This window comes from Pinus tabuliformis, chromosome 9 (genome assembly GCF_031772625.1).
Source record: "Pinus tabuliformis cultivar Carrire ecotype Pingquan chromosome 9, CPIR1, whole genome shotgun sequence".
Classification (NCBI taxonomy): domain Eukaryota; kingdom Viridiplantae; phylum Streptophyta; class Pinopsida; order Pinales; family Pinaceae; genus Pinus; species Pinus tabuliformis.
This window is the reverse complement of record NC_142307.1, coordinates 55,360,485-55,504,663: the sequence shown is the minus strand read 5'-3', so window position 1 is coordinate 55,504,663 and position 144,179 is coordinate 55,360,485.

Genomic DNA, 144,179 nt, shown 5'->3' with positions numbered 1-144,179 from the left:
TTGAACAAAAAATATCCCATTGGAGTTTCAAGTGGCTTTCTAGGGCAGGAAGACTTACCTTGGTAAATTCAGTCCTTCAGGCTATACCGGTTTTTTGGGCAGCATTGACCTGGATCCCAAAAGGGATTCTCCACAAAATAAAGCAGATTTGCAGTAGGTTTCTGTGGTCTGGGTCCAAAGAGGAATCTGTCCTCCCCTGGGTGGCATGGGATAAGATCGCAAGACCAAAAGACTGGGGTGGATGGGGTTTGAAAAGTCCCACTGACTTCAGCCTAGCCTTAGCAGCTAAATCAGGTTGGAGAATCATCTCCATGGAGAATCTCTGGACAAAGGTAGTTAAAATAAAGTACATTGACCCTACTCCACTCGAAGATTGGATTAGAACCCCAAACAAAAAAGGAAGAAATTGTTCTGTCATCTGGAAAGCCACTTCTGAGGCTTTTAAGGTAATTGAACAAGGTCTGGCTTGGCGGGTTGGAAATGGAGAAAGTTTGAGGATCGGTAGGGATCCATGGGTAGGGTGTAGTGAGGGTTTTGCTCTTTCTCCTGGAATGCTCACTCACCTGGATGATATAGGAATAAGAAGCTTAAGGCAGATTGCAAATATGGAGCAGTCATCTATATGGGGGCAGGCTTGGAAGTCTGAAGCCGATCTAGGAATAGATCTCACCTGGAGAAATGAATGGCAGCTATTCCTTCAGGAGCTTAGAAGATCCAATGTAAGAATAAAGGACAGGCCGGATTCTCTGGTTTGGGCACATGCTGAGACAGGGCTATATTCTCCAAAGGCTGGCTACAATTTCTTGATGAAGAATAAAGGCTGGAATCCTCCTGTTTGGTGGTCAAAGCCTTTGTTCAAACTTAAGTGTCCTAAAAAAGCTAGAATCTTTTTTTGGTGCGCCTTAAATCATAAGATTCCTACATGGGAAATTCTACAAGCCCGGTTTAAGCAGGGACCTGGAAGATGCCCTCTGTGTTTTGTTGATTCAGAATCCATTCACCATCTTTTCCTATCATGCCCTTTTACAAAGCAGGTCTGGAATGAAGCGGAAAGGCTCTTAAATGTAAAATTAAGGTGGGAGGGAGATAGTATGACCACAGCTTGGGAATATTGGTGGAACCATTTTCAAGAGAGGAACCTGAGGAATTTGCCTCCCATCATTTGCTGGGGTATTTGGATTGCAAGGAATCGTAGTATTTTTAGAGAAATGTCGACCCCTGTGGCTGCTATTGCCATTCAAAGCAATGCCATTCTTGATAGCATTCCTGTAAAGGAGGATCCTGCAAAAATTGATCTGCGGAAGGAGCTTCGCATTAGAGATGGGATACCGTGGGCTTTCTTTGACGGGGCAGCCCAAAACAATTCCACGGGTGCTGGGTTGTGCATACATCTTAGTGATTCTCACTCACTAAAGGCCTCAGTGGGAATCGGGATGGGAACAAATAACTTTGCTGAACTCACTGCCTTAAAGCTGCTCCTTTGTTGGCTCATCCACAAAAATATTCTTACAGTTCAGATTTATGGAGATTCGATGAATGTTGTTAACTGGGTTAATGGGAAATATAGATGCCAGCACTACATGTTGATGCCTTTACTAGAAGAAATACAAACCTTAAAACAGCAGTTTAATGTTTTTTCTATTGACCACATCTACAGGGATTGCAACGAGGAGGCAGATCGGCTTTCTAAAGAAGGTCTGCAGCAAGCTGTGGGCACTTGGAGAGTAACAGAACAGTTTCAGGATCAGATCCGTGTGTCGGATCTCCCTCCAAATATATAATGGTTTTGTTTTCCACTTATATGCACTAGATTATCTGTGTTTCATATGATATCGGTGGCATATGTCAACTGTGTTTTTTCCTTTTATATACTGTTATGCTCTGGATTGATAGAGCGGATTGTGAACTGTTTACTGTATGGGTTTTTTCTGGGTTGTTTTCCTCATGAAAGGAGACCCAGGAGACACTGTGGACTTCAGCTCCTTTTTGGTTATGGCTGTTCAGGCCGAGTACAGGAGACTTTGTTAGCGCTCTGTAGGGGTGCTGATGATCTTTCTCAGAGGAGCCTTTGCTCCTTATCAGGCAGTTTTTTGCAGAATGTTAACTCATATGCTTTGTAACTTTTTTATTCCTTATAAAAAAGTTTGTTTTTTTTCCTTGGAAAAAAATATTAACTATTTGCAATTTTTTATGATTAAAATTAAAGAATATAAATTTAGAAAATAATCCACAATAAATCCTGTTTGAGATTAAAAAAATTAACTTGAAACAATAAACACTATAATTCATCTTACAAATTCACATTTTTCAAATGTAATATTATTTATAAAATAAAATTATACAATCATTTGTAAAAAAAAATAACATTAAAAAAATTATTTCAAAGTGGCTAGCTTTGCCTACTTCGCTCTTTTTAATATACAATTAAAAAAAATTAAATTTATTTTCTTAAAGTTTAAAAATATATTAGATCATTTCTTTAAAAACAATTAACATTTTAAAATAATGCATTGAATTCATTTTAAGTGCTTACCTTATTTTCTATTATAAGAGATAGAATGTGAAAGTAACTTTATATAATTATTATTAAGTAAGTATAGATATAGATATATTATTAAGTAAGTATAGATATAGATATATTATTAAGTAAGTAAGTATTATTAAGTAAGTATAGAAAGTATAGATATTTTTAATTAAATTATTTATTTATATATATATATATATATAATATAAAATTAAGATTGAAAACAAGTATATCATTCAAAAAGTAATATTGAAACAAATATAATATAATATATTAATATATATATTAAAAAGATTATTCATAATAAAACATCATATATATATATATATATAAACAAAACAAAACATTAATATTATTAAATTTGTTATTTCAATGACAAAGAAACAATAATTATATCATTTGAAAAGTAAGATTGAAATCAAGGTTCATGAGTGAATTTATTTAAATTCCCATTTTAAATGATGGATATATCTCAACCTATTATTTGAAATTCCATCGGTTGCCTTATTCTTATATTTAAAATTATTATTATCTAAAATTGTATATTATTAAATAAATATTGTGATATGAAAATTTTAATTAAAATTTCTTTATATAATCATTCTATAATTAAAAAACAATTCATAAATAGATTTACAATAATTTTTAACTTCTTCCCAAAAACACATTATAATACAAAGAAATATATAAAATTCTTTCCGGTTCTCTTTTAAAAATACTTTTTTCCAAGACACCATCAAAGTATATACATAGGATAGACTTGTTGATCAACTCTCTTTGTTTTTAATATGACTTCAGACGTACACTTAAAATACTGATGCAGAGTTTCTTTTCTATTACCTAGTTTTAAAAATAATTTTCTCCAAGACACCATCAAAGTATATACATAGGATAGACTTGTTGATCAACTCTCTTTGTTTTTAATATGACTTTAGATGTACACTTAAAATACTGATGTATAGTTTCTTTTCTATTACCCAGTCATACTAAAGGTTATGCTCTCCTTTATATTCTTATCTATAAGATTTACTTTAATAATAAGATATTAGATATAATTTATCAATATTTTTAATATTAATAAGTTTGTAATATATATGGTGGCCAGGGTGCAGGCGTAAGAGACAAACGTTAAAATCCGGAAACTATTTCTTCTAATTCTGGCGAAATTTCCTCTTAGATTTCCCTTGGAGTCTCGGTCATTTACCTCCAGAGTTAGATACTTAGCTAAATTAGTAGAATTGCTAATTTAGCCACAATCACCAAATGCCTTACAAACCCTCTAAACGTCACATATCGCAATTGCAAGCTCATCGGGCAGGTTTCCTTTACTTTTTAACATTGCGATGTGATATTTATCAATGCGCTTCGTATCAAATGTTGCATTTCGCAACTCTCCCGGCCATGTCATACAATCTTGAACCTTGCGATGCAATATTAACCAGCGATCCAAAGGTCAACATCAACAGTGATCCGACAGTCATTGTGATATCGTGAGGAGATCTATCTGACAACACCGCCTCATGGAGCCGATAGACTTATAAACCCCAATTTATAATAGTTCAGGTCCATACTTGAGATTAACGCCCAATGACAGAGGTTTTCAAACTACAGTTCGCGGGACTTCGATTAACACAAGGGTCAAACCCAAGCCAACCCCCGCTGTTGACTGTGGCACATTACGTTGAAAATGGAATGAACAATGAAGAATTAGTGCGGGACTTTAGTCCTTGATCAAGAATTCATGCACTTCTAACTCCGTAGTCACTAATACACATCAGAAAGTAATTGAATACGAACACACCAGATCAATAGAACTCTGAGTTTTAAGCCAAACGGGAAATTCAAAGATACACAAAGACACTGTAGAGGGACATAACACCTCTGGGATTCACCAATTACACAACAAAAATACACTGAGTTATGTTTTCTGCAACTTGATCATATATGGCCAAACAAGTTGAATCAATCAAAATCCCCTTATAATGATTCAGAACTTACATAAGTACTAGTTCATTTAACAACCAGACCGTAAATCAAAGGATCGAATTGACTAATCCTATCTAATTTTCATGAGATTCTGCTCGAGAATCTCCACTACATCTAACTACTTGAATTTATTACATGATAATCCAAATCCTAGATTCTAGTTCAAATCCTAACTATATAGCTCTGTAAATTGACAGATAAAGGACCACACTCCTTTGCTTGTAATTTTTTTTTTTTTTTGGAATAATATGAAGCCTTTTGTCTTTAAGCCTCATGCTCCTGCATCAGACTCCTGAGGACGAAATTCTTCATGGGCTCCTATCCATGAGCTCTTATACAGAACTGCCCAATTTCTATAGCATGACATCTGTCACCCAGGTAGCATCAACAATTGGTTGATCTTTCCACTTGACCAAATACTGAAAATAATCCTGTCCCCTTGTCTTTTTCAACAATTTCTTGTCAATAATCCTCTTTGGTTGCAATTCCTTTGCTGTAGGTAACTGTTTTACCCAATCAATTTCTTGTTTCTCTTGGTCTTCTACTGTGTCATCTGCATTTTCATGTTCATACCTGTGCAAATCAGCAACATTGAAAATTGGAGATATTCCATTATTAGGGGGTAATTCAATTTCATATGCATTTGTAGAAAATTTCCTCAATATTCTGCATGGTCCAATTTTCTTGAACTTTAACTTGTTATACTCTCTTTTTGGAAATCTTTCCTTCCTTAGGTGTGCTAAAACCAGATATCCAACTTCAAAGTTAACTTTTCTCTTTCTCAAGTCTACTCTACTGTTGTACTTTATGTTGATGTCCTGTAACTGTTGTTTTACCTATTCATGTATTGCTTACATTTATAAAGCAAAATCTTCCCCTTCAACACTTCTCATCTCAGCTTTTCCCAGATTTCTTAATTCAGACACTCCTCTTGGGTGCATTCCATAAACTATATGGAATGAAATCTGCCCTGTACTCCTGTTAGGAGAGTCATTATATGCATATTCAACGTGTGCCAATACTTGATCCCATTGTTTTGGATGTTCACCTGTAAGACTTCTCTGAAGATTACCCAAGCTTCTATTTAGAACTTTTGTCTGTCCATCCGTCTGAGGATGATAAGCAAAACTAAAACTCAGTTTAATTCCAAGCATCTTCCACATTGTCCTCCAAAAATGTCCAACAAATTTGGAGTCTCTGTTTGAAACAATACTCTTAGGTAACCCATGCAATCTTACAATCTCTTTAAAAAACAGATTAGTAATGTGAGTAGCATCACTGGTTTTATAACATGGAATAAAATGTTCCATTTTGAAAATCTGTCAACCACAACATAAATTGAATCATTTCCTCTTTGAGTCTTTCGTAATCCCTAAACAAAATCCATGCTTACCATATCCCAAGGTCTATCTGGAATAGGTAATGGGACATACAACCTTGTGTTTTGGCTTCTTCATTTTGCATACTGATAGACTTTACAATTTTTCACATACTTCTCCACTTCAGTCCTCATCTTCAGCCAGAAATAAAACTTGTTCAATTGCTCATAAGTCTTGTTTGCAACAAAATGTCCTACAAGTCCACCACTATGTTTCTCCTTGATTAAATTTTCCCTCATAGAAAAATTTGGTTTGCACAGGTGATTTCTTTTGAACAAAAACCCATCTTGCAAGAGATAATCAAGCCACTTACTTCTATCTAACAAAACAGGATTTGTACAAGCTTCAAATGCCTCTTTAAAATCTAAGTATTTTTCATACAATTCCTTAAGAAAATCAAAACCCAACACTTGAATTTGACTTTCTTGAAGTAGTATGTTTCTTCTACTTAAGGCATCTGCTACTTTATTTGATTGGACATTTATATGCTTCAAGACAAAATTAAAACCTTGAAGATACTCTACGCATTTGATGTGTTTCTGATTAAGCTTTGGCTGTTGCATAATGTACTGCAATGCATGGTTTTCGGAATAAAGTATAAACTCTTTAGACATCAGGTAATGTCTCCACTTCTTCAATGACTGCAAAACTACATAAAATTCCTTATCATAAGAAGAATATTTCTTCTTTGATTCATTCAGTTTCTCACTGAAATAAGCTACAGGTCTGTCCTCCTGACTTAAAACACCTCTAATGGATTCTCCACTTGCATCACATTTCACTTGGAAAGGTTTATTAAAATCAGGGAAAATCAAAATAGGTTTTTCAGTGATCTTCCTTTTCAACAGTTGAAAGTTCCTTTCTGCTTTAGTAGTCCATTTAAATGGCTATCTGTCTTTCTTTATAATGTCGATAATAGAAACATTGATCTTACTAAAGTTCCTTATGAATTTTCTATAAAAGCTAGCAAGACCATCAAAAATTCTTACCTTAAAAACACTTTTTGGTGAAGGCCACTCTATGATTGCCTTGATCTTCTCTGGATCCATCTTTAATCCATCAGCAGAAACAACAAAACCCAAATACACCAATTCTTCCTTAATGAATGAACATTTCTTTACATTTAGCAGTAACTTCTCTTGCTGCAACCTTTGTAAGGAATAATTCAGATGTCTCATGTGTTCCTCCTTAGACCTGCTGTAAACTAATATATCATCGAGATATACTATTACAAATTTACTAATAAATTCCTTCAAAACTTCATTCATAAGCCTCATGAACGTATTAGGTTGATTTGACAACCCAAAAGGCATTACCATCCATTCATACAATCCTTCATTTGTTTTAAAAGAAGTTTTCCATTCATCCCCTTCTCTAATCCTTATTTGATGATACCCACTCTTTAAATCTAGATTTGTAAAATATCTTGCTTCACCCAAACAATCCATCAAATATTCAATTCTAGGTAAAGGAAATCTATACTTGGTGGTTATTTTATTGATTTCTTTTGAATCAGTGCACATTCTCTAGCCTCCATCTTTCTTTGGGCTTAACATTGTTGGCACTGCACAAGGACTCAAACTCTCTCTAATAAGTCATTTATCTAACAGTTCCTAAACTTGGTTTTTGATCTATTCATTCTCTGTGGGAGTCATCCTGTAAGCTGCTTTATTAGGTAGATTTTCTCCTGGAATCAAATCTATGTGATGACTAATTTTTCTAATGGGTGGTAACTCATCAGGAAAATCATCTACAATAATATCACAATAGTTGTCCAGAATCTCTTGTATTTCAATTGGTAAATCAAAAACTTTAGTGGAAGTAATTATTACCTTGGGCTTGCAAATCAATGCAAAATTAACCTCATTCTCTTCAATCCACTGCAAGTATTCTTTTCCACTTAGCAATAGAGTCTTTGGATCAGACTTTCTTGATGCATCCTCTTCTTCCATAGGCAGTAATGTATGATTGACACCATCTTTACCAAATTTGTATGTGTTTTTTTTTCCATCATGCATAGCTCCTCTGTCATATTGCCAAGGTCTTCCAAGCAATATGTGACATACATCCATAGGCATCACATCACACAAAATTTTATCTTTATACTTGCCCAACTACAACTCCACTTTACATTGTTCATTCACTAACAACTAATGTCCCTTTTGTAGACATGACACCTTGTAAGGTGTTGGATGTTTGCTTGTCTTCAATTTCAACTTCTCCACCACTTATGTAGAGACCAAATTATCAGTGCTGCCACTATCAATTATCATCTAACATCATTTTCCTTGAACCTTGCACACAGTCGTGAACAAAGCCTTCCTTTGTGCTGGTTCAACAGCTTACTTTGCTGGCTTTAGCAATACCTTGTTAACTACCAAATATTCTCCTCTCTTTGGTATATTTTCTTCTTCTATCATCGTTGTTGCTTCCTCTTCAGTCTGAGCAACAATTTCCTTTCTCTGAGGTCTTCCCGCATTTTCTAGGCACTCATAGGCTCTATGTCCCAGCTTGTTACATTTGTAACATCTAACTTCTCTTCCTCTGCCTCTGCCTCCTCTTCCTTTGGGAAAACTCCTTCTGCCACTTGCATTACCTCCTATGGGTGTGTTCTGACTTGAGCTGCTGCTAGCTCCATCTCTAGATGTTGTAGACCTTCCTCTACCACCTTGAATTCCCCTTCCTCGGAAAGTACCTTTACTTCTGGCAGACTGCTTCCTCATGAGTTTTTCTTTAGCCTTCAGTACCATCTGATAAGCTTCTTCTACTGTTTTAGGAGACAATACACTTATCTCATCTTGAATGTCCACTCTAAGACCATTCACATATTTGGCCACTTTCTCATTTCTATCTTCAATTTGTCTAGCTCTTATGCTCACCTTGTAGAACTCCTCTTTATATTCTTTCACTGTCAAAGACCTCTGTCTAAGATTCTACATCTGTCTAAATAATTTCTATTGATAATTACTTGGAAAAAACTTACTCCTCAAATTTGCCACCATTCTGTTCCAATTTTTAATTGGTTGCTTACCAATTCTCTTTCTTTCTGCCTGCACTCCATCCCACCAAAGTGTTGCATGTCCTTTCAACTTTGTGACAACAAACTTCACCTTCTTTTCATCCTCTGTTTCTTCATAATCGAAGAATTTCTCCATGTCATTAATCTAGTCTATTAGCTCCTCGGGATTTAATCCTACTGCATGAATTGAAACCTTAGTTCTAGGTCTAGATGTGGATCTCAACACTAACTTAAAGAATCTCATCTCAGGAGTAACCTCTACAGGTTCCTCCTCTTTTGCAGCTTCAGCTTCAGGCTGATTGACCTCTCCAGCATCTGCATCTCTCCCTGTTTCCATTGCTTCTAATCTAGCTTGCATCTGTTGCATAGCTTCCATCCCTTCAGCATTGGCTACTCGTCTTCCTCTTCTACCACGTCCTCTTCCAACTCTGAAAGCCATGTTAGATTTCATTCTCTGATCCTTGAGATCATGTTCAGTGTCTTTAAGCTACTCTGATACCACTAATGGTGGTCGGGGTGTAGGCGTAAGAGACAAATGTTCAAATCCGGAAACTATTTCTTCCCTCTTGGATTTCCCACAGAGTCTCGGTCATTTACCTCCAAAGTTAGATACTCTGCTAAATTAGCAAAACCGTTAATTTAGCCGTAATCGCCAAATGCCTTACAAGCCCTCTACACGTCACATATTGCAATCGCAAGCTCATCGGGAAAGTTTCCTTTACTTGTTAACATTGTGATGTGATATTTATTGGCGTGCTTTGTATCGCATGTCGCATTTCGTAACTTCGCTGGCCAGGTCATACACTCTTGAACCTTGCGATGCGATATTAACCAGCGATCCAATGGTCAACATCAATAGTGAACTAATGGTCACTGTGATATTACGAGGAGATCTATGCGACAACACCGCCTCACGGAGTCGATAGACATATAAACCTCAATTTATAATAGTTCAGGTTTGGACTTGAGATTAATGCTCGATGACATAGGTTTTCAGATCTACGGCTCGTGGGACTTCGATTAACACAAGGGTCAAACCTAGGCCAACCCCCGCTATTGACTGTGGCACATTACATTGAAAATGGAATCAATGGTGAAGAATGAGTGCGGGACTTCAGTCCTAGATCAAGAATTCATGCACTTCTAACCCCACAGTCGCTAATACACAACAGAAAGAAATTAAATACAAACACACCAGATCAATAGAACTTTGAGTTTTAAGCCAAACAAGAAATCCAAAGATACACAGAGACACTGTGGAGGGATGCGACACCTCCGGGATTGACCAATTACACAGCACAAATACACCGAGTTATGTTTTTTGCAACTTGACCATATATGGCCAAACAAGCCGAATTAGTCAAAATCCCCTTATAATGATTTAGAACTTACATAAGTACTGGTTCATTTAACAACCAGACCCTAAATCAAAGGATCGAACTCACTAATCCTATCTAATCTGGATGAGATTCTGCTCGAGAATCTCCACTACATCTAACTACTTGAATTTATTACATGATAATCCAAATCCTAGATTCTAGTTCATATCCTAACTAGAAAGCTTTGTAAATTGATAGCTAAAGGACCCCACTCCTTTGCTTGTAATTTTTTTTTTTTTTTGGAATAATATGAAGCCTTTTTTCTTTAAGCCTCATGCTCCTGCATCAATATATATTTTTAAATAAAATTATTTTATGTTAATTTAATATAGTTATTTAATTGTTTTATGTTTAAGAGTGTTTGGTTGGAATTTGGCAAAATATTTTTTAGTGAGTTTTTTTATTTGTTTTAAATTAAAAGTTAGTTTTTATTATATAAATAGGTTTAACATCCCAAAAGAATTTTAGAGTACTCAAATTGTGGAAAGTTCACAATCGAACATATAATTTTAACAGATTTCTGTCAAATTTAACCAGAAATCCTCCCAAACCTAGAACATATACATAATACATATAATATATGCAATTAATTGAATTATTTAAAAAATTGTGATTATTATTATTTAATATAGCTCGTCAGCTTGAACAATACTTGGAAATTTAATTCCTACTTGTCTCAGTTGTGACCCTTACTATGTAAAGGAGATTGTTCCTAGATTGGTGTGTGGTTGACTCAACCAAGTGATTGTGTGTCCAAGATAGTCTACCTATCTTGAGCCAATACTAAATCTATTTATATGTAACATTATTTGATATGAATGTAGAATTTAGTGTGCATTATCAAATTTTAAGTTCGTATCAGAATCGTATTGGCCTAAGCCTTGGCCCCTCCTGGGCCCAGGGATATATATATATATATATATATATATATATATATATATATAGATATAGATATTAATATCAAATATAATATAAAATTAAGATTGAAAACAATTACATCATTCAAAAAGTAAAATTGAAATTAATATAATATAATATAATATAGTATAATATAATAATATTATAATATATATATTAAAAGGATTATTCATAAAAAATTTAAAACATCAAATATATATATATCAAAACATTATAATAACAAAATTAAATTTGTTATTTCCATGACAAAGTAACAATAGTTACATCATCTAAAAAGTAAGATTGAAATCAAGGTTCATGAATGAATCGATTTAAATGCCCATTTTAAATGATGGATATATCTCAATCTATCATTTGATATATATATATATATATATATATATATATATATATATATATATATATATATATAACAAAACATTATAATAACAAAATTAAATTTGTTATTTCAATGACAAAGAAACAATAGTTACATCATTTAGAAAGTAAGATTGAAATCAAGGTTCATGAGTGAATTGATTTAAATGCCCATTTTAAACAATGGATATATCTCAATCTGTCATTTGAAATTCCATCAGTTATCTTATTCATATATTTAAAATTATATATTATTAAATACAAATTGTGAATGAAAATTTTAATTAAAATTTCTTTATTTAATTATTAAATAATTAAAAATCAATTCATAAATAGGTTTACAATAATTTTTAACTTCTTCCCAAAAAAACATTATAATACAAAGAGAGATATACAATTATTTCTGATTCTCTTTTAAAAATACTTTTATGCAAAGACACCATCAAAGTATATACATATGATAGACTTGTTCATCAACTCTCTTTGTTTTTAATATGACTTTAGACGTACACTTAAAATACTGATGCATAGTTTCTATTCTATTAGCAAGTCATACTAAAGGTCAATCTCTCCTTTATATTCTTATCTATAAGATTTACTATAATAATAAGATATTAGATATAATTTATCAATATTTTTAATATTAATAAGTTTGTAATATATATATTTTTAAAGAAAATAACTTTATGTTAATTTAATATAGTTATTTAATTGTTTTATGTTTAAGAGTGTTTGGTTGGTATTTCGCAAATTATTTTTAGTCATTTTTTTTATTTGTTTTAAATTAAAAGTTAGTTTTTATTGTATAAATAGATTTATCATCCCAAAAGATTTTTAGAATACTCAAATTGTGCAAAGTTCACAATCGAACATATAATTTTAATAGATTTCTGCCAAATTTAACCAGAAAAACTACCAAACCTAGAACATATACATAAAGACATTTAATATATGCAATCAATGCAATTATTTTAAAAATTATGATTATTATTATTTAATATAGCTCGTGAGCCTGAACAATACTTGGAAATTTAATTCCTACTTGGCTTAGTTGTGACTCTTACTGTGTAAAGGAGTCTGTTCATAGATTGGTGTGTGGTTGAGATATTCTCTCAACCAAGTGATTGTGTGTCCAAGATAGTCCACCTATCTTGAGCCAATACTAAATATATTTATACGTAACATTATTTGATATGAATATAGAATTTAGTGTGCATTATCAAATTTTAAGTTGGTATTAGAGCCCGTATGGGCATGGGCCTTGGCCCCTACTGGGTCCAGGGAAATAGAGAGGAAGTTTGTTTGTTGTTGAGATTGTATATGTTTATCCATCTTTTTTTCCAACGAAAAAACAATAATTTTATTAATATAAAAAAATAAAATTACAAGTTGTACTCACGATAACCAAGCAACACCAGCCGATGGCTGATGGTAAGCAAGAGCGTAAAAAATAAAAACAAACTAATATACCATGGGCAGGAAACTACGTTTTCTGCCCTTTTTTCTTCTCAACCTTACACCATCCCCCTTGTGGCTGAGTGGTAGTGACTAGAGCAAGTCGAGACTCATCAGGTTTGTGGATGTCTTTATCTGACTCTAAAGTGTCTGATGAGTGTATCTGCTTGTACCTGCTTGGTTCCAATGATTCTGACATCACTATTGGTTGTGATTCCATGGGTTCTTGTTCCCCCTAGGATTCTGGTGCTTTATTTTCCTGAGTTTCCTTGGGTACCTGATCGAACTCTTCCTGTTTTTATGGTGCTTGTGATGTCTGGTTGTTCCCAGGGAAAGGGAGGTCCACCTCAGCCTTGTGTTACTCCATTTCTTGTTGGGATGGGAAGAAGTTCCATCCTTTATGTTGTTTCCCATTTTTCTTCCTTCTGACATTGTTTTTTTTTTCTTCTCAACATATGCTTTGAAGATGCCCAATTTGTTTGCAGATTCTACATATGAAGGCTGTGTTTTCGTAATCTAGGTTCTGAGTCAAGTTCATCTACTTGTGGATTAGCTGAATACGATCCAGAAAACCTTTGTTGAGGTCCACATCCACGCAGAGCCTAGCAAAGGTGTAGATCCTTTCTTCCAAACTTTGGGAATCCATTTTGAGATATTTCCCAATGTTGTTCCCAGTTCTAGAGAGAATGTGTTAAATCTAGAAATGAAGAGGTAGGTTGTGTAGCCGAATCCACATCAGCATTCTAGAAAGAACCATGGTGTTTGCATCAAAATCTGGGAACCATGGGGTGACGAAAAGACCAGTCGATCCCCAGAACCATGGCCCTTCTTGCAGAATATAGTCTTTGGAAGCAGGAGAAGGGAGTTTTACAATAAAAAAAACTTTTGAGCAAAGCTGTATTTCATAATCGAGGGACTAGTTTCTCAAAATCCAATGAAAAAGTTCCTCTGGTTTTGGCCAAAAATAGTTAAATCGACAGATGATGGCTTGTGATGCGAAAGGGGCACAACTCACATCCACTTCAGAATTATCTATATGTAATTCTGGAGTTGAGTTCATTAGCTCCACTATGTATGGGCTAGTGGCTGAACCTTCCTGTTGTTATTTTCTGTCGCTGATCTTTTCCCTTGGAGAATATGTTTAAGTGAGGGGCCTCCGAATGTTTGGTTCGATTTTTCTTCTGGAAATTTCAAAGGATTGCTCCTAGAAACCTTCCCAACCATAGAGGGATGTATTACGATCTCTGCCACCACCCTCCCCCCCCCCACAACCTTAACCTCAGGTTGAGGACAATGGTGGATGCCAGATGGATATCATAATTCTGCAGTTGCTTAAAATCCTGTAAGGCTCTGCCTCCATAAATTAAATTTTGTAAGTTTGTTGGATATCCAAATTTCTATGAAATGGAATGTTTCAGGGAAAGAACGTTGTCTGCTACACTAATCCAGATTGACAGGGAAGGCCCTTCTGGCGATTTTATATAAATTTGAAAACGGGAAGGGTTTACCAGGGATGAGGAGCCAACTTCCCGCATATTTCCTACTATCAACGCATCAGGGGGGAGATCACAAGTTGCTGAGTATCGGAAAGAATAGAGTATTTTGGACCAGATGCCTGCTATCTGGCTCCAACAGGTCAACAGCAGAAAGGGGGGCCCCGACTTGTACATAGGAGGCTTTGAATTAGGCAGACCGCAATCCCAGCAGTTATAGAAGCCACCTGGAGGATGAAGGAAATGCCTTTTGGGAAGGCGAGAGTCTGAAATAGGTGGAGTAGCTGACCTAGGCAGTCGCCAAGAAGAAACCTTGCTAGGTCCACAACTTGAGAACAAAATACCTGAGAAGAGGAGTCTACATCAGCCGCTGGGGAGCCAAGCCCATCTGGGGTAGCAAGAAGTGATTCCAGGACTTCCAATTGCAGCAATCCATGAGGAGCCTTTGGGGTAGTTTGGGAGGAGGAGCCGCCATAGCCCAGTCCAACCATTGCCTCCATGAACCAGGGGCTTCGTCTCCTCTCTTTGAGCTCTCCAATGGACCAAAAATGGCGGCCACATCCAGAATTGCCTTCTCGCGCAGAATAAACCCTAGCTCCATGTTTTTTTCCTTCGATTTCTTGATATTTCAATTCTTCAAACTGTGGTCCCGTGCATATGTTTATCCATCATTTGAATGCTTATTAATGTTTATAAGAAGGGTACACATTTGTAGGTTTGCGAAAATCACCGAAATGTTGAAGCTTGAGATGTAGAAGCCTGAGTTGACTGTTATAGAATGTTACGTTGAAGAACCAATCATCTAGAGAGAGATCATGTCAAGACGCATTGGGCAAACCAGTGGAAAAAAACGCAGCAGTGTAAATATTTTGATGTGTGTAAAGTTGTTATCGCTAAGAAACGAGGAAACATACAATGTTTCCGATGTGTAAAAAAACATGCAGGGTGCAGCGTTTGGAGGGCTGATTTATGGTGGCCAAGTGGTGAAGCTAGTCATACGGAAGGAACCAAGAGGCATAGGTGGAGTTTCTTCTTTTGCTCGTTGTGCCTACGTGGTGAGGTTATAAATCTGTCATGGAGAGTCAATGGAAAGGTCTTTGGGTCGAGTCTGTTGGTGAAACCCATGACTTAGTGGGATAAGAGATGTTGTTTCCTGCATAGAGAGGTGTTGAGAAATTCGCGGACGAGCACAAGACGTGTTGCTCAATCATCAATATTGGATTATGGTGCACTGGTTTTGATCTACAATCTAGATTGATGGGAAGCATTTGATCCCACACAGTAGCATTGGATGCACTTTCCCAGGATCCGTACTGATGATTGTCTTACACTTTCCCTCTGGTGTGGCTACAGTCCATTCTTGTTGCAGTTGCAGGGTGATCTAATTATGAGACGTAATTTTTCATACATTATATATGCATTGACTGTGTGGGTGTTTCGGCCCGAGAAGTGCCTTTCTTCGCTATGATTGAGCCATCAGACATGAGTGCAGGTTGATATCTAGCAAATGAGTGGATCGAAGAATTCTACATGGTATGAAATGAAGAGATGTGAAGAGTTCCAATTGTAGGCATCATATTCACATTGAATAGCCATCGATCTGTGTGTGGATCTAGAAAAAAGGGCACTGTTAGCTGTGCCAAATTCATTGGTTTCTGAATTTTCTCGTTTTGATGTTGTATGTAGACTATGTGAGCCTGCGTGTTTGAAGTAAAAAGGAATATCGAGCATTGTATATGTCTCCCATGTGGAGACACTATTAGCGGAGCAGTGGATGGCATGATCATTGTTTTAAGTAAATGATGTTGTCAAATGATCTGCGGTGGCGCAGTTGGCCTATGTAGATATTTGAATAATATAACACTTATTCACAGAGATTATCCTGATTATACACTATTTGCAGAATGCATGCATAATACATAACCTCCTCTACCATTGATCATCAATTTGCGGAATTAAAAAAACAATTGCATGTGCACATTGAAACATCAATCACACATATCAACACAGTATGTAATGGGAAAGCATACAGTTGAAAACCCCCAACTATCTGTATATTATAATGATAGAGAACATGTAACAATACATAGTACAATACTCCTCACAAGTGCTCAGTACTATCTCCACATGCTACACACAAACTAGCTCAGATCTGAACAAGCCACGGGTTTAAATCTCCTCCACTGTTTGCCTGCCTCTACTGCGCAATCCAAATTGAGAATAGATCAGATCCAAGTTTGAATTCCCTTGGCTTGTACTGCGCTATCCTCATTGGCAATCTCAATCAATGATTGTGCAAATCTCATGCATAGTTATAGTCACAACTGATAGTAGTCTCACCCATTCACCCACCTCTAACACTTGTCTCCACTGAACTATCCATGCACTGCGTTAACTGATGTATTCTTTAGTTGATTTATGAGTTAATAATTAGTGAATTAATTAATAATTAATTCACATCACTCATCACTAGTGTATTTGGCAGTTAGACTAAATACAACTAGTTCAACTAAGTCAAACTGAGCACAACTCCATCAACTCCTCAATCAACTCCACCAAACTCAATCACTTGAGTTCTAACTGAAGTCCATCACGCAATAGCTCAACTAACCCATAGGAAAAGCGTATTTCTTTCTGGCAGTTGCATGTGCCACATTCGTAGCTCAAACTGAAGTGCTGCAAGAGGATAAGATAATGTTTATAGTCCAAATATTATTAAGAGCTAATAATATTCAATTGTTCTATTTTTTGACTGTCAGTCTAAAAATAGACTCCGCCCATATGTCTAAAAATAGAGGTCCATCTAATTTTACCAACATGACCAATCATCCATAAATATCATCCTGCAACTCATAGACCATGATCCATATGTCTAAAAATAGACATAGTCTAAAAATAAATGTTGCGCCAAAAATAGCCTGCGAGCCCACTTAGTGAAGGCGACTTCTTTTCACTAAGCTCCATCATCTTGTTGCAATTTCAACAGCCTACATGGACATCATTCAGTTGCAGAACGTGTCGCTTGGGGGTCAACAATAGTCAAAGAAATATTGTGTGGGATTTGACATCCATTTTTTTTTCCTCAATTCGTGGGGCACGTGGAGACTAACAAGATTGTTGCCTGGGTGTGGATTTGAGAAGTGATTGCAGAGTCATTGACTGGTGCACATAGCATGGAGAAAGAAAAAATGAATCTCTTCAAATATTTGTTTAAAGTCATATGTGGGAAGAGATAGAGAAATTTAATGTTTTGTTAATCAAAAAGTTTATTTTTATGTCTTGGAATCATGGATAAAATTATTGAGCCTAGCTAACTCAATTTAGGTAAAGTTATTTTGTTAGAATTCGTGACTCTAACAAATGACATGTTAAGCATGGAGTTCCAAAATTTAATTGACAAAGACAAATATGCCCAAGATGTGAATAATTTCAAAAGATGAGGTAAAGGAGAAACAATAGCGATTAAAGGATGATGGAAAACCGAGTGAAAGTTTGTGTGAATTAGTGTGAGTTTGTGGAATAGACTCATGGTGTATTATTAGTTACATACATTTACTAGTGAGAAAGTCTAGGATATTTTGTAGTGGTCTTTATAATGTATGTACCTGGTAACTCCAAGAATTGGATTGTGTAATGTAAGCCTAATGATGCATGTGTACCCCCATAAAGTTCGTGGTTATCTTAAAACCACTTTGTAATTGCAGGTTTGTTGTCAGCTAGAAACCACTATGTCAGTGTAGGTTTGTGGTAAGCTAGAAACCACTTGTAGGTTTGTGTTAAGCCAAAAACCACTTTGTAGTATCAGTTTGTGGTAAGCCAAAAACCACTTGTGAGAGTGAAGTGGATAGGGATTCTTGTAGGCATGGTTTAGGGCCAGTTGATAAAACCCTTGGCATGGTTAAGGATGAGATGTGAAAACCGTCGACCTGGTTGAGTTAGGTATTTGATGAGCCTTGGTGGCCGAATTGAGCCTTCGTGGCTGTGTTGAGCCTTGGTGGTTGAGAGCCCTTATGGGCATGGTTGAGGGTAATCTGATAAAACCCAGAGCATGGTTATGGGTAATCCGATAAAACCCATGATGATTATGATGATGATGGAGGTGGATTTACAGGTACAGGTACATGTACGCAGATAATGGATGACATAAACATGTATACGAAGGATATCATAGTAGACTACCAATTGCAGCAGTTGGGCATCCATGCATTCTGATGGATGGTTGTTCCTTTATATGGATGTCAACATATTATTTTGTCATGTTTGACCACAAGTAGACTTTTCATATTGAGATTGAAACAAATAGTCATTAAGGGGGCAACATGGAAATTTAATTCCTAGTTGTCCTAGTTGTGACTCTTAGTATGTAAAGGCATATGTTCCTAGATTGGTGCTTGATTGAGATATTCTCTTAACCAAGTGATTGTGTGTCCAAGATATTCTACTTATCTTGAGACAATACTAAATGTATTTATATGTAACATTATTTGATATGAAATAGAATTTAGTGTGCATTATCAAAATTTAAGTACAATTGCATAAATTTTTTAATTGATTGTTCCTAATATTGATAGTGAACCTTGGAATGCTCAAAATAGTCATGGAAAACATGATAGAGATTGCCAAAATTTTTTTCGAAATGCATGTGGAAGACCGACCATGCATCTACTCAGAGGACCCAAACCAAATGAATCGGGTTTCTACAACTTCAATACGAGCAAACATAAAGTAGAGTAGAACAAAAGCAATTGACTCAGGTTTATACAACTTCAATATGAGCAGAGATAAAGTATTTAACTGGAGGGAATATCTGACACACCCTTGTTAACCTTGGGAGGAATTCATGAACCCTTGGCTTGAAAATCCTATAGCCTATAGGTAAGGTAATCCACACATTTTAACTATATCTTATGTCATTTAAATAATTTAATAGAAGTAAGGTATCAAATTTGATATCGAGTGAGAATATCTAAATTTATATTAACTATATTAATAGTTATAAAATAATCATTATATAATGCATTAATATAACACGTTAACTACCCAAGACCCAAAGGCATCTAGGAGTAGTGAAACCCTTCCCCTTACGGAACACCAATGGGTTATTCCAGGTCGTTTGGTTTTCCTTGAATAACAGTGATGAATGAACCTACATTAGCAGCTAGAGATGGTTGTCATCACTGCTGGTTTGACAGCTGAGTTATGATAAGTTTTCCCACCTATTGAAAACAATATAAATTAGTAAGTAATCAATAATTATTATTTTATTCTATATGTATTTTACATATGAAATTTTCATTGTTAAAATAGATGTTAAGTGAAGCAATCATCTATTTGTGCGTTAAGAAATGCGCAAATAATAATAGGTAGTAATTATTCTTAATTATATATGAATCCTATCTATTTTCGTGGAAAGACTTTCTTAAATTATGGTAGGATATATATATATATATATATATATATATATATATATATATATATATATATATATATATATATATATATATATATATATATATATATATAATTTCTCTATGGAATTCTAAATTTAATATGGACTCCTATAATGTTTGAAATAATTTTTTATTGAGTCAAGAATTAAATGTTTACATTCATTTACTAACACTACAATATCTCCCTATCCTGAATTTTTTGGAGCCAACATTAAAATTTTTACACTCATTTAAGTACATTACATCTCTTCCATATTGTTTTTATCTATATTAATTTAGTGAACATGTAAATGTTTACAAACAAACATTTACATCACTACAACATCACCCTATACTTGACTATAAAACAACTCTTAACATAATTCAAAAACAAAATTCATTATCAAGAATATCATTGAAGTAATGAGAACCTTTAAATTAACAAATTAAAGTAACGAGAACCTTTAAATTAACAAATTGAAGTAATGATAGGCTTTAAATTAACTATATAATATCGTTCTTTTTTTCCTTGTTTTATGTTTTTCCTCTTTGAAAAACTTAATTATTGATGTTAACAAGCAACTAAAGCTTATTTCTGTTACCATGATTTCGTAAAGGACAAAAGCTATAATAGGCTCTCATAAGGGGCATACCTTGTTTCTGCTACCATGATTTCTTAAGGGGAAATTTTTTTACCATGGTTTCATAAGGGGCAAAGGATTTTAATAGCATGAAAAATGTTATTATATGTCATTTTCTCTAGTCGAATTCACGTGTTTCACTACATGCTTGGAGCCCTGCACTTCTCTTGGTAAAATAAGTGGCCAAACTCATATGAACCATGTAACTCGTTAAATTGTTAGAGAGATACTGCAAGAAAATACACTGTAGAGTTAAGAGCACTATGCCTCAAGTTGCAAGGCACAACCACTCTATCTAATCTCATTGAGCCTTTTAAAATGTGATGGTGTTCATAAATTGAGCTTCTAATTGTTTGTGTAAAATGGATAGGTTTTGAGCAATGGGAGATTCACGAGTGTTGAGCATCGAGCAATAACCAACTCTTTCACTATGCGTATATCAATTCCTACATGCTATCCCCCCTTCCAAGGATTATTTCATTCCTTAAATGAACTTTTTTTTTTCAATTGAAAAAAATAGACTACCTTCATTGATTAATTAAAGGAGGGAGTTACATATTACTGTGAAAATTTAGATGGTTGACTCCATATTTCATTGTGTAGTCATGGAAAAAAAGAAACAGATCTGCGAACTAATAGTCACCTGTGTGGACAAAAAAAACAGAGGAAAACTGTTGAGTACCTCATAGCATGACAACAAATTACAATGTAAACTCCATATGCCTCACAGAGGCACAATAGGTAGAGCCTATTAGAAAAAAAGTAAGAAGATGACCCAGTTAGTGCACAAAATATCCAACTTCTCTGATCACTCCATCAATGAGGTGCTCAAAGAAAATCATACTAGACTGTAAAGAGATCCCACACTTAAAAAGATTACCCACCTCCATATTCTTCTCCTGGAACAGATGAAGGAAGGACATGTCTCTGAAAGCAAGTAACAAGGCCGAGATATTTTCCATCCATTGGTGGAGAGATGGGACTTGAAGAGAATCCTTCCCCTGAACCCATTCAATTACAGTCCTAGAATCCCCTACAATCTTAATCCCATCAATTGCGAGCCAAACTACACATTGGAGGGCTCCCCACAATGCAACCACCTCTACTCTGCAACAAGTACCGCTCCCACCATGCCAAAAGAAACGAAATGAACGTTCAAGGCAAAGATTTATGGAGACCCCACATCCACATCTACACTCAGCAGAGGCGCCATCGAAGAAAGCTATAGGGAGTGAATCCCCCAGATCCTTGAATGAATTAGATCGGAGCTACAGTCTAAGGGTCCATGGGCCAATGTCATTGAAGAAAACAACAATCTTGAGGCAAGTGGCCAAGATATTAGGGGGTTCATTTTCAAATATGTAGGCATTCCTTGAGTGCAAAATTCCCCCAAAAGACATATAGAGGGATGATTCTATATGCGTTCAGTTGTGAAGACCAAAATCATAAACAAGAGAATATAGAGGATCTATCCGCGTGTACGTGGATTTTGAGGAGGATAGCAACTTCCTCCCATACAACAATGGAAAAGGGACATAACAAAAACAAGTGTAGGTCATCTTCTACAACGCGACCATAATGGATGCAATAGCTTGGCCTTGGTAACCTCTCTACAACTTCCTTAAATGAACTTGTATGTAATGTAAGAATAGTTGGCAAACATCACTTAAAGTAATGCAAGAATAGTTTTGCAAACAAAATTTATTAGTTTTAAAATTTGCCAAATTTCATTCCTAGGCTAATGTATTTTAAAAAATAGACAATAAATTCAAAGATGTTAGTAATTATAAAAAAATAAAAAAATAAATAAAACTCTAAATGCTAAAACCTACTTGTAGGTTTCCCACACTAACAGAATGTTGTCTCTGAATGTCAAACTATGAATAAACTATATTTAATGCAAACATCACTTAGAGATTTTGAATTTACTGTTGTCATTTTAATTGTAGTTGTTAGCATTCAATTCGAAAAGGTGCCATCACACAAAAGTCTTGTGTAAATCTAGGAGAACATTACTTGGAATTTACATTGCAATTAGTGATTAGTGATGATTTGTCAACTATAATAAAATAATATCAATTAGTGATGATATATCAACTATAATCAAATATTGATAATGCAAATATAATTGGTACAAATATTAATATGTCAACTATAATCAATTATAATTAACTAATTCTAAATAATAAAAGTCTCAAAATTTTGTGGAAAATTGTTTTATAGAAATTATCTTAATTTATGAGTTTGAAAATGAATACTATTACTCTTCTCCTTACCCAAAACCATATACAATATTACACAAAATTATACAACACACATAGAGAATAGACATAGAGAATACAAAGTAAGGGAGAGACCATCCATAAGCACTTTATTATAATATCACAAAAAAATCAACAAAATCTAATTGTTTTCTCATTATATCAATGCCATATTTATATTCGATATTCACGTACGAGGTAGCCATGATGGTCTAACGAACTTAGTCGACGCGATTGGGAAATTCACTAACTTACAAATTCAACTCAACTAATTTAAAAAAAAAATATTGTTAAAATTTATTTCATATATTTCATATTGTTAAAATTAAAAAATTATAATATAAAATATATGGTGAAGTATATCTTAATGAATAAGTTAAAAATATGTATTTGAAATTATATATTTGAAAATATGAACAATATTATTAATCGTGGAGATTTACTCTTATTTATTGTGAAGATTATTAATTTGTAAATAGATTTTGTTTCAATATTATGGGCCAATACCGTGGCTTATCAATACTACATATTCAAAAAACCATAAATCACTTCATATGATATTTTTCTAATCGGCCAGTTTAAATAAAATAACATAACTATTTTGAAGATAAATCTTAACATTTGGTTTGTATATAGTATTATGAATATTTTAAAATACTCTGTGGTAAAGTAAATCCCTATCATTTACCTAATAATTATTAATAATTAAATTAAAAATATAGAAACATTATTTTAAAATAGACACTATTATCATAATTCAAAGTATATTTTAATATTAAAAAATATAATATTAACTATTTGCAAATTTTTATGATTAAAATTTAAAGAATATAAATTTGGAAAAAAATCTGCAATAAATCCTCTTTGAGATTAAAAATTTAACTTGAAACAATAAACACTATAATTCATCTCACAAATTTACATTTTTCAAATGTAATATTAGTTATAAACTAAAATTATACAATCATTTGTTAAAAAAATAATATTAAAAAAATATTTCAAAGCGGCTAGCTTTGCAAACTTCCCTCTTTTAATATACAATAAAAAAATTAAATTTTTTTCCTTCAAATATATTAGATCATTTCTTTAAAAACAATTAACATGTTAAAATAATGCATGGAGTGAATATCATGACGAATTAATTTAAGTGTTTATCTTATCTTATCTTATCTTCTATATAAGTGATAGAATGTGAAAGTATTTTTATATAATTATTATTAAGTAAGTTTATCATAATTATAAATATTTTTAATTAAATTTTATATATATATATATATATATAATATAAAATTAAGATGGAAAACAATTACATTATTAAAAATAAGATTGAAAAAAATGTAATAGTTAAATAAGATTGAAACAAATAAAATATTATATATCTATATATATATATATATATATATATATATATATAGTTATGAAACCAGCTCGTAAAAAGATAGAAAAGATAGATTAACGCCTTAGAATTCAGCCTCTTCAAGGGGGCTACCTCCTTTACATTACACAAATGAACAATTCTTAGATGATTCGAATGACAAAACCTCTTTTCTATATATAGGAGTCTAAGGAGTTACAATATAACCCAGCCAACATAACAATAATAATGTAAGGGCATAATAATAACAATAGTGGGCTTCTATGGGGCAAAATAGTAGCAATATGGGCACTACATGGGTATATCAATATAATAAGGGGGTGATACTAATAACAATAAGGGGCTACACTAGTAGTATAGGGGCCTAACATGCCCCTCTCCTTCAAAAAGTGTTGTCCTCAACACTTGAGTAGTTCTTGATGCTTCTGTATAAAATTCTTGTCCTCCCATGTTGAATCTTCAGCGGGTAAGTTCTTCCATTTGATGAGATACTCTGAAATTAATCGATTTTGTAGCTGTCGGGTTCTTGTTTCTGTGACTGCTCCAGGTTCCAATATGATTTTTCCTTCCTCTTCAATTTCTGGAAATATTGTTTGAATTGGGATCTTTTGCAACTTTTGAATAAGTGGCCATACTCCTTTTTCCTTCTTCCATTCATCCCTTGCTTCATTTATCCATTCTGGTTTGATGATAGAAATAGCACAAAACAATGCTTCCACATCCTCATCTTTTCTTGAGAGTGCATCTGCAACAAAATTTTGCTTCCATTTTCTATAGATGTCAAAATCATAACCCAACATATTTGTGACACATTTTTTCTGTTCTTCTAAAGATAATAGTTCTAAAAAGTATTTAGGATTATCATGATCCATTTTTACCTTGAAGTGTCTTCCCATTCGGTAAGGTCGCCATTTTTTAAGTGCATGTAGTATTGCTAACATTTCCTTCTCATAAATAGCTTGCTTGAGATGTAGCAGTAAAAATACCCAACCTACATCAAAACATTTTTCACTACGATGTTGACCTACCTGTTGTTTCATTCGATTTTGCACCAAAGTGGCGTTATCCTTTAAAAGTCGGAGAACTTGTTGTTGATGCTCGATGTGATATTTCACTGCTTGAACCTTTTTCTTCTTGATATGTCCTTATATCTTTAGAGTTTGAGGAGTGGTAATTTCTTCCAATCCTTTACAAAATATGGTCAGATTCATTTCTTGATGCTCGATGTGATCTTTCACTTCTTGAACATTTTTCTTCTTGATATGTCCTTCTATATTCATAGTTTGAGGAGTGGTAATTCCGACCAATGAATTGCAAGATATGGTTGGATTCATTTCTTCTTTGTCGATGTGATCTTTCACTTCTTGCACCTTTTTCTTCTTGATATGTCCTTCTATCTTGAGAGTTTGAGGAGTGGTAATTCTTGCCAATGTTTTACAAGATATGGTCTGATTCATTTCTTCTTTCTCTAGGGTTGGGTCCTGGCGTATATCCTCTTCTTTTGATGTTTCTTGATCCTTTTCTTCCTCCTCTTCATACTCTATGTAAAATAATTTCTTCTCAGCACACTTATGACCTTTAGTGCATTTGCTATCATAATTGTAACAAAGCCCTTTTTCTCTTTTTTCTTCCAATTGTTGTGGTTTAACTCTTGTGGGTTGTGGAAGGCTAGGAGAAACAACACTTCCATATTTATACTTGTGAGGGGTAGACTTCCTTGTTGCCATAATTTTACTTTCCACTATGTCACAAATCCCTTTTATTCTTTCCAATTGTTGTGGTGTTTCTCTAAAGAAGGTGTTGTTATTTGCATCCTCATAATGTGCTATCATTTCCTCCGTGAGAATTGACCATGTAAGAAGTTTTTTACGAGAACAAATCCCTTTATACCATAAAAATTGATCCGGTTCTAAATATGAAGATACAATACATACCTTTTGTAATAGTGGTACACCATGTAGATCAAAATATTGCTCCATCTGAAGTATCCAATTTACCGGATCCTTGCCATCAAACTTCCTCTTATCGCCTTTTCTTGATTTTAGGAGCTAGATCTTGAAATGACTATAACTCTGTAATTTCGGTTCTTCCAGTTCTAAAATTGCGACCTGTAGTAGCCCTCTGTGTCTTCTTTCCAATGCCACCAGTCTGATCGAATTTAGATTCTCCAAGAAAGAGCTATGCCAAATCTCCCACAATGACTTGATTATAGACTAGTTCAGTAGTGTGAACTTGTACGACATGCCACGAGTCACTGTTTCGACCTTCTTCTCTGAACAATATATATAAGAAACTACAGTCTGTCCTCTTTTTGTACCTTCTTACAAAATTTTAATCCGATGCTCAGAGAGAAAGTTATGACAATTTTCCCCAGCTCACCTCTTTGGAATGTAATTAAGGAGTCTACAAAAAGACCAACTTCCTCAGATCATATCTCCTCAAATATAGTGCAAAAAGCTCTGAAATTCGGATCCGAGGTTAAGTGAGATTTCTTCTCAAATGGGGTTTTTTCTTAGCTTCTGAAATGTCACAGAAAAAAAAGTTATAGTGAAAATTCCACGATCACCTATTTGGAGCAGCGAAACCCTAGAATCCAAAGCTTTGATACCAAATGTTATGAAACCAGCTCATAAAAAGATAGAAAAGATAGATTAACGCCTTAGAATTCAGCCTCTTCGAGGGGGAAACCTCCTTTACATTACACAAATGAACAATTATTAGATGATTCGAATGACAAAACCTCCTTTCTATATATAGGAGTCTAAGGAGTCACAATATAACCCAGCCGACATAACAATAGTAATGTAAGGGCACAATAATAACAATAGTGAGCTTCTATAAGGCACAATAGTAACAATATGGGCACCACATGGGTATATCAATATAATAAGGGGGTTGTACTAATGACAATAAGGGGTTACACTAGTAGTATAGGAGCCTAACATATATATATATATATATATATATATATATATATATATATATATATATATATATATATATATATATAAAAGATTATTCATAAATCTTTTAAAACATCATATATATATATATATATATATATAAACAAAACAAAACATAACATTATAATAACAAAATTAAATTTGTTATTTCAATGACAAAGAAACAATAGTTACATCATTTGAAAAGTAAGATTGAAATCAAGGTTCATGAGTAAATTTATTTAAATGCCCATTTTAAACGATGGATATATCTCAATCTATCATTTGAATTTTCATCACTTACCTTATTCTTATATTTAAAATTATTATTATTTAAAATTTTATATTATCAAATAAAAATTGTGATATGAAAATTTTAATTAATTTTTTTATATAATTATTAAATAATTACAAATCATTTCTTAAATAGGTTTACAATAATTTTTAACTTCTTCCCAAAAACACATTATAATACAAAGAAATATATAAAATTCTTTCAGATTTTATTTTAAAAATACTTTTCTCCACGACACCATCAAAGTATATAAATAGGATAGACTTGTTGATCAACTTTCTTTGTTTTTAATATGACTTTAGACGTACACTTAAAATATGATGCAAAAGTTTTTTTTCTATTACCTAGTCATACTAAAGGTTATGCTCTCCTTTATATTCTTATCTATAAGATTTACTATAATAATAAGATATTAGATATAATTTATCAATATTTTTATTAATATATTTATAAGTAAAATAATTTTATGTTAATTTAATATAGTTATTTAATTGTTTTATGTTTAAGAGTGTTCGGTTGGAATTTGGCAAAATATTTTTTAGTGAGTTTCTTTATTTGTTTTAAATTAAAAGTTAATTTTTATTGTATAAATAGATTTAATATCTCAAAAGATTTTTAGAATACTCAAATTGTGCAAATTTCACAATCGAACATATAATTTTAACAGATTTATGCGAAATTTAACCAGAAAACCTCCCAAACCTAGAACATATACATAAATACATTTAATATATACAATCAATTGAATTATTTAAAAGATTGTGATTATTATTATTTAATATAGCCATGAGCTTGAACAATACTTGGAATTTTAGTTCCTACTTGTCTCAGTTGTGACTCTTACTATGTAAAGGAGTCTGTTCCTAGATTGGTGTGTGGTTGACTCAAACAAGTGATTGTGTGTCCAAAATAATCTACCTATCTTGAGCCAATACTAAATGTATTTATATGTAACATTATTTGATATGAATATAGAATTTAGTGTGCATTATCAAATTTTAAGTTTGTATCATAACTATATGGTCCTAGGCCTTGGCCCCTCTTGGGCTCAGAAAATTATAATATAAAATAAAATATAAAATTAAGATTGAAAACAATTACATCATTCAAAAAGTAAGACTGAAACAAATATAATATATATATATATATATATATATATATATATATATATAAAGGATTATTCATAAAAAATTTAAAACATCAAATATATCTATCTATCTATATATCTATATATATATATATATATAAACAAAACAAAACATTATAATAAAAAAATAAATTTGTTATTTCAATGACAAAGAAACAATAGTTACATCATTTAAAAAGTAAGATTGAAATCAAGGTTCGTGAGTGAATTGATTTAAATGCCCATTTAAAAGATGGATATATCTCAATCTATCATTTGAAATTCCATCGATTATCTTATTCTTATATTTAAAATTATTATTATTTAAATTGTATATTATTAAATAAAAATTGTGATATGAAATTTTTAATTAAAATTTCTTTATATAATTATTAAATAATTAAAAATCAATTCATAAATAAGTTTACAATAATTTTTAACTTCTTCCCAAAACACATTATAATACAAAGAAATATATAAAATTATTTCCGATTCTCTTTTAAAAATACTTTTATGCAAGACACCATTAAAGTGGTGTATACATAGCATAAACTTGTTCATCAACTCTCTTTGTTTTTCATATGACTTTAGAGGTACACTTAAAATACCGATGCATAGTTTCTTTTTTATTAGCAAGTCATACTAAATGTTAGGCTCTCCTTTATATTCTTATCTATAAGATTTATTATCGATATTTTTAATATTAATAAGTTTGTAATATATATATTTTTAAATAAAATAATTTTATGCTAATTTAATATAGTTAGTTAATTGTTTTATGTTTAAGAGTGTTTGGTTGGTATTTGGCAAAATAATTTTTAGTCATTTTTTTATTTGTTTTAAATTAAAAGTTAGTTTTTATTGTATAAATAGATTTATCATCCCAAAATATTTTTAGAATACTCAAACTGTGCAAAGTTCACAATTGAACATATAATTTTAATAGATTTCTGTCAAATTTAACCAAAAAAAACTACTAAACTTAGAAAATATACATAGAGACATTTAATATATGCAATCAATGCAATTCTTTTAAAAATTGTGATTATTATTATTTAATATAGCTCGTGAGAGTGAACAATACTTGGGAATTTAATTCCTACTTATCTCAGTTGTGACTCTTTCACTTGGAAATTTAATTCCTACTTGTCTCAGTTGTGACTCTTACTCTGTAAAGGAGTCTATTCCTAGATTGGTGTGTGGTTGAGATATGCTTCCCGAAAATCTGCATGTGTCTCATACAGATCTTTGAGATGTTCAAAGCCCAACACCTACACTCTGCTTTCCTGTAAAATCAAACTTCTTCTGCTTAACACATCTACCACTTTGTTGGCTTGTCCGTTGATGTGTTTCAACACAAACGTGAAACTCTGGAGATATTCCACCCACCTCACATGTTTATGATTCAGCTTATGCTATTGCATGACATATTGCAAAGTAGAATTGTCTGAAAACAAAACAAATTCATTTCCCAGCAAGTAGTGTCTCCAATGCTTCAGCGCTTGCATCACTGCATAGAATTCCTTGTCATAGGACGTATATTTCTGTCTACTCTCATTTAATTTCTTGCTAAAATAGGCCACCAATTTATCCTCTTACCTCAGTACTGCTTCGATGGCTGTCCCACTAGCATCACAATGAACTTGAAAAAGTTTGTTGAAATCTGGTAACCTCAAAATGGGTCTTTTGGTGATCTTATTTTTCAGCAATTGAAAGCTCTTTCCAGTCAACTTAGTCCAATGAAAAGGTTAATTTGCTTTTTTGGCGGTGTCCACCATGGGTGCACAAATCCCGCTAAATTTTTTTATAAACTTCCGGTAAAAACTTGCTAGCCCATGAAAACTCCATACTTCAAATAAAATCTTTTGGGACAGCCAGCTAAGTATGGCTGCAACCTTTTTCGGATCCATCTTTAACTCATTCTCTGAAATCATGAATCCCAAATAAATCAACTCCTTCTTAAAAAATGTACATTTCTTCAAATTTAACAACAATTTATTCTACTGCAATTTTTCCAAGACACACCTGACATGTCGGAAATGTACTTCCCTAGTCTTACTGAAAATAAGGATATCATCCAATACACAATAACGAACTTCCCAATATATTCTTTCAGCATCTCGTTCATTAAGCGCATGAATGTGTTGGGTGCATTATTCAATCCAAATGGCATGACCAGCCATTCATACAGGCCCTCATTGGTTTTGAAAGCAGTCTTCCACTCGTCTCCTTCTCGAATCCGTATCTGATGATAACCTCTTTTTAAATCAATCTTTGAAAATATGCTGCTCCACTCAAGCAATCCATCATATCATCCATTCGTGGTAAAGGGAACCTGTATCTAATGGTAATCTTATTGATTGCTCAAGATTCGGTACACATCCGCCACTCTCCTCCTTTCTTGGGAGCTAAGACTGTTGGAATAGCACACAGACTTAAACTTTCTCAAATCAGCCCTTTGTCCAACAACTCCTGTACTTGTTTCCTAATCTCCTCATTGTCCTTTGGACTCATTCGGTAAGCAGCTTTGTTCGGTAAACTAGCTCCTGGGATGAGATCAATATGGTGGTTGATACTCCGTTTTGGGGGTAACGTATCTGGCAAAACATCTACACCTATATCGTTGAATTCCTGTAACATATCTTGAATTTCCTTCGGCAAATCTTTAATTCCAGTATGAATTAACACTGTCCTCGACCTCTGCACAATTGCAAACTTTATTTCATCATCTCCAATCTGCTATGGGAACTCTTTCCCCCCTAATAATAATTCATTTGTCCCAATTCTCTCTGTTGTGTCCTCTTCCTTCATGGGTACCAACGTATGCTTGATCCCATCTTTCACAAACTTATAACAGTTTGTCTTCCCATCATGCACTACCTTCCTATCATACTTCCATGGTCTACCTAACAGTATATGGCACGCAGCCATCGGCATAATTTCACATGTCACCTTATCCTTATACCTACCAATATGAAATTCCACTTCACACTGCTCATCAACAAGGAGTTGATGCCCATTTTGTAACCAAGACACCTGGTATGGGGTTGGGTGTTTCAGTATTTTTAAACCCAGTTTCTCTACCATCTCTATGGCTACTAGGTTATCAGTGCTTCCACTATCAATAATCAGTTTACAACACTTCCCATGTGACTTACACATAGTCCAGAACAGGGCTTTCCGCTGTGTCTGATCAGCTAACTCTTTAGCTGGCTTCAACAAGAATTTGTTCAACAAAAAGGCCTCTCCTGTTTCAGGCATGTTCTCCACTTCTTCAGGTGGGGCCTCAGCTTCCTCTGGTTAAGCAACATATGCTCCTCTTTGTCCTGCTTGATCACTTTCAGGACACTCAAAATACCGGTGTTCCCACTTTTGACACTAGTAACAATGACAAGCATTCCCTCTGCCTTTGTCGTTACCTCTCCCTCGCTAGTAAGGCCTTCCCCCTCTAGTGTTACCTTCTTTATCAATTGACCCTAAAGTTTTTGAACTGCTGCCTTCCTCACTACTGCTGGAAGTTCTGCCTTTGCCAAAGGACTGTCCAGTATCTCCCTTCGTAATCCATTCACGAACCTTGCTATCTTTTTTTGGGTATCTTCGACATAACCCACTCACAGATTCACTCTATAAAATTCTTATGTATATTCTTTCACAGTCATTGCTCTTTGTTTCAGATTTTGTACCTGTCTATATAGAGCAATCTGATAGTCTTTAGGTAAAAACTTACCTTTCATCTTGGCGATTATTTTGGTCCACTTTTTAATTGGTGGCTTATTTGATCTCCTTCGCTCTGCCTACACACTATCCCACGATAGTGCTACATGCCCCTTCAGTTTTGTAGCTGCAAATATGACCCTCCTATCCTCACTGATTTCCTCACATTCGAAGTATTTATCCAACTCGCTAATCCAATCCAATAACACTTCAATGGACAGAACAAATTTCAACAATTTTATCTTTGGCCATTCCTCATAGGACCCGTCTGTCATAGCTGTAGCTTCTTCTTCACTATCGTCACCACCTTCTGGATCACTGCACGTCCCTGCTTCTACTACTGCTAATCTGGCACTTAGGATCTTGATTTCCTTGTGCAGTCCTTCGTCGGCTACCCTTCGAATAGCTCTACCTCTACCCTTTCTTCCTACCTCTATAAGTTTTTTCTTCCCTAAGGAAAGAATTGCTTTGATACCAAAATTTGATGACTTACCCCAAAAGTTGAGGTGGGTGCCTTCATGGCAACTGGCCCACGTGATCCCTTCCTGCACTTGTATGCAACCAGGGTTTTTTGGTGAGGTTTTAATGGAGCATTAACTCTACCACCTTTTTGAGGTTGTCTTGGTCACCGTGTTATGGTTCTATGACACCTGTTTTAGTTGTAGCTTGGTTTATTGTTGCTAATGGTTTCGCTCTACCCCTCTGTGCCCTTACCTGGTTCCTTCCACCCAATGGTAATGGCTCTCTGCCTCCCACTGTTTGCTGGTTCCGGCCTTGTCTCTGGTTCTATGTTACTGGGTAATGTTAAGATGTTGTATCGACGAGTTTGGTGGCTACTTCTTGCATGGTCTTTCGAAACAATGCTGGGCTTTGTGGTTGTCCTGGGTATGCGGTGATTTATCTGTAATTTTAGTTAGTTTTCTGCACTTCTTGTTTGTCTCTGCTGCGTTTTACTGTGTTTATGGTGCGACTTCTTGTCAGGTCCTTAGCCCAATTTCCCTTGGCGGTAGTTCGGCTCTTACACAAGGTAACCTCTCTGCTCCGATTTCAGGCTCCCTCTTTGCTTTTCTTCTGCTAACAATTTCGCTCCTTGTGAGCAGCTGGGGTTTCGTGGCTCTATGGCCATGGCTCGAATGTTGTTGGTCTTGGGTTTGACTATGGAACCTGCTCTCCACTTCAAGTAACCTTCAGGGTACTCATCTTTACCCTTCTCTCAGTTTATTCTCCATATAACTGGTTATGCTACCTCTCTAATCGTTGTCTCTTGACTGTGCAGGTAGTTCGCTCCTCTGTGGTGGTGGTAAGGGTTTGGTCCTTGACAGTTACTGTTTCTTCACTCTTCCATTCCGGTCTCCACTTGAACCGGGTAGGGTCCTTCCTGTTTATCTTATACAGTCCTATAGGTTGTTTTTGTAGAGAAAAAGTCTCGTTTTTGTTGGTCCTGGGTCATAGGAGTCGTTATTGGTCTGTAATGAAAATATCTGAGGACTGTCTAGCAATTGAATATTTTTTTTGGAAGGCACTATGCCTTATGCTCTGAACCTGTGTTGGGTTACAAGATGCTGTCTCTGAACTATAACAAATATTTATGCAATGTATGTATATATATTTACAGAAATGATAAATCTTCTACTTGTAAGACTTTCAATGATTTGCTTTCGTGAAGTACTTGAATGAATTCTCTTACAATGTTTAGTTGCTTCGATGTGATGCACAGTCTCGTTAATAGTCCCTCAATTATGTAGTTAATTTTGTGCAAAGTACCAGATTATAGTCATTCATAATAACAACTGTTTGATACCTGAAATGCTTCTCTTTACTGTTTTACAATATTTTGTCATAGTTTACATTCTTTGGTTTCTATTCTTCTTTGTGGCAGCAACCCTTTGTTCATATTTTGATTGTGTATTTAAGCTACTGGTAGCCTCATTCAGTTGAGGAACTACCTGAAGTTGCAATTTGCAGTTATATTCCCTTTTGTTGTTATTCAAGTATTAATTTATTTAAGACTATTCCCTAATCTATTTAGTTTCAAAAAATAAAAAGTAATGACATTGGCTGTGCCAGCCTTCTTGAAAAGAAATAACAATAAAATTAAACTGAAAAGTAAATTTAAAAAAATTCTTAAAACAACATGTCCAGCTGTCGCCTCCCTAATTGGATGCTCCTGCATCATTTTGCATCGAACAATAACCAACTCTTCCACCGCCCGTATATCAATTCCTACGTTCTATCCCCCTTACATGGATTCCTTCATTACTCTTGCAGCATCCATAATTGATGATAAGCACCCGGGTCTGTACAGAGGATATAAGTATGAAGAGTTCTTCAAAAAAAATTTGAAGAAGCCATTACAGGGTAAGACTGTGTTGGATCAGTTCAAGATCAAGAATCCAGAGAAAGGTCATTGATTTATGGTGTCCATAGTGCTACATCCTTCATTATTTTCAAATAGTCTTCCTTTGGGATTTATCTAATCATGATACCGTTTCTTGAACTAAGGTAAAATGGAAAGGATTTCACATGTCTAGTGTGTAATTGTGATGTGTTGCTACTAAATCTACTCTGTGAATCTAGCTGCTTTATGTTTTATTTATGTACCATGAGAGGGGACAGGGAAAAAAAAGCTCAATCCAATGGCCGTGTTACATGATTTCTGATGGGGCCAGCCCACGTGGTCCCGCCGTCAAATGTGCTTATGAAGATATGTACCAACAATGAATATAATAATCAAAAGGATTTCGGATATATGTTAGTTGATTTTTAATCTATGATGAATTGATTAGAGTTACGGTGATTGTTCCCTGGTTGTTTGTCTTATGGACATCTATCCCTCCTCGGGATTCTACAAACCCGCCTTGGTTTTGGGTTTTACACCTTCGCGCTCTTTTGGTTCTCGTTGTTTCTCCCGGTCATTTGCTCTGAGAGCTCTCGGCGATCCCTTGCAGCTTCTGTGGTTTTCTTTGTATTTTCCTGAGGCTTGTCCGCCTGGTCTACTGGGTTATGTACTCCTGGCTGCCTTCTCGACCTCAGTCGTTTGGGACTTGGCCTGGAATTCTTATGTTCTTCCGGTGATTTATTAAAACTCTGGTAAGTTTTGCATAATCCTATTCTTTGGCTTGTATGTTGGTTGTTACTGTGAATTGGGGTTTAACTTTAATGGTTCCCCGCCTCTGTGCGTTGCTGTCTGTGTCTCGTGAGAGGTTATAGTTGCTTTGCTTCAGTGGGCCTCCGCCTCCATGCGGCGCTGTCTGTGTTTTATGAGAGTTTACGTTATGTGATAGCTGTGTAAATCTTGGTGGTATTTCTTTCACTACTGGTTCAGCTTCTTCAGAGACTTCGGCAGTTCTGTAGCGCGTTCTCCGTTGGGTTCTCTGCCAACTCATCCAGTAAGTCACTGTTCTATGCCGGATACTTGCAATTCTCTTTTACCTGTATCTTACATCTCGGCTCCTTCGTGAGCAGGAGGGTCACTTCGTGGTAGAGTCGTGGCTATGGTTCGCTGGACAGGTACTGTGGCATTGTGGTTCGTTTCTTGTTCTTTTCCGTTTCTTTTCACTTTATTGGTTTTGTTTCTTGGAGCCTAATCACTTTCTGTCATTCTCTTGCAGGTGAAACCGCTCGAGGGTTTCGGTGTTTGAGCTCTCAACTATCCGAGAAAACACGGGTAGCTTCTCTGTTCGTCTGGTAGCTTGCTTGTATAGATGTTTCGATTTTATTGGGTTGAACTTTCTTTGCTAGCCTTAGGCTACTCTCTGTCTGTACTTAACTCTCTGGTCGTTAGGCACGACGTTGGCTATGAGTTGGGTCCTACGGGAATTGGCTTCTGTTTGCTTTTAGTGTTGATTACCCACGTCTGTGAACTGAGTTCAGTCTTCTACTTTGGACAGTATGTAAATGCACGATGAATTTGGGCGACTGTATTTTTGTAACCTTATGAATTTAATACTGGAATAGATTGGTCTTGCATTCGTAGTTTCACATACCTGTTACGAGGTCTTTTAAATGTTTGGTTATATTGATTCGTTCGTTTGTAACTGGACGTTGTTACTTTTCATCCAACTTGTCTATCTTCTTCTCCTGGTTCAGAACCTGTAGCAGTACATTGACAGTATTCACATAATAAAATATTAACAAAAGTTACACAGCATTGAGGATGTTGTAGGATTGTGTGTGCACAGAATAATAATTATCTTTCTCTCTCTCTTTCTTTTCTTACACAGTCGAACCCTATAATGTGCCTTTTTCCCTCCTTTAATAGCACTGTTTTCAAACGGTTTTAACTATTGTTGGTTTGTTCAGTTGGTTACATCAGTTGTTGCTTATGTGGAACTTTGCATAGTTGGCTAGTACATTTTCTTTTCATGCTTTTACAAGAGTAATGTAACTGTGTTTAGTCAATTTAGTGTTTCTAAATTGATGTCATTAATTGTCAACCCGGGGCTCGTAAGCTGATGAATTGAAGGTGTACTATATGTACTTAAGCAACCTCTTAGAGCTTTTTGTCGTTTGGGGTGTTGTTTGTGGTTAATTTATCTTCCTAAGATGGAATGGAGTTTTTATAAACAGATGAGTGAGTGTGTGTATAAGGTGATTTCTAACTACTTGCTGAAAAGGAAAAGCTTGAAAGAAATAAATAACTTGAAATGAACTGAAAGCAAAGAACCACTTTCTAATGGCACTAGACACCATTCATGCTGCTGCAAATAAAAGGTAAGAAAATCACTTTAAAAACCAATGATAATGTTTATCTCTTCCTAACTCTCTGCTTCTAACACATAGTACTGTGTAAAACACGATTAGGAAGTAGCTAGAGATGAGTTTAAAAAGTGATAAAAAATGAGAAAAATCTACTTTAAAGACTAGTTATAATGTTCAGCTCTTCCTAACTCTCTGCTTCTAACATATGGTACTATGTAAAGCACGATTAGAAAGTAGCTAAAGATTAGTCTAAAATGTACTCAAAGCCAGCTGAAATTTATTAGTATTCTGATTTCTAAAAGATGAACAATTTGTGATAAAGAGACCATCAATATGTTAGCAGACAACTTTGAGAAACTAAACTAGAAATCAGCTATGAAAATAAAGTAAAGGCAGCAACTTTGAATCTGTCAACTGAAAATGCCATCAGATATAAAGCAAATACATAAAGACAAAAACAATCCCGGGTTAAAAACCTGCAAAAGAACAATACTGATCAGTTTAAGTGAATGCTGCAAATGAAATGACAATGAAAGTGAATCAAGCTATACATGTTTCAAAGAAAAGGAAATGCTGAATGGAAAATAAGGAAATAGCAAGAATATGAACATAAAATACTATACAAGGGCGGTCATGAACGGGGGCCCTCCATTCATACAACCCAAAGAAGACTCAAGGATTTGAAAACGTCAGAACAGCACTGTCTTCTATTACTCCATATGCAGAAAATTACAGTCAAGAGTGCTAGAACAGCACTATCAAAACAGAGTCTTGAAATGCACTAAAATTATAACAAGTTCATAAAACATAGCAACTAAAAAGTAACATTAAGCGTACACAGACGCAAGTTTTTATAGGCATCTAAACGATTGCCTAATGCGTAAAGCTAGAAACTGAAAATTAACTAATCTGTCATGCGTAATAAAGGTTCAGCAACACGTCATAAGCCTCGTGGATGAGCTGGAGGTTCTGGTCGTTATGGGAATTGAATCTAGAGTTGGATTATGTTTCCCACAACCTGCGTAACACGGACAAATCACCAGTTGCATTGACGTGACCCAACAGCTTACGCAACACCGTTTAAGCTGCCTTTGTTGACCGTGGCTTGTCCCTCGTTGACCGGAGGTGTAGATGATGTGGCTGACCGAACCAATAGCACAGGAACCTGGAGCACCTTTATTCCCACGTGCCCATGTGGCTCGTTTTGCAAAATGACACGTGGAACCTTGAGATTAACAAAAAGGCTGCGGAATCATCAGATGGCTCCGGAATCGCTGAATGGCTGCGGAATTGCCAGACAGCTGCGGAATCTCTGTAAATATGTCAAAATCTAAACAAAACAGTCACACATTAGCAAAGTTCACTTAATCATGCTTAAAGACATCAAATGTAATGATCTGGGTAGGTTTGCAAGGAAAATGAGGCAAAAGAGAGAGATGAGTGAGGGAAAACTATAGGTAATGATGGATAATCAAGTGCAAGTTAGAGGCTCTACATACCCCCACTACGAGGGTGTTGCATGTCCTCATGCAACGAAAACATTGTTCAATCCACCTGCTGAGATGCCTCTGCTAAGACATCTAATCTTCTCTTCTTCCTCTGTGTGGCCACATTGACTCTTGGTCTTTTCATCAAACATCTGAATTTTAAATTGATCAAAGCTCTGTTTAACTTCCTGCATCTCTTCTTGAGCTTTTTGTTTTCCTTTTGCCAAAGGCCCATATGAAGCATGGTATTATCTTCGACCATCTTGTCCACATTGCTCTGTTCCTTCAGTCTTTCATTTTCTTATTTGATGTGGCGATTTAGTACCTCCAGCTCAAATACTTCTTGCTTCAGTGATTGAACTTGCTGCTCCAAAGGTTGAACAGTGCTTGGACCAGCAGCTGCTTGTTCTAACGTCTCCAGGTAATTATAAACTTTCTGCTGATCTGGGTCAACCTCTGGTGACTTCTTTGGACTAGGCTCATACTGAAATTCGGATCCATGTTCATATTCAGGTTCATGCTCAAAAGGACTTTCCTCACGTGGAGGACTAGTCTCAACATACTCAGCGTGTGGAGGGCTTTTCTCAAAGTCAAGTCTTGTAGCAACCTTTTGGGGTGTGCTCAAGTCAATAAAGAATGACTCTTTGTTCTCGGTGGCCCCCATTTTTCTTTGTAACCTGCTGCTCCTTCTCACGGTGGTGATGCTCTGTTTTTCTTTTTGTTGCTTCTGTTTTTGTTTTTGCATCTTCTTGGAAAGGGCAGTTTCATGGAGTTGGGCCAACCTTTGTGCTAAGGGCTGAGTATCTTCTTCACTGGAATTTTCAGGAGTAAGGTAAGTTTCTTGGGCTGCAGCTTTGCCTTTATCTTTCTTTTGTTTCTTCCTACTCTCTTTTCTCTTTTGAGCAACTTCTTGGGCAAGTTCTGAAAGGGTTTCTGTGATGATTCTTTGGGTTGTTTGATCAATGTCCACAGCAAGCTCAGGGTCAATTTCATGTTCAGAATGATTACATCAGTTTCTTCTTCAATCTGTTCTTGGAAAGTTTCCTCTTGGACAACAGTTTCAGGGGTAGCCTCTTCTCTTTTTCTTCTACTCTTTCTAGGCACAGAGGTTTCTCCTGCTTCTTCAAAATGGTTTCTCACAAGAAATCTCTCCCAGGTATCTCTTTTTGCTTTCAACTGTTCCTCAACTAGCATCTTAACAAGACCATGATGATACAGATGTGGTTCAATGTTTCTTGGGTTCCTTTGGACAATTGAACACATTTTTCTAAGACTTGAGAGTAGAAAATATGGAAGGTTAATATCATCTCCTAAGAAATGCATCATGACTTTGGCATGGTAAACATATAAAACTCCAAACCTTCCCTCACAAGTAAAGAATTTTTGCACTAATAAAAGTAAAGTTGTCCATTCTTCCTTGACATAAGTAACAGGAATCCCTTTTGTAAAAATGCTGGTATCCATACCTGGATTCTTTAAGATTTGCTTCCACTGTTGGTCTTGTACTGATATGTTTTTAAACCATCTTTCTCCAGTTTGTGGGAGTGAAGTGGCCTGTGCTATACTGCTCTCAGTGACTGTAAACTTTAGGTCCCCTATCTCCACTTGATTGTCTTTGTCTCTAAAGGAACGTGCAAAGGCCTTCGTAACCTCTTTGTGGTAACCTCTGAATTTATGGATGCATTGGAGCCAGTTTGCTTTCTGCAAAGCCTCTTTAACTTGACAATATCCCTCCAGAAATTTTGAACCCTCTGGTTCTGCTCTTAAGAGTTTACCCATTGGCTCTACGGCTCTGTTCTAAAATTTTTGAAAAAAAAGGTTACACGGCTTCAACAGTGGCCTTAACACAGTAAATTTATGGCTCTAATGTAACAGCCGTAACATACTTTCACTGATAATCAGAATTAGCAGAGAGGAAGAAGTAAAACAGAGTATGGCTAAGGTAGCAGCGTAGTGAGCACAGCGGAATAAGGGAACTGTGGAAATGAAACAGCGTGAATGGAAAGATACGAGCATAGGAGGGTTATGAAATGATGGGTAGAAACGGTTAGGTCCTTAGGCTTCGGTCATAAGTTTACACTTGGCTGCGGAATTATGACGTAGAGAGACGTAGTACAGTAGTCTACGTCACTTAGGTACGAAAACCTTAATGGAGGAGCAGCCGCAATTGAGTTTCAAAATCGTGATGAACAGGACCGATAAGTGTGGGGGATACGTGGATGTTTGGTCGCATGATGGGAAAGACTGGTAATCATTACATTAAATGGCAAGAAACATAACCCGGAAACTTTGCAAAATGAGATAACCGTAAGTTTAAGATTTAGATCATACCTCATATCCGCGCTTGGATTGCCTTTGATCATTTGCCACTAACCCTTTATTGTTTTATTGTTGTTGCATGACTCTTTTCCACTTATTTTTGATGACTACTGAACTGTAAATTTCTTTTCAAACAAACTGTGTTTCTTTTATGCAGGTGCAGAGAGCTGCGGAATTGCTGAATGGCTGCAGAATTGCCAGACAGCTGCGGAAACTGCAGTGGCACCCTCCGGCTGCACAAAACAACTTTAGTTATCTAAAAAAAAATAACTTTATTGATGGAATGAAATGTAATGAATGGATGGATGGATGGATGGAAAGAAATGAGGTGGAGTGAGAGTGATTAAATGAATGAGATGGTGAATGAAGTGGATGAAATGGCGAAATGAGATGGAAGAGAGAGAGATATTTTTTTTTTGGAAAACATGAGGTGTCAGGTGACCCTGATTTTCACCTCAGGTTTTCTGCCTAAGACTGCCAATCAGAGATTGGTTTTCAGGCTTATACATTTATTTATTTTTTCCCTTTTTTTTTTTCTTTTTTTTCTTCTTTTTTTTTTTCAAAACCAAAGATTAGGCTGATGGAGGAGAAGAATCCTTCTCCACCAACCTGATTGCAGAATCTTCTTTAAACAACTTTACAAACTCTTCTTTTGAGAATGGCTTTTGGTAGATTTTCAAGCGATGGCCATTCACAATAAGAGGAGTATGAAATTCATCAATAGTTTTCACTCGAACTGCTCCATTGCTAAAGACTTCATCAATCTAATATGGCCCAAGCCAATGAGTTTGAAACTTTCCTTTGAAGTCTTTGAACTTTGAATCAAACAATAGAGCGCAATCTCCTTTCTGAAACTTTCTTTCTTTGATATGACGATCATGCCATTTAGATCTTTGGTGCTGAACTAGATCGGTCCTTAAAATTGCATCTTGCCTTATTTCATCTAGCTCATTTAGCTGGTCCATTCTGTGTCTTTGGGCTTCTGAGAGGCTCATTCCCAATTGGACTTCCATCTTGAAGGTCTTGATTTGGAACTCAATGGGGAGCAGGACTTCCTTCCCATAAACAAGTTCATAGGGAGAATGTCCTGTTGTGTTCTTCCATGTAGTTCTATAGGCCCATAAGGCTTCAGGGAGCCTTTCCGCCCAATCTCTTCTATGAAGATGAACAGTCTTGGTGATAATGCCTTCAAGAACTTTATTGGTAGATTCCACTTGGCCATTGGATTGCGGATGGTATGGAGTAGATGTTTTGTGCTTGATCTTATATTCCTCCATCAGCTTCTCCATCAATTTAGATGTAAACTGGCTGCCCTGATCTGTTACAATTTCCCTTGGGACACCAAAACGAGTGAAAATATCCTCAAAAAGAAATTGAACAACTGAATTTTCAGTGGCAGAAGGCAATGCCTTGGCTTCTACCCACTTAGTAACATAATCAATACAAACCAGTATATACTTCTTTTGCTTTGATGGTGGATTAATTGGTCCAACGAAATCTAGAGCCCATTTCTCAAAGGGTTCGATGCATACCTGAGGCTGTAGAGGCATTTCATTTGAAGGAGTTGGTTTCCCAACTCTTTGGCAGCTGTCACACCTTCTAACATACTGCTTTGCATCTTTAAAGAGAGAAGGCCAATAATATCCTAGAGAAATGATTTTATAAGCTGTCCTCTTGTCAGCAAAGTGCCCGCCGCATGGTTCATCATGACATGCCTTAAGGATGTCAGGCATTTCATCTTCCCGAACACACCTTCTGATTATACAATCTGGCTCTGTTTTGAACAATTCATTAGAAATCCAAGAATAATGTGAACTCTCCTGAATGATTTTCCTTTTCTCATTAGGAAATAAGTGTAGAGGAAGCTTCCCTGTAACAAGATAATTAGCCATATCTGCATACCAAGGAGTCTTGGTAGTCACTGCAAACAAGTATTCATCTGGAAACTTATCTTCTACTGGAGAATCTTCATTAGTGTTTTGGATTCTAGACAAGAAATCAGCTACTGTGTTTTGTTTTCCAGGTCTATCTAACACAGTAATGTTGAATTCTTGTAAGAGTAAAAGCCATCTTGTAACTCTACCATTGGTAATAGGTTTGTTCATTAAATATCTTATGGTAGAGTGATCAGTATGGACAAAGGTTTCATAGCCGGTTATGTAGTGTCTAAACTTATTGATCGCATGTACCACAGCTAAGAACTCTTTTTCTGTAACAGTATAATTTAACTCAGTGGGAGTCAAATTCTTACTTGTGTAATAAATGGCATAAGGGATCAAATCCTTTTGTCCCAAAACAGCTCCTAGAGCTGTATCTGAAGCATCAGTAGAAATGTGGAAAGGGAGTTTCCAATTTGGCCCCCTTAAGATGGGTGCTTCAGATATTCTAGTTTTTAAAGCTTCAAAGGAAGATTGACACTCAGGATCCCATTTGAACTCACAGTCTTTGGTAAGCAATTTAAAAAGAGGAGATGCTATCTTAGTGAAGTTTTCAATAAATCTTCTGTAATACCCAGTAAACCCAAGAAAACTTCTAACATCCTTCTGGCAATTTGGAATAGGTAACTTAGAGATGACTTCAACTTTGGATCTATCAACCTTAATCCCATCTCCTGAAATATGATGTCCTAAAACAATCCCTTCAGTAAACATCATAAAACACTTTTCATGACTTAAAGAAAGATTTGTTTCCTTACATCTTACCAGTACTTTTTCCAAATTTTCCAAAGCTTCTTCAAATGTATTACCATAAACTGTGAAATCGTCCATGTATACCTCTACACAATCATGAATCAGATCTGAAAAGATTCCTAGTACAGCCCTTTGAAATGTAGCGGGTGCATTGCACAATCCAAAAGGGAGTACTCGGTAGGCAAAAGTTCCCCAAGGACAAGTGAATGTGGTTTTGTCTTGATCTTCAGGTGCTACCTGAATTTGATTATACCCACTAAAACCATCCAAGAATGAGAAATACTTTTTACCTGCTAAAGTGTCTAGTACCTGATCAATAAAAGGTAGAGGGAAATGATCCTTTAAGGTTGCCTTGTTCAATTCTCGATAATCAATGCAAACTCTCCATTTACCATTCTTTTTGGGCACTATAACCAAGGGAGAAACCCATTGGCTATCTGAAATGGGGTAAATGAAGTTTACCTTGAGCAATTTCCGGAGTTCTTCTTTCACGATTTCCCTAAGGTTTGGATTCATCCTTCTTTGTGGTTGCCTAATAGGTCTGCTATTTTCTTCAATATAGATGTGATGAATACAAGTCTTAGGATCGATTCCTTTCATGTCAGTGTATTCCCATGCAAAGGCAGTGGAATGTTTTTGCAACAGTTTAGTTAATTCTTCGTGTTGTGGTCTTTCCAAGTTTTTGTTAATGTTCAATGTTTTTCCTGGAAGGATTTCAACTGTAGAACTACCAAACTCTTCCATTGAGAAGAGAGACATCTGTCTAGAGGAGAGATATTCAATGTCTGCATCTAACTGAAATTGTGTAGAGTCATATTCTAAAGGTATTTCAAAATTTTCTAATGTATTTAGAATTGACTATCCTCACTGATTTCAGAGATGGTTAGAACAGGTTGAATAGTATCCTCATCATCAACCCACTCATCTTCTCCTATTTCTGTTATTGCCTTTGCTGGAGGATACAAGTTGAATTTCTTGGTGGAATTACCATCTGATATATACATGTCCCCAGACCTACAACTTATGAAAGCATCAGCTGTGGCCAGCCAAGGTCTTCCTAAAATAAGAGGATGTCCTCCTAGATTGTTCTTGGGAGTTAAAATCATAAAATCAACTGGATATTCCCAAGAATCTAGGGAGACTGGAATATCTTCCAATACACCATCCGGTTTAATGATTGATCTATCTGCAAGTTGCAGTAAAGTAGGTGTAAAAAGAAGGTTAGGAAGCTTTAACTGATCCATGGTCTGTCTACTCATGATGTTGATCGCGGCTCCTAAGTCAATCAAAGTATTTGGGATTTCAACCCCATTAATATGAGTTTTGACAATAGGGCTACCGGGATCCACATATTTTTGCATGGTAATCTTACCCATCATTATGTCTGCAATTTTTCCAACTAGATGTATCCTTTTGGTATCTCTGGTTCTCTTTCCTATTTTCTTCAAACTTAACTCCTTTATTGTCTTCGCTAGAATGGGAATTTCCTTAATGGCTTGTAACAAGGGGATCTTGATACAGACATTCTTCAATTCATCTAGGAAACTATAGTCAGGCACCCATATTTGCTTTTCCACTCCTTTGTCAATTTGTAATCTTTCAGGAAAAGGAGGTGTAGCTAAAGGTGTAGGTTGCTCAACTATGGGAGTTGTATAGGTTGATTCTTTTTCTTTTTCTTTTTGGATATTTTGGTTTTGAAGTGATACTTCAAAACCTTTATTGACTTTGAGAGATTCTTCCTCAGAAATGCTTGGTTGTTGAACACTTGTAGAAGGTTGATCTAAGATTCTACCTGATCTGAGTTGTACTTCATTGAGAGGAACAACCATATAGGTAGGGAATGGTTGACCTTCCATCATGTAAGCATTTTGAGGGTTCCTATTATTTGGATTTGGTAATGGCTGAGAGGGAAGTTGATTTGATTTCTGCTGGGATTGAAGCGCTAGTTGAGAATTTTGATTTTGTGGAGGAGGTTGTTGTTGTTGAGGATATGGCAATGATAGTTGTTGACCTTGATTTGGAAGTTGTGGAGCCTGCTGATTTTGAAATGATGGAGGATATTGATAGAATTGAGCAAATCTCCCATAAGGATTCTGCATGCTTTACATCCATGCTTGAAAAGCATTTTTAGGTTGAGGCCAAGGTTGTTGCCAAGGATTCCAATTTGGTTGGGATTGAGAATTCATAGAGTTGTTAAACCCTTGATTCTGTTGTCCTTGCCAAGGTCTCCTTGCAATAAAACAGAGAGATTCAAGTGTATCTGGATCCTCTTGAAAGACTGCTTTGAGGCCAGGAATTGAAGGACAATCCTTGGTCTCATGAGTTTCTGAGCAAATTACACATGTTTCTACAATGTGTGCATCTAAGGGACATTCCCTTAAAGCATGTTTCTTTCTACATTTCGGGCAAAAGATAGCCAAAGCCTCAACTTCTGCTTTTTGTTTATTGTGAATCTTAAGGGTATCAAGTTGTTCACTAAGACTCCCTAAGATGTCAGTTTTAAATTCATCAAGCATATTGCCGATTTCAGCCCTACTTACTGATCCTGTTGCAGATTTATTTGCTCTTAGGAGAGAAGGATCTCTAGGCCCTTTTTGAGTTTTTGATTTGCCCCTTGAGAGATGGATACAGAGTTCTACTATATCATTGAGTGAAAGTTGAGAAATATCCCCTTTCCCCATCATGTTTAAGATATCTATCCATTCATCCCTAATGGCTTTTAATAAGAGGGCTTTTAAGGTCTCTTCATCCAAGGTACTCATTTTTGCTCTTTTCAAGTTATATTGAAATCTTTCAAGTAAATCTTCTAAGCTCTCATCTTCTCTTTGTATCATTTTAAAAACCTCGTCCTTGTGATTAGTAGGCATACAATAGTCCAAATACCTATCCAAAAATGTCTGTTTCATTTCATCCCAAGACCTAATGGATTGAGTGAGTAACCCCATGAACCATTTCAAGGCTTGATCCTTCAGTGTTGAAGGGAACAATTTGAGTTTCTGAGAGTCATCCAGGTAGTCATAAGTTCGACACACCACTTCAAACTCGAATAAAAATGTTTCAGGGTCCTCAGTCCTTAACCCATGGAAATTAGGAAGGACAGATGGTGATATGTTTTTCATAGTGGCTCGGGAATCCTCATTAACAATGGGAAACCCAAATGAATTATCCCCATCTCTATTTCCTCCTCCAAGGGGACCTCTACCTCCATTATTGTTATTGTTGTTTCCTCCTCCTCCTCTACCTCTACCTCTACCCCTACCACCTCCTTCTTCTTCTGCCATGATGATTCTCCTAGGGATTTCAAAATCTTCTGGTTCCTCTACAAAAGGTGAATGAGAAGAGATTTCTCCTTCCTCTTCAGGTGATTCTACTTCCTCAATTACAATTGGTCTTTCTGTAGGAGAGAGAGAAGAGTCTCTTCCTGGTTCAAACTCAATAGAAGGTGTAGGAGAGTCAACTCTTGGCTCTTGAATTCCAGGAATTCTAGGACTAGGAGTGTCAGTTGGAGATAAGGGAGGTGTCTCTTGTCTATCCCTTGAAGCAGATGGACTTGTAAAAATTGAACTTCGAGCTCTAGCTAAAAACATTCCTCTAGAATCTCTAGCTCTATGCATGTCATTTTTTATTATTTTCTTCAAGTCAAGTCAATAGTTCTTTTTCTGATCTTCCAGTTCACTCTAGGTGCAAGAAGAGAGCATACTCAAGAAACTACCAAATCAATAACTTTCTCTTTTCTGATCCTCCAGATCACCTTGAAGTGCAAGAGGAGAGCATACTTTGATAGGTTATCAACTTCTTTCCTTGAAAATTTTTATGTTGTTTTTTTTCTAAGAATATGGCTACTTAATTTCACTTCCCCGGCAACGGCGCCAAAATGTTTAGTCAATTTAGAGTTTTTAAATTGATGTCATTAATTGTTAACCCGGGGCTCGTAAGCTGATGAAGTGAAGGTGTACTATATGTACTTAAGCAACCTCTTAGAGCTTTTTGTCGTTTGGGGTGTTGTTTGTGGTTAATTTATCTTCCTAAGATGGAATGGAGTTTTTATAAACAGATGAGTGAGTGTGTGTATAAGGTGATTTCTAACTACTTGCTGAAAAGGAAAAGCTTGAAAGAAATAAATAACTTGAAATGAACTGAAAGCAAAGAACCACTTTCTAATGGCACTAGACACCATTCATGCTGCTGCAAATAAAAGGTAAGAAAATCACTTTAAAAACCAATGATAATGTTTATCTCTTCCTAACTCTCTGCTTCTAACACATAGTACTGTGTAAAACACGATTAGGAAGTAGCTAGAGATGAGTTTAAAAAGTGATAAAAAATGAGAAAAATCTACTTTAAAGACTAGTTATAATGTTCAGCTCTTCCTAACTCTCTGCTTCTAACATATGGTACTATGTAAAGCACGATTAGAAAGTAGTTAAAGATTAGTCTAAAAAGTACTCAAAGCCAGCTGAAATTTATTAGTATTCTGATCTCTAAAAGATGAACAATTTGTGATAAAGAGACCATCAATATGTTAGCAGACAACTTTGAGAAACTAAACTAGAAATCAGCTATGAAAATAAAGTAAAGGCAGCAACTTTGAATCTGTCAACTGAAAATGCCATCAGATATAAAGCAAATACATAAAGACAAAAACAATCCCGGGTTAAAAACCTGCAAAAGAACAATACTGATCAGTTTAAGTGAATGCTGCAAATGAAATGACAATGAAAGTGAATCAAGTTGTACATGTTTCAAAGAAAAGGAAATGCTGAATGGAAAATAAGGAAATAGCAAGAATATGAACATAAAATACTATACAAGGGCGGTCATGAACGGGGGCCCTCCATTCATACAACCCAAAGAAGACTCAAGGATTTGAAAACGTCAGAACAACACTGTCTTCTATTACTCCATATGCAGAAAATTACAGTCAAGAGTGCTAGAACAACACTATCAAAATAGAGTCTTGAAATGCACTAAAATTATAACAAGTTCATAAAACACAGCAACTAAAAAGTAACATTAAGCGTACACAGACGCAAGTTTTTATAGGCATCTAAACGATTGCCTAATGCGTAAAGCTAGAAACTGAAAATTAACTAATCTGTCATGCGTAATAAAGGTTCAGCAACACGTCATAAGCCTCATGGATGAGCTGGAGGTTCTGGTCATTATGGGAATTGAATCCAGAGTTGGATTATGTTTCCCACAACCTGCGTAACACGGACAAATCACCAGTTGCATTGACGTGACCCAACAGCTTACGCAACACCGTTTAAGCTGCCTTTGTTGACCGTGGCTTGTCCCTCATTGACCGGAGGTGTAGATGATGTGGCTGACCGAACCAATAGCACAGGAACCTTGAGCGCCTTTATTCCCACGTGCCCATGTGGCTCGTTTTGCAAAATGACACGTGGAACCTTGAGATTAACAAAAAGGCTGCGGAATCATCAGATGGCTGCGGAATCGCTGAATGGCTGCGGAATTGCCAGACAGCTGCGAAATCTCTGTAAATATGTCAAAATCTAAACAAAACAGTCACACATTAGCAAAGTTCACTTAATTATGCTTAAAGACATCAAATGTAATGATCTGGGTAGGTTTGCAAGGAAAATGAGGCAAAAGAGAGAGATGAGTGAGGGAAAACTGTAGGTAATGATGGATAATCAAGTGCAAGTTAGAGGCTCTACAAACTGTCTGGAAACAATGACTCTAACTAATTACTACTGCTCCTAATTAAAAGTCATTACATTAATCTTAGGCAACTTTAATGAAAGAAAAGTAAAATAAAAAAAAAACAAGTATACTATCCATCCAGTGAATTGACTTCTCTGTCCTCTTCAGAAACCATATCAACCTTGCTTCTGTCTTTGCCCTGTCATCCAGATGCTCCTGCATCAGGCTCCTGGGGTAAAAGAAAATCATGGCTCTGTTCCATGAGTTCCTCCACCGAATAGCCAGCCTTCTGTATCTGCGCCGCGTCGAGCCATGAGCTGTCCTCCATTGGACGGTCTCTCCACTTGACTAGATATCATAGATACTCTTTCCTACGTGTCTTCTTGGCTACCTGGGTATTGAGGATCCATTCAATCTCATGGGACTGAGCCGAAGGCATATGCTTCTTCCAAGAACTGTCTCCAATTTGGGTGTCTCGTTCTGGCTGTACCACATTGTCGTCCTCTGCTTGGGCATTATATGGGAATAGATCCACCACATTGAAAATAGGTGAAATGCCTATATCAGGTGGCAGCTGAATTTCGTAAGCGTTGGCTAAAAATTTACGTAAGATCTTGCATGGACCAATTTTCTTATATTTTAGTTTATTATACGTGCCCTTAGGAAATCGTTCCTTGCGCAGGTGCACGAGAACCTCATCTCCAACATTAAATTGCACTTCTCTTCGCTTTGAATCTGCTTGTTGCTTATACTTCTGTACGTTGTCCTGCAATTTTAATTTGACCTTTTCATGAAGTTCGCTCATTGCTTCAGCAAAATCTTCCCCATCCGCACTCCTCCACTCCAACTTTCCCAAATCTCACTGTTCATGTATTCCCTGAGGATGCATGCCGTACAAAATCTGGAATGGGCTGTGTTCGGTGCTACGATTGGGCGAATCGTTATAAGCGAATTCTGCTTGAGTGAGAGCACGATCCCATAATCGTGAATTTTCTCCAGTTAGACTCCGTAATAAATTCCCCAAGCTCCTGTTCACCACCTCCATTTGTCCATCAGTCTGCGGATGATATGCAGAGCTGAAATTCAATTGCGTGCCCAACTTTTTCCACAGGGTGCGCCAAAAGTGTCTTGTGAATTTTACATCTCTGTCTGAAATGATAAATCTGGGTAGGCCACGTAGTCTAACAACCTCCATGAAAAACAGGTGAGCCACGTACGTGGCATCACTAGTTTTCCGACAAGGAATAAAATGAGCCATTTTCGAAAATCTATCTACCACCACCATTACTGAATCATATCCCCACTGCGTTCTAGGCAGTCCTAAGACAAAGTCAATGCTGACTGAGTCCCATGGCCTACTTGGAACAGGTAGTGGTGTGTAAAGTCCAGTATTTTGACTGTGTCCTTTCGCTAGTTGGCAGACTTTACACCTGTTCACATATCTTTGTACATCCCTGCTCATTTTGGGCCAATAATAAAAATGTCTGAGTTGCTCCAAAGTTTTGTTGATGCCAAAATGTCCCGCTAGTCCACCACTATGCTTCTCCCGTACAATATTTTCCCTCATCGAACAGTCTGGGATACATAACTGCCCACCTCTGAACAATAATCCTTCTTGCAAATTGTAGTCTAACCATGGACTTGCATTCCTCAACACGGGATTTTGGCAGGCTTCAAAAGCTTCTTTGAAATCTGTGTCAGTTTGGTACAAATCCTTCAGATGTTCGAATCCCATCACCTGTATGCTACTTTCCTGTAAGAGCAAAGCTCTTCTGCTCAAGGCATCCGCCACTTTATTGGCTTGCCCACTTATGTGTTTTAACACGGAAGTGAAACTCTGCAAGTATTCTACCCATTTGGCGTGCTTATGGTTCAACTTCTGTTGCTGCATTACATATTGTAATGCCGAATTATCAGAAAATAATACGAACTCATTACCCAGCAGGTAGTGCCTCCAATGTTTTAAAGCTTGGACCACGTCATCAAATTCCTTGTCATATGAGGAGCATTTATGTCGGCTCTCATTTAATTTTTCACTAAAGAATGCCACTGGTATGTCTTCCTGACTGAGCACAGCGCCAATAGATATTCCACTTGCGTCACACCGAACCTGAAAGAGTTTATTAAAATCGGGCAGCCTCAAGATTGGCCTCTCCATAATCTTCTGCTTCAAAAGCTGAAAACTGTCTTCTGCCGCCCTGGTCCAACAAAAAGGCTGACTAGCCTTTTTGATGGTCTCTAGCATCGGCGCGTAGATTTCACTGAAATTCCTAATAAATTTCCGATAAAAACTTGCCAGTCCGTGAAAACTACGTACCTCAAATAAGCTCTTTGGTGACGGCCAATTTATGATTGCTGCAATCTTTTCTGGGTCCATTTTCAATTCATTTTCTGCAACTACAAACCCCAGATAGACTAGCTCCTTCTGCAGGAAAGTGCATTTCTTTAATTTTATCAGCAGTTTTTTCTGCTGTAACTTCTCTAACACCCTTCGAACATGTTGAAGATGTTCTCCTTTTGTTCTGCTGAAAATCAAGATATCATCAAGGTAAACTATCACAAACTTGCCAATAAATTCCTTTAACATCTCATTCATCAATCTCATAAAAGTACTAGGAGCATTGCTTAATCCAAATGGCATGACCAGCCATTCGTACAGCCCTTCATTGGTCTTGAAAGCTATCTTCCACTCATCTCCCTCCCTAATCCTGATCTGATGATAACCACTCTTCAGATCAATCTTCGTGAAATAAGCTGCTCCGCTAAGACAATCCATCATGTCATCCATTCTGGGTAAGGGAAATCTATACCGAATAGTGATTTTATTAATAGCTCGTGAATCTGTACACATTCGCCATTCTCCACCCTTTTTGGGTGTGAGTACTGTTGGTACCGCACAAGGGCTCAAACTTTATCTGATCAGTCCCTTATCCAGCAACTCCTGCACTTGTTTACGAATCTCTTCGTTGTCTTTCGGACTCATTCTATATGCTGCCTTGTTCGGTAAGCTTGCTCTAGGTATAAAATCGATATGATGGCTGATGCTCCTCTTGGGAGGCAATTTATCTGGTAGATCGTCAACTACAATGTCTTTAAATTCTTTCAACAACTCCTGAATCTCTGCAGGCAATTCCGACTTTTCTGTGTTCAGCAACATCGTTTTTGTCCTCCTTACAATCGCATAATTGACCTCATTTTCCTCAATCTGCTTCACAAACTATTTTCCTCCTATTAACAATGCTTTTGTTCCACTTGGTTCTGCTGCATCCTCCTCTTTGATGGGTACAAGCGTATGTTTGATCCCATCTTTCACAAATTTGTAACAATTCGTCTTCCCATCGTGCGTCACCTTCCGATCATACTGCCACGGTCTCCCTAGCAGTATATGGCATACGTCCATTGGCATAATATCGTAGACCACCGTGTCTTGGTATTTGCCAATGTGAAATTCAACCTCGCATTGTTCATCAACTAATAGTTGGTGGCCTTTCTGTAGCCACGACACCTTGTAAGGTGTGGGATGCTTAAGCCGTTTCAATCCCAGCTTTTCCACCATCTCGGTGGCAACTAAATTGTCTGTACTTCCGCTGTCTATGATCAATTTACAGCACTTTCCGTGTGATTTGCAAACTGTTCGAAACAACGCCTTCCGCTGGGTCTGTTCAGCCATCTCCTTGGCTGGCTTCAAAAATACTTTGTTCAAAACTAAAGCCTCTCCTGTTTCTGCCACGTTTTCTATCTCTCGGGGCTGTGCTTCAGCTTCCTCAGGCTGCGCAACAAATGCTCCCCTCTGGCCAGTGTGCTCAGCTTCTGGGCATTCGAAGGATCTGTGCCCCCACTTATGGCACATGTAGCACTGGACATTAGTCCCCCTTCCGCAACCATTTCCTCTTCCCCGCTGATATGGTCGACCTCCTCTGGTGCTATCTCCCTTCTCTGTTGTCCCTGAAGCTCTGGAACTGCTGCCTTCTTCGCTGTTAGTGGCAGTTCTCCCTCTGCCGTAGGATTGTCCTCGTCCTCTGCCATTTCCTCGCCCTCTCCTGTTATTCAGTTTTCTGTTAATTTTTTCTTTAGCCTTTACAACACTCTGAAAGGCCTCTTCTATATTTTGTGGAGAGAGAATACTGATCTCATCTAGTATTTCCAGTCTCAAGCCATTCACGTACCTCGCTATTTTTTCTGGAGTATCATCCGTATAACCAGCCCGCAAATTTACATGGTAAAACTCCTCTGTGTATTCCTTCACAGTCATACCTTTCTGCCTTAAATTTTGCACTCGTCGATAAAGTTCGACCTGGTAGTCTTTAGGCAAAAATCTGCCCTTCAGTTTTGCCACCATCCTTGGCCACTTTCTTATAGGTAACTTGTTCATTCGTCTCCTGTCCGCTTGGACACTATCCCACCATAAGGCGGCGTGTCCTTTTAACTTTGTCGCAACAAATCTAACTCTTTTTTCCTCACTGATCTCTTCGTTTTCAAAATACTTATCTAACTCACTTACCCAATCCAGCAAAACATCTGCGGACAGACTGCCATCATAGTTAGGGATCTCAGGTTTGGGTTTGCTGCTAGCTAACAGTATCGATCTCAACAGTCTTAACTCCGGGGCTTCTTCCTCTAATCCATCTATAGCAGTTGCTGCCTCTTCTTCACTATCATCCCCAAGTTCTGGGTCTCTTCTCCTACCCGCCTCTACTGCTTCCAAGCGAGCAGTAAGGATTCTCAACTGTTCCTTCAAGCCCTCGTCTACTACTCTGCGTGCACCTCTTCCACGTCCTCATCTTTGAACTTCCATCTTCCTCTGTTTCCTTAAAATTCTGCTCTGATACCACTTGATGGGGCCAGCCCACGTGGTCCCACCGTCAATGCGCTTATGATGATATGTACCAACAATGAATATAATAATCAAAAGGATTTCGGATATATGTTAGTTGATTTTTAATCTGTGCTGAATTGATTAGAGTTACGGTGATTGTACCCTGGTTGTTTGTCTGATGGACATCTGTCCCTCCTCGGGATTCTACGAACCCGCCTTGGTTTGGGGTTTTACACCTTCGCGCTCATTTGGTTCTCGTTGTTTCTCCCGGTCATTTGCTCTGCGAGCTCTCGGCGATCCCTTGCAGCTTCTGTGGTTTTCTTTGTATTTTCCTGAGGCTTGTCTGCCTGGTTTACTAGGTTATGTGCTCCTGGTTGCCTTCTCGGCCTCGGTCGTTTGGGACTCGGCCTGGAATTCTTCCGTTCTTTCGGTGATTTATTAAAACTCTGGTAAGTTTTGCATAATCCTATTCTTCGGCTTGCATGTTGGCTGTTACTGTGAATTGGGGTTTTACTTTAATGGGTCCCCGCCTCTGTGCGTTGTTGTCTGTGTCTCGTGAGCGGTTACAGTTGCTCTGCTTCAGTGGGCCTCCGCCTCCATGCGTCGCTGTCTGTGTTTTATGAGGGTTTAAGTTATGTGATAGCTGTGTAATTCTTGGTGGTATTTCTTTCAGTACTGGTTCAGCTTCTTCACAGACTTCGGCAGTTCTGTAGCGGCGTTCTCCATTGGGTTCTCTGCCAACTCGTCCGGTAAGTCACTGTTCTATGCCGGATACTTGCAATTCTCTTTTACCTGTATCTTACGTCTCGGCTCCTTCGTGAGCAGGAGGGTCACTTTGTGGTAGAGTCATGGCTATGGTTCGTCGGACAGGTACTGTGGCACTGTGGTTCGTTTCTCGTTCTTTTCCATTTCTTTTCACTTTATTGGTATTGTTTCTTGGAGCCTAATCACTTTCTGTCATTCTCTTGCAGGTGAAACCGCTCGAGGGTTTCGGTGTTTGAGCTCTCAGCTATCCGAGCAAACACGGGTAGCTTCTCTGTTCGTCTGGTAGCTTGCTTGTATAGATGTTTCGATTTTATTGGGTTGAACTTTCTTTGCTGGCCTTAGGCTGCTCTCTGTCTGTACTTAACTCTCTGGTCGTTAGGCACGATGTTGGCTATGAGTTGGGTCCTACGAGAATTGACTTATGTTTGATTTTAGTGTTGATTACCCATGTCTGTGAACTGAATTCAGTCTTCTACTTTGGACAGTATGTAAATGCACGATGAATTTGGGCGACTGTATTTTTGTAACCTTATGAATTTAATACTGGAATAGATTGGTCTTGCGTTCGTAGTTTCACATACCTGTTACGAGGTCTTTTAAATGTCTGGTTATATTGATTCATTTGTTTGTAACTAGACGTTGTTACTTTTCGTCCAACTTGTCTATCTTCTTCTCCTCGTTCGGAACCTGCAGCAGTACATTGATAGTATTCACATAATAAAATATTAACAAAAGTTACACAGCATTGAGGACGCTGTAGGATTGTGTGTGCACAGAATAATAATTATATTTCTCTCTCTGTTTCTTTTCTTACACAGTCGAACCCTGTAATGTGCCTTTTTCCCTCCTTTAATAGCACTGTTTTCAAATGGTTTTAACTGTTGTTGGTTTGTTCGGTTGGTTACATCAGTTGTTCCTTATGTGGAACTTTGCATAGTTGGCTAGTACATTTTCTTTTCATGCTTTTACAAGAGTAATGTAACTGTATGGAAACAACGACTCTAACTAATTACTACTGCTCCTAATTAAAAGTCATTACATTAATCTTAGGCAACTTTAATGAAAGAAAAGTAAAAAAAAAAACAAGTATACTATCCATCCAGTGAATTGATTTCTCTGTCCTCTTCAGAAACCATATCAACCTTGCTTCTATCTTTGCCCTGCCAGCCAGATGCTCCTGCATCAATTTCATTTATATTTGATGGGAGCTAATATTATACCATAATATATGTATTAGTTACTTTTCAATGAATTTCAGGTAATGCAAACATCACCTAGAGATTTTGAATTACTGTTGTCATTTGAATGGTAGTAGTTAAAATTTATTTTATATATTTTATACGGATAAAATTTAAAAACTATAATATTTATATGATGAAGTATGTTTTAGTGTATAAGTTAAATATATATATTTGAAATTATATATTTGAAATTATATATTTGAAAAAATAAGGAATAAGATTATTAATCATGGAGTTTTATTTGCACTTTATTATGAAGATTTTTAATTTGTAAATAGACTTTGTTATAATACTATGGGCCACTACTATGGCTTATCAATACCACATACCCAAAAAACTATAATTCACTTCGTATGACATTTTTTAATCAATCGGTTTAATTAAAATGACATAATTATTTTGAAGATAAATCATAATATTTGATTTCTATGTAGTACTATGAATATTTTAAAATATTCAGTGGTAAAGTAAATCCCTATCATTTACCTAATAACTATTAATAATTAAATGAATATTATAGAAACCTTATTTTAAAATAGACAATATTAACATAATAATTCAAGTATTTTAATATTAAAAAGATATAATATTAACTATTTGCAGATTTTTATGATTAAAATTTTAAAAATATAAACTTAGGAAAATAATCCACAATAAATCTTAATTGAGATTAAAAAATTTAACTTGAAACCATAAACACTATAATTCATGTCACAAATTTACTTTTTTCAAATATAATAGTATTTATAAAATGAAATTATCCAATCATTTAAGAAAAAATAACATTAAAAAAAATATTTCAAAGTCGCTAGCTTTGCATACTCACTTCTTTTTAATATACAATAAAACAATTAAATTTATTTTCTTGAGTTTAAAAATATATTATATCATTTCTTTAAAAACAGTTAACATTTTAAAACAATGCATTGAGTGAATATCATGACTAAATTCATTTAAGTGCTTATCTTAATTTTCTATTATAACTTAATATGAGAGTATCTCTATATTATTATTAAGTTTATATATATATATATATATTATAATATAAAATTAAGATGGAAAACAATTACATCATTTAAAAAGTAAGATTGATGTGAGAGTAACTCTATATTATTATTAAGTTTATATATTTATATTTATATATATATGAATGATAATATAAAATTAAAATGGAAAACAATTATATCATTTAAAAAGTAAGATTGAAAATAATGTAATAGTTACATCATTCAAAAAAATAAAATTGAAACAAACATATATATATATATAAATAATTAACAAAATTAAATTATAATTATAATAACAAAATTAAATCTGTTAGCTCAGTTAGAAAGAAACAATTGTTACATCATTTAAAAAGTAAGATTTTAACCAAGATTTTATGCATATATCTTAATCTGTCATTTGAAATTCCATGAGATATCTTATTCTTATATTTGAAATTATTATTATTTACAATGGTGTATTATTAAATAAAAATTGTGATATGAAAATTTTTAATTAAAATTTATTTATATAATTATTAAATAATTAAAAATCAGTTTATAAATAGGTTTACAATAATGTTTATTTTTTCTTAAAAACACATTATAATATAAAAAGAATATAAATTTTTTTCGGATTCTTTTTCTATTAGCAAGTCATACTAAAGGTTATGTTTTAAATAGATTTTGTTACAATACTATGGGCCAATACAGTGACTTATCAATACCACATATTCAAAGAACCATAAATCACTTCATATGATATTTTTTTTAATCGGCCAGTTTAATTAAAATGACATAACTATTTTGAAGATAAATCTTAACATTTAGTTTGTATATGGTATTATGAATATTTTAAAATATTCTGTGGTAACCTAAATTCCTATTATTTACCTAATAACTATTAATAATTAAATTAAAATTATGAAAACCTTATTTTAAAATAGACACTATTAACATAATTCAAAGTATATTTTAATATTAAAAGGATATAATACTAGCTATTTGCATATTTTTATGATTAAAATTTAAAGAATATAAATTTCGAAAAAAATGCACAATAAATCCTGTTTGAGATTAAAAAATTTAACTTGAAACAATAAAGACTATAAATCATCTCACAAATTTACATTTTTCAAATGTAATATTATTTATAAAATGAAATTATACAATCATGTGTAAAAAAAATAATATTAAAAAAATTATTTCAAAGCGACTAGCTTTTCATACTTACCTCTTTTTAATATACAATAAAAAAAATTAAATTTATTTTCTTTGAGTTTAAAATATATTAGATCATTTCTTTAAAAACAACTATCATTTTAAAATAATGCAAAATAATGCAGGGAGTGAATATCATGACGAATTCATTTAAGTGCTTATCTTATCTTATCTTCTATTATAAGTGATAGAATGTGAAAGTAACTTTATATAATTATTATTAAGTAAATTAAGTAAGTTTAAGTGTAGATATTTTTATTTAAATTATATATATATATATATATATAATTAAGATGGAAAACAATTACATCGTTCAAAAAGTAAGATTGAAAACAATGTAATAGCTACGTAAGATTGAAACAAATAAAATAAAATATATATATATATATATATATATATTAAAAAGATTATTCATAAATCTTTTAAAACATTATATATATGATGATGGTGGTGGTTAATGTCCACTGAGACCAAATTAGTCTATCGGACCTATAATTTTCTTAATTTTCTTAGTTGTTAATTGTCTGGCTCCTCATCTTTCTTGGTGAGATTGGTGCTATAGCTTTCTTTCTTTTCTCTATGGTCTTCCAACTTTCTTTATCTTGCATCTCTTTCATCTCTTCTGGTTCTTGGGACATTGGTGTCTTAGCTTCGCAATCTATTGTGTTCGTCCTTTTGAAGATAGTTGGAGAAGAAGTTTGGTCTAGGAGATCTGCTTTGCTATTCAATCAAGATTTATTTTGTGCGATAATCGAGCCCTCATAACTCTTGATGCTTGAGGGATTGTCGAGTTCACTCTTTTGTTGTTGGGCAGGGCTTTCCCCCTGCTTGTCTTGAGAGTTGTTTTTCTCTTGCCCGATTTCTTGTGATTCAGAGTTTTCTTGAGAGTATTCCTCTTTGATGACAGTGTAGTATTCCTCTTAGATCTGTGGTGATTTTTTCTAGCATAATTTTTCTGGGAGGATTTTGCCAATTTTTGGCTAGGTGGCCTCTCTCAAAGCAGGATTGACACCTGAAGAGGACACTTTCATAATTGAGTTTCTGGTTCCACACATAGTCTTTACTTGTTAGGTGTATTTCAGTTGGGAATCCGACGCTAAAGTCCATTTCCACACAGATGCGTGCATATGTGGTTTTGTCATATTCCTCTGTTTCTGGGCACTTGCAGTAAAATTTTCCAATTGCATTTCCAATGGCTTTATCGAAGAGAAATTCTAGACATGCAAGGGTAGGTTTGGAAATCTCACCCAAACTGGTGCTGAGGTTATGACTGTTGTTGAGGGATTAAATGATGGGTTCCATGGCCTCATGAATAGTCCTGATTTTTCCCAAAACCAAGGGCAGGAATCTAAAATACATTGTCTGCTTTTAGGGTTTTCAAAATCTACTATAAACAAACCCCTAGCACAGGTGTAGATATTAATTGCATCAGGGATTAGAGGCTTCCATACCTCCAAGATCCAACTGTGTAGAGCTGTCAGCCGCAGCCAAAAACCATTGAATCGACAGATTAGAGCACTTTCAGAGAACTTCAAAGCCTCATCGAGTGAGGCCTAGACCACCTGGACAGTGGGAGGTGGGGCTTCACTAACAATATGGGCTAGAGCTTGCCCCGCAGAGGTGGACGGAATTGAGCTAGCAGTTATTTTCGCGAAGCTGGGAGCCATCTGGAGAATGCTCTCCTGTTGAGTATAAAAGATTGCCAAAGAGAAGGCCACAGGAGCTAACCAAATCTACGGTGATCTGACATATACTACAGATCTGTCCAATAACTAAATTGTACACAGCAGCAAGAGCCACAGATCTGGAGCTGCAGATCAAGAGCCATAGATCTGCTCATGCAGAGACAGAAGAAATAGTAGAAAACACCTCCAATAGCTAATAGTTCACAGATCTGGGTTCTTCACATGCATATCTAACCAAATCTACGGTGATCTTACATATACATGTAGATATGTCCAATAACTAAATTGTACATAGCAGCAAGAGCCGCAGATCTGGAACTGCAGATCTGGAGCCACAGATCTGCTCATGCAGAGACGGAAGAAACAACAGATCTAGAGCTGCAAATTTGCTCATGCAGCGCAGATTTGGAGCCCACACGTTCGCAATAATTTCTCCAGAAAAGAAAAAAAAAAAAAAAGAAGCGTTAAACAAAAACAAAACAAAACATTATAATAACAAAATTAAATTTGTTATTTCAATGATAAAGAAACAATAGTTACATCATTTGAAAAGTAAGATTGAAATCAAGGTTCATGAGTGAATTTATTTAAATGCCCATTTTAAACTATGGATATATCTCAATCTATCATTTGAAATTCCATCACTTACCATATTCTTATATTTAAAGTTATTATTATTTAAAATTGTATATTATTAAATAAAAATGGTGATATGAAAATTTTAATTAAAATTTCTTTATATAATTATTAAATAATTAAAAATCAATTCTTAAATAGGTTCACAATAATTTTTAACTTCTTCCGAAAAACACATTATAATACAAAGAAATATATAAAATTAATTCGGATTTTGTTTTAAAAATACTTTTCTCCAAGACACCATCAAAGTATATACATAGGATAGACTTGTTGATCAACTCTCTTTGTTTTTAATATGACTTTAGATGTACACTTAAAATACTGATGCAGAGTTTCTTTTCTATTACCCTGTCATACTAAAGGTTATGCTCTCCTTTATATTCTTATCTATAAGATTTACTATAATAATAAGATATTAGATATAATTTATCAATACTTTTAATAATAAGATATTAGATATAATTTATCAATATTTTTAATAATAAGATATTAGAAATATTTTTAATATTAATAAGTTTGTAATATATATATATTTTTAAATAAAATAATTTTATGTTAATTTAATATAGTTATTTAATTGTTTTATGTTTAAGAGCGTTTGGTTGGAATTTGGCAAAATATTTTTTAGTGAATTTCTTTATTTGTTTTAAATTAAAAGTTAGTTTTTATTGTATAAATAGATTTAATAACCCAAAAGATTTTTAGAATACTCAAATTGTGCAAAGTTCACAATCGAACATATAATTTTAACATATTTCTGCAAAATTTATCCAGAAAACATCCCAAACCTAGAATATATACATAAATACATTTAGTATATGCAATCAATTGAATTATTTTAAAAATTTTGATTATTATTATTTAATATAGCTCGTGAGCCTGAACAATACTTGGAAATTTAATTCCTATTTGTCTCAGTTGTGACTCTTACTATGTAAAGGAGTCTGTTCCTAGATTGGTGTGTGGTTGACTCAAACAAGCGATTGCGTGTCCAAAATAATCTACCTATCTTGAGCCAATACTAAATGTATTTATATATAACATTATTTGATATGAATATAGAATTTAGTGTGCATTATCAAATTTTAAGTTCATATCAGAATTGTATGGTCCTGGGCCTTGGCCCCTCTTGGGCCCAAAAAATTATAATATAAAATTAAGATTGAAAACAATTACATCATTCAAAAAGTAAAATTGAAACAAATATAATATAATATAATATAATAGTAATATATATATTAAAAGAATTATTCATAAAAATTTAAAACATCAACTATATATATATAAACAAAACAAAACATTATAATAACAAAATTAAATTTGTTATTTCAATGACAAAGAAACAATAGTTACATCATTTAAAAAGTAAGATTGAAATCAAGGTTAATGAGTGAATTGATTTAAATGTCCATTTTAAACCATGGATATATCTCAATCTATCATTTGAAATTTCATCAATTATCTTATTCTTATATTTAAAATGATTATTATTTAAAATTGTATATTATTAAATAAAAATTGTGATATGAAAATTTTAATTAAAAATTCTTTATATAATTATTAAATAATTAAAAATCAATTCATAAATAGGTTTACAATAATTTTTAACTTCTTCCCAAAAACACATTATAATACAAAGAAAGATATAAAATTATTTCTGATTCTCTTTTAAAAATCCTTTTTTGCAAGACACCATTAAAGTGGTATATACATAGCATAGACTTGTTCATCAACTCTCTTCGTTTTTAATATGACTTTAGAGGTACACTTAAAACACTGATGCATAGTTGGAATGAACGAAAGTTGGTCAATAGTGAGTGAAATGGTGAGATGCGATAGGGAAAAAAAGCTAAGCGATTGAGCTCCGAAGCCTCAGCTGCTCCATGATCGCAAAGTGTGTGGGAAGCGGCCTGCTTCTTCCTGTGCCGCCGCTTCTTTTCATTAAATATTTTTTACAGGTTTTTGTTCAAGCGAGAAATTTTGGGAGCGCAGGAGCTGCAGTAGACCAAGGTTGAGGGCTTCTAAGTGGAAGCTTCTCCATGGATGGTCGCAGAGGAGGGAGCTCCTCTCCCTCCTTCAGAGAGGTAGTGGTTAACAAGGGCAAGACACCTTCGGATTCAGGCAGAGGTAGTTCGATGGAAGAAGGAGAAAACAGGGATAAGGTAACAGTAAGTAACAAGGAGAAGAAAAATGATGGCACAAAAGACAAGGAGGAAAATGACAAAAAACAGGGAGCAACAAACAGGAAACAAAAGGGACCGTGCAAGCCCAAAGCTGAAATCACTCCCAGAGTAATCTTAAATAACCTAGAGCTGCAGGCCCACAAGGAGCACATGCAGACTTATGCAATCATATGCAAATTCTTGGGACTATAGCCCACCGAGAAGGCTTTACAAACATGGATCAAATACCACTGGAAGCCTAAAGGAAGCATCGATCTTCATCTAGGATCCAAGGGGTTTCACAGTGGTGTTTGCAAACATTGAGGACAAAGATAGAGTGTTTGAAGGTGGGCCCTACTTCTTTGCAGCAACAGGGCTCTATATGTGATCGTGGATGATGAACTTCGTGCCGGAGAGGGAAACCTTTACCTCTGTCCTAGTATGGGTTAGACTCTATTCACTACCTCTAGATTACTGGCAAATAGAATCACTAACAGCCATAGGCAATAAATTAGGGAGGTATGTCAAAACTTCTGAAGCCACAAGAAGTGGAAAATATACCTCCTTTGTCAGGATTTGTGTAGAGATGGACCTATCTAGAGCACTTCCGGACGAGGTCATATTGGAGGTTTATGATGAGGAATGGGTGCAGACGGTTGACTACGAGCATATTCCTTTTAGATGTCGAAAATGTCATGAACACAGACACCTTCTTAGAGACTTCCCTCTTAGTAAGGCAGAGAACAAAAGCAATCCTAACACAATGAAAGAAACATATGGCTTTCACAAAGTAGCTCATAAAGATAGAAATGGCAAAAAAGGGTCAAAACAACACCAAAGCGGAGACCAAAAAGTGAGGCCGAATCAGTTCCAAGTTCTTGAAGAGGAGGAAGATACAACAATTGAAAATCAAGTAATGAAGGATGGATATGATAAGTAGGACAAGGAAGATGAACAAGATCAAGAATAGGTAAAGGAAAAGCATAAAGGGATCAAGATGAGTGAATTAGAGATGGATATGGATCAGGAAATGACTCAGAGTGAGATGGAAATGGAAGACAATGAGTTGCAAGAGATTCTTGACAGAGAAAACCTAGATCTAGAAGGGTTCTTCAGTAAGGGAACAATGGGTGTTACACTAAAAAATGTCACCATGACCACTTACAGTTAGTATGGCTCAAATCAACAGTCATGCTACCCTCTTAGGCAAGTCTTATGCCTCTGCTATCCATCTCAAACTCAAAGAAGAGAGAAAGTCTTGTCAAAAATGTGTTTATCTCTGGGGTCGCAGGTTCTCTCTAGCCTTACCTGCAGGGACGCTCACAATGTTCACAAAAGTTGCGTCCTTGGACACTCTGTATGTTAAGGGACAGGTGCGTCCTTCTGTAAAAGGCAAAATGCGCGAGTTTCATCTTAAAAAAGTTACTTGTGGTTACTTCTAGAACTTTCTAGAGGTCGGTTTGATGAAATGGATGCGCCTCCAGTTGGTTCATGTATCCCTATTAAGGAGGAACTTATCCCATCAATAAGGGAGATATCCCACCCAAAGAGGGGGATTATCCCATTGATGGTGGACCTGAATAACCTCTTCACAGCACTATAAATAAAGACATTGAGCCAGAGGGAGGGGAGGTGGAAGCTATACATTTTCTTTGGGTAAATGCTGCAGGAATTAGGACTCCCATTTAGAACCTTGTGAGGAGAGATTGTCTTTGCTTGATTCTACTTGGAAGTGGGTGAGCTTTGTCAAAGTAGAGGAAAACCCTTGATGGACCCTGGGAGGAACTTGCACAACACCAAGGCCAGGTTGTAAGAGTTTCTTTGTTTCGTTATTAATACAAACTGGTTCATTTTTCTCAATAGCTTGTGTTAATGAGTTATTTCATGTGTTCCTTGGTCTGCATGTTGAATATATGTTTTATTATATGAGATACAAGTGCTTGGTAATTGTTTGATTGTTTGTGGTTGCAGGAATTGATGTGAAGGAGGAGCTCATCCGGATCGGCAAGGACGGACTACAACAACAGCTTTTTGGAATAAGGTAAGCCTAAACACTTGTAGTTTTCATGTTTTAAAAGGTGTATTTAGAGAAAGATCGCTCCATTTTGTCTTGTTTGTCGCTAGAGAGTTTAGACTCCTAGGGAGGTCAGTTGTGTCCGCACAAACGACTTTTTCCTCCACGACAAATTGGCGACTCCGCTGGGGAATCCATTAATATGAAAGTCTTTTCCTTTGTGTGAACTTTGCTCTGAGAAAATCATTTTTATTTTCTGGTTTTTGACTGTGAGAATTAGTATTTGGGTGGCTTAGCTTTAGATTTAGTTAGATTTGGTTTTTCTTAACTTTTCCAGAAGGACGCACCCTCTGAGTACTGCACAGTGCGTCTTTGGACGCGCTGTTGCCGTTTGCACAGAGCGGGCCCGCGCCTGTTCTAACGGGTTGCCTGCGTCTTCCTGTAAAAATTTAGGAAAACTCCATTTTTGCTTTAATTGCTTCTAGATTTTGTTTTTTCTTAGTGTTTTCTGCCCAGATCCTTTAGTACCCTGTCAAAAAATTTTCACCTGAACTTGTTTCATTAGCATTCCTGCTTTTAGCTTTCATCAATTGGGTGTTTTGAGTCTCTTTTTTGAGAAATTCTTAATTTGATTTCCTTTGATCATTACTTGGAGGTTTGTCTCAGTCTTTTCACAATTTTGCATCTTTTTGCTTCTGTTTTTGCAAAAAAATTTCCCCCTCATTCGCCGGGGGGGGCTAAATTGTGTATGAGTGTTAATCGCCTTTGAGTGTTTTTATGTTTTGATCTTTGGAACTCTCACCCAATTTTCTCGACTTGCACTTGATTGGTTCTTAGATCACATTAGAATCGTCTTGTTTTTGAGAATTCTTTTGCATAGATCACATTTGCACAATTAGAATTCTCATTTTCAGAATATTATTGAAAAATGTGCATAGATTACATTTGCATACTTTTCGAGTGAATTGTGCTTAGATTACAATTGCATAGTTTACATTCTGAAAAATCTATTGTAGATTTAGATCAGCTTTCTTTGATTTGAATTTACACAAAAAATAAAAATAAAAAATGGTTTGGAATTGATTTGCATTAGTTTTTCTTGATAAAATTAGTGCATCAATTTTTTGCATTGTCGGAAGTGAATGGAAACTCTCTCCTTACTTTAGTTAGGATTCATCGAATTGAAAAGATTACATTATCATATTCGATTGCATTCAGTTGAGTCGGGTCATAACACCATTGGTTTCATCTCCATTTACCCCTTTGAGTAATAACAGCCTTAATAACACAGCGCTTAATTAAAATTCATCTAGTAATTTTTACATTTCTAGGGCTCTGATACACCAATATAGCTTAGGCTAGTGTCTTGGAGTAGGTGAGTACTTAACTCTCCAAGACAGTAAAACCAAACAAGTAGCTGATCTTGAGTTAGAATCAAATCCAATTGTTACATTTACACTCTGGGAAAGCTCCTCTTAAAGGAGAAGCACGAGCTCGTGTCCGAACCAGTGAGGGGATCCATCCTCCCTCGTTGGGAACGACGCCAGACAGTACGTATTACAAACGGTAAACCTCGGATTAACCATTGTCGAGGAGCCAGGGGTCACTTATCGGTAAACCTTGGATTATTGTCAAGGAGCCGGTAAGGGGATTGAGCTTGCTACTCTGCCCTTGCGTGCTGTCGGAGTTTAGACTGTTCCCCCAGGTGTACTTGTTGCTGTTGGTAACCTTAGTGACCATAATCTTTAGGATTCTACCGAGGTGACGGTGGAGGGAAGGTCCCACTGTACCTGGAGCAGACGTCGGTTATACTCACTTGGATTTTCTGGGGGGTTCACTTCACTCGAGACGGTTAAAGTGGAGGAACTTGGTCCAGTCTATTCATTAAGCAGGTTGCCGGGGTAACTGTTCCACCCACCACTTCTGTACTGAATTCGGCGATGTTGGGCTTCATCACCAACTAGTGTTTTTGGTCCGGAAGGCTACTGTTTGTGTATGGTTTGACTCCTAGATTTGATAGCGCGTGTTAATTTGTTTGTTTTTACTTTTAGAGACCATAGGTGTGAATTGTGAATTTTAGTTGTTAAGTGTGAATTGTGAATTGTTAATTTTAGTTTTAAATTGTTAATAAAATTCACTGAAGTTGGATATAATGGCAAATGTTCCGGAATTTATCAACCTAGGAACCCCTCCTAATGAGAATCCTAGTACTTTTCCTTACTTTGGAAATGTTGGTCCTCCTTACATGGCTACTTTGTCATTACCTGGATTTACAATAGGATTACCGATATGGTTATTTTCAACTTCGTTGGCCCAAAGTACTCCAATTGTTCCACCTCAACCGGATGCTTCACCTCAACAGAGTTCACCATCTCAACATCACCAACCTTCTGTTGACCCTTTACCTTCTTCGCCTAATTTTTCTTCCTCCATTTCTTCCTCTTCGCCTGGTAAAAGCCTTGATGCTAGTAACCAGGAGGCTAAGAAGAAGAAGAAAGGGAAGAAGAAGAAGAAGAAGAAGAAGAAGAAGCAAGATAAGAAAGAAGTCAACCAACCAACCATGGCTGTAAGTGTTAGTTGTGTTGAGGAAAATTCCGACATGCACCGTAAACCCAAATACCCTTGCAGGCTTTGTAAGGGTGACCACTTCCTTGTCAATTGTCCTGGAATTCCAAAGGTCTTGGAAGTATGGTCAGAAAAATCTCATCAACTTTCCGTTGATCCATCAACCAGTGATAGTCAGGTTCCTGGGAAAAAGGGTAAAGTTAGGTTTCCTTGTAAGTTTTGCAAAGGGAGTCATCAAACTCACATTTGCCCTCACATGGATGAAGCCTCAACATTGTTGGAAAACCTTACTGTTCCACAGCAAGAATTTCCAACTGGTTACCGTAAACTTTCTCCCAACCTACCGTCAACTGACGGAGTGATTGATCTAAATTCAAGTACAGTCAATCACACTCTCCCATTGGAGAGTGAAACTCATGTCACTCAGGTTGATGATCCATTAGTTGATCAAGTGGTCGATTCCATTTCACATTCGGTCGATCACACTCTCCTTTTCGAGGGTAAATTTCATACCGCTGATGTTCTTCTTGTTAAATCGGATTCTTCTATGCCGGGGGGCATTTCACCTGTCTCTACAGAACCCCCTCCAAGTACTGAGGTCTTTTCCTTTGATTGGAATAGACTGACAGAACCTCGTCTTCCTTCCTCCATCCCTTTCCAAATCATTGTCAAGGCGGGTGGTAGGGACATACATCGTACTCAGGTAGATGAAGGTGCTTCTGTCAGTATTTTATCCTCAACTGTTTGGAAAGCTTTGGGTTCCCCTCAGCTTGCGCCTATTACGCAGAATCTGAAAGCTTTTAACCGAACCATTAGTGAACCTTTAGGGATCCTTCCTAAGTTTTCTATTACCTTGGAAGGTAAATCTATCTGTATTGATCTTATGGTGGTTCGAGGTCCCTTGGATTTCAATTTACTCCTTGGGCGAGACTATGTTTATGCAATGAAAGCTGTCGTATCGACACTCTTTCGCGTGATGTCTTTCCCTCACAATGGCAGTATTGTGACTGTAGACCAGCTTTCGTTCCCTAGTCTTGTTTCAACTACCAATAATATGACACCCCTAACTGTTCTTGATTCTAAAGTGGTATCTACCGTGCCACGGGTTAATTATGTGGCAACTGATCCCATGTTTTCAGTTACCAATGTAAGTGAGCTTCTCACTGTTGATTTAGCTCCGGTAATTGACATGGAAAACTCTATGGGATTACTTGAACACAATGTTCTTATCCCTTTTGAGTCCCTTGACATGTATTCCTTCCCAAGAAGTATTCTTCCTTCGGATGAAGACCTTTTGGAAGCCATGATCAAGGTGTGTCCCTTGACATGTCTTTCCTCCAGTTGGAAGCCATGATCAATGTTACGAGGATAGTTTTTTCCTGTATCAACCTCGTTAAAAAATGAAATAGGCTAGCATGAGGACAGTTCTTTTACTGAGTCAACCTCATTAAAAAATGAATCAGCTAGATTTTAGGATATGTAGGTAGATTGTAGAAAGTAGGGTTTTGAGGACAGTTCCTGTTACTGAGTCAACCTCATTAAAAAATGAATCAGGTTTGAGGATAGTTCCTGTTACTGAGTCAACCTCGTTAAAAAATGAATCAGGTATGAGGATAGTTCTTTTCTTGTGTCAACCTCTTTAAAAATGAAACAACTCCCTTTTCAAGTTAAATATTGAAAGTAAACCTTCATTTCATCCAGCCGGTTGAATGCAATGAAGCCTGGGGGGCATGTACCTCATTTCGCATCATTATGCTGGGGGCATGCGAAATTTTTGAGCATAGTTCCTTGTCTTGTGTCAAGCTCGTTAAAAAATGAAACAAGGGTAGGTTAAGTAGGTAGATTATAAAGCGTAGTTATGAGCATAGTTCCTTATCTTGTGTCAAGCTCGTTTAAAAAATGAAACAAGGATTTTAGAGCATAGTTCCTTGTCTTGTGTCAAGCTCATTAAAAAATGAATCAAGGTTTTTAGAGCATAGTTCCTTGTCTTGTGTCAAGCTCATTAAAAAATGAATCAAGGTTTTTAGAGCACAGTTCCTTGTCTTGTGTCAAGCTCGTTAAAAAATGAATCAAGGTTTTTTAGAGTATAGTTTTTTGTTAGGTAGATTGTAGAAAGTAGTTATGAGCATAGTTCCTTGTCTTGTGTCAAGCTCACTAAAAAATGAAACAACTCCCACAATTCTTTCCAAGATCTTGAAAGTAAAGCTTCATTCCATCCACCTCATTGAATGCAATGAAGCTTGGGGGGCATGTACCTTGGTTTGCATCTTTATGCTGAGGGCATGTGAACTTATAACAAGCATAGTTTTTCGTTTCAAGCTTGCATAAACATGAAACTGAATCCGAGCATAGTTCTTTTCCTGTGTCAAGCTCGTTAAAAAATGAAACAAATCCTCCTCTAATTGAGTCGAGAGTTTGACTAGACCTCATAGATGTTAGGTTGTACGTTTAGGTTAGTTATTTCAGTGTTTTGCATAATTTTCTTACAGTTTTGGGTCAAGTCTTTCAATGATCTCGTAACTCAGCCTTCATTTCATGCAACTGGTTGAATGAAATGAAGCTGGGGGGGCATGTGCTCTAGCAGTTATGCTTAGGGGGCATCAAGCACAGTTTTATCTCTGTTTCAAGCTTGTGTAAAAATGAAACTACTTTGAAGCATAGTTTTTATCTGTTTCAAGCTTTTGTAAAAATGAAACCTATTTCGAGTCAATTTCAGTTATTTTCAAGACTCGTTAAACTCATGAAAATACCGAGTTCTTTCCGTCTTTTCCTGCTCGTAAATTAAATTGAAAGTCGGCCATATGAGTACATTTTTATCCCTTTTTCGAACTCATTAAAACTTACGAAAAAGTGAAAACCATGAGTACATTTTTATCCCTTTTTTGAACTCGTTAAAACTTACGAAAAAGTGAAACCTCAGAGTCATCTTTTAAGCCCTTTTCTGACTCCTAAAATATGAAAAGATTGCCGAGCGTTTCTTTTACACTCGTTAAAACGGAATTAAAAGACGGTCCCCTTATAGCCCTTTTCTGACCGTAAAATCAGGAAAAGATTGCCGGGTTTTTGTCGTTTCAAACTCGATAAGGAAATAAAACGACGTGTCCTTGATCGCTTTTTACTTTTCAGGTCAGTGGCACTAATTATGAAAGTACTCCTTGGTCGCAAGATCAAGCGGTTCCCCCAGGTATTATTTTATACTTTTTCGGGCTTGAGGGACACAAATCTACGAAAAAGTTCAACTTGGAGTCTTCTTAAGTTTTTCAGACTCTCTAAAATTGAAAAACACCGAGTTTCTCCTATACTGGGCTCGTTAAACATTTCACAGTAAAGGACCTGTTCAATTACAAACGGGAACGAACCACTCCTTCCTAGGGTTCGAATCAAAACTAGGTTGGACTCATCCGAAGGATGAGCTTATAATCAAGCATATGTTATCCTCCTCAAGCTTGTTAAAAATAAAGAGGTACTTGCCAGAAATGGTGGGGGAAAAGAGAGAAGAATGAACCTGTTTGTTACCTTTTGTCTCAAAAGAAACTTTATTACCACTCTTGGACACGACACTTTTCATTCACCTGGGTTGGGAAATCTTTTACCTCACAGTCAATCAAACCACTTTGAAAGTCTTTAACCGGGTTCCGGGGATTAACTTTGAGTTATTCGTCACCAAGCCATCTGTCGTGTCGTTATGTGTTCAAGAGGTTTGCAAGCAAAACTTTCATCTGCAAAATACTTGTCATCCATTTGACCATCCCTGAGTCAGTCCTTACAGCAACATTTCTTCAACTTGAACAATGATTTCGTGTTGCGGGCTTGCCTGCAACGGGTCGCTTTCTATCGACATCAGCACATTATCTAGAAAGATGACTTAGGAATCGACAGTACCTTGAAGTCTGCATGCATCAATGGCAGGTTTCTCGCCTTTGACGTCAGTTTACATCATTGACTTTCAATCAAAGGATTCCGTGAAGTGTTCGACATCAAAACATCTATTCACATTTCACGGGTTGTGCTTGGTACTTTGAGAACCATTGACATTACTGGTGGTCTCTCTCACGCTTGTTAACAGTTTACATCATCGACTGGCAATCAAGTGGTTTCTAACATGTTCGACATCAAATCATTTAATCACATGGCTAGAATCGTACCAATTCGGGAAGTAGAAGTGAAGACCCTGGATCTAGTTTCTACCATCCAGGCTGCGAGGAGTTTTGTATTCATTATCTATGTAGACTAATCATAAACAGATGGCTGCGTCCATACTGTGTCTACAAAAGTCTATAAAAATGATGTACTACAAGATCATTCCTGTATCAGAGTAGTTAGTCAATTAGTTAAAGTTTTGAATCTGAGTATGGGAATGCCTACCTCAGTGATGATATAATCTTATACATGTATTTTGTGTTGAAAATTGCAGGTTCCAACCAGGGCATCCACAAGACAATCCTTGAAATGATAAAGCGCTTCACCCTTCCTAGAATTACAAAACCCTAATCTATTCCAGGCTTCGCACTTTAGGGGGCAATCTGTTACACTAAAAAATGTCACCATGACCACTTACAGTTAGTATGGCTCAAATCAACAGTCATGCTACCCTCTTAGGCAAGTCTTATGCCTCTGCTATCCATCTCAAACTCAAAGAAGAGAGAAAGTCTTGTCAAAAATGTGTTTATCTCTGGGGTCGCAGGTTCTCTCTAGCCTCACCTGCGGGGACGCTCACAATGTTCACAAAAGTTGCGTCCTTGGACGCTCTGTATGTTAAGGGACAGGTGCGTCCTTCTGTAAAAGGAAAAATGCGCGAGTTTCATCTTAAAAAAGTTACTTGTGGTTACTTCTAGAACTTTCTAGAGGTCGGTTTGATGAAATGGATGCGCCTCCAGTTCGTTCATGTATCCCTATTAAGGAGGAACTTATCCCATCAATAAGGGAGATATCCCACCCAAAGAGGGGGATTATCCCATTGATGGTGGACCTGAATAACCTCTTCACAGCACTATAAATAAAGACATTGAGCCAGAGGGAGGGGAGGTGGAAGCTATACATTTTCTTTGGGTAAATGCTGCAGGAATTAGGACTCCCATTTAGAACCTTGTGAGGAGAGATTGTCTTTGCTTGATTCTACTTGGAAGTGGGTGAGCTTTGTCAAAGTAGAGGAAAACCCTTGATGGACCCTGGGAGGAACTTGCACAACACCAAGGCCAGGTTGTAAGAGTTTCTTTGTTTCGTTATTAATACAAACTGATTCATTTTTCTCAATAGCTTGTGTTAATGAGTTATTTCATGTGTTCCTTGGTCTGCATGTTGAATATATGTTTTATTATATGAGATGCAAGTGCTTGGTAATTGTTTGATTGTTTGTGGTTGCAGGAATTGATGTGAAGGAGGAGCTCATCTGGATCGGCAAGGACGGACTACAACAACAGCTTTTTGGAATAAGGTAAGCCTAAACACTTGTAGTTTTCATGTTTTAAAAGGTGTATTTAGAGAAAGATCGCTCCATTTTGTCTTGTTTGTCGCTAGAGAGTTTAGACTCCTAGGGAGGTCAGTTGTGTCCGCACAAACGACTTTTTCCGCCACGACAATGGGTGGTGTAGAATCTCTACCACAAGAAGAATGCAATCGAATAAAGTAGTTATTCTTATGGAAAACTCAGGCAAAGGGCTTGGGTGAAGATAACAGCATGGAAAGACAGGGCAACCATGGAATGAAAGTAGTAAAATCAACTCTAGTATTAGCTCCAAGAAACCCGAGGAAAACAAGGGGAAGAAAGAAGTAGAATGAGATATTAATGGAATGTGGAAAGCTCATGATAGACTCAGGTAAGATGAAAGATCTAACCAGTTACTCCTTTACCAATCTATAATTATGAAGTTTACAACTTGGAATATCAGAGGTCTAGGAAGCAAAAGAAAGTAGAGAATACTGAATAATAGAATGAAGCAGGTAGCTCCGGATATAATTTTTGTCCAAGAGACGAAATGCTCTGTTCAAAAGATAAGACAAATCCATAGTAAATGGCTCAACAGATATGAGTTTCTAGAAGTCAAAGCAGAAAATACAGCAGGGGGTATCCTTATCCTCTGGAATCCCCAAAAAATAGGTATTATTGATGCAGAAGCATCAAGGAATTATTTATCAGTGGTTATTCAGCCTGTAGGTGACAGGGACACTTATCTTGTAACGAATGTTTATGGCCCTCAAAGGTTAGATGACAAAATTAGGTTTATTGATTCCTTAGTGGACCTTCGAAACAGATTTGCAGGGCTACCATGGGTTATAGGAGGAGATTTCAACATGATTAGATCTCTCTTGGAGAAAAAAGGGGGTACAAGAGCACTAAACAAAGATTCCTCAGCTTTCCATTGTTTTTCAGAAAACATGAAGCTGGTGGACATTGAGAAAAACAATGGCCTTTGCACATGGAACAACAAAAGAGGAGGGGATTCCCAGGTAGCTTCCAAGCTAGACAGATTCATGATCTCTGAAGAGCTCATGCTTCTAGACAAGGAAATAATAGCAGATATTCTTCCTTTTGGAGGCTCAGATCACTGGCCGATTCAAATGGAGATCAAGGGCATTGGCACCTCAAGAAACAAACCGTTCAGGTTTGAAAATATATGGCTGTCACACCTAGATTTCTACAGCAACATTGAAAAATGGTGGGCTGAAGACCTGCAAATTGAGGGATCATCTATGTTCCTGCTACATAAAAGATTAAAGTACATCAAGCAGAGACTAAAGGAATGGAACCAGAAGGAATTTGGCAATATTTTCACAATTAAAAAAATAGTATAAAACAAAATCCTAGAGCTCAATCAAGCTTTGATAAAGAATGGCTTTGATAAAGACAAAAATGACCAAGCAGAGAAATATCAACAAGAATGGGAAATGCTATGCAAAAAAGAAGAAAATTTTTGGATACAAAAATCTAGGGTTCTATGGCTGAAAGAAGGAGAACGTAATACCAAATTTTTTCATAGATCTACCATTGCAAACAGAAATCACAACAGAATCTCTTCGATCAAGGATGAAAATGGCCAAATTCATCAATCACATGAAGAGATAGATGTTGTGTTAGTAAAGCATTTTTGGGACATTGCCAAGGAAAACTTTTCAAAAAGAGAACCGTTCATGAAGAACTTAATTAATCACATACCTAAGCTGGTATCCAAAGAGGATAATTGTAATCTCAACAGACCTGTAACTGGAAAGGAGATCAGTGAGGTCCTCAAGGAAATGCAAAATGGCAAGGCACCAGGGCCGGATGGATTTAATGTGGATTTCTTCAAAGCCTGCTAGAATATCATTAAAAGGGATATTGTGGAGATTGTGGAAGACTCCAGGAGGAACAAGACCATTTTGAAAGCTCTCAATACCTCCTTTATTGCCCTTATTCCAAAACAGGATAATGCTCAAACGCCAGAGAAATATAGGCTCATTGCCTTATGCAATCTTGTCTACAAGATAATTTCCAAAGTTGTGGCTAACAGACTTAAACCCCTGCTGCCCTTGCTCATCTCTGGGGAACAAACAGGGTATGCAGAAGGAAGACAAATTCTGGACAACATAATTCAAGCTCACGAGGTGGTTTACTCGTTAACATGCAACAAGAGAACGGGCATGATCATGCAACTGGACATAGAAAAAGAATATGACAAAGTGAATTGGATATACATCAAAAAAGTGCTCATAACATTTGGTTTTGATCATAATTGGGTCAAATGGGTTATGGCCCTGGCGACTTCATCCAACTTTTCAATTTTAGTGAATGGCTCTCCTTCTGAAATTTTTCTCCCATCCAGGGGTCTTAGACAAGGAGATCTGCTATCTCCTTTTCTTTTCATCCTCATGATGGAAGGGCTGGGGCAATCCATCAAGCATGCTAAAGCTATGGGTAGAATTCAAGGACTCCAACTTTCAGAGAATGGGAAAGTTCTGACTCATCAACAGTTTGTAGATGATACCATGTTACATGGAATTCCCACAGTTAAAGAAGCACTGGCTTACAAACAAATTTTGAATGACTTCGCGAAGGCTACAGGTATGGAAGTAAACCTTACCAAATCAAAAGTCTTTTTCTTTAACACTCATTTACCCATCCAGAGAAATGTCTCCAGAATTTTAGGCTTTCAAAGAGAATCCCTTCCCTCTAAGTATTTGGGAATTCCTCTTATAGCTAAACCCCAACACAAGAGTATATGGGATCCATTAGCAACTAAAATGTAAGACAAGGTTAGGAAATGGACAAACAAATCTCTAAATTTAGCTGGTAGACTGGTTCTTACTAAAGAAGTTCTCCAAGCTATCCCTATCTTTATGCTATCAGCCCTCCCAGCTCCAATAGGAGTCTTACAGAAATTTCAGAATATTCAACGAGATTTTCTTTGGGGCAAAGAGGAAACAAAGAAAAAATGGGCTTTAGTCTCATGGGAAAAGATCTGCAAACCCAAGTACCAAGGAGGCCTGGGTTTGGACAATCTAGAGATTCTCAACAAGGCTCTAGGAGCAAAACTTTGGTGGAGGTGGGTTAAGGATCTTAAAGCTCAATGGGAAAGAATCTAGAAGGAAATATACGCCAATGCCTGGCCAGATTTTGATATCATACGCATGATAGGAACAGTGAAAGGCTCCCCCACATGGAACAAGGCATGGGAGAATAGAGAAGTGGTACAAAAGAATAGTTTCTGGGAAATCAGAGAGGGAGATCTAGCACTTTTTTGGGAGGACAAATGGCAACAAGAACCTAACCTACTAAGGGAAGAATTTTTAGGCCTCAAGAAAGAGACTGACAATCAAGGATTAGTCAAGGTGAAATACTTTTGGGAGAATCCACATAATGCAGGAAAATGGAGAATTTGGAAAAAAATAGAGAGTAGAGAGGATAGGACCCTCAACAGTAAAGTTGAGTCCCTTAAGAGAATGCTGGATCAGAGAACAATTCTAGTAGCGAAAGGGTAGGATCAACTGAGATGGGGTCACAACAGAGACGGCAACTTTAATATCAAGGAAGATAAAGGCCTTTTCCTTGATCTGGAACCACAAGCTCCAAATAAAACTTGGAAGAAGCTTTGGAGGCACAAAGGCTGGATGAAAATCAAACTCTTCATGTGGTTAGTTCACCACAAGAAAATATTAACCTGGGACAACCTTAAAAAAAGGGGCATGCTAGGACCCTCCAAATGTCATCTCTGTGAGACCCAAGAGGAGACCATAGAGCATCTTCTAAACAACTATATTTTCATAGAAAGGATATGGGATTTCTTTACCAACATCTTCAAACAGTCTGAAAGAGACAAAGAAAGTATTGGTGACACTCTAAACAATTGGAGGAATAATTTTTCCGATAATGAAGTTCTAAACATTGCCTGGGATCTCTTGTCGAGTTTCATTATATGGAATGTGTGGAAAGAAAGGAACAAAAGAATATTCAAAGAGGTAAAGACCGTCTCTCTTATCCTGGTGAAGCTGATTGTAAAACAACTTAAGGAGAGAATTGGTACCATTGTTAGGAATCTCTCCAAAAATCCTCCCTCAGTAGAAGAGTCAAGAATCCTACAATTGTTAGACATGCAGGGGCTTATTCCTCAAGGTCTAGACAGGAAAGCAAGCATGAGAGATGAGGTGGAGGAATTATGGCATCCTCCCCCTAAAATTGTTTTAAAGTACAACATTGATGGAGCTTCCAAAGGCAACCCAGGGGAGGTTGGCTTTGGGGGAGCTCTAAGGGATGAAACTGGTAGCATAATTAACCTCTTTCATGGACACTTAGGAAAAGCCACTAACAAGATGACAGAACTAATGGCTTTGGAACAATGCTTAGAATTTTTGATTGAGAACAATTACCAAAATGTCACAATAGAGGTGGATTCAGAGTTAGTCATCAACGCAGCCAGAAGAATCAGTAATGGAACAGGGCCGGAAAAGGTCACAAAACACTGGAGGTTAACTCGAGTTCTTCAGAGAATTCAAGTACATCTACAGGAACTTCGTACTCTCAGATTTACACATGTGAGAAGAAAGGCCAACAAATTGGCAGACATCCTTGCCAACCAAGGTGTCAGCTGCAAGGACAGTGCAATCTTATGGAAATGGAACACTATGGCACAGAGCAACCTGAAAAAACTCTGTCATAACTAGGCGGAGGAAGACAAAAAAGAGTATAGAAGCAAAATGATAGAAATCAGCCAGTAATGAACAGAGGTCACAGGGCAGCTCAAGGTCAGACAAAAAGGTTCATGCTGGAAGATAAGCCTAGGTTAATGATTAAGTTGACCACGATCAGGATTATTCTCATTGATGGGCGTCAGAGTTTCCCTGACCAAAGAAAGAAACATCTCAAACTTCCGCATCACTTCAAGTGTTGGCCTGTCGGCTGGTTCAGAGGCACCCCTGGCTGGCTCTTTGGAGGGTGTTTCCTCTTTCTTTCATTCCGAAGAATGAACGCTTCGTCTGGCACTCTCAATAGTCGCACCAATCGGAGTTTTCTGTTCGGAATCTGCTTACCGGCTTGGGAATGGTTTTCCGGCGATTGCAAGCCTCAAAGGCAGTAACAGGTTTTCCCGTGTTGGCAGCGATCCCATTCAAAGGTTTACACGTGGTGGTGGGGTCGGTTGGAAAACTGCCCTCATCGCACACTAATGTTCGATGTTTTTGGGGGATGCGATATGATCTAAGATTGTCCGATCATATAAAGTGAAGCGATGGCTGGGATGGTTCGAGCAGTTTGGCAGACGGGTTAGTTAGGTGTCGGGCTTCTTTCCATCGTGTAGTTGTCCATGACCATCGGATAGGGTTCGAAGGATCAGCGGTGAAGAGTAATGAAATAGGTTGGTAAGTTGGCGGGAAACGTGTTTGCACTTTTTGGTTGGGAGTTGTTAAGGTGGGCGGGTTTCTTTTGGGCTCGGTCCGCTCCTCTTTCCAAGGGTTGGGGGGCCCCTTGATTTAAACTTCTGTTCGGTCCACTGCTTCGATTCTGCAGTTGGTTTTGTTTTCTTGTTTAGCTCAAATATTTTGTAAGACTGAGTTTTTTAGGGTAGATGCTTTTGCCCCAAGCCCGTTCTTGAGTTGATGTAAATTTTGTAAATTATTAATGAAAAAGAAGGTCCTTCTCTTGCTTCAGCAAAAAAAATAAAATACTAATGCACAGTTTCTTTTCTATTAGCAAGTCATACTAAAGGTTAGGCTCTCCTTTATATTCTTATCTATAAGATTTACTATAATAATAAGATATTAGATATAATTTATCAATATTTTTAATATTAATAAGTTTGTAATATCTATCTATCTATCTATCTATCTATATATATATATATATATATATATATAAAATAATTTTATGTTAATTTAATATAGTTATTTAATTGTTTTATGTTTAAGAGTGTTTGGATATATATATATATATATATAATAATTTTATGTTAATTTAATATAGTTATTTAATTGTTTTATGTTTAAGAGTGTTTGGTTGGAATTTGGCAAAATATTTTTTAGTCATTTTCTTAATTTGTTTTAAATTAAAAGTTAGCTCTTATTGTATAAATAGATTTATCATCCCAAAATATTTTTAGAATACTCAAATTGTGCAAAGTTCACAATCGAACATATAATTTTAATAGATTTCTCCCAAATTTAACCAGAAAAACTACCAAACCTAGAAAATATACATAAAGACATTTAATATATGCAATCAATGCAATTCTTTTAAAAATTGTGATTATTATTATTTAATATAGCTCGTGAGTGAGAAAAATACTTGGAAATTTAATTCCTACTTATCTCAATTCTGACTCTTTCACTTGGAAATTTAATTCCTACTTGTCTCAGTTGTGACTCTTACTCTATAAAGGAGTCTATTCCTAGATTGGTGTGTGGTTGAGATATGCTTCCTGAAAATCTGCATCTATCTCATACAAATCTTTGAGTTGTTCAAAGCCCAACACCTACACTCTGCTTTCCTGTAAAATCAAACTTCTTCTGCTTAACGCATCTACCACTTTGTTGGCTTGTCCATTGATAACAAAAACATGAAACTCTGGAGATATTCCAGCCACTTTGCATGTTTATGATTCATCTTATGCTATTGCATGACATAATGCAAATTAGAATTGTTCAAAACCAGAACAAATTCATTTCCCAGCAAGTAGTGTCTCCAATGTTTCAGCGCTTGCACCACTGCATAGAATTCCTTGTCATAGGACGTATATTTCTGTCTACTCTCATTTAATTTCTCGCTAAAATAGGCCACCGGTTTATCCTCTTGACTCAGTACTACTCCAATGGTTGTCCCACTGATATCACAATGAACTTGAAAAAGTTTGTTGAAATCTGGTAACCTCAAAATGGGTCTTTTGATGATCTCTTTTTCAGAAGCTAAAAGCTCTTTTCAGCCAACTCAATCCAATGAAAAGGTTGATTTGATTTTTTGATGGTGTCCACCATGGGTGCACAAATCCCATTAATTTTTTTTATAAACTTCCGGTAAAAACATGCTATCCCATGAAAACTCCGTACTTCAAATAAACTTTTTGGGGACGACCAGCTAACTATGGCTGCAACCCTTTCCGGATCCATCTTTAACTCATTCTCTGAAATCATGAATCCCAAATAAATCAACTCCTTCTTAAAAAACGTACATTTCTTCAAATTTAACAGCAATTTATTCTGCTGTAATTTTTCCAAGACACACCTGACGTGTCAGAAATGTTCTTTCCTAGTCTTACTGAAAATAAGGATGTCATCCAAATACACGATAATGAACTTCCTAATATATTCTTTCAGCATCTCATTCATTAAGCACATGAATGTGCTGGGTGCATTGTTCAATCCAAATGGCATGACCAGCCATACATACAGGCCCTCATTGGTTTTGAAAGTAGTCTTCCACTCGTCTCCTTCTTGAATCTGTATCTGATGATAACTGCTTTTTAAATCAATCTTTGAAAAATACGTTGCTCCACTCAAGCAGTCCATCACATCATCCATTCATGGTAAAGGGAACCTGTATCTAATGGTAATTGTTGGACACCTAATCCTAAAGGGTTAGTGTGGAATTCGAATGGACAAAAGCAGTCCAAGAGACCTTGGGATCTGAATCCCAAGAGTCACGTATTGTACTATAAATGTGTATCTTATGTTAATAAAAAATGTATTGAATGATTTATCTTTCCTATTGTTTTCCTATCCATGTGTGTTTAACATGGTATCAAAGCCACTTGTTTTTCGGTGGCCTGTTATGTGCATGTCAGTCCTGCACCTCTGCCATCACTTATGAATATTTTCTCAGCTAGAATTTAGCTGCCACCTCTTGTATATACCTGCGCTGCTCCTCCATATTCCATCTCTGCTCTCTGTCTGCCTGAAGGTCTGTCCATGAACGTTTGCTGCCTCTGCCATATGCGTTTTAAAACCTACGCTCTGGACTGCCCATGAATGTTCCTGAAAGAAGCGTTGTCCTGTCCAGCGCTGTCCATGCTGTCCCATTTACAGTTTATTCAAACCGCTGCATGACTTCGGCTGCGTATATGCTCCCCAGCCTGGCTGTCTGTCAATTGCTTTGAAGAAAGAAACCAGGAATTGCAACGGCTCGATCGAGGTGTGATTTCCTTCTATGGCCATAAGTTTCTTGGTGTAGTAGCGCTACCCTAATTGGTATTCAGCAGACACAACTTCAAGCTGTGGTGAGCCTCCTTCAGGCTGCGTGAAAGGCGAATTATGCATGGGTCTGATTATTCCCAATGTGATCCTTCAAATGTCCAGCAGAGATTGATTGACGCAAGCTGTGCATTGACACGACATCAAATGTAAACAAAGTGGGAGTGCCTTTGAAAGACGTTCCAACAGCAAGCAAGAGCAGATAAGTGACAGCAGCACCGCACAAAAACCCCACCCAAAGTGCTTTGCAGTGAAACAAGGCACCACCGGTCTACAAAGCCTTGTGAGAGATCACTCTGTCCATTGATTTTTGTGAACTAGCTTGTCGATACATCTCGCGCTCCCTCGCAATTGAATTTTCTCGCTCAGTTCCAAGAGATTTTTGTGGCAGTAACCGCTCCATTTCTACACCAAATTTGCCCAAGAAACTTACTGCATAAAAGATGGAGTATTCAGTGCCGAGGGGTAGTAAATGGAACTGGTAGTAGAGTAGGTGGACTAGAGGCGCAGAATGTGTAAGGCGTGACCACGCCTGGCAGCATCAACCTTCCAGTGGCTGGAGTCGACTTCTGTTCAGTTCCGGTCAAGTTGTTTTGATTCTCTCTGCTCAGTTTCATATGAATCTCCTCTCCCAGTGGCTGAAATCTTAATGTATCTTGGACATGCATTTATTTCGTGGCTGTCTAATTGATTTGCAAAAATCAATTTCTGAAGGTGAATCTTGTATTGGCTGGAAAGCTGCACTGTATTTGTTGTTTAGATTGGAGGGTAACGAGTGCCTGTATCGGCTCACAGTTGTACACCGAATCAAATCAGTAATTGTTTCATGAGGAAGTGTCATTTGCAGCCAAAAGTGTATATCTTTTGAGAATTCCTATAGAGCAATCATTTTAGATACAAAGATTAATGAGTGTTCCACAGACAGGCTTGTAAGGACATTTTTCTGTCTGTTATGTATCAGCTGTTTTCTTTTATAGCTTCCTGGATATAACTCCAAAAGCTTGCTGCTGATACTATAAAAGGAGGACTATAAACTCAGACATTTGCTGGTACTTGCGGATTTTTTATTCTTTTTGCTTTCCTGAGCTTCCAGAAGGGATATAGAGGCAAGTTTTATAAAGTTTGAAGGAATCAACTACAAAGTCTAGTCAGATGTGAAATTTCTACAGAATTTAAAGAACAGAATCTCTAAAAGACTGGTATTGGACAATGTATTTTTCAAACTGATATTCTTAATTTTTTTGAAATCTTCAATAGCTGGGGTTTGTCTAGACTTGCTGAGTGTTCATTTCTTTGTTAAGACAATGGCTAGATTTCATGATGTATTAGAGTTACTGAATACACTAATACACTCCACTATTGGTGGGAAGGTAAATGTTAGCAAAGACACTCTTTGTGACATTCAGACCTGCCTGCATTATGCACAAGAAAAGATCGACTTTTTGCAGCTTGAATCACAGCTACAACAAGAAGAGCTACACCATTCTGAACCTGTTTCTGTTCAGAACATTGAGACAACCACCCATCAGCAGCATGTTAATAATGGTACAGTTCATTCAAATAAAGCAGCAGTTGTATATGCAGATGCAGAAACTCAATCTGCACTTCCCAAGCCCATCATCAAACCTTGGGAACAGCTTGTCCACAACAAGCACAGAACTGGTCTTGGATATGACAAGGACTTGTCCTTTCATATTCCAGACTATGCCAAGCCCATTCAGTTTCAGAGTGCTGGATTCATTTATGACAGTTCAACTGCTCCGTATGACAGTTCAGTTTCAGCTGTTCCAGATTCTGCCCCTCTTCTACAGCAACAACAACAACAACAACAACAGATCGTGAAATGCCAACACTGTGACCGAGTTGGCCATCTGAAAGATCACTGTTTTGATCTTCATCCATGTGAGCATTGTCATAAAACCAGCCATTCTTCACACAGATGCTTCAAAAACAAACGTCCTGCAAGAACAAAGATTCATCTTGGATGGATCGCTTCTTGGCAATGGGCATCAACAGCCAAGAAGATATTCCAAACACATGTCAGAACTTGTTCCAGAATATTGAACAGTCTTGCAGTTGAGTTTTCTCCATCTTCTCACCTTGTACCTGACAGGGGGGGAAATGATGGTCATCTACAAGCTTCAAAGTCACATCAAGCGAGCTTGAGCCACAACCTGCCACACCAGTTTCAGAGTTGTAGCCAGAGACAAAGATGCCCCTGAACATGCCTTCAGTTGGCAATCTGGGACACTTCCTCTAGCAGAAGACTCCAGCTTCTTGCCAGCTTTGGAAGAGTTCCAGGAATTGCATTAAGCATTCCAGAGTTGTTGGTCATCCTTAAACCATCACAGATTGAGAACACTTCCTCTAGCAGAAAACTTCAGTTTCTTGCCAGTTTTGGAAGAGTTCCGGGAACTGCACTAAGCGTTCCAGTGTTGGTGGTCATCCTTAAACCACCGCCCTTTTTTACCAACATTTCATAGAGCACATTCAGCCTAGTGCTGCCATGCATTTTTTCACATTTTGTATTACAGCTCTCTTCTTGGACTCATACATAACCCTTCGGATTAAGGGGGGGAATGTTGGACACCTAATCCTAAAGGGTTAGTGTGGAATTCGAATGGACAAAAGCAGTCCAAGAGACCTTGGGATCTGAATCCCAAGAGTCACGTATTGTACTATAAATGTGTATCTTATGTTAATAAAAAATGTATTGAATGATTTATCTTTCCTATTGTTTTCCTATCCATGTGTGTTTAACAGTAATCTTATTGATTGCTCAAGAGTTAGTACACATCCGCTACTCTCCTCCTTTCTTAGGAGCTAAGACTATTGGAACAACACACGGACTTAAACTTTCCTGAATCAGCCCTTTGTCCAACAACTCCTGTACCTGTTTCCTAATCTCCTCATTGTCCTTTGGACTCATTCGGTAAGCAGCTTTGTTAGGTAAACTAGCTCCTGGGATGAAATCAATATGGTGGTTGATACTTCATTTTCGGGGTAACTTATCTAGCAAATCATCTACTACTATATCGTTGAATTCGTGTAACATATCTTGAATTTCCTCTAGCAAATCCTTAATTTCAGTATGAATTAACACTTTCCTCAGCCTCTACACAATTGCAAATTTTATTTCATCATCTCCAATCTGCTGTAGGAACTCTTTTCCCCCCAATAATAATGCCTTTGTCCCACTTCTCTCTGTTGTGTCCTCTTCCTTCATCTGTACCAATGTATGCTTGATCCCATCTTTCGCAAACTTATAACAATTTGTCTTCCAATCATGCACTACCTTCCTGTCATACTACCATGTTCTACCTAACAGTATATGGCACACATCCATCGGCATAATTTCACATGTCACCTTATCCTTATACCTGCCAATATGAAATTCCACTTCACACTGCTCATCAACAAGGAGTAGATGCCATTTTTTTAACCAAGACACCCAGTATGGGGTTGGGTGTTTCAATCTTTTTAAACCCAGTTTCTCTACCATCTCTGTGGCTACCAGGTTATCAGTGCTTCCACTGTCAATAATTAGTTTACAACACTTCCCATGTGACTTACACACAGTCCAGAACAGGGCTTTCTACTGTGACTGATCAGCTAACTCTTTAGCTGGCTTCAGCAAGACTTTGTTCAACAACAAGGAATCTATTGTCGAATTGAGGCTTCTGTGATCCATATCAATTTATGAGAGATTCTTCAGCGTAAATCACATAGAATATCATTTGTCGACGCGTTTCGAACCAACTAGTGTGGTTCATCGTCAGGACAAGTTGAAGAAACAGATCCAGCTTAGCATGTTAAATAGTCTGAGCAGAGTCTCCAACGGCTAATTCGACCAACGGCTAATTTTGACCTTGGGACCAGGGTCAAATTATTAATATTATTATTACTATCAGTTATTTATTATTATTATTCAATTTTTAATAAATAAAATAATTTTAATTGGTGTTAATGGTTAGTTAGAAAACTAATTCATTTATTTATTTAATAATTAATAATCATAAAGATTATAATAATAGGTTGTTAATAAAAGTTAGTTAGAATTAATAAAAATATAGGAACGAGGTAACTTAAAAAATAAAAATAATTGGAACGAGGTAAAAAATAAATAAATAAATAAATAAAAATAAAAAATAAATAAAAAATAAAAAATAAATAAATAAAAAATAAAAAATAAATAAAATAAATAAAAAATAAAAAAATAAAAAAACACATAAATTAATGTATGTAAATTAAAGAAGCTGGTTATAAAAGATACTAAAATAAATAAAAAAATAAAATAAAAATAAATTAGTTAATTAATTAGAACGTAACAAATAACCAAAAATAAAAATAAAAATAAAATAAATAAATAAAAAATAAAATAAAAATAAAAACAAATAAATAAAAATAAAAAACAAAAATAAAAATAAAATAAATAAAAAAAAAATAAAAGAGAATAAAAAAAATATAAATAAATAAAAATAAATAAATAGATAAATAAATAAAATAAAAATAAATAATAATAATAATAATAATACGTAACAAGAAAAGATTATCAAGTTAAATAAGTTAACTAATAAAAATCATAATCCTTCAATTAGGAAGAGAGGGCTGGGATCCAGCAGCTGCTTATCTTCCATCCATCCTCTCTATTGAGATTGTTCGGTCTTTTCTCAATTTCAAGGGCTTCCCTAAATTTTTGGTGATGGAATTGCGAAACCCTAGCGATAACACTCACCTCCTCTATGCAGACATGATGATTGGTACTCTCTGCATGCTGAGCTAAAGCGGAAGACTTGGTTCTCCTATGCCTGAGGTCAGCTGCATGCTCACTAATCCTATGACTAATGGAGCGACCAGTCTCACCAATATAGGGTGCCCCACAGGAACAAGGAATAATATAAACCCCTTTCATGTCCTTAGGGTTGATAGGATCCTTCACAGATCTGAGGGATTTAGGGATTTAGTGAGCATGCAGCTGACCTCACGCATAGGAGAACCAAGTCTTCCGCTTTAGCTGAGCATGCAGAGAGTACCAATCATCATGTCTACATAGAGGAGGCGAGTGTTATCGCTAGGGTTTCGCAATTCCATCACCGAAAATTTAGGGAAGCCCTTGAAATTGAGAAAAGACCGAACAATCTCAATAGAGAGGACGGATGGAAGATAAGCAACTGCTGGATCCCAGCCCCTCTCTTCCTAATTGAAGGATTATGATTTTTATTAGTTAACTTATTTAACTTGATAATCTTTTCTTGTTACGTATTATTATTATTATTATTATCATTATTATTATTGATTTATTTATTTTTACTTTATTTATTTATCTATTTATTTTTATTTTTTTATTTTTTTATTTTATTTTTTTTTTATTTTTTTTTTGGTTATTTCTTACGTTCTAATTAATTAACTAATTTATTTTTATTTTATTTTTTATTTATTTTAGTACCTTTTATAACCAGCTTCTTTAATTTACATACATTAATTTATGTATTTTTATTTTTATTTTTATTTTTTTTATTTTTATTTTTATTTTTTATTTATTTATTTATTTATTTTTAAGTTTATTTTTATTTTTATTTTTTATTTTTTTTTACCTCGTTCCAATTATTTTTATTTTTTAAGTTACCTCGTTCTTATATTTTTATTAATTCTAACTAACTTTTATTAACAACCTATTATTATAATCTTTATAATTATTAATTATTAAATAAATAAATGAATTAGTTTTCTAACTAACCATTAACACCAATTAAAATTATTTTATTTATTAAAAATTGAATAATAATAATAGTAATAAATAAATAAATAAATGATAGTAATAATAATATTAATAATTTGACCCTAGTCCCAAGGTCAAAATTAGCCGTTGGTCGAATTAGTCGTTGGAGACTCTACTCAGACTATTTAACATGCTAAGCTGGATCTGTTTCTTCAACTTGTCCTGACAATGAACCACACTAGTTGGTTCGAAACGTGTCGACAAATGATATTCTATGTGATTTACGCTGAAGAATCTCTCATAAAAACAAGGAATCTCCTGTTTCAGTCATGTTCTCCACTTCTTCAGGTGGGGCCTTAGCTTCCTCTAGTTGAGCAACATATGCTCCTCTTTGTCCTACTTGATCACTTTCAGGACATTTAAAAGACCGGTGTCCCCACTTCTGACACTCGTAACACTGATAATCATTCCCTCTGCCTCTGTCGTTACCTATCCCTTGTTGGTAAGGTCTTCCCCCTCTAGTGTTACCTTCTTTATCAATTGACCCTACAGTTTTTGAACTGCTGCCTTCCTCACTACTGCTGGCAGTTCTGCCTCTGCCAAAGGACTGTCCCCTTCCTCAGCTGGATCCATGTCCTCTCTTGGAATTTTGTTTCCTGGTGATCTTCTCCTCCACTTTTAAAGCACTTTGATATGCTTCTTCTATAGATTTGGGAGAGATAATATTGATCTCATCCAGTATCTCCATCGGTAATCCATTCACGAACCTTGCTATCTTTTCTGGGGTATCTTCGACATAACCCGCTTGCAAATTCACTCTATAAAATTCTTTTGTATATTCTTTCACAGTTATTGCTCTTTGTTTCAGGTTCTGTACCTATCTATATAGAGCAATATGATAGTCTTTAGGTAAAAACTTACCTTTCATCTTGGCGATCATTCTGGTCCACTTTTTAATTGGTGGTTTATTTGATCTCCTTCGCTTTGCCTACACACTATCCCACCACAAAGCTGCATGCCCCTTCAGTTTTGTAGCTACAAATCTGACCCTCCTATCCTCACTAATTTCCTCCCATTCAAAGTATTTATCCAACTCACTACTCCACCCCAATAACACTTCAGTGGATAAACTGCCATCATAGTTTGACAGTTCAGGATTTGGTTTGCTGCTTGCTAATAGAACAGATTTCAATAATTTTATCTCTGGCCCTTCCTCATAGGACCCATCTGTCGTAGTTGTAGCTTCTTCTTCACTATTGTCACCACCTTCTGGATCCCTGCACCTCCCTGCTTCTACTATTGCTAATCTAGCACTTAGGATCCTGATTTCCTCGCGCAGTCCTTCGTCGGCTATCCTCCGACTAGCTCTACCTCTACCCATTCTTCCTACCTCCACAATTTTTTTTCTTCCCATAGGAATGAACTGCTCTAATACCAAAATTTGATGACTTACCCCAAAAGCTGAGGTGGGTGCCTTCGTGGAAAATGGCCCACATGATCCCTTCATGCGCTTGTATGCAACTCAGATTTTTTGGTGAGGTTTTAATGGAGCATTAACTCTGCCACCTTTTCGAGGTTGTCTTGGTCACCATGTTATGGTTCTATGGTGTGGGTTTTGGTTGTAGCTTAGGTTATTATTGTTGATGGTTTTGCTTTGCTCCTTTTTGCCCTTACTTGGTTCCTTCTTGCTGATGGTAATGGCTCTCTGCCTCCCACTTTTTACTGGTTCCGGCCTCGGCTCTGGTTCTATGTTACTGGGTAATGTTAAGATGTTGTATCAACGAGTTTGGTGGTTGTTTCTTATGTGGTTTTTCAAAACAATGTTGGACTTTGTGGCTGTCCTGGGTATGCGGTGATTTCTTTGTAATTTTGGTCGGTTTGCTGCACTTCTGGTTTGTCTCTATTGCATTTGACTTTTTTTGTCGTGCGCATTCTTGTCAGGTCCTCAGCCCGATTTACCTGGCGATAGTTCGGCTCTAACACAAGGTAACCTCTCTGCTCCGATTTCAGGCTCCCTCTTTGCTTTTCTTCTGCTAACAATTTCGCTCCTTGTGAGCAGCTGGGGTTTTGTGGCTATGTGGACATGGCTCGAATGTTGTTGGTCTTGGGTTCGACTATGGAACCTACTCTCCACTTCAAGTAACCTTCAGGGTACTCATCTTTACCCTTCTCTCGGTTTATTCTCCATATAACTGGTTATGTTGCCTCTCTAATCGTTGTCTCTTGACTGTGCAGGTAGTTCGCTCCTCTGTGGTGGTGGCAAGAGTTTGGTCCTTGACAGTTACTATTTCTTCACTCTTCCGTTCTCGTCTCCACTTGAACCGGGTAGGGTCCTTCCTGTTTATCTTATACAGTCTTGTAGGTTGTTTTTGTAGAGACAAAGTCTCGTTTTTGTTGGTCTTGGATCACAAGAACCCTTCTTGGTCTGTAATAAAAATATCTGAGGACTGTCTGGCAATTGTATATTTTTTTGGAAGGCACTATGCCTTATGCTGTGAACCTGTGTTAGGTTACAGGATGCTGTCTCTGAACTATAACAAATATTTATGCAATGTATGTATATATATTTATAGAAATGATAAATCTTCTACTTGTAAGAATTTCAATGATTTGCTTTTGTGAAGTACCTGAATGAATTCTCTTACAATGTTTAGTTGCTTCGATGTGATGCATAGTCTCGTTAATAGTCCCTCAATTATGTAGTTAATTTCGTGCACAGTACCAGATTATAGTCATTCATAATAACAATTGTTTGATACCTGAAATGCTTTTATTTACTGTTTTAAAATATTTTGTCAGAGTTTACATTCTTTGGTTTCTATTCTCCTTTGTGGCAACAACCCTTTGTTCATATTTTGATTGTGTATTTAAGTTGCTGGTAGCCTCATTCAATTGAGGAACTACCTGTAGTTGCAATTTGCAGTTACATTCCCTTTTGCTATTATTCAAGTATTAATTTATTTAAGACTATTCCCTAATCTATTTACTTTCAAAAAATAAAAAGTAACAACATTGGCTGTGCCGGCCTTCTTGAAAAGAAATAACAATAAAAGTAAACTGAAAAGTAAATTTAAAAAAAATCTTAAAACAACATGTCCAGCTGTTGCCTCCCTAATTGGATGTTCCTGCATCATTTTGCATCGAGCAGTAACCAACTCTTCCACCACCCATATATCAATTCCTACGTTCTATCCCCCTTACATGGATTCCTTCATTACTCTTGTAACGTCCATGATTGATGATAAGCACCCGGGTTTGTATAGATGATATAAGTATGAAGAGTTCTTCAAAGTTTTTTCGAACAAGCCATTACATGGTAAGACTGTGTTGGATCAGTTCAAGATCGAAAATCCAGAGAAAGGTCATTGAATTGATTTATGGTGTTCATAGTGCTATATCCTTCATGATTTTCAAATAGTCTTCCTTTGGGATTTATCCAATCATGATACCATTTCCTGAACTAAGGTAAAATGAAGAGGATTTCACATGTCTGGTGTGTAATTGTGATGTGCTGCTACTAAATCTACTCTATGAATCTAGCTGCTTTATGTTTTATTTATGTACCAAGAGAGGGGACAGGGAAAAAAAACTCCATTCCATGGCCATGTTACATGATTTCATTTATATTTGATGGGAGCTAATATTATACCATAATATGAGTGTATTAGTTACTTTTCAATGAATTTCATGTAATGCAAACATCACCTAGAGATTTTGAATTATTGTTGTCATTTGAATGTTAGTAGTTAAAATTTATTTTATACATTTTATACGGATAAAATTTAAAAAATATAATATAAAATATATGATGAAGTATGTTTTAGTGTATAAGTTAAATATATGTATTGGAAATTATATATTTGAATTTTTATTTGCATTTTATTATGAAGATTTTTAATTTGTAAATAGACTTTGTTATAATACTATGGGCCACTACTATGGCTTATCAATACCACATACCCAAAAAACTATAAATCACTTCTATGACATTTTTTAATCAATCAGTTTAATTAAAATGACATAATTATTTTGAAGATAAATATTAACATTTGGTTTGTATATAGTACTATGAATATTTTAAAATATTTAGTGGTAAAGTAAATCCCTATCATTCACCTAATAATTATTAATAATTAAATTAAAATTATGGAAACCTTATGTTAAAATAGACATTATTGACATAATAATTCAAAGTATATTTTGAATTTGAACCTAACACCTCCAAGATCTGGATTCGGCTCTGCAACTAAACCCTAACGGCGGGAGAAGTTAGATGCGGCCATGGAAGCTGAGGACAGGTTTTCTCTGCGGAGATAGATCAGCTTAGTGAAGACCCATCTCTGTGCGACTTCGAATGCAGACAAACAGGGATTCCTCTGGCAGTGTTAGCGTAGTTTGAAAGAAGGAATCAGTGCGTGCAGGGAGGCGGAGAGCTGGTCATTGTAGTAAGCATGTGGGACCGTATTTTTGAAAATGCTATGACAGATTTCAGTTTTGAATATTAATGGTGGACCCAGGAAGCGGTGCTCATCGCGAGATGGCCCAGGAGTTTGAGACCGTCGATATAGACCCAGCACCAGAAGACCTTCTTGCCTGCTGGGGTCTTGACGTCTCCGAGAAAAACCTAATACATTTCTTCCCGAATAAAACAAGGTACCCTCGGTCTCCTGACAAGGCGATGGGAGGAGGGAGCTTGAAGTCAGGAGGCCAGGAACAGGCCTCTGCTATAAAACCTGCATTGGAAGTCCCGGCTGCCATCATGACCAAAGACCCCTCTAATAAAGAAAAGGGAAGGGAGCTGACAGGTATCGGAAAAGAGGATCTAGGGAGAAGATCACCTCTTATTCCAGGGGCTGGGATAAAAAGGCCGGCTGAGGAGGAGGAAAAAGAAAACAGAGACTATGTTGCTAATAATCCTGAGCTGAATGAGGCAGATAAGGCAGTTGATCCTGCCAGTAAGAAGACAGAAACGGGAGAAGCCAGGAAGGTCGGTGGGGATGGAAAGAGGAAAAAGATCAATCCCATCAAAATGAAGAAGGAGCGTCCTAGCTGTGTGTTTGGAGTGGACATCCTCATTGACCAGGCTATGGAAGCCTCGGAAACTTTACTAGTCGGTAGAGTCCGAGGAAGAAAGTTCTCGGTAGGTTACATAAAAGAGTGGACTCAGTTGGAATGGAAAGAGGCACCGGGACAACCAGAACAAATCAAAAACTTGGACAGAGGTTGGTTTTGTGTTAGATTCGAACAAAAGGAGCACGCTGACTGGGTGATGGGAAAAAACTGGAGCTTCGATAAGAGGCCAATCCTCTTCAAAAGATGGACGCCCCTGTTTGACGCCCAGAAAGAAAAAGAGGTGGAGTCCCCAGTTTGGGTTAAACTTCCGGGCCTCCCTATGCAATTCTGGACTGATTCTGCCTTCACCTCTATTGGCAACACTCTGGGGAAATTTCTCGACATTGATAGAACATACCTTCGAACGCATGAATGGGGAGTGGCCCGTATTCTAGTTAGTCTAAACCCCAGGGCGGGTTTGGCGGACGCTATGAACCTGAAGTATCGTGGTCTGGAGTTCGTTCAGATCTTGGACTATGAAAATCTCCCTTTCAGATGCCACCGATGTCATCAATATGGTCATCTGGCCCGGGAATGTCCGCTTGGATACCGTCGGCGCAGAGGACAAAGGAGAAGCAGAAACACCCAGAAGACAAATCAGAAGGCGATCCCTCAGGAAGCAGAGGCTCTGACAACGGAAAGCGATCCCCCGGCATCTTCTCAGGGATTGGTCACGGAGCAAAGAAAGATAGATTTCCAGGATCATCCGGGGTCAGCAACAAAGGATTACAACTCTTGTCAGAGGTACTCCTGGGGACCCTCACTAATCTCTGAAATGGTAGGTGAGGATCAGGCGAGTTTGATTCTTTCCCCTCCCTCCTCTGTATGTCTTTCTATTGCTCCATCTATGCCTTGTAGTGATGAGGCTGGTCCTTTAAGACAGCTCTCGAATGAATCGATGGAACTGAGGAAGGGGAAAATCTCCTCTGACAGCATTATTATGACCATCCCCTCCCCCCCGCTGCCGTCCTCTTCTCCCTTCGAGATTGTCTGCTCTGCCCCTCCTTCTGTCCGAAGTCCTGAGCCCCCATACAACCTCAGACCTTTGGCCAATAGAAAAGGAAAAGGGCTCGCTACGAGTGGATTGGAGCTGGATATGGAGAATTCTGGACTGAGGATCAAAAGAGGAAGGAAAACCGATCTGTCGAAGGCTCAGTTGAAGGCAGTCATAGACATTGCAGATGGGAAGCAGCTATCTATTCCAGGGGTGCTTAGAGCAAAGCGGACACCCTCTGCGAGTTTACGATGATCATTTTATCCTACAACTGTAGGGGTCTAGCTAGCCAACCCAAAAAGCTAGCTCTGAAGGAAATGGTCAGGTCCAATAAACCTGACATTATTTTACTCCAAGAAACTTTGGGAAAAGGGGAAGAAGTCACAGGCTGTCTCAACAAGCTTCTTCCGGGCTGGAGTTTTCATGTCCTTGATGCCAATGGCCACTCAGGAGGGGTGGCATTGGGTTTCAATTCGAAGGTTCTTAGAGAGATCTCTTCGTGGGGATGGGAAAATGTTCTGGCTGTGGAACTCTTCTCAAGCGAACTATGCATCCCTTTCCTCATTATCAATGTATATGGTCCTGTTGCGGATCGGGAGAAATTTTGGAACCCCTTTTTTGCTAAGTCGTTTATGGCGCACCCTAATCTTGTAATCGGCGGAGACCTCAACTTTTCTCTGGGGACGACAGAGTCCTGGGGGGTCAGAGCCCGAGCAGACCCTCTCACGGATTTCTTCATAAATAAGCTGGCCTCCTCTCCCTTGGTGGATGTCACTCCGCTTAAGATGCGTCCGTCGTGGAGAAACCGAAGAATAGGTGATGACTGGGTTGGGAAGAAGCTCGACAGATTCCTAATTTGTGATTCGTTGTCCGAAAAGCTACAGGCTTTCAGACACTGGGTTGGAGAAGGAGGTCTCTCGGATCATTTCCCTGTTTTCCTCGAGGTGAAGGGTGCCTTCCCAAAACCGGGCACTCCGTTCAAATTTAATGCTTCCTGGCTTCTGGATGCATCCTATATCAGCCTCTTCCACAGCACCTGGATTAATGATAACCTCAGCGAAGATGAAAGTCGTGGCAAGGCTTTCATGGAAAATCTCACAAGGATGAAGGCCGCCTCCAAGAATTGGGCTCACCAGAAGAAACTAAATGAAGAAAAATCTCTGGAAAATGTCAATGCGGAAATAGCCCTTCTTGAAGATTCAGGAGGTATTGGCTATAGAACTGAAGAGTCTCGGGCCAGACTCAAAGATCTGGAGTTGGAAAGGAAGCGGATTCTTCAGAACAGGGAAGAAAGCTGGCGCTTAAAAAGTAGAGCGATCTGGTTGCAGGCGGGGGACGACAACACCAAGTTTTTCCAGAACTACGCAAAAGGCAGGAAAAATTCCAACACCATATGGGAAATGAAAAAAGCCAATGGTGATAGGGCTCTCTCTTTTGAAGAGCTAGCTACTTTAGGGAACTCCTATTTTAAGAATCTCTTTAAACAACCAGAGGAAGCAACTATCACTGAAGTCATACGAGTTGCTCAGTTCTTCCCTAGGTTCATAGAGGAGGAAGGAAACGATTCCATCATGGCCCCTGTTTCTAAGGAAGAGGTAGAGGACATTCTCAAATCCATGCAAAAGGACAAAAGCCCTGGCCCGGACGGCTGGACTGTCGAATTCTTCCAACACTTTTTTGAGTTCATTGGTGATGAGCTTGTGGCAGTTGTAGAAGAGTCAAGGTGCACGGGATCAATTTTCCATCCCTTCAACTCCACTTTTCTCGCTCTTATCCCTAAATCTGACCTCCTGGGCTCTTTTGCAGATTTCAGACCCATATCCTTGTGCACCTGTGTTTACAAAATCATAGCTAAAGTCATTGCCTCCAGATTAAAACCCTTCCTCTCCCGAAACATATCCCCTGAGCAATTTGGCTTCCTCGACGGCAGACAAATCCATGAAGCGGTTGGAGTTGCTCAAGAAACTCTCCATAGTCTCAAAATCGGGAAAAAAAAAGGAGTTGTAGTGAAAATCGATTTGTCAAAGGCTTTTGACAGAATCAGCTGGCTGTTTCTCAGGCTACTGCTAACTCACCTGGGTTTCAGGTATGACTTTGTGAAATGGATTATGAGCTATATTTCTTCCTCTTCCATAGCTGTTTTGATTAATGGAGCGGCTTCCAGTTTTTTCAACCCTAAACGCGGATTGCGTCAAGGCTGTCCGCTCTCTCCTCTTTTGTTTTTGTTAGCTGCAGAGGGCATCAGCCTTATGATCCATGATGCTAAAAGACAAGGAACCCTCAAAGGCATTGAAGCAGCTGAAAATCTCTGGGTTACCCACCTTTTATTCGTGGACGACATAATTCTGTTCAGTAATGGCAGCCTGGAGGATTGTAAGACGCTCAAAAGGATCATGGACCTTTTCCTGAAGGTGACTGGACTCTGTATAAATGAGAAGAAATCCTCTCTTACGTGTTCAGGTTTGTCCAGAGATATGGTGCACAACGTGAAGATGGTATTAAACTTCGATGTCAAAGCGCTGGAGGATACCTTCAAATACTTGGGCTTTCTCCTCAAACCGGACAACTACAAAAACAAAGATTGGACCTGGATTCTTGCCAAAATCGAATCCAATCTGAAACACTAGAGCTTCAGATGGCTTTCTAGGGTAGGAAGGCTTGTGTTAATAAAATCTGTGCTTATGGCTGTGCCTGTCTTCTGGGCTAGTCTGACTTGGGTTCCTAAAGGAGTCCTTTCCCAAATCGATAAAGTTTGCAGCAGGTTTCTGTGGGCAGGTTCCAAGTCAGAAAAGGTTACTCCCTGGATCGCCTGGGATAAAGTGGCTCGCCCCAAAGAGTGGGGAGGCTGGGGGATCAAAAACCTTCAATGCTTCTCACAATCTCTAGCAGCAAAGCTTGCTTGGAGGTTAATCTCTTTTGACAATTTGTGGACTACTGTTACTAAGAGAAAATACATCGACCCTCTATCAACGACAGATTGGATCAGACTGCCATCAAAGGCCTGCAAACACTCATCGGTGGTCTGGAAAGCCGTGGTTGCCTCTGTCAACATCATTGAAAAGGGATTGGCTTGGAGCGTGGGAGATGGCACTCAAATAAGGCTGGGCAGAGATCCCTGGATTGGCTGTTCAGAGCGTTTCTCCCTATCTCAGGGGTTGGCTGCGGTGTTAAAAGAGAAAGGTCTCCTCACATTAAACCAGGTGGCCGACCCCCGGACTACTTCCATATGGAACCAAGGGTGGATGCAAGGAATAGATCTTCAACTGGATGAAGAATGGCTGGAGGAATGGGATTCGTACAGGAATGACCTCCTTAATTCTTCTGTCAGACTCTCCGACGCCCCAGATGAACTTCGATGGGTTTTTGCTCAGAATGGCATCTACTCTCCAAAGATGGGGTACAAATGGATGATGACCCAGAAAGGGTGGGAAAATCCGTCTTGGTGGGCCAAACCTCTATGGAAGTTAAAAGGTCCAGCGAAAACCAGACTTTTTTTCTGGTGTGCTCTACTCCAAAAAGTCCCTACTTGGGATTTTCTTCAAAGACGGGGTAGGATAGGCCCGGGCTGGTGTCCTCTATGCAAGAACAGCGTTGAATCAGTTCAACACCTGTTCCTCTACTGCCCCTTCAACACTAGTCTTTGGGCTGAAACGTTAAGGTTAATCAAAATCCCTTATAGGTGGGAAGGGCAAGGGATTTCGGAAGCCTGGCAAAAGTGGTGGAATGAAGCTGCAAATGACAGAGAGAGATCCATCCCGCTCCTCATCACCTGGGGGACGTGGCTGGCTAGGAACCAGGTCATCTTCAAGGACTCTGTCTTCCCGATCGCAAGATTGGCCGCTGAAGGAGCTGCAATTTTCGATAGTATCCCTGCTCCGCCTACTTCTCCTTCTCCCAGGCTGGTTCGACAAGAAACAATAAGACCTTCCATCCCGTGGGCTTACTTTGATGGAGCCTCAGATATAAATGGCCGCTGTGGGGCTGGTTTAATAATTCATCTTTCAAAGGATAAGACTGTCAAGGCTTCAGTTGGCCTCGGACAAGGCTCCAATAATTTTGCTGAATTGAAAGCCCTCCACCTTCTCCTCGGTTGGCTTGTCCTGCGGAACATGCATGAGGTTCAGATCTTCGGGGACTCTATGAACACTGTGCGTTGGTTCAATGGGACGCAGTTATGCAACAATTTCACCCTGCTTCCCTTGCTCAGAGAAGTTTCTCGACTAAAAAATCACTTCACGGAGCTCTCTCTCAGTCACATTTACAGGGAAAGAAATTCTGATGCTGATCGTCTCTCCAAAGAAGGTGTTAATCAAATGATGGGGTCGTGGATTGTCCTGGAAGAAGAAAATGGGGTTGCTCGTCCTCTTGAGCAGCCCATTTTCGCTTAGTTCTCTTCTCTGTTTTTCTCCTTCCTGTGCTCTGTACATACATGTCTTGTTTCTCTAGTTTTTTCTTTGCTGCTTCATTGCTCCTTATCAGGTCTCTCGGGCTGCTTTCCTTGTAAAAGGATGCTCGCTTCGACCTGGTCTTTATCTCTATCTTCCTTTTCTCCAGAATCCTGGTCGTGTTTACGCAGGATTTCTGCCTGGACGATGGGTGCTCCTTCCCTGTGCGAAATCTTTGTTTTTTTTCTGCATGGGAAATACTCTTCGTCGGTCTGCCTTTCCTCGGGCCACAGAGAGGCGTGTTATTTGACAGGCTATATGCCTCTCTTCTTTTGGCTCTTTTCGGCGCACGACTTCTCCTTTCTGAATGTAATCATATGGGATCTCTGCGCTGGTTCATCGCCTCCCGGGTGCGCTTGACGGTGCTGATCTCTTTTTATTTCAGCAGCGACTCTGTTCTTTCCCCTGCCTCATGGCAAAGAACGAGTCCTCTTGCAATGCATTGCATTTGCTGTGTAACTACCTATTATTCTTAATAGATGGTTCGCTTTTTTCGATGGAAAAATTCAAAGTATATTTTAATTTTAAAAAATATAATATTAACTATTTGCAAATTTTTATGATTAAAATTTAAAGAATATAAACGTAGGAAAATAATCCACAATAAATCCTAATTGAAATTAAAAAATTAACTTGAAACAATAAACACTATAATTCATCTCACAAATTTACTTTTTTCAAATATAATATTATTTATAAAATGAAATTATCCAATCATTTAGAAAAAAATAACATTAAAAAAAATATTTCAAAGTGGCTAGCTTTGCATACTTCCTTCTTTTAATATAAAAAAAAAAAAAAAAAAAAATATTTTCTTGAATTTAAAAATATATTATATCATTTCTTTAGAAACAGTTAACCTATTAAAACAACGTTAACCTATTAAAACAACGCATTGAATGAATATCACGACTAAATTCATTTAAGTACTTATCTTAATTTTCTACTAAAACTGATAGAATATGAGAGTAACTCTATATAATTATTATTAAGTAAATTTATTATCTATATATATATAATATATTATGAAATTAAGATTGAAAACAATTACATCATTCAAAAAGTAAGATTGAAAGCAGCGCAATAGTTACATCATTTAAAAAGTAAAATTGAAAAAAATATATATATATAGATATATATATAATAAAAAGATTATTCATAACTTTTGTAAAACATTATATATACATATATAAAAACAAAACAAAACATTATAATAACAAAATTAAATCTGTTAGGTCAGTTAGAAAGAAACAATAGTTATACCATTTAAAAAGTAAGATTGAAACCAACATTTATGAGCGAATTTATCTGAATGCTTATTTTAAACTATGCATATATCTTAATCTGTCATTTGAAATTATTATTATTTACAATGGTATATTATTAAATAAAAATTGTGATATTAAAATTTTTAATTAAAATTTATTTGTATAATTATTAAATAATTAAAAGTCAGTTAATAAATAGGTTTATAATAATTTTTATTTTTTAGAAACACATTATAATATAAAATATATATATATATATATATAAAATTCTTTATGATTCTCTTTTAAAAAACACTGATAGCAAAGTTTTTTTATCTATTAGCAAGTTATACTAAAGGTTATGTTCTCCTTTATATTCGTATCTATAAGATTTACTATAATAACATATTAGATATAAATTATCAATATTTTTAATATTAATAAGTTTGTAATTAATATATATATATATATATATATATATATATATATAGATATATAATAATTTTATGTTAATTTATTATAGTTATTTAATTGTTTTATGTTTAAGAATGTTGGGTTGGAATTTCAATAATTTTTGGTTTTTTTTTTTATTTGTTTTAAATTAAAAGTTAGTTTTTATTGTATAAATAGATTTAGCATCCCAAAAAAATTTTAGAAGACTCAAATTCTACAAAGTTCACAATAGAACATATAATTTTAACAAATTTCTACCAAATTTAACTAGAAAACCTCTCAAACCTAGAACATATACATAAACACATTTAATATATGTAATCAATGCAATTATTTTAAAAATTGTGATCATTATTATTTAATATAGCTCGTGAGCCCAAACAATACTTGGAAATTTAATTCCTACTTATCTAGGTTGTGACTCTTACTATGTAAAGGAGTCTGTTCCTAGATTGGTGTGTGGTTGAGATAATAGTCTCTCAATATGTGTCCAAGATAGTCTACTTATCTTGAGACAATACTAAGTGTATTTATATGTAACATTATTTGATATGAATATAGAATTTAGTGTGCATGATCAAATTTTAAGTTGGTATCAGAGCCCATATGGGCCTGGGCCTTCGCCCCTCCTAGGCCCGGGGAAATAGAGATTGTATATGTTTGTCCATCATTTGAATGCTTATTAGTGTTTATAAAAAGTCTACGCATTTGTATATCTATGAAAATCACCTGAATGTTGAAGCGTGAGATGTAGAAGCTTGAATTAATTGTTATAGAACGTTGTGTTGAAGAACCAATCGTCTATAGAGAGATCATGTCAAGACACATTGGCGGACCAGTGGGAAAGATCGCAACAGTGTAAATACTTTGTTGTATGTTAATTTGTTCCCATTGAGCAAAGAGGAAACAACCATCATTTCCGATGTGTGAAAAAACATGCAGGGTGTAGCGTTTGGAGAGCCGATTTATGGTGGCCGAGTGGTGAAGCTAGTGATCCAGAAGGAACCAAGAGGCATAGGTAGATTTCCATTTTTTTTTGTTTGTACCTACATGGTGAGGTTATAAATCTATTGTGGAGAGTCCGTGGAAATGTCTTTGGGTCAAGTTTGTCGGTGAAACCCATGACTTAGTGGGGTGAGAGCAGTTGTTGCCTGTGTAGAGATGCGTTGAGAAAGTCGTGGATGAGCACAAGGCTTGGCGCTCAATCATCGAGGTTGGATTATGGTGCACTCATTTTGGCATGCAATATGGATTAATGGGAAGTGTTTGATCCCACACAACAGCATTGGATGCGCTTGCCTAGGATCCCTGCTAATGATTGTTTTACACTTTCCCGATGGTGTGGTTGTAGTCCATTCTTATTACAATTGCAGGGTGATCGAAGTATGAGACATAATGTTTGATACACTATATATATTCCCACATCCAAATTTGAAAAATATACCTGAATGTTTGGAAGGATATGAGAAATCAATTTCACATTTGGATTAAATGCTAGGATTTGTTGAAGAATGGAAGAATGTTGTGGCTTCATCACCTTTTGAAACCAATCTTCAATGTAGTCCTCATTATCTTGGCTCTCCTCCAAATTCTTGAACATCATTCTAGGCCTTATGTCCATAAATGGATTAGTTTGAAACTCTTATAGTGGAAAGATTGATTGAAATTTATGCACCCTATTTATCATGCTTTACATATGCAACTAAAAATGGGATTTAAAGCTAACCCCTACATACACTTCCCCATGTTACTAAGATCTTACTGTCACCAAGTTATCCTTTCAACGTGCGCTAGCTTTCTATGAATCAAGCCAAAGAAAAATATTTGTACTAAATTAAATTCCTAATGCCTAAATGCAGTTATCCTTAAAATGGAAATGATTCCTAAACAATCCTCCTAACTTATTTACATCTAAGTTTGCTTCCCCGGCAACAACGCCAAAATTTTGGGTGATTTAATTGTCTGTTAAATCCCTATCATTTAATTTGTCAACCCATGGGTTTCGTAAACTTAGAAGCAAACCAAAATATATGAGACCTCAAATGAAACTGTTGTAGGAGGTTTGTTTAGAATGGAAATGCATATTACAAATAACTTCTAAAACTAAAAAGTTTCTAGTTCAAGATGCAACAAGAAAAGGAAGAGGCTCCCAATTTGGGAGGTCCTGATTGTCCTTCCCCACAGTATTGTCTTCAAGAAGGGAAAATAAAGAGAAGTAGTATGTGATGTATAGAAATCAAGAGAAGAGGTTCCTAACTTAGGAGGTCCTAGTTGTCCTTCCTCATAGTTCTATTCCAACAACATTATCATTGCAAAAACTCAAAAATAACTTGAAATAAAGAAAAGGAAATGAGCTTTAATTATTATTTAGACCGAATAGAAGGAGAACCTAACTTAGACTCTTGTTTGTCCCCTCATACGCTGATTAGAACTCAACTAAAATTCATTCATAAGCATAAAAAATCAAGAATTCGTAAATAACTTGAAACTAGAAAGATAGAATAAATTTTAGTTATTACTCATATCAAATGGAAGAGAGCCTAACTTAGACCTTTGTTTGTCCTTTCATATGCTGATAAGATTTAAACTAAAATTCATTCATTAATAATGAAAAATATTCAAACATCTAAGTAATTAAATGAAAATAAAATCTATAATGAAATAAAATCTATGATGAAATAAAATGTTTCTTTGATCCTTTTAGAGTGAGCTCAATTCTCTTAAGAACAAAGTGACAAGCTATTCCATAAATTCATGTACTACATTAAGACAATTTATATCTAAAATTGTACAAAGAAAACTTTATTCAATTCCATCATAAGTTAGGATACATGCTCCAAGAGTCCTCTCCTTGGAATGGAGGAGGTACACCTATTTATACAAAAACATAAGCAACTAACTCATTAATGGAGATCCACTAATCCCTCATAGATCTACAAATCCTTCATATGGTTACAACCAATATGAGACACATATTCCTCTATCCATGATTTTTCTCCATGATAAATGTTTGACCCCTATCCCAAATCTCCTTCAAATCTTCAAGAGAATTCGAATTTGAGTCTTGAATGCCACATAAGAGTGTCTTGGAACCTTCCAAATCACCTACACATGTCACCAAATGCAAGCCACTTTTAGGTATAAGAAAATACATGTTATTTTTCTAAATTTTAATCATAAATTCACTTTAAATACATAAAATAAATAACTTTGGAAAATCAAAATATGAACCCATACGGTAATGGAAATATGGGGTTATGTAATGATAATGTGATGAAATGAGGTGACAAAATGAGGAAAGGTGAAAATGGAGTGAAAGTGTATGTTAATTCGGCGGCCCAACAATGGCCATTTATCTTGGAAATATTTGAAGATATCTGGGACAATTAATATTGTCTAAGGATTCCAGATACCTTTAAAACAGGGTATCAAATCACTTTTTTGAGAGTCTATGGAGAATAATAGTATAATTGTCAATTTACATCATGTTTTTTGATGCATATAAATGGCTTCCCCATCAATAAGGGCTTAGGGAATATCTACTTTAAGAGGAAAAGGATTTGTTAGGATTTCATTAGGGTTAGTGGCTTTTAATAACTAGAAATATGTCATTACATGTTTTTATTCTCTAGTTGATTTCAGTTGTTTTAAGGCATGCTTCAAGTGCTTGGAAATGTTTTTGTACAATAATTGACCAGACAGGTATCAACCATCTAACGCATTCACTTGTTATAGGGATATTACAGGAAAATACACAACATAGTTGAAAGCAATATGCCTCAAGCTATTGGCAACGATTTCTGAAGCTCTAGCACTTGATTTTGACTACTTGAGTACAATTTTTGGAAAATGCAGCCAACTCATGGTTATAAACTACTATCATCCATGCCCAATCCTGATTAGCAGGCCATTCAGATCTAGGTGTCATCATAGTTTTGATGCAGGGGATGTCAATGGTCTGCAAGTACTAAAATATGGAAAGTGGGTCGTTGTAGAACCTATACCTTAAGCCTTTGTTTTCAATTTTGGAGATCAACTGCAGGTAAGTAAATGTTGCAACTGCAAGGCACAAACAATCTATCATACTTAATTTAATTTCCTTGAGCCTTTGATGTTATTTGTAAATAAAGATTCTAATTGTTTGTGTAAAATGAATGGGTTGTGAGGAATGGGAGATTTAGGAGTGTTGAGCACCGAGCAGTAACCAACTCCTCCGCTGTGCATATATCAATTCCTACATTATATTCCCCTTCCATGGATTCCTTAATTACTCCTGTAGCGTCCATGATTGATGATAAGCATCCGACTATGTAGAGAGGATATAAGTTTGATGAGTTCTTCAAAGTTTTTTTGAACTGACCATTATAGGGTAACACTGTGTTGGATCAGTTCAAGTTAGAAAATCTAGAGAAAGGTCGTTGAATTTATTTATCGTGTTCATAGTGCTACATTCTTCATGATTTTTAAATAGTCTTCCTTTGGGATTTATCACAGCATGGTACCATTTCCTAAACTAAGGTAAATTGACAAGGGTTTCACATGTCTGTTTATGGTGTTTACAATTGTGATTTCCATATAAATATACTCTGTCCATCTAGCTTCTTTATGTTGTATTTGTGTACTAAGACAAGGGAAAGGGAAAAAAAGCTCGATCCTATGCCAATGTTTCATGATTTCATTTATATTTGATGGGAGAAAATATTATAGCATAATATGAGTGTATTAGTCACTTTTAAATGAACTTGTGTGTAATGCAAACATCACTTAGAGATATTGAATTTACTGATGTCATTTTAATTGTAATTGTAGTTGTTAACATTCAATTAGACAAGGTGTCATCTCACAAAGGTCTTTGTGTAAATATGGGAGAACATTACTTAGTGTTTACATTGCAGTTGATGATTAGTTATGATATGTCAACTATAATCAAATAAAATTGATGATGCAAATATAGTTGGTGTGATTGACTATGATCAATGAACTCTGAGAGATAGGATTTATCATAATTTAGGGGTTTGAAAGTAAGTGTTATTACTGTTATCCTTACACAAATCCATATACAGTATTATACAAAAATATAAAACATCGTCCCACATTCTTTGAGGGGTACTAATAATGATACTAATATTTTCTCTTGGGTTTATTTAACTTTCCAAACATTTATTTTTTTGGTGGGGTGGTATGTTAGTTGATAGGCCATCAATAAGCACTTTATTATAATATCACAAAAAATTCAACAAAATCTAGTTGTTCTTTCATTAGATCAATGACATATTTATATTCGATATTCACTTATAAGGTAGACATGACTGTCTAACTACCTTGGTTAGTCGAAGTGATTGAGCAATTCACTGACTTACAAATTCGAATAAATAATCAAGTGGTCTTTTACTTGGTCACTTGTCAGGTCTAGTCAACAGATTCAACCAGCCCCTCCAACATCTTCCCCCACCTCAAATCCTTGTTTTTCTTGAATGACACGTGGAGTTACAAAAACAAAATAACAAATAATCTTTATTACGAAATCTAATGTTGAAAAATCATAGTTAAAAAATGTGGTATTGAAGTGGTATTGTCACGACTACAAAGGCTATGAATGGTTACATGGCGCTTTTGATACACCATGACCCCTGAGGATGTGGAACCAACATGTTTCACAACCGACTAATAATAGAATGGTGATACTTCACCAAAACTACATCTCACAACACTATACTTATTGAAGTTTTTATAACTTTATATAACTTATCAGACAATCATAACATCATCATAGCACAAAGTTATTGCAATGTCATATTCATCATCTTCATTAAAAAAATTGAACTTGTAGCAATACATCAAACTAGAAATTCAATAAATCAACATAGTTATGACAATGTACACACGATTTTTTTGACACAGTTCTATAGCATTAATTTTTCATTACATAGGTGAAATTGCGAAATTTTGGGTAATTTTGACCCTTCGACATGACTCCACCTTTTACAATGCAAAAACACAAAATTTTAATTTAGTCATTGAAACCAACAAATTTAGCTCCTGCCAACAACATCACCAAATTTAGACCCTATGATGAAAAGCACCAAATTTCAGCTCCTACGACGAAAAGCACCAAATTTTGGCTTCTACGACCAAAATCACCAAACTTTGACTCCTGCGACCGAAATCACCGAATTTCAGCCCCTACATCTAGAATCACCAAATTTTGCTTTGTGTCCATAGTTAACAAATTTTTGCTTCTACAATCAAAATCACCAATTTTTAGCTCTTGTGACCAAAATCACCAAATTTTGTTCCACTTCTAGAATCACCAAATTTCAGCTGCTACTACCAAAATCACCAAATTTCATTCTGTGTCTAGAATCACCAATATTTGACTATGTCTAGAAACAATTTTTTTTTTCTTATGTGGGATATCCTCAAATCAAAATCCCTCAAGTCTCCACTTCATTCCATTTTTTTGCTCGAAATGAATTTCTTGTCCAACTGTGTTGTCTGTAGATGCCTCCCAAACCAAACGTAACCTTAGTTATGTATGCGCATGGGGTTGTAATGTGAATTGTCGCATTAGTTCATTCTTGCATCCGTTCGTCTACTCTCACGTTGGTTCATTTCTAGTTGGCATATGTTGTAACCCATTTCAACATCGCTTTGTCCCTCGACTAACTCTAATCAAGTGGCACTTTGTTTCATCGAACCATGGCTCCACCCATCTGACCATCTCTCTCGCACAACTATCACACCTTGGCCGTGTTTGCTCATTTAGGCTAATGCTAAATATGGCACCTGATCCCCATTCCACTATCACATATCATGTGTCAATGTGCCCATTCCACTACATCTATTCTATAGTTGGGTCACTTGTTTCATTGGCACACCCATTCCACTGCACTCATTCTAAACTGTGCAAATTTAAGTCATGCCATGTTTTTCGGTCCTCACTAACATTGAATTGTTATGTTGCTCAACTCATCTAAATTATCCCACTTTGGGATGCCCCCACTCATGCATAAATCCTCAACCAAAATCCCAAAAACCTCACATTTCATTCGATGCAAATGTTGCATTTTCCGTGATGGGGATACCACCTACTATGCACGCCCAACTTCTAGGGCATGACATCCTCCCCCACTCAAAATTATTAACATCCTTGGCAATGCTTTTAGTCATAAGCCACTAGGAATCTCTCCCTAAAGTATATATCATGAGGTGTCACCTCTTTAAATTATGTATATGACTGCATCTAATGGAAATCATCCCTTCATATACCCCATGTGTTGGATCCCCTCATGGATTCGAACTCATGAGGTAACTAATTTGATCATTATGCTAAGTTCCATAATAACTCATGTCTTGTACAATGCAATGCCCTTGACCTCAAATCATCCAAGCTCCCACATCAATCTATTGCTACTACATGGGTACCACCCTAGGCACCCCATGACCCAACTCGCCATCCAACTGCAACAATGAGCCAATTTCTTGTGGATTAATGTGAAGATGAGATGCAATATTCATAATGACAACTATGTTTGTTTCCTATATCCAACTGTCCTCCTAGAAGTACTTCATACTTCTATGGCACTGTTGGGCATGTAATCCCCCCAGAGCATGTTTTGGGACTCAAAGCCCAAGTTTTGAGTATTATTATTGTAAAGACTCCGCGAATTGTGGACACGGAGCACAAAGTGTATGTTAGAGTCATAGGGTTTTCTGCCCTAAGTTTTGAGTGTAGTGTCGGCTATAAATAGAGCGAGGCTCTAAGTTGTAAAAATAATTAGAAAGATATAGAGAAACGAATAGAGTCTAGAAGATAGCGAGCATAGAGAAAAGGTCTAAGTTCTTTTGGTCGTAGTAGTAGGAAGAGGCTCTGCAGTGAAGTGCGCAAAGGCCTAGTAGAGTCCGCAGTTGAGTGCGTGGACCCCTACAGCTGAGTGCGCAGGGTGGAGTCGAGTCTGTCACCAAGAAAGAAGAATAATAAAGAGAAGTTTGATTCCAAATCCTGTGTATTTGTTTTGAGTTATTATATGGTTGATATCTTTTGCAAGTATACTATTTTATTTATCGCATGCACTGGTATGAATGGTGAGCAATGTTAAGTATAACTAAACACACGCAGATAAGCTAAGTGATCAACAAATACTGGGTTAATAATAAGGGATTGGGTACTAACATGGATCGAGCCCTGAGTAGCACTGCGCGAAGGCAACATCACAGGCTGCGAGGTATTGATAAGTGCGTGTAGCGACGTGCGCGTAGGGTCAAACCACGAACCACAAAAAATCATCAAACATCTGTAGGGTGCAGAAACTTGGTTCTAGCACCCTCCCATACTACTTCGAGTGAGACCTTAGTCCATGCTCCATGGACTGTTGTTGAAAGGGCCAGTAGTACCAGGATTTGTTTGGCTAAATCACCTCTAAACCTGGGTTAGGCCCCTACAAGCCAACAAATGGTTCTGTTGTTGGGACCGGGATCTACATAAGGGATGTCTGATGTTGTGTCACTGGAATCCAACCAAGAAAGAAATTGAAGGGTGGTTGGACAAGAAGATTCACAAGTTCGCGGTGTAGGAAAACATGAATCCGCGAGTATCTAAGGAACATTGGTTAGAGTGCTACTTATATACGGAAATCAAGGAAAAAAATTTTGCGTCCTTTCCTTCTGAGTTGTATGAGTGGATCGCGAAGCTAGCAAACAACCAGGGAAGGTGTAGGCTCGACAGACCAATCGTGTGGACTCTGGAATTAGTGCACAGATTAAAAACGTCAGGAGATAAGATTGTACGAGCTATGGACCATTGCCTTGATTGGATTATAGGGGGATTTATCACTGAGTTCGTGGTAGATACGACCGTCAGCTACAGTGAGGCAGAATGACGCTTCCTTAATGGACCGCGAGGTAAGTATATTAAATCTTTGAATACATGGATTAAGATGTTATTGTGTGAAAAGCGGGTTATGTGAAATAATTAATGTTTAGGACTACACAAAGTGGGAAGATCTACAGAAACAGAAGTAGTGAAGAGTTAGAAACTAGTCCCTTAATTTTGCCCTCACGGGAAAGCGAGGAAGATCTCACGAAAGTTTCTCCAAGAAGTGCGGTCAGTCAGATAAGGCAATGAATTCTGCACTTACCACCTCCACCTACATCGCCACCCATCTCACCCTCTTCACCTCCATCTCCATCCACCCCACCTCCATCACCACCACAGTTCAGTATGGCGAGTGTGATCAAACTGTCGGTATTCAGAGGAGTAGGGAATGAAGATTTGGACTAATTCTGGTTCGTGGTAAGGGTGGTATGGGAAGCACAAGGAGTCGCGGATGACAATATAAAGAAGGCTACGTTGGTAAGCACGTTGCAGGATCGTGCATTAACATCGTACATTAAGCATTCTAATGACCATCCAAACGTAGGAATCGCAAAAATTCAGGCCGCGCTAAACATGGAATTTAGCAGGCCAAAGTCGGAGACACAATCAATTATTGGGTTTAAGGAGATCACGATGCTCCCATGCGAGACCCCCTAGGATCTGGACTAGAGGTCGAAGAGTATGATTCGTGAAGCCAACACGACTTTGATGGATGGACAACACTGCGCCTTTTTTTAGCATAATTAACACCACATTAAATGACGACGTTGTCACAAAAAAAGCTTTCCACCCAGGCCAAAGCCTTGGAGATTGAAATGAGATTGCATGAGACCCCTATACAATATCCTGGTCTGGGAGTCCAACAAATCCATGCGCAACTACAAAATTTGTGTCTAGAAATGTAGAGTTTGAAATAGGACAGGACACCTCGGCCAGAGGCGTGTGAGGAGGTATGGTGCATAAAATGCAAAGGCCAAGGGCATGACAAGGACCACTATCCAGTATTCACGAATTACTTGGTGGGAGGAGGGCCAATGTCGTTAAGACCTGAGGCACAAGAAGGACCAAACATAGCACCTACACTATGGTGCACGATCTGTCAAATAGGAGTAAAACACACTACGGATAATTGTAATCTATTGCAGAAGTATTCATAGATGTCCCAGCGATTGTTTTGTAATTTCTGCAGGTCAGTAGGCCATGATGAATGCACCTGAAGAAGCTACAAACTAATGATGGATCAGACTCCTACCTACAGGATATAGACCAAAATGTGAGCCCTTGACCCAAAGGCAGGAATGGCGCGAGATGGATTTCACGGGTGCGGACGAGGTCGAGGTGGAATGGGACCATGAAGGGGTCATGGACAACTAATTTTCTACAATTGTGGAGGGCTCGAACACTATGCCTATGATTGTACGAATTCGAAAAGAACATCATGTTTGTACTGTACTCAGTTTGATCATGAGGCAGAAGACTGCTCTACCTTGATAGTGAGGTTGCACGAAAAAGGGGTACTCCGGCCTTCCCTGACTCAGAATTTGCAAATCATGAGGTCTAAGCCACGTGAGAAAGACCCAAATGTAAACATAGTGCTTAGAAGCGGTATCACCACTAGAGATGATAAAGGGAAGAAACCAGAAGGAAGTATGTGGGTTTGCAAGGCTCCTACAAAGGAACCTGAATTTGATTTGGAGCACGCAAAGCAGACATTCATGGAAGCTAAGAAGAGCTTCACGGAGGCCTCCACTTTAGGTAGTAAGGATCAACTAGAACCAGGGATGGATCCTTCAATGCTCACTACCTTTCTAGAGACATGCATGAAATTGCTACGTGACAGAAAGGCAGTAAAAGGACTACATGAACTTATCACTAGGTGTGTGGGGTCAGGAGAACTACGCGTGGTCTGGAAACTTGGAAAGCATGCAATGCGCACAAGGAGGGAAATAAGGTTGACTACACAAATCGGCGAGTATGAAAGGGATCAGGTAATCTTGGATCTCGGATCGGACATGAATGTACTGCCAAAACAAACATGGGAACACATGGGCAGACCCATACTATAATGGTCTCCTATTCTATTGCAAATGGTGAACTAGCAGAAGATCCTCCCCATGGGGAGATTGCAAGGGGTAACGGTGGATATTGAAGGAGCAAGCGCATTGGAAGATTTCAAAGTGATAGATATTTTCGACAATAGCAATCCCTATCCCATTCTACTAGGAATGGACTGGGTCACCGATATGAACGGAGTCATAAATCTAAAGAAGCACAAAATGATTTTTGAGAAAATAGTCACTACGCATAGTAGTACCGCTAGATATGGCTGAAGGAGCACGATACACTCAACTGGTGTGTGATGATGATAGTGATGATGATCTTGATTATATCTACGAGATAACCACGTGAGAACGGGATTGGGTGAATCCAACTAAAAATGGTAGGATTTCGTGGGAGCATGAAATCTCTTGCACTTCGGATTCGAACAAAGAAATAGAGCGATGGTAGAATTGGATGCATGAAGTAACCACGCTTAGTTGCAACATGATGTTTAGATCACTGCGGTGCGTAACAAAAGAGGTAAGGGATTTACCTACGTATGATGGGTTGACAGTGGTGGATGGATTCCTGGACAAATTTGAAAGTGTAGTGCCAGAATAGCAGCGGTTCAATGCTCTGAAATGGACATTGTGCGTGACACTGGCAAGGTGGTGGGGTACACATTAGGGAATTTTTTAGGACTGGCATGGATGCAAGAGGATGATGCACCTACAATTTGGAAAACCCCAGCTAAGGATGAGAGTTGGTTACAAGGGGAAAAGCAACTTACACACCCACCTTTCCCGATGGGTACAGACATGTGACATGCAGCCCGCACAAGTACACACCACTCCTAGAATAGAGAATCAGAAAAACATGCAGCAGCAGGAAAGGTGAAGAGCACCAAGGATTATCCATGGAAAATCATTGGACAGGGTGTGCGAAGTGTTGAACAGGGTTCACCAGGTGAGATGCACTAACTGGGACCTACTCGTACCAGCAGATTGATGGGCCTATGGGACCATATGCAAAACCCTGATCACGAAAACAATTAAAATGAGGTGGATTGAAGTAAGGACCGTAATCTCTGAGGAGCATGCAAAGATGGATCCACACAAAATAGCACCCACAGGTGTGATTGTGTGCAAAACCTAAGATGAGGAAATCACACAGCTATGCGAATCGGAACACATATGACTTGAGGAAGCCATTTCACAAGGGAACTTTAGACTTCACAAACTTGAAAAGGACCAGGTATGGCTAAGGAAGAAAAGAATTTTGATGGACGCAAAGGTCAAGAGGTTGGAAAACAAGATCAAGGGAGCATGTCTCGTCGATAAATCAAGAATGGCAAGGCAAGGTGCAGATGATCATATTAATGCATTAGAAGACTATCGATGAGAATTAATTAGTCTGCTGTCGTGGCTAGGATAGTATGTCACCAAATGTAGTAACCAGGGGAGCACACTACAAATAGTAGAACGCGTGATTCTGATCACCATGATGAAAAATGAGGCTTTTCCGTGGACTATACTCAAGGGCAAGGTGGAGCCTTGAACACGGGGTGTGACAACCTGACTAGTTGTAGGAAGAACAATCTTATCACTCCAAGTAGCTGAAAGGGAGCATGGGGCTATAAAATATTCTGCCTGGAAGCTATGCACTCTGATAGGTGCGTGCAGGAACAACTTGTGACAAGTTTTGCGCTCACGCATGGAGGGATGTGCTGCCACATGGGTCGGCTGGGAAGTGACCATTGTTGTCACTGTTCATGATGGGATGTCTGATTTGAGGCCAAATGGAGCGGGTGGAGGGCATTAAGGCAAGAGTTATGGGTAAGATTTCAGAAAATCTATCACCAAGAACGCATTGACGGCCCAGAATTGGGGGGAAGGGTCGAATTTGAATTCAAAAGGTGCTTTAAATCTCAAAAGGATAGCCAGTGAACAACACTTGGTCATTTGAGTATGGAGTGGTTGAGTAGAGCACAAGGTATTGAGAATCGAGCGATAATAGAGCCCTTGAGTTTGTGAGAGACAAAATACTATGTACAAATGATGACAGCCACTAAGGATGGGTTGGGAATTGAGGAAGGAACCGCCGGCAAGGTCGCACAGAACCCCATAGTATAAGATATTCCAGAAGGCGCTGGGGTTGTGATAAAAATCCCCAAATCACCACGGATGCTACGACCAAAGAAATATAAGCAGGCAATGGGACTAGTACATATGTCCCCAAGGAATCTACAGCATAGTAAGTTATCAATGGAAAAAAAAGGAAAGGTAGTTACCATTGAAATAGATGAAGAGGAAGAAGACTTACAGGCCTTGATTTCCACCATAGAGGAAGAAGAAGATGCTAAGGAAGACATCCAACCATTGCACTCTGTAGCAAAATTGCACGCATATGTTCCTCCGCGGAAAGGGAAAGCCAAAGTACCAAAGGATTTGGATGCAATGAAGAGTGCACTCTAGATCCCGCTCCTCCCCGATGGAATTACCTTTGAGGGTCTGCTTCTAGGACGCATGCCCACCCTAAAATTTGAAGACTAGGACCTCATGGACAGCGAGAATTTCCTACACTTAGAAATGGAAAACCTGATGAAATAGAGTACGGAGGGGCCAACGATAAGATTAGAGCCGCGAAAATGGTTTTGCGGTGTGGAAAAGGCTGGGTTGCTTCATCTTCTATGGATACCACACTTCCATCGTGCCCCTATCACCATTTTCATCACCAGGCAGTTGCTTTGCCTGGTGCATGATGGGTACTTATGGCTGGAGGAGCCTATTCCCATCATGACATAACTCATCCATTGAATTTCTTAGCTTCCTTGTAAGGGAAAGGACTCCACGACGATAGCAGGGAAAAGCAGCAACTTGGCTCTCGTAGAGGCCATGAAGAAAAAATATAAGATCGAGAAGAAAAAGAGGGGTTACAATATCACCAGTATCAAGGATAAAGGGGTGCTTGTAGCCACCCAACTCCTGGCCGATAAAGTAATGAGAAAATCCCACGGTGATGAAGTACTAGCGTCGATAGTTTCGCCAGCCAAACAATATGCGGAAGGCGTCTAGTTCAACCAGGCCGAGTTCCTCTGCAAAGAGTTTTTTCTCAACTACTAGGAGACCCAGGAATAGGGTAAGACCTTCCACTACGATTTGTTTCTCTTATCCATCTTGCTGGTAGCAGGAGAACTATTGGAGGACAGCCAGTTCCTGAGCATCGACCGAGACATACCAGAGGCCGCAAAGTATGCTTCTCTCTAGGCCACCAAGGATGTGAAATGAATTTGTGATACCAAGCTTTTCTGGGTGCTCATGGAGGCGAGCATCTAAATGTGGATTAATACGAGGCCACACCTGTCCCCCACGGCGCACAATAGCTATAGAGTTTTGCAGACTTCAAGGTGGACATGCACAATATCTACATTAGAGCGTGAAAGGATCTGGTGCAACAATGGACGAAGATCCCATTCATAGCCACTGACGACACGATATTTACGGTGTTAGGGACATGGCCTCCCAAGTGGCACACCCTGGATTTGGCGGAGTTGGAGAAGACAACAGTGCAGAAAAAGAAGGATGATGCCAAGCTGTACGTCAGGCAACTGGCCAATAAAAGGCACAACGAAAAAGTGACAGCCGAGGTTAGGGTAGCACGCGAAGCGGCACAGGCAGTCGCGGAGCAGAAGAAGGCCACCGTAGCAGCAGCGATAACGCAGATAGCAAAGGCCGCAATAGTGTAGGCAGAGGAGGGCCACGTAGTGTCTGTAGGATAGGAGGTAGAGGACACGGACCTTGTAGAGGAGAGCATGGACCCAAGAACCATCTCGACCCAACTCAAATGGCCATTGTTGTCGAAATACCAGGTTCAAGAAAAAAGGTCAAGGCCTCGAAGCTGGCCATCGACTCAATCACCTTAACTAAAGGTGATCTCCATGACATCGGCAAGATGGTTCGCAATGTCACTAGTGAAGTGCTCCAAGACTCTATGACGGAGCATCAAAGTGTGTTGGGGGCTCTCAAGATGTAGTTGCAGGAGTTAAGGGTGCGGCCCCCTCAGGAAGGTATCCTGTCTACCCACGTCACAGCAGGCACTTCGAAAATAGAACATATGCTATGCGTGAGGATGGCCAACACCGTAGTGTTTCCAGAGGGAGCGTTAGTATTAATAGATGCAATGGACAGAATGATAGTTAGCATGATGAAAGGCCATGGCCTTAATCTAGCTGCCCTTCCTCGGGAAATTCTCTATCAGCTATAGGATGGAATAACAACAGAGCTGGGCGCCAGGGAGGGTCGCGCAATCTAGGTTCTGTTCGAGCAGAAGATTAATATAGAACAGCTTAGCTTGCAACGCGATGAGTTGGTGTCACAGAACAAACAGTTGGTGTAGATGGTAGATGATGCCTATTGACGTGTCCCAGAGCTGGATATTACAACAGATCTACCGATAGAAGTGTGGATTCACAGTTTAGCAAGTGCAGTTCGCGATGTTAGAGAAGAGACAACAAAGGTGCAGCTAGAGCTGAACCTCCAGATTGTCGAGCTACAGTTGAAGGTGCAGCCTTCCACTCCCTGAGAAGTCAGAGAGCAGCGCGCCAACACTATTGCAGCAGGGATGGAAGAGATTGGAGGTGCAGTGCGTGACTGCACCAACATGTTGGAGAAGGTGGTTGAGGTGCTCATGACATTGCAAGAGGACCCCAACATTCAACGGCTGGAGACAGAGGCACGCGAACTCCAGCAACAATATGAAAACATCAGAGGGATTGCACAGACAGTAGTCCTTACTCAGAAACTTGCAAAGATGCAACAATCCAAGGCATTAAAGGAGCAGGTGGACACGGCGCGCCATAAGGAAGCTGTTATCAAAGCGCACGTCTAGTCATGGATTGATGAAGCCTTCACAATCACAACAGATATTGAAGGAAAGATCACGCAGATTCAGGGGATGCAGGTATAGATGCAATGCATGCTAGTGGAAACAGAGGGCTCAAAAGACAGAATGCAATAGGTGTAGCAGGCAACAGCTCAGGGTGTTGTTGACATTCAGGCCGTTTGGGACCAGCTGGAGGGACTCCACACCAAGATCGTTGCATCAACAGAGTGACTTGAGGATGAGTCACAATGTTTGTGTTGGGGGCCTGTTGGGCATGGAATCCCACCACAACATGTTTTGGGGCTCAAAGCCCAAGTTTCGAGTATTATTATTGTAAGGAATCCGCGAATTACGAGCGTAGAGCGCAAAGTGTATGTTAGAGTCATAAGGTTGTATGCCCTATGTTTTGAATGTAGTGTCAGCCTACCCATGGTCTGTGGACCGTGGGATTATATAAATAGAGCAAGGCTCTAAGTTTTAAAAAGAATTAGAAAGAGATAGAGAAACGAATGGATTCTAGAAGATTGCGAGCATAGAGAAAAGGTCTAAGTGCTTTGGGTCGTAGTAGTAGGAAGAGGCTTTGTAGCTGAGTGTTCAGAGGCCTAATAGAGTCAACAGCTAAGTGCAAGTATGCATGCAGTTGAGTGTGCAGGGCGGAGTCATGTCTGTAACCAAGAAAGAAGAATAATAAAGTGAAGTTTGATTCCAAATCTTGTGTATCCTTTTTGAGTTATTATATTGTTGATATCTTTTGTAAGTATACTATTTTATTTATCGCGCGCACTGGTATGAATGGTGAGCACTGTTAAGTATAACTAAACACACGCAAATAAGTTAGGTGATCAACAAATATCAGGTTAATAATAAGGGATTGGGAACTAATGTGGATCGAGCCCTGAGTAGGGCTGCGCGAACACAGCATCACAGCCTACGAGGTACTGATAAGTGCACGTAGCGATGTATGCGCAGGGTCAAACCGCGGACAACCAAAAATCATCAGACATCTCTAGGGTGCAGAAACCTGGTTCTAGCACCCTCCCATACTACTTCAGGTGAGACCTCAGTCTACACTCCGCGGACTGTTGCCGAAAGGTCCAGTAGTACCGAGATTTGTTTGGCTAAATCACCTCTAAACCTTGGTCAAGCCCCTACAAGCCAACAAACACATATCTCAGTAATGGTGGATATGAAGCTATCTTTCCTTCTATCACAACCTTTGAAAATTCCCCCATCTTTAATTATTATCTCTATTTTTGTTACATTAAAAATACCTAAGAAAATTGGGACATAGATTACATAATTTAAGGAAGGAGAATTTATTGAGTAAATGAGATAATATAAGTGACATATCCTTTGTGTTTAAATTAACTGATTTCAAATAAATTCAACCAAAAAAGTGGTCGGGTACCATATGTAACCCTTTAAAAACATCTGCAAGAGAGAATGGGAATGAAATGGAAGTCTAGATATGCCAAGAAATTGATAGGGACAACAAGTAGGTTATGCCTAAGTAACTATAAATTATGACAATAACCTTTAGTGGGAGAAATAAATGAGAAAGAGAATTACCTCTGTGCATAACTGAAGAGTAAAGCACCTCTGCACATGATGGAAGAGGCCAAGAACTCTACACATCAGGAAGGGGAAAACATCAGAATTGGAAGGACAAGGAGGTAATTATTTAAGAGATCAATGATGGAGTAAAGGGATTTTGTTCAAGGGCTATGCTACTTAGTTTGATTATGTTTTTGATATTTTCTTCCTAGACATGTAACTAAGTTCATTTTCATAAAGAGAGAGTTAGCTCTGTAGGAATGCAACAACTGAACCCAATGTGTAGTTTCCTCACTAGGATTATATAAATTACAAAGTAAGTGGCTTGCCTTGAGGATGTTGAACCCATTGTGTGTTTCTTTCTCAAGGGATGTTGAACCCGCTTGGAAGCTTTAAAACTAATGAAACCACTAGATAGGAGTTAGAGACACTCGAGAACTTGAGGGGATGTTGAACCACCAAGTTTGGCCCTTGGTTGGGAACATTGGTGCTTGATCTCACTATGGAACAACCTGGATGGGTGATCTCCACTCTCCCATGGTAGCTTTTTTGCGGTTGAACCTTCCTTTGAACTGAAAATATCTATTCTCTTGTTATTGACCTTTGGTGGGTGAAGGTGGTGTGGCCTTGGTACATCTTGTTGCATCTGAAACTTTTGAATTTTTGTTTTGGAAGCACTCCTCCTAAGGCTTTGGAATCTAGCTCAAATGTGACAACTCCAAAAAAGGATTGGTTGTATCTTGTCTAAAGTTGGGTGAAGAGTTAGATTCCCACTCTCAATTTCTAGATCTCTTATAAGATAAGTTCACTCTTATGTTTTATACATCTCTATTTATTGCATGAAAATAAAGTTATGCTAATTTTGAGGAGTGTTGTTCTTGCATAAACACAGAATGCAAATAATTTTGTAAAGATCCTACGAAATGGATCATTTCTAGTGGATGTGCCAATCTTGAAAGACCTTAAACCCACTTGAGCATGAAGAGATTGAAATCCCTTTATATTAGTAATTTATGTGTATTGACCTATTGGTATATTTAGCCTTTGTGTTATGGACTAGCACATGTTGATAATGACGAGTACGAAATTCTTGTGGACAAAAACTCTTAAATGTTTTCTTTCAGAAGTGATTTTTGTAATTTTCCCGAGTTTTTGGATTAGTTTGTATAACCTATGTGAAAAGAGGCAGATGGCATCTCTAAATTAGTTATTTGAGTGAAATAAAGAATGAGACTAGTGGGTCCCTGTTTCTAAGTTGCAGTCTTGGGTGGAAGTCTCGAGTGGATGGAATTCACATATCTGTATGTATGTATGTATGCAGGACATGTGAGGTTGAGTTTTCTGGGCATAGGAGGTAAACAATGGCTGTATGTGTATGTGTGTGTGTGCGCTTATATATATATATATATATATATATCTATATATATATATATATATATATATATATATATATATATATATATATATCGATATTTATGGCAGGCACTAAGAGGGAGAGTACCTCGAAAACCAATAGGTCCAAGCTATAAGATTATCTATATCATATGAAATGAGTAGGGTTGAATCTTAATGCTTTAATGGTCCAAACACTCATTCACAATCTGCCCATGTGAAATAGAACCATGGTGATTGAGATTTGAGGGCAAGAAAAAACCAAGAATTCCCATAATCATTAGGGGAATTTTGAGGTCTAAAATGGACCTCCTAAGAAAAATGTATAATAAAAATAAACTTTATAAGAACCAATAGGATTCAAGATGATGATGTCAGCCATGGGGGATGATTCACCATTTTTGGAGTAAAAGAGTAAAAAATAATAAAATAATAAAACTAATTTTTCAACTCTTATTTTCAATTTTTATCCTTAAGGTTCTACTCAAATTTTGAGCGGGAGTACTTGTTGGATGTAAAATTTAATTCCTCATCCAAGGTGTATCCATGTTGCATATTTTCGATGGACATTGCTACAATCAAATTTTTCATGTATTTCTCATTTTTCGTGTAGAATGGTCCATTGAAAGTATCAACATGGGTACTCCTTAGATTAGGAATCGAATTATGCATCCAATGAGTGTTGCCACTCAAAATTTGAGTAAACCCATAGGGAGATAAGTTGAAAATACGAGTTGAAAAAAATTGTTTTTCTTTTTTCCCTATAAAATTTGATGATGTAATCTAATCTTATTTTATTATTTCCAGTATTATTTTATAATTTCCTTAGGGTAGTCATTTTAGACCTCAAAACTCCCCTAATGACATATGATGCAGCATTGGAATATGAGGGCCTAGAGGAGACAAGAGGCTCGAGTATCTTAGACCATTCATTTGAGCACTATGATCAAGTGTGGAGGCCAAATAAATATGGATCAATGAATTTTTCTGACCTTTTACATCATCCATGTTTCCCATAACATTTTCCTCATAGGTTTCAAGTAGAGGCACTTTGGATAATTCCCAGGATTTTATCCCTAGGAGGACATGGAAAGGTGGGCTAATAGACACATCATATTGGTACAGGGAAGCATTGTAGGTTGAATGTGTCATCTAAAAAGTTTAAAGGGGCTAGGTCATCTCAACTATGTGAATTTCATTGCAAAGGAAATGAGCAAGGTGATGTGGAAGGTTGGGGTCGAGCGAAGGTAGTGGGACACATTAGAAGTGGGGTCCAGAAGGATCCATGCAATCTTGAAAGGTTTACCCCAAACAATTCAAGGGGGTACTATTGAGGAAATTATGTGTAATAATTCCAACATTAAATTATCAATCCGGGACTCGTAAGCTTCGAGGCACAAGCACAGGTAATGCAAGATCAGAGCATCTAACCTAAATTAATATCAAATTCCTATTTCTGAATTAAGTACAAAATGCAAATAAACAATTTTAATCTCAATCTAAATCAATCAAACTTAATTTCAATGCAAGTGAAATTTAACTACAATGAAACCACACTGATGGATTAACTACAAAATACTCATAAGCTATCTACTGAATTCAACCTATGTTCAATGATTCATTCAATCACTCTAAAGATAATCAAAACAGAGAATTCTATTGAAAGAACATGAACACTAAATCTATGCTAAGCTCACGAATATGAAATCTATTTTAAACTAATGAATATGAAATCTAAACTAAGCTTTGAAGTTTCTAACTCAATCCAACTAGAGAAAGACATTTAATCAAATTACTTAAACATATAAACTTCTAAAAATAATTCTTAAACAATCTATGTCAGTGATGCTCAAAGAATATGAGATCTATTGTTAAATTAACCATCCTATTCAACACTAAAAATAATCCTGAATGATGATTTAAATGAATCAAAACCTCTACTATAGAAACCTAAACTACTTATTCAAAAAGGGAAATTGAATTCCTATCTATGAGAACATTCTACAAACAATCTAATTAAAACAGAATAAAGACAAGCATGCACACTCTGAGATCAAAGACTTAGATTATAACTATAACTCCTATGAGATTTTGTAATATTTTATAAGCCGTGTACTTAAAAACGAGGTTCGAAAGAACTAAGAAGCTATCCATGCATATCTCATGAAATTAGATCCACGATACAAGACTTCATAAATCAAACATGACTGTCATCGAAGTTAAGAAATATCGAAATCTTGTGCATGACTCTAATTCAAACAACTTAGAATTCATTAACCAATCGAAACTCGTACTACTAGATCATTCATGTTCACTATCAAACTCAAGAATTTCAAGATGTAAAGATCAGAATCCTCATAAAATACTAATACCAGATCGATTCTTACAAGATGAGGTTCCTTTGGAACATGCAATTAATTGTTAAAAACTATTACACAGTGTACATAAACCAATCAAACAAATCGCTCAACAATTCGATCTATAGGAATGAAATGAAACATTTAAATACATAATCAAAACAAACCATGTAAATTGATTAGCCACACGATATACTCTGTGAAATCAACTCAATAAACTAACACTGAATCTAAACTAGCAATGAACCTGGTTCCAGAAGTGGTGGGTCCTTACCACACCTAAAGCAAGGTGAACTAACTCAGTGCAATGAAAACTAAAATGCAATTATAAATAACTCACAGTGGAACAAGTGCTCGAGCTTGTATTAAATCAAAATGATGGCATACAAAGTCTAGAATAACATAAGTTCGTAATCAAAATTCTAGAGCATTACAACAATGACAATAGTATCATTACTCAATTACTTGGCTCCTCCCTAATCTCAGCTCATTCAGTCTTTAAGAAGACAACCAATGGAACAGAGCTAAAGTAACCAAGATCTTAACATAGCAAATTTATTAACTGATGGCTATCACGGGCTCATGAAATCAATCTTTGTTCAACTGCATGTATCTTCGTGAAGGATATTAAATTAAATTAGGTTGAGCTGTGTTGTCTTGTAACAAAATTTTTCCTTGTTTGAGCATGAAGTGATTTATTCAAATCGTGGTCCTCTGCATGGCTGGCCCATTCAGAACCAAAACCATTCACGTTCAACAATTTTGTACTTAAGAATTGTTTTGACCTTAACTTCCTTTTGGTGATGAATTTTTCCAAACGGTGTCTGGATTATATGAAAGAGGGTATTTTGAGCACGATGAAAGTATTGGAATGTCCATATTCTTCACCATTTTATCACAAACTTCATATTTTCACCTACAACAATTTCATTTCGTAGTCAACCTTGTAGTAAATAGTTTAAGTGACTTGTGAAGAATTTCGGCAATGCAACCCTGCAACAAAGGAACTTAGCAAAACCAGCATTAGCAAATCATGGAAAAATCATGTTTAATCATAGAAGAGTCAATAAAACTAATTATAACCAACCATAAACTGTAAAATATGTATTTGGTGGCAAGTTATGGAATTATGATACAGAATAGGTTAAAAATGCATGAATGTAGGTTATGAATGGTGGTATTGTATGATGAAAACATGGGCATATTTGAGGCCCAACAGGGACCGCAAGAGGAATTCTTGAGATTTTATCCTTAGGGTGTGGTGGCATTGTGAGTCTAGTTCCTATGTAATGGATGTCATGGCCTTGTAATGCAACAATATATGCATCAAGTCTTGTAAGTAATGGTAAGTCATGAATGAGCCGATAGTAGGGGGGAAAAATTCCACGTGGGTGGTGATATGATGCATGGCTAGAAAAACCACATGAGAACCATGTGGGGAACATTTGGGTGCCACATGGTAGGTCATATGACATGCAACTAATGGATAGGAAAATAATTGAATGGCCATATCTTTTGATTTGGGAGTTATATTGGAGAAAATATTATATCATTGGAAAGGTCTCAACAAGAATAACAAAATGATGTCATTCATTATAAGTTTTGAGAAAGTAAAAAAAGGTCGAAATTTCATACACCATTTCCATAATTGGACCTTGGAGGTTGGGTCAACTTAGTAACTGCCTCCTTCTATCATTAGTAAGGTTTAGGGAGAGTAGGGGGTATGTTATAGAGTGGTATAAGAGCTTCCAAGTTCAACACTTGGATTGGATGGGCTCTATCATGTAAGTAACCAAGCGAAGGTTCAACATTGGACCTTGAAGATCTACTAAGGCCTTAAAGCCTCGTGATAGGTGTTAGGAACCTGCTTATTGTTGTGGATTGATTTTGTGTATGGGTTGATATGTCCTTGTATGCATGTGGCATTGTAATGTACTTTATTTTATCGATACTAATGTGCTAATTGAGGTGTAATGTTGTAGCTAGATTTACACCAATAAATTTTCATGGCCAAGACAAGGTTATAGCATTTATTATACAGTTGAGTTTTGTTAAAATATAAAAGTGGTGTGTGTATGATTGCACATAAAATATGCTAAGGACCAAAGAGATGAAATTCAAAGACCACAATAACAACAGAGGATGATACAACATAGAACCAATGGGCCAAGAATTGAACAAAAATATGGTAGCATATAGTTCTGACCACTTAGATAATGGGAAAGACCAAAAATCATTTGAAAAAGGAGGAAGGAAAGATTCTCCTAACTTAATGGATACCCTATGGAGTTTAAGGGTGGAAATAAGAAGTCTTACGGTTGACAATGAAAGAATTTTCAAAGAACAAGAGAGAAAAACATAAGTCAATTGGGTCATATTTCAGAGTCCCTCAGACTTACAAAGGAAAAAGTAGCATGAGTTGTGTTATCACCTAGATTGACCTCAGGCTGAAGGGATGCAATTCCAAGGTAACCACAAACCAAGCTTAGCCTTGTAGCTAGCCCTACAAGGTTGGGAAAGGGCTCTTTCCTTTAGAATATCAGTCAAGATGACCGAATCAGGTAAGGATTTTAGGCTAGGTATAGTAGCTCGAAAGTTTTTTATTGAATTTTTTGGTGTTTGCTGGATCAGATGGAGCTGGGCAGTTTAGTTCTGGGAAATTAGGTCAGAAATGTAGGGTGTTCTATGGGGCAAGGTAGGCATAGGCTTTAGCACTCTTAGGCTTAATGAGGTGAAATGTTTGATTGGTGATAAGCTAAGAAGGGCATGTGGAGGTCATGGATCCTTCTTCAACATTAGAAAAAGCATGAAATTTTGTGTGTTTTCCCAAGGCAGAGCATCAAAATTAATGGATTCTACCTATCTGACTTGAAAACATTCAACTAGAAGCAATTAAATGAATGAGGCATGCATAAAACATATGAACACATAATTACAGAAGAAGAAACTATGCTAGAACTCCATACCACAGGGATCCCATAAAAATAGCTGCAAATCTTATTAATTTCCTTGCCAAACTGCTTACAATGATGAACAATCAAGCACAGAGCATCCAAGTGAGTCCAACCCTTACAAATGACAAAGATAATACATGATATAGACATCTAAACCAATCATCCTAGCCATCATGGGTCGAATCCATGAGAAGAGGAGTTGTTTCAACCATTTCTAAACAAGGAACTGGAATCTAGGCAACCAAACAACTTGCCTCTAAAAGAGGGGAAACTGATTCATTGCCCTCAAAACCACTTTTAATCTAATGAATCTACCATCTACAACTATTTAACCATCATATTTACAAGCCATGACATTAATTACATCATTAAATCATCCACCATGAGAGATAAATCATGACCATAGTCGAAAATTGGCAAAATAGGCATCTTGAGCAAAATTTGCTCTACGCGCAATGCCACTGGTCCTACGTGTAGTGCCATTTTCAAGCCACTTTTGAAGGCCTTCCCATGATCAAAATTGAGCCCATAATAGCTCATTTGAAAGGGCTTCCAATCTAGTTTCTGCAACACCTAGAATTTCTACATTTGGAGCTCATCTGACCCCTCAAAACTTGATTCCCCCAAGGTTGCTTCTGTGTGTCGAAAAACTGGCAGAAAGGTCAATTTGGAAGTGTTTTTGGACCTTTTGGTGGACTAATTTTGCTCTAAAAATTTTGAAAATTGCTAAGGTGCATGTCCTCACTACCTTGAATCCAAAAATGTAAGCCATTCCTTCATTGGATGCTCCTAGGAAAAGCACAACACCAGTGGCGCTGCATTTTTGGGCAGTTTTCCTATGTATTAAAATTCAAAATTTTCAAATGAAAAAATCTGCCCAAAACTTGCCCAAAATTTGTGTGAAGCACCACCATCATGTGCTTTGATGAGCCAATGAAGCCTCAGCCAACATTCTAAGTCTATCCTCCTCTTTCTTTCCTTTCAAGGCTCGCCTTAACCTAGCTTTCAGCTTCTTGATTATTGTGTTGTAAATCCTATTACGAGTCTTGTAATGATAGGCTATGTGTCTTAGAATCTGATTGTTTCTATTAGCCTTTTGTAGTATCTTCTCAAGGTGTAGATTGACACTCTCAAGCCAAGTCTCCCTATCGTTTTCAATCTCCTGCTCAACAGGAGTCAATGTGACTTGTTTCTTTGCCACTTTGCCTTTTTTCTTTGAGCACTTCCAGCTCTATGAGGACTTGTTTGTCACTCAACTATTTGTTTTCCTGCTTTAAGTATGTGATGACATACTTGGCCCTCTCTAGGTTGTCCATCAAAGCTTGTATTTGAGCTTCCCTTTCCTGTATGATGATGTCTTTGATGGTTTCTTGATCTTGAGTCTCTAAATAAATGGTCTAAGTATCATGCTACTCAAACTCATCATGCTTTTCTAGATCAAAGTCTCTTTCCTCCTCATCACCAAGGTCTTCCTCCTGCACCTTTTCCTTCCCTTTGTGTAGCTGTTGTACCCTTACCTGCTGTGTCGATGAAGAAGGCAAAGCCCCTTCCACATCCTGTGGAGCTAAAATTTTCCTATGGGTTGATGAAGAAGGCAAGGTCCCTTCCACATCTCGTGGAGTAAACACTCGCCTAGCATCTGCAAACAATCTCCTTGTGCCTCTCTGATATGTCAAGTAAACTGGTACCTCAACAGTTCTTGTCTCCTTGATCTCTTTTACTGTTTCCACATGACTAGAAGGCCCACCTGTTTCTTGAACCATTGATGGAGGAATTTGGGGTCCCTTAAACATGTCATGAGAAATGAATGTCTCCCAAGGGATGTTGAGGAGACTGAGATAATGAAGAATAAAAATTTTGATCAAGGAGTAATGGTAGATGTTGTTCATCTGCTAAGGGTATGACTTCTTTTGCACAAGGTAAGCCATCTTATCAATGTTTCTAAACAAAAAGTATGGGAGGTTCAACATTTTCACCCTTGTAAAGTGCATGAGGAGCCTGATGTGGTAAGTGTACAACCTAGAAAATCTTCCCTCACAAGTGAAATATTTGATGATGATCCTCATCAAGGGGACATACCTGTTCTCAAGAAATTTGAAAGGGAAAATCCTCTTCACCTGACTTCTATGCTAAGGTTTAATGTAAGGCTCATAATAATGCTCATCAAGATCTTGAGCCTTATACCACTTCTCACCAACATTTGGAATCCTGGTGGCATCTAAAATAATAGATGGTGAGATTGTGAAATTCACCCCAACAAGAGTCATTTCATTGTTTTTCAGGTGAGCTACAAAAAGTCTAGCAAGTTCATGGTGAAATTGGACTCTCTCCACTAGTTCACAAAATTCATAGCATCCAAGGTGTCTAAAACATGAAACTGCCAATGGAGAAGCCTGCAATTCTCTTAGGTTAGTTGGCTCTTCTCTTGTGATCTTGCCTCCCTTATGAGGTTTTTTGTGCTGCCTGGTTCTCTCTGTTGAACTGTCACTAGCTGTATTTTCCTCATCATATTCATAATCTCCTCTATCCATGTTTAGAAGCTTTTTTAATTGCACATTCTTTAGACAAAAATGAAGGGAATGAGTGGGATTTCTTTAGGGTTTGTAGGGATGTGTTTAGGATGAATTTATGCACTTATGGGTAAAGCATGAATCATGAGAGTGAGGGAGAGGGTTTCTCAAATGAGGGATATATGAGGGAATATAGATGAGGGGAGAGGGAGTGATATAAAGGGATTTTATTTCTAGTGATAGGTGATGGGGAAAACAAACTAGTTAGGGTTTTATAAGGGAAAACTAGGGTTTGATACTAAGTGTGAAGGAAATTTCTAAAATAATCATTGTGCAAGCTAAACATCAAGTGGAGTAGAGAAACTTACTTGTAGAAGAGGAAATTGCAAAAAAATTGTGAAATTTTGGTGTTTGAGGCGATTTTGAAGCTCACTGCACTACGCGTAGCACCTTCACCCAAAAGCACAACGCCTACTCCTACGCACAGTGCCTGTGTATTTTTTCATTGGAGAAATTCGCCAGGAGCGCAGTGCACTACTCTACGCGCAGCGTTGGGCAAATTTCTTCAGAAGCGCAGCACCGGTTCCCTACGCGTAGCGCCTCTCTTATTCTGCTCAAAATCACATGGATTTCTTCTCTTCTTTCTCTCCTTTGCACTCTTTGTTTGCGAGATAAGCATAATTATGTAGAAAATAGAATGAGAGGGTTTATGTATGGGTACGAAATTGATTTTTCACTTTTTGAAAACCCACTTTTCAAATGTTCCTTGTCTTTTTGATAACTCTGTTTTTTAATGTTTGTTCTCATTTTGCCTTTGCAGGTGGATCAATGCTCATGCTAACTTGATTTTTTGCAGTGCTTTTTGTTAGGTAGTAGAAATAGATGCTTACGAGCAGCTGGGAATCATTATTACATATAGAGACATGAAATTACATAAGAAATATAAATAAAAACTAAATACTCTGTTTTCACCTCAAAACATGTTTTGAGGTGAAAATTACATTAGGCTTAAAAGAAAAAAATTATGACTTCCAAGCAACTATGCTTGAGTTTATTTACCATCCTCATGTCTTTGTTGATCATTATTGGCATTTTAATCATCAAATTTTGACTTTGGTGGAACCCTAAAACCTAATGAAACCAAACCCTATGACCTAATGAAATGGACTGCAGAGTGAGTATGAACCATGACTGAAGACAATAGAGAAGAGGATCAACAAGTATAGTTCATGAGGGAAAACTGAAGTGAACACAACCATCAGTGGATCCATGACCTAATGGGATTATGCAAACTTATCAGTATGGGACTCCTACTATGAAAATGTAAAAGAGAAAATTTTGATCACTGATGGCAGTATGAAAACACTGACACTAACAAGTTGGGAGCTAGCCATAGAGGCAGGAAGAGTTTCAAAACACAAGAAGAAAATATTAATGGAGCTGATCCAAGAAATGGCCTAGGTTTTCAAGTGAGGACATCATAAGAGGGTGTACTCAATTAGATACCCCAAAATAGAGGACAAACCATCAGAGGCAATGACCCATTTATTATCATAGACACCATCATCATCATCATAATTGCAAGTGAAGAGAAAATGTTGGAAACTAGATCACTACTTGGGGGGGGGGGTTAAACAATACTGATGGCACTTTTAAAGTTTTTCTGCAAAGTATTATTCTTTTAAGCCATGTAAAATCTAAAGCACATAAACAATGATTAGAGCATCAAACACAAGTAAAACCATGAAAGAAATCACATAATAGACACAAGTGTTTATGGTGGAAAACCCTCCTCCTAGGTCAAAAACCACCCTTGTCTTTATTGTGCTGCTCAATATATTTTATTAATTTGTTGATTTTTTTTACATGGATCAACTTACTCCCATAAGCTAGAAGTCTCAACTTCTTTCACAGTATGCTAGCATCTATTAGATAGTAAATATGTTTCTCTCTTAGATCTGTGAACTACCATCCACTGAAGTCCACCATGATCAATGATCCTTGCCCAACTGTCATTAAACTATCCAACTCATATTGGATGGATAAATCTCTTCCTTCTATTGAATCCACCAGGTCACAGTACATTCTGAAGCCTTTGTGACTTCACTTCCTCCATGTGAGCCTTGTTTGAGAATATTTCACATTAGACTCCCAATTCGCTCACCATGAACATCACAACAACGCCATCATTCTCAATCAAAATCTCCAACAAAAACTGAAGAATAAAATAGGAGTTGACAATCTCCAAAATAATCCACTAGCTACCACACAACCTCATTGTTAGCTAAGGGGCTCTTGACCCAGGTTGGGAGTTAGTTGCGCCAACCAACAAAACCCTACACTACTGGCCCTTTTGGCAACAACTCTTGTAGCCCAGGCTACAGTCTCACCCGAAGCAATATGGGGGATGCAAGAACCAAGTTTCTACATCTAGAGACTAGTGCGATGTCTTCCAGTACCTTAGATATGTCTCCATGCATATCAACAGACTTTTAGGGCTCGTCATTGTCACTCTGTTTAAACGGCCTTTAGATCTTTGTGAAGGTCCACAATTAGTCCTTGCATACCTTTAGTAGTCGATCTACCTACTTACACACATCAGAAAGCAATCCTAAATTGGTGTTCACGCAGATCTACTTAATTCGTTAGTAAACATTAGAGAAATCACTAGAGTCTTCGCAAAAGTGTTTAAACATGCATTGCATACATTATTAAGACTTATTCAAGAGAATCACATAGCATTCAATCAATATTTCATAAAACAAGTCATTCATCAGTGGCATATAACATAAATAGACATGAACAAAAATACTCAATAATTCTTCAAAAACTTGTCTTTATTGATCTTAATTCACAGATTACAAACTTAAACAACCCTGCACACATAGCTGCAGGGGTCTACGCACTCAACTGCGGACTCTACCTAGGCCTCCATGCACTCAGCTATGAAGCCTTTCTTTCCTTATCTAAGTGCAGGAAGCAGAGCCTTCCTGCCTTAAATGCTACCCAAGGCTCTTCTATTAACCCAATTCTCTATCTTTTCACATCTAGTTACCTCTTTCTTTCACTAAGACTCAACTATTTATAAACTTTTTTCATACAATGCCATGGTTCGTGGACCATGGTTGAATCTCAAAATCAACTCAAAAATTTACTTAAAACAAGGGGCTAAGCTCCTTTGAACTCATATTCATCTACATGCTTTTCATCCACAAACCATGGAGACTTTACATCTCTTACAAAAGTGTACCAAAATTTGGTTTGTCTAACCCCAAAATAACCCAGGGGACCTGTTGGGTGTGGAGCTTGAGTGTCTTCTTATTCAGAGGTATTGCCACATTGGACCCCAATTCGTAATGTGGTGACAACGTCGCCTATAAATGTGCACCACCAGGGGGGTCTAGGAAGGGAGACAATGATTATTTGGAGCTCCCCCTTGGTAGGGGATCAGGGGCAATGCCCCTAAAGCTAAAAATAGATGTAAAATTTCCTTGTAAAATGTTGTAATTTCGTAGTCAATCTAGGCCGTTCATTAGGTAGAGATCTGACGGTAGAAGCATGGAAAATTTTAGGGGATAATGTTCACCCAGTGGGCTAATTTTCCATGATTTTTCCACAAAAAAGATTCACCAATTTCCAATTTTTGTAAAAGATGATTCGCCCAAATTTTAGAATAAAAAATTATTTTACCTTACAATTTGTCAACATTATATAGAGACTATATATAAAATCATTATAAATTTGAATAATTTTTGCAAATATATCAACAAACATTTTATAGTTTGCATATTAGGGAATAGTGAGATTCGCCAATGTTTTTAAACTTCAAGAAAATTTTCCTTGGGTAGAAGTTATGTTTAATTTAGGGTTTTTTTGTCCTAGAAAGCAACCCCTCGCTATATATGAGGGAATTGTATTGCGACTATGTAGATCTATATTCTAAGCGAAAAATAGAGAGGAGATTGAGAGTGAAGAGGGAATTACAATGGATTTGCTATAGGTTGTATCTCTTCAGTTTGTTGGATAATATAAAAGGAATGACTGGATGTTTCTCCCTGGATGTAGTCCAAATTGTGTGAACCACGTATATCTATGTCTCTCTTGTTTTATGTGTTTTCTATGTTTACATTTCATCAATATTTCCATGTGTTCCATTGATTTGTAATATATAATTTTACAACAACTGGTATCAGAGTCGAAGGTCTATTTGTCTGATAAACTCACAGGAGAGAAGGGTTCCTAGTTCGAGTGGGAGAAATGGCAGAAGATGGTAGGTTTAGGGTCGAACAATTTAACGACCAAAACTACCAACTGTGGAAGAGGCAGATGGAAGACCATTTGTATCATAAATATTTGTACCTACCATTGAGCGAAAATACAAAGGAGCCGACGAGTATGACAAACACAGAATGGGATATTCTCTTCAGAAAGGCACTTGGAACAATACGCTTATGCCTAGTGGCATCAGTAGCCTTTAATATTTCAAAGGAAATGACAACAGAAGGTTTAATGTCGACATTGGCCAAACTATATGAAAAATCCTAGGCCTCAAATAAGGCATTTCTTATGAAGCATTTATTTAATATGAAGATGTCAGAAGCTGGATATGTTGTTGATCATTTAAATGAATTTAATACAGTTACTAGTCAATTAAGTTTTGTAGGGGTAACTTTTGACGATGAAGTTAGGGCTCTGCTATTTCTTTGCTCATTTCCAAAAAGTTGGAATGGTTTAGTTATGGCCATTAGTAACTCTGTCTCTAGATCTAGTAATTTAAAGTTTGATGATGTTGTCAATGGATTCCTTAGCGAGGAAATGCAACGGAAAAGCTCCAGTGAGACATCAGGTAATGCTTGGAATGCAGAGGCTAGGGGAAGAAAAATGGAAAGAGGAATGATCCAAAATGGATTTTGGATAGAATTCTGAGTCTAAGTGTTCCTCACAGAGGAAAATGAAAGTCTAATGATGCTCCTGGAAATAGCCCCATTGTAGAGATTGTTTCATTCTGAATCTATTGCAACTTGAATGGGCTAAAATGGACTTCAGATGCAAAAGTTATCACAAAACAAAGTTGCCCTTTATCCTTTGAAAAAGAGGCAAAATCTTCAAAAAAAATGGCAAAAAACCCTTATAAAGGGAAATCACATCAAAGATGGTCCAAGAGGCAGACTTAAGCTGAGGTGTAAGAGACCCCAAATGCCAATCCCCAGCATATTGGGTCGGAGGTAGATATATGCAAATAACATAAGGAAGGGACCCTGGGCTGATGCGATATTGTGATCGCCGATATCAGCATCGGCGGATCAGCATCAGCGATTGACGTAGTCAATAGACAGAACCCTCGGGCCATTAGAAATGCGATATTCCGATCCACGATGTGTAATCTCAGTCGTCGGATAAGAAATGAGATCAACGACCAGGATTAAATCAACGGTTGGGAGATTGGCAATCCCTGACACACAAGGTCGATACGATAGCGATATGCGATGTGATCTGGACTATCTAATCAGGGATTATATCAATGGTTCAGATTAAATCAGCGACCGGTGATCAGTGATCCCCTATAGTAGGCCTATATGATTTGTGATTGCGATAAGCGATAAAGGTGGGAACTAATAAGGATTATGGACTTGATTACATAAAATTTGAAGTTTGGAAACATGGGATTTCTTTGTATTTCCTATGTATTGGGCTTTTTTATCATTTCACCATGCAATAGTGAATTTCAATAAAATGGTGGACCTGATGGGTTTATAGGGGCGATTTAATGGAATTTCAAGTCCAGATTTTGTGCCCGATAGTGTTTTCCTGTGTATTTCCTGTAAAATGCTGTGTATTGGGATTTTGTCCCATTTTGAGGTTTTGCCAAGAAAAAGGCCTTGAATCCCCTGTAACGGCCCTTGATCATCATGCCATGCTGCAAGCAGGCGTTTTTGGTACACAATGATTCGTTTGAAGCCATAGAACTACAGAGCCAGATGCCCAGTCAAACAGACAACACGCAGAGAAGCCGCAAGGCTGCAGAGGGATGATTATATGCATAGAAATGACTAGGGGAAGTCGAAGAGCTGGAAAAGTACCTAAAAGGAGCCAGAAAGCACAATTGAGGGAATAAGCTAACAAAAGAAGGCAGCGCAGAGGGCTGAGGGAGTTTTTTGGAGTCACTTGGAGGTCAAGTGAACCAGAGAGGATGATTGACAGATAACAAATGTAATGTATGTCCCTTAATAATAAATAATAAATAATAAAAATAATAAAAGTAATAAATAATATAATATAATATAATATTAAAATACAAGAAAAGAAATAATAAACAATAAATAAAAAATAAAAAATAGTAATAGTAAATAAATAATAAACAACAATACTAAAGCTCTAAATAAATATAAATAAAAATAAACAGAAAAATAGTAAAAATCAGTAAAGCTATCAAAAAGAAATAAAACAAGAAAGCAGTAAAGATGCATGTGGACACATGGAGTGGGTGCATGTGGTTCCCTTCCAATGTTTTCTCTATTTAATAGATGGTGAGGAAGATGAGAGGGATTCCATCATCCATTCTCTTGGGAGAATAGTGTTATGAGACAAAGGATTCGTTGGAAGTAGTATGTTGATTGAGGGCTCGGGGGTGGCCAGTTGTAGCAAGATTTTATGCAATTGAGCGTATGGTTCGGTGGAGAGTTGTCCCCAAGACTTTGTTGCAGTTAGCAGAATTCAACTAGCATCACAAGTGAGAAACATCATCGCCACAGGTAAGTGTCTCTACTCATATTATGAAATTTGATGTTAATTAGTTAAAAAAATGCGTGTTGATTATAAATCACATGATTAATCTAATTAATTACATGTTTTTATTTTGGGGGCTATTACATATGGTATCAGACCTTAGGTTCAATTCTCAAGGCCTATAGACATTTTAATGTAGAAAACTTTGATCTAATTGATTTAATGAAAAATAAAACTTTTGAGTGTGGCTATAACTTGAAGCTTTTGGCTCTAGTTGTGTCTTATCACTCACATAATGTGGCTCTGCAAGTTGCGGCTACAAATTTTCTCATTGTCCCTCTTTGGCTTTGGCTCTATCCTCAATTCCGCCAAAAGTGCAGGATCTCCACATGTGAGAATTCCATTGACTTTATTGAAAGAGCACAGTACACTGCTCACACCTCCATCCTTAATGCAAATCTCAAATGGCAGTTGGAAAGTATCCATTATGTCTTGTTTAGTAACCACAGCATCAAAGTCAAACTGACTAAAGCTCTGCCTAGAGTCAAGATCGTAGGCAGTGTAATGTTTGCAACATGTATTTTTTAAGTTGCCTCACGTCTGGGTGATCTCCATAGGCGTGTTTTTTCTTTAATTACATTAAACAGTTGCCTTCAATCAAATCTCACTTCACAGGTAACCATTCATCATATCAAGACCATGCCAAATCCCATGCACTATGCATAATATAATTGTGTTGTGTTGTTTGTCATATCCGCACATATGTACACATGTTTATTCAACCATCATTGTGCCCTATTACGTTGTTTGTCAGTCTAACTTGTGATTCTTTGGAATACCGATGCTCGGATTCAACCATGACTGCACGGAAGCTGTTAATTATGGATTTAATCTGTGCTGTATTGTGTTGTTTGTCAGTTTACCTTGTGGATTTTTGGTAGAATCTATTCTTTGTGAGTTTAACTAGTTAGTTTTTGGTATACCCTACTGTGTGTTGTGCCTGGTTAATTCAGAAATCACCAATTCCGGATAAGGTATATATAAAGTGGTATATATAGTTGGACAAAAATCAGGAATCCCAAATTCCAGGTATATCTAGAAATCAAATTATGCTTCCCAATACCAAGTGTATATATATAGATATGAAATCATGAAGGCACTACATCTCTCCTTTTTTATGCAGTGTTTAAACATAGTGCATTAGAGATTTTTATTCAATGAAACCTCTCCTGTTGTGTCCACCATTTTTGAGTCATAAAATTTCATTCATTTCTTTAATATGTTGGTCTGTGTACGCTTGTATCTTCAAGAGTTTAACGTAGCCCGTGGTTTTCTGGAATACCTTGCTATGTTTGATGTTAAGTGTACTCTTTTGTTATTACCTGCTATGTTTATTCAAGGCACGGATTTATGTTACAATATATTTCTATTTTTTGCCTTGTGTGAATTTAGTGCACAAATTTTTGGTAATTTAACTCTCTGTTTATTTATATATAACAATAATAATTTTAATTTTTCTATCACCCTCAATACGGAAAAATTCTATTTGTTGATTAAAACCATGTAATAATGCAACCTGGGTTCAATCCATTAGTTGAACTACCCCCATTGTTTGCAATCTTCGGGTTAAATTAATATTTCAATGCTCTCGATTCAATAGGAAATTCCCAATTATAGGAACAAATAGTTTTACGTAGATGCTAAATAAATGAGCATGAATTTTCTTGAGTTCTCTTTCAGTTGTTAATGCACATGATGAATGGATAGTTTACATTTAATGGTATGGGATTGTTAGCATTGTTCTAATTCGGTAATCCCACTTGCTGATACGATTTATTGGCCCGTTGCTGGTATCTAAATACATGGAATCGTAGCCTAAGTAGCTGGGCACTAGAAACTATTCAATACACTTTAATTTACATGAGCTCTACGGTTTACATTGTAGGGTAGTTTGTGATAAGTTTATTTATGGAAATATGGCTTAAATTTGATGCATTTCACTGTAATGTCTCAAAACCGTTATAATATATCAGCAACAATAAATTAAAACATTTGCTGATTTTCGTAATTACCAAACATAGTTGTTACAACAGTGCTAAGAACCATCAACCTCTAAGTTAATTATTTGAGGGCACATAATAACCAGATACTCAAAATATTTCACTCTACAGCACAAAATTTCAATCTATCCTAGCACATATGGGTCATGAATCTGTAGACTTAATATTGTGATGGTCCATCAAATTTATATGTGAATGGTTGGACATATAATTTCAAAAGTTAGTTGATGAATAAATTTTCTTTTCAAAATTCAAGTACCCTATTAAAACAATAATCATACCTTCTAAAAAAAAATAAAAAAAATCTCCGTTCCTATAATGCCACCAATATTCTAAAGCTTTATTTTCACAATCATTCGAATTTCGATTTTATGTTGAGATAACTTTCTAAGTTTTATTTGGACATCATTATTACCTTCCAACTTATGTTTTCCATGGTATAAATAGTATAATATAATACTATAAAATTAGTGGTTATTGATAATTTATGGTTTAAGTATTGTAATAAATAAATTTGGATGAATGGAAAATAAATTGTGTGTTGAATATGTTGATGTAACTAATTGCATATTCTAAAATTAGGGTATATTCTAGATTTATTTTAGCTTTTGGCACATGAGTAAGTATAACATTGGAAGTGATGTAAAATTCAACTTGATTAAACATAGGGGAGATCATGGCTCCTAAACGTCGAAGACAAACCCAAAGCAACCTTGAGGTGGAAACCCCACCTCCCGCCACTACAGAGATTGGAACCCCAGCTAAGCAAGCTATATTACATTCCCTTAGGGAAATGACAGATACCTTTAAGGAATGAGTCACAAGCCAAGGACAAGATCAAGGAAATGATCAAGGTAAAGGAAAGGAGTTGGAACGAAAATAGAGGCAAGACTAAATTCTCAATTCAATGCCAAAGATGGACAAACAACCCTTGATATTATGAAAGAATTCCAAAAATCCTAATTACCTGAGTTTATGGGTCAAGAGGGGGGTTCAAAAGCAGAAGCATGAGTAATTGGTGTCAAAAGAGCACTTAGCTTTAAGGCATACACTTCAAGGGAAAAGGCCCAAATATCAATGAGTCTACTAAAAGGAGAAACTCTATTATGGTGGGTAAATGAAGAAACGAAGATGCATGTCAGCCCATTGCAAGTCACTTGGGAAATGTTTGAGGAAGCCTTCCGAACTAGATACCTATTAGAGGAGTACAAACACCAACAAGTAGGGGCTCTCCATACAGTACGACAGAATGGTATATCTATCAAGGACTATGAAGTTGAATTCTATGCATTGGTCCATCACGTGGACTATATGGCTGATGATCAATGTCAAGCTGAAAGATTCTGGCATGGACTGGATCCATTCGTTCGAGCAGAAGTGGCCATGTGGAAACCCACCACTATGGCAGCAACCACTAGTTTAGCCAAACAAGTCCTAAGGATGATAAATACTAAAAATCGAATGGTGGTTGATGAAAATATAGGGAAGGAACATCCCACAATGAGGGTAAAAAAACCAGGGGGGCAGTCATATAGATTCCAGGGAAGACAAAACAATGTTTCTCGGATTGCTAGTGCAACTTCTCGGCTGCCTCCAGGAGGACGTAGGGGTTAGTCCTACTTGAGAAACACTAATGGTGGGGGTAGAGGATTTGGTGGCCAAGGACAGGGACAACGTCAGAATAGAGAACAAGTAGAATGTGGGCAATGTGGAGGTCCACATTATAGAAGGGATTGTCCAAGGTATCAAACCGGGATTAAACAACAAGGACACAAAGCAAAAGGAGGAAGACCACAAAACCCACACCAAATTCATGCAGCCACAAACCATCGCGAGGCTGAGCACCAAGCCACAGTGGTGGAGTCTGCAGGTATGATCAATAACATCCCTCTATCTGTGTTAATTGATCCAAGTGCCACTGATAGTTTTATTTCTCCTTCAACAATACTTAGATGTGGATTGATAGCTCATAAGGAAAGTAACTTTAGAATGGTAGAAATGGCATTAGGATCTCAGCAATCAGTAGGGTAAATGGTAAGAGATTGCAGTGTTAACATTGGGGGTGTGATACGAAGATGAACCTGTATAGCATGACTCTAGGGACTTATGACTTAATTGTAGGAATGGATTGGCTTGAATCTCATCAAGCTATACTGGATCACTATAATAAGACAATTCTCCTAAAAAATGACCAGGGTGAAACCATAGTAATAAAAGGCATTAGACATGATGTTACGTTGTGCCTCATATCAGCCAAGAAGGTTAATAAGTGTATGAGGAAAGGGTGTAGGATTTATGCGATAGAGATGGTTCGTGCCGATGAGGAGTCCTCAGATAATTTGAACCCACTACTTTCCAAATTTGCAAATTTATTCCCTCCAGAGCTACCAAGATTGCCTCCAGTTCGAGAAATCGATTTCTCCATTTCTTTGAAACCAGGAATAGAACCCATATCCAAAACACCTTATCGAATGACTATCCCAGAGCTTAATTAGTTGAGTATACAGCTTAAAGAACTTCTTGATCAAGGTTTTATCTGAACCAGTGTGTCACCTTGGGGTGCACTAGTGATATTTGTAAAGAAGAAAGATGGAACTCTTAGGTTATGTATTGATTACCGAGATTTAAACAAGGCCACCATTCAGAATAGGTACCCCATGCCTTGAATAGATGACCTCTTTGACCAACTAAAAGGAGCTTCAATATTTTCCAAGATAGACTTACGGTCAGGTTATCATCAACTAAGAATGAAGGAGGAAGACATACCTAAGATGACATTCAGAATGCGATATGGACACTATGAGTTTATTGTTATGCCATTTGTCTTGACTAATGCCCCAACAACCTTCATGAATTTGATGAATAGTGTCTTCCAAAAATATCTAGACCGCTTTGTCCAAGTGTTCTTGGATGACATCCTCATTTATTCCTGCAATGAGAAGGAGCATCTAGAACATTTGAGATTAGTACTTCAAAGCCTTAGAGAACATAAGCTATATGGGAAACTTACTAAGTGTTCCTTCTTTGAGAAGGAAATTCAATATCTTGGCCATACCATTAGTGGGAAAGGCATTGCAATGGATTACAGTAAGATTGAAACTATAATGGATTGGCCTACTCCTCGGAATGTAAAGGAAGCACGCAGCTTTATGGGGTTGGTAGGCTATTATAGAAGATTTGTAGAAGGGTTCTCATAAATATCTAATCCCATCACCCACCTCCAAAGGAAAGGGGTTAAGTTTGAATGGACAAGTGAGTGTGAGAAAGCATTTGATGAGCTAAAACATTGACTCACAACTACTCCAATATTAAAGGTACCCGACATGGACAAGGACTTTCAGGTATGAACGGGTGCATGAAGAGAAGGATTAGGTGTAGTCTTGATGCAAGATGAAGGGGTTATCGCTTATGCTTCACGTAAACTCGAGACCCATGAAATCAATTATGCTACTCATGATCTGGAATTAGCAGCAGTTGTAATGGCCTTGAGACTATGGAGACATTATCTGATGGGGCATCAATTTAAAATTAAGAACAAATCATAAAAGTCTTGAGTATATCTTCACCCAAAAGGACCTTAATGCTCGACAAGGACACTGGACTGAGCTATTTAGGGATTATGATTTCAAGATATCCTACATCAAGGGGAAAGAAAATAAAGTTCCAGATGCTTTAAGCAGGAAACCTAGACTTCAGTCAATATCGTCATTAAAGATGCACTTGAGAAGTCGGATTCTAAACCACCTAGTAGGGGACCCGCAATACCAACAAATAAAATTTGCCTTACAAGAAGAGGTACCTATGGTGACCAGGTGGGAAGGATACACCTTAGATAATGATGGATTGCTTTGATATAAGGGTAGGATGTATGTCCCAAGTGATGATGAACTTTGGAAATTAATAATGAAGGAAGCCCACCAAGCTCCATGTGTTGCAATTCCTAGAGTCCAAAAAATGTACGCAGATTTAAAACAACTATTTTTCTGGACAGGAATGAAAAAGGATATAACAAAGCTTGTGGCTCGATGTTTAGAATGTTAACAAGTTAAAGCTAAACATCATCACCCGGTAGGTCTTTTACAACCCCATGATATACCGAAAACTAAGTGGGAAGTTGTTTCGCTGGATTTTGTTGGAGGCTTACCTATGACATTCCAAAGACATGACTGCATTATGGTTGTTGTTGATAAATTAACTAAGAGTGCTCACTTCATTCCAGTTAGGACCACCTCTAAAGCATTAGCTATCGTTCAAATTTTCCTAAAAGAAATAATTTTCCATCATGTAGTGCGCGAAAGATAATATCTAACAGAGACGCACATTTTACTTCTAGATTTTGGAAAAGCCTATTACAATCTAAAATAAACAGAAAAATAGTAAAAATTAGTAAAGCTATCAAAAAGTAAAAACAAAAGAAATAAAACAAGAAATCAGTAAAAATCAGTAAAGCTATCAAAAAGAAATAAAACAAGAAAGCAGTAAAGCTGCATGTGGACACATGGAGTGGGTGCATGTGATTCCCCTTCCAATGTTTGCTCTATTTAATAGATGGTGAGGAAGATGAGAGGGATTCCATCATTCCATGATTCCATCATCCATTCTCTTGGGAGAATAGTGTTATGAGACAAAGGATTCACTCGAAGTAGTACGTTGATTAAGGGCTCGGGGGTGGCCTGTTGTAGCAAGATTTTATGCAATTGAGCCTACGGTTGGGTGGAGAGTCATCTCCAAGACTTTGTTGCAGTTAGCAGAATTCAACTAGCATCACAAGTGAGAAACATCATCGCCACAGGTAAGTGTCTCTACTCATATTTCTGAAATTTGATGTTAATTAATTAAAAATTTCGTGTTGATTATAAATCGCATGATTAATCTAATTAATTACATGTTTCTATTTTGGGGGCTATTACAGAAAAGCTACAAAAAGATCGGTGGAACGTTTCTAAAGGTCATTGGGAGGTCTAGCAAACCATTGTCGCACGCAGAGGTCGAGAGAGAGCTCAGAGAACCCAAAGACGAGAGCAAAGAGCTAAAGCTAGAGCCACGAGCCAGAGCCAGAGCTAAAAGCCAGAGCCAAAGCAAAGAGCCAGATAGCTTGAGAGCTTCAGAGCTAGGGAAAAGATAGTGTCTAAACCCATTGTGTTCTGTGTAAACTAATGGAGTTGAGTGAGGAGATTGTAAAAGGACTGTTTCCATAATCCCAGAGAGCCTAGTCGAGTTGACTAGAGCTCAGAGAGACGTAGCCCAAGAGTTTTGGGTGAACTCCTAATTAATATTGTTTTCCATGTGTTTGTTAATTGTTGCATTGTTGCACTGTTACATGTATTTACATATCAGCACAAACAATAGATTTTAAAGCATATAATCAGTTAAAATAAACATAAGCATACACCTTATTGTCAAGCACATTATTAGTTACGCATTGGTTAATCATAGTTGTCTTGGGAATAATTAAGCTTGGAAGTGGGAGAGGTTCTTGTAATCTCACAAGAAACCTATAGTGCCCCATTTTCAGATCAGGTGGTATCAGAGCTTGAGGTTGATTAACCATGCCTTCAAGAAGGTGATATCAAAGCTGATTATACCGGAGCAAGTGGTATCAGATCAGAATGCCTGATTGACATATCAAAGATTGCTTGTTTGAAAGGTGTTTAAACAATAATAGGTTGATTATATGCTTGTTTACAGACTGACTATTGTTTGAGATTTCAAAGGTGAAGGGAAAGCTATTGATATCTCAGTCCAGGAAGGACAAGAAGGAAGAAGGGCTAAAGGCATTCTTTTATCCCAAAGGACCTCAAGGCAATCCTTGAAGCACAAGAGGTTTGTTGCAAAAGGTTGTTGATAAGCTCTTTATGAATCGTGTTTGAAGTTCTTTGTTCATTTGCATAATGACAAATTCTACAAGTGAGTCCTGAAATTCCCCCTCCATCACAAGATCCTTTGATGAAGACATGAAGCAAGACTTGTTCACCATGATGGATATGGTGAGGGAAATGTATGAGGATGGAAGGAAGAGTATCATACTTAGAGAGCAATTGAATTCCATGGAGGAAGAGAAGCAGATGCTTTCTGATAGATTGCAGGAAATGGAGAGGCAACTTCATATTGCTAATATGAACCTGAAAAGGATGCATAAGTTGGAGTCACATCTCTTTGTTGCCAAATAAGCCTTAGTCAAGTATCAACTTGAAGAAGAGGTAAACCATGTTGGCTTGTGTTATATTCTTTCCACGACTAGCCCTCATAGTTAACCAGGGGGTTAGACGGGGGGCGGAGCCCCCCTTCGTTGCGTCGATTGTGTAGTGGGGGGGTCACAAGGGGTTTGAGGCATACCGGTAACCCCACTTTATGGGGTTCGAGGCAGCGCCCTAGAAAATTTTGGTTTTGGACCCTATGTTAGGATGGGTAGACCCACTTATGGTTTTGTGCATGATTTTCACACATGTTTTTTGGACGCGATGGTTTTTCAGTCTATGGTATTGGACGCGATGGTTTTCAGTCCATGGTATTGGATGATTCAGCATGTATAAATATGTATTATAACATTGAAAGGAATATAATGAAAAATCAAGCTGGTAGTCCCGGTTTTGGGATCCAGGGGAAAATATCTGTGTATATGTGTTTTATGTGTTATGCTCTCACATTGTTTATTTTCTCTGTCTTAGAATTCGTATGCAGGTAATTTCTGTATGGGGTTAAAACCTACAAACCATTCCAGTTTGTATTCAAATTCTTCTAAGAATGCTTATATTGGTTCTTTTGAAAAACATACTAGAGGCATAGGTTCTAAGCTAATGTCCAAGATGGGCTATGAAGGAAAGGGCTTGGGTAAACATGCACAAGGTATTCTTGAACCAATAATAGTTGAGGAAAGGCCTAAGTATTTGGGTCTTGGTTATGGAGAGCCTTATGGAGAAAGTTCCAAAGCTGCCATGAAGGCCATTGAAATGGCTCCAAGAAGGAGTTGCATTGCGGTTCTTCTACCTCAAGAGTGTGAAGATTGTATTCAGGAGGAATGCAATGGCTTGAAACATCATTTGCAGGATGCAGGTGTTCAAAAGCACACACTTGGACCAGAGAGTTGTGGAAACTCTAATAGCCTTGAAGAGATTGATGGTGTTCCAAATGGACCTACTTCTTCACTCAATTCACCTCCTAATGAAGGTAATAAAGGTGAAAGAGAAAGGTATAAATCTGGTTCTAATCATCTTCCATTTGATTTTGCAAAGCATGATAAATTTCCCCATAGATATGGGAAAAGAATTGCATGTTCCTTTTGTGGTTTGCATAACCATCATGTTTTTAGATGTTGGAAGAGAATGGCCACATACAACAAACTTTTGAAGGAAAAGAAGCAAGAAACCAAAGGTCCATTGGACAAGGAAAATCATCATGTCAAGAGGATGCACATGTGTTGCACTTACTACCATAAGAAAGGACATCTTGCTGAAAAGTGTTGGACTTTGAATCCAACAATGCTTCCACAAAAGCTGAAGAAGGTGGAAAGAGAAAATGGTAGAAATGGAAAGGAAGTTTCCATGAATGATGTATTTCAGGATAATTCACGTGTTGATGCTGATGTGCAGGAAAAGGTAGTACCTTTGAAAGGGATTGGTGAGAAATGGTTAGAGTTCTTATCCAATTAAGATTTCATGTCTATTGATGCATCTATTTGCATTTCTTTGTTAATGGAATGCAAGTTACAGGATTTAACTAAGAAGGTGAATGGAGAAGTTGAGTAGGAGACTCACTTTGTTGTTGCAACATTATATTTCATTTCAGCTTCGAAAGTACATTGTGCTTAAGGAAAGTTGAAAGATGAAATGCATGCATGAGCTTGATGTGCATGAACATAGGGATGCTGATGATTTCCTTGTATTTGAACATGTATGAGTAATTGACTTGCAGGGTTGATTTCCTTGACATGCATATGATGCAATGTTGACTTGGGAGAAGTTAACTTAGTCCCCAAGATGGAGATAATGATGAAGTGTTTCATCTTTGAAAAAGAGTCCTAGAGGTCTTTTTATACATTCTTGACTTGAAGGGTCATTTGTTTTAAAGGCATGTTTTATGGGCTTGTTATCTAGTCCATCATTTGTATGCAGATGTAAGATAGGGAAGTGTTCACAAGATGTGAAAATCTATTTCTTTTGTTGAAGCAGGAGTTTAGTCCATCCGATTGTTGTCTATGTTTCTGTCGTTGTTAATAGTTGTTGTTGATAACTTTTTAAGCAGGTACAAATGAAAGTTTTTGTGAGGCAGATGTACTTCACATTTTTTTGAGCCACCTTAGATCAATGATCAAGGTAGAGAAGTTCAAACTACCTTTTATGACCATCTCAACAGGAGTTCTGCAGGAAGGCAAGGAGGAAACCAGTTCTTCCCAGGAGGACCAGCACATCCAAGAAGGAAAGTGGTCAAGGGCTTTGGTTCAGAGGCACTATGCAAGGAAAGTGTGTGGAGACTAAAAGAAGAGGGTGTTGTTACTCTCATTTACTATTCAAATCAGTATATCAGTCTTTGGAGACCAAAAGTTCTTTAGTCGGAAGGCGTGATCCAAAATGGATTTTGGATAGACTTCTAAGTCTAAGTGTTCCTCACAAAGGAAAATTAAAGTCTAAGGATGCTCCTGGAAATAGCCCCATTGTAGAGATCGTTTCATTCTGAATCTACTGCAACTTGAATGGGCTAAAATGCACTTCGGATGCAGAAGTTATCACAAAAAGAAGTTGCCCTTTATCCTTTAAAAAAGAGGCAAAATATTAAAAAAAATGAAATGGTTTTCTATTTCCACTTTTCCTGAAGAACAAAATATGTATACTCTTTCCTCCCATGCTTCTTTTGGTATTTTCTAACTCTTTCCTCCCACACTTCTTTTGGTATTTTCCAACACCGTGTTTTACAACAAATTTGATGATAATTAGTCCTTAAGTGAGGAATAAGAATTTTGGCTCTGTAATAAATATTGGCCTCTATATATACTTTTGGTTGATAAATATGACACTTATAAAGGGAAATCGCATCAGAGATGGTCCAAGAGGCAGGCTTAAGAAGAGGCGAAAGAGATCTCGATTACCGATCCCTAACATATCGGGTCAGAGACAGACATATGCAAATAACGTAAGGAAGGGACCCCGGGCCGATGCAACATTGCAATTTATGATATCGGCATCGGTAATTGGCATAGTCAATAGACAGAACCCCCGGGCCATTAGAAATGGGATATGCCAATCCATGGCGTGCAATCTCAGCCGTCAGATTGGAAATGAGATCAACAGCCAAGATTAAATCGGCGATCAGGAGATAGGCGATCCCCGACACACAAGGGCAATGCGATAGCGATATGCGATGCGATCTGGACCATCTAATCAGGGATCAGATCAATGGTCTAGATTAAATTAGTGATCGGTGATCGATGATCCCTGATAGCAGGCCTATATGATTTGTGATTGCGATAAGCAACAAGGGTTGGCTCCTCCATCCGGAAACACAAGATTTCTTTATATTTCATGTGTACTGGGCTTTTTGATCATTTTTCCATACGATAGTGAATTGCGATAGAATGGAGGACCCGATGGGTTTATAGGGGCGATTAATGGAATTTCAAGTCTGGATTTCACTCCCGATAGTGTTTTCTTGTGTATTTCCGATAAAATGTTGTGTATTGTGATTTTGTCCCATTTTCGGGTTTTTCCTAGAAAAAGGCCCCAAATCCCCTGTAACGGCCCCTGATCATCATGCCACAAGTGGGAATTTTTGGTAGACAATGATGCGTTTGGGGCCACAGAGCCACAAAGCCAGATGGCTAGTCGAGCAAACAACGCGCAGAGAATCTGCAGGGCCTCAAAGGCATAATTATATGCAGAGAAACGGCTGGGGGAAGCTGAAGAGCCAAAAAAGTACCTCAAAGGAGCCAGAGAGCATGATTGAGGGAATAAGCTAACAAAAGTAGGTAGCGC